General features: G+C 41.8%; 1 protein-coding gene across 1 annotated transcript; it reads left to right on the top strand.

Moving 5' to 3' along the window:
* The first annotated feature begins 60,632 nt into the window (after positions 1–60,632).
* Positions 60,633–119,935, top strand: FAM20C (FAM20C golgi associated secretory pathway kinase). Its single transcript, XM_080617373.1, has 10 exons — positions 60,633–61,955; positions 63,797–63,969; positions 73,221–73,299; positions 106,273–106,365; positions 108,114–108,229; positions 116,052–116,232; positions 116,842–116,951; positions 118,523–118,604; positions 118,698–118,757; positions 119,511–119,935. The coding sequence occupies exons 1-10, from the start codon at positions 61,438–61,440 to the stop codon at positions 119,761–119,763; spliced, it is 1,665 nt and encodes a 554-aa protein (XP_080473499.1). The 5' UTR covers positions 60,633–61,437; the 3' UTR covers positions 119,764–119,935.
* The last annotated feature ends 24,244 nt before the right edge of the window (positions 119,936–144,179 follow it).

Genomic DNA, 144,179 nt, shown 5'->3' with positions numbered 1-144,179 from the left:
CTTGGTCATTAATAGGTCAGAATCAATAAGCCACATTGCACAATCATTATTAATAGATAAAAAAGAATTTTGAAGGAAAAGGAGAAAAAAAAAAAAAAAAAGGATGGATTTTGATCTCACTTAGATCAATAATTTCCCAGAAATTGGTGGAATTCCCTGATGCAAAATCAATGTGAGCAAGCTCAAAATTGAGTTGTTTTGCTTTGTCAAGAAGATAAAACTGAGAACTCAGACTGTGCCTTTAAAGAGAGATGTTTATAGATTAAATATTATTTGCAATATCTGCTCTCCAGAGATTTTCTCCACATTTATAACATTGAAATATCCGTGTTCAAGGGAGGAGAGGATAGAGGGATTTTGCACATCTGCCTGAACAGAACCTTTGATAGTGCTTTAGGTCAATCATTATTCACAAATATATTTATCCTCTACCCTTACTTGAGACAGAGTAACTGATGCTCCATTTAAAACCAGTATTTTCATTTAGGGCACAGCATTGGAGACATCTGACATTTATTCCCCATGGTTTTAGCATTAGCCTAACATGTAGTCTGGTCCAAATGTCACCCATGGGGGGATGTATCTTTAAGTGAGCAGCTCCATTACCCCATCCATTTTGTGTAAGTGCATTATGATTGCAGGTGCACTTTTGAGTGCTGTTAGCATCAGACTATCTCACCCTGGGCTATAACATTCCACGGGATAAATCCCAGTGTGACAGAGCTGGTGGCAGCCTTTAGGGACCCCTGGAGAGAAAAGCTGCTGAAGGATATATAGATGGACAAATTCCATAGAGTAGGTGTTTCCAAATCATAGACTGAAATATGTATATAGGTAAAATAAGCCTTTTTTTTTTTTTTTGCTAGTGATCCTTTTAAAAAGTTCCAAGATGGTTTTAGGTTACTAACTGGCAAATACCAAAGCATATTTCACACAGGACTAGAAGATGTGTGTAAAACCACACATAGTAGGTAAATGCATGCTCTTCTGAGTTCAGATAGAATTAGTTTGTGTGACACCATTCAGTAAAACAAACAGCAGGTTGTAACATCATAGTTATATACATTAACTTGCTATATACATTATATATACATTAACTTAGTTAATGTATACATAACATAGTTATATACATTAACTTACATTAACAAGCAAAAGAGGATCGCCTTATGCCTGCAAGTTAAGAAGTTATAGAAAGCTCTTCCTTCAAGTCCAAGCAGGACAGGGGATTAGTGAAACTGGTTTTCACCTCCACAGTTTGAACTTGTGTTTGACCACTCATCCAAGGAATGTGTGAGTCAATCATATAGTCTCACACTTGTGAACATAATAAAACCCATGAATGCTACAAAACAGTGAAGCACACCTTCATGTAACAATCTGCCTCTGCTTAAAATTTCAAAGGAAGCTTTTGGTGAAAGAATAAGATGGTGTGCTGACTACAGTCTCTGGGAGCTCAGCATACCTCCAAGTCCATGGTACCTGTGCAGCAAGTCAGAGGCTGTGATCTTTAAAGGGTACAGGCAGGGATTGCTGCAGCATTACTCTCAGCACGAACCTGTGGGCACTTGGTTATTTTATAGTAATTGCCTGTTTCTTGCTGCTATAGCATTTTCTGTATATAAGAAAGTTCCCTTCTTAACTGAGGTACTGCTCATCTACTGGGTAGCTGGTAGCAGCTCTTAGGGGTAGTCAAAAAGCTGCAACTTCAACACTTCATTTTCACTGTAGTGATTTGTTAAGCTCCTTGTTCTGTAAGAAAGTTACAGCCCCAACAGCAATTTATAATCACTGATAACTGGTAATGGTGCTCCCCTGAGCTTCTTTGAAAATCCTAGCCAAAACTGTCATCTCCTTTAGCTATCAACTATCTCACTGACTTACAATGTAAGCCCATAAGATAGAAACACTAAGAAAAGTCATTCTACTACAGTTTTTAGGTTTTGGGTTTTTTTTCATTTCTCTTGTTTTCTGGGTATTTTTCTTTTTTTTTTTTTCCTGCAAAATAGTACATCTGTGCCTGCTGTAATTCATTTTGGAGTTGTGACATTTGGCAAGCCCCTAGAAGCCCCAAGTGTTCACTAACAGTACGAGCCAATGAGCAGCAAGGGGACTGACAGCATGACACTGAACCCACCTCTTTAGGCTGAATCTTTGCAAAGAGCTGAGAAAAGATGCAGATAGAAACTTATCACCCATTCTGCCCACCCAACTGAGTATCAGCTCATGTCCCTATTTCAACTCTTCTGCAGTTAATGGTTGCTTTGTAATGAATGTTGACTGTTAGGATGGGAAGCACTGTCAGCATGGAGTAAAAGTTGTGATTAGGAACACAGACGTATTTCCAAATTATCTGTAAAAAATCCTGGAGCATCATTATAAACCTGAAAGGGCTTTGGGCAATTCAATCTCCAACACCATTTATAAACTGTTTTGCTACAGCTACTTAAATGATGGTAGTGACAGCAAGATGTGATGACAAATTTTGCCCTGTGGACTCATAGTGGAATTCTTTGCCTCTACGTTTCACCATCTAAGGAAAGTAAAATTATCACTGCTGTGAATTTTATGCAGTTGAGGATGCACCAGAAAGGTTGAGTGAGTCCAGCTTTGAAGGCTGAGACAGAAGTTCAGGCCTGAGCACAATAAGTACTGTTTATCAGACTTTTCAGAATGCCAATCAGTGCATGAAGCCAAACTCCATGAGACAGAGCAGCAGCTTTGCTGCCTTACAGGTGTATCTGTTTCTGATGTAACTCATATCTGTGTTTCCAAAAAGCCACATGAATTGGTATTGTGTGCAATTTAATGTTTTGTTTGTTCTCCTTCCTTCTAGGAGAGTAATTACGGTCTTAACTCCTCTCATTCATTAAATCAAACCTTGCTCCCAGCACAATGATGAGTACTCGCCACTAGATATACTTGCTCCTGTGCTGAGACATTGTCAGCTCAATTTCAGCCCAAAGCAAATTTTTCTGGCTGGGGTTATAAGCTCTTCAATATAAAGGTATTATAATGGAAATTGTAATTTTGCCTCAACTCTGAGAGCCTGCCTGCCCTGCAGTGTGACATTCAGACCCCTACTAGACTACTGCACATGCCCTTGCGCAGTGTGAAATGACCACTTTCTTGTGTGACAGCCAAACCTCATGACTCAATACAACTGTGGGGTTCATTGCTCCACTGATTTGTTTTTGTAGGAGAATAACTGATTCGCAGTGAATGACATGGCTTTATTTCCACCCCATCACTGACATCTTGTCTGAGTTACATCATATCCCACAAATTGCCTATCTTTTTTGGCTGCTGATGCTCTTTATTCCCTCTATTCCTTAGTATGATACTCATCATAATCTGCTCTTTTATACTAAGGCCAAGACTCCTGCTGTGTTTCCAGGTAATGTATTATTTTACTGAGTGATTCACTGGGGAGGAGAGAGGGAAGAGAGAAGGAAAAGCCTTAAGAGGAAAAATATCCAAGTTCCATGATTTCAGAGACTCTGAAACAGCTCCAAAATTCCTTGGTGTTCTGGAGGTCTTTCCCTGCATGATGAAAGCATAGGTCTTTTGTACTGTTTGCTTTCTTTTGCAATATTTTATGATTCTCATATATTCTGAGTTGTGTTGATTTGTGACTAGTTTTTCATCGTTAACCCAGGAGGAATTTTCTCTGGAAACGTAGGAAAGAAACAACGCCCTGAAGTGAGACACTGCAAATGAGCAACTGCCATCAGACGATGGATTCTGTTATTCACTCAGTTCTTGCAGAATACTGCAATATTTGATCACCTCCTAAAATGATAAAGTGGAAATAAAAGCATCTTTCTTCTCCTCCCTCACCTTCCCATTTACTTGCTGCATCAGCTATTACATAGTGAAAAAGAAACACAGTCTTCCCCAGCCAGGGAAGTAGGCTCTGTGATTAAAGAGGTAAATGTGGATTCAAAACATGTCAGCTCAATTCTATCCTCCAATACATATTTTCTGGAGCAAACTACCTATTACAGAGCATCTAAAGTCCCTTGATTTGTAGTGAAACCAATAGAAATTATAGATCTAAATCTTGTTAGGAAGCACTACTCCAGTCTCTGTCTCAGATGCAATCTGTGAAATGAGGATATTAGCATCTTCCAGCTCACAGGCAATAATTGATCCACGTAGAGACAGAAAGCACTCAGATTCTGATGTCATGGGAGCTGTTGAAATATCTACAAATGATGACTCCATCTCCTTGCTCTGGGCTTATTCTTGATTTACAGAAATATGAATGAGACCAATTTCTCACCATTCCTATGTGAGAACACCTCCACAAAAAGTGATTCCTTGAGCACTAGAATTCAGGATCCTAATTTCCTATGGATTTGCATCTCTATGCTAGGAGTCCCTCTGGATCTTCTAAAAGGCACTGAATTCATGACACAGCCATTCTTTTAACTGGGCACTAATAGGATTTCTCCTCTTTAGGCAGCTGCCTACATTCATGAAATGTGTTGAGATTATTCTCCTTACCTGTCTAACTGGCCACCAAGGCTTGTTTCCACTAAGAAATTGCCTTCGCTAATTTAAAACATTCATGCCCCAGCTGCTGTGGCAGAAAAGGTATAAAGCCTAATACAATTAGTTTCGAGCCAGCTTTACTTACATTGGAAAAAAAACTATGCTTTCAGTGCTGATAACCCAAGAGACTTCCAGCATTTCAAATTCTGTTGGTATATCCCTGGAACTATACTGACATCAAATCAGCATAAGTTAAGTAAGAATCAGTTAATGGAAATTTAATCTATATCATTTAAAATTTTGTTTATCAAGATCTTGGCTTCGTTATACAGTGTAAGAGGTAGATATAGAGTATTCTCACTACAGCTGGTAGAACTACTCCCAGTGTGCTACTATAACTAAAAGCAAATCTGCAAATATATCTGTATCTAGGGAAAGCAGGTAAAAAACACAGAATAGAATGATAGAATCAACTAGGTTGGAAAAGACCGTTAAGATCATCAAGTCCAACCATTACCGTAGGACTGCCACGACCACCACTAAACGATATCACTGAGGGCCTCATCTACACAGTTTTTGAAAACTTGCAGGGACAGTAATTGCGCCACTGCCCTGATGACCCTGTCTGTGAAGAAAGTGTTCCCAATATCCAGTCTAAACCTCCCCTGGCACAGCTTGAGGCTGTTATCTCTTGTCCTATCACTTGTTGCTTGGGAGAAGAGACTGACCTCCACCTCACTACAACCTCCTTTAAGGTAGTTACAGAGAGTGATAAACATAAAATCACAGAATAGTTAGGGTTGGAAAGGACCTTAAGATCATCCAGTTCCAACCTCCCTGACATGAGCAGGGACACCTCACACTAAACCATGTCACCCAAGGCTCTGTCCAACCTGGCCTTGAACACCACCAGGGATGGAGCATTCACAACTTCCTTGGGCAGCCCATTCCAGTACCTCACCACCCTCTCAGTAAAGAACTTCTTCCTTACATCCAATCTAAACTTCCCCTGTTTAAGTTTGAACTCGTTACCCCTTGTCCTGTCACTACAGTCCCTAATGAAGAGTCCATCCCCAGTATCCTTGTAGGCCCCTTTCAGATACTGGAAGGTTGCTATGAGGTCTCCACACAGCCTTCTCTTCTCCAGGCTGAACAGCTCCAACTTTCTCAGCCTATCTTCATATGGGAGCTGCTCCACTCCCCTGATCATCCTCGTGGCCCTCCTCTGGACTTGTTCCAACAGTTCCATGTCCTTTTTAGGTTGAGGACACCAGAACTGCACACAATGCTCCAAGTGAGGTCTCACGAGAGCAGAGTAGAGGGGCAGGATCACCTCCTTCGACCTGCTGGTCACACTCCTTTTGATGCAGCCCAGGATATGGTTGGCTTTCTGGGCTGCGAGCGCACACTGAAGCCGGCTCATGTTCATTTTCTTATCGACCAACACCCCCAAGTCCTTCTCTGCAGGGCTGCTCTGAATCTCTTCTCTGCCCAATCTGTAGCTGTGCCTGGGATTGCTCTGACCCAGGTGTAGGACCTTGCACTTGGCATGGTTAAACTTCATAAGACTGGCACCAGCCCACCTCACAAGTGTGTCGAGATCCGTCTGGATAGCATAAGGATGGATAATGTCCCCTCTGAGCCTTCTCCACAGTAAAGCCTCCAGTTCCCTCAGCCGCTCCCATCACACTTTTGCTCCAGACCCTTCACCAGCTTCATTGCCCTTTTCTTGACTCGCTCCAGCACCTCAATGTCTCTCTTGCAGTGAGGGGCCCAGAACTGAACACAGGATTCGAGGTGCAGCCTCATCAGTACTGAATACAGGGTCATAATCATTGCCCTGGTCCTGCTGGGCCACACTATTACTGATGCAAGCCAGGATGTCACTGGCCTTGGCCACCTGGGCACAAGCTGGTTCATGTTCAGCCGCTGTTGACCAACATCCACAGGTCCTTTCCCACCAGGCACCTCTCCAGGTGCTCTTCCTCCAGCCTGTAGTGTTGCAGGGGGTTGTTGTGGCCCAGATACAGAACCCGGCCCTCTGCCTTGTTGAACCTCATGCCATTGACCACAACCCATCAATCCAGCATGTCCAGATCCCTCTGCAGAGCCTTCCTATTCTTCAGCAGATCAACATTCCCAGCCAACTTGGTGTTGTCTGCAAATTTACTGAACTTGCACTCAATCCCCTCATCCAGATCATCAGTGAAGATATTAAACAACAGTGGCCCTAACGTTGAGCCCAGATTAAGCTCCTCCTGTTTGCTGCCCATGCTGCAGGCATAGGCATAAATGCATGTAAGGTGCCCGTGGGTCTGGACTCCAACAGCAGCATGCTACCTTATGGCTCATTTCTAGTGAGCCTGATGTTACCCGCTTTCCCCTTCAAAATCCTGCTTTCAACTTTGTAGTTGAATGTATAGGGCAGTAATTTCACCCTGAGTTTTCTTGGGAGCAAGAAGGAGTGATTTCAGCAACTTAGAAGGGTGTTTTCATGCCCCATATTGTTCCATAAAGGAAAATTAAAGCAGCAAAAGCTAATTTTCTTTGGAACTGGCTCTTGACTGAACTTATAGAGACTTGTAATAAAGAAGCATCAACTTTGAAACATGTATACATGCCCAGTTTTGCTTGACAAGCTTCTGATGCAGTCTGTATTTTTTACCCATACTTTTGCTTCAGAAGCAAATGGGTCTTTTTTTGGATAACATATAGAACAATGTCTTTTGGATAGCTTTCACATTAGGTGTCATTTTATGAAGCTGAGTTTCGTACTCTTGGCTACTCACACTAAAGCTGCAGCTCTTATGAGCACATTTTAATGTATCAATTTATATTCAGAACAAAGAACCTAGGGTTATCCCATCATCAGAAATCCTTATGAGCTTGAATTTTTACTGTTTCCATTATGTAGGGTTATGGTTTCCATAGAAAAAATAAAACAAGGTTTTCCTTTATTTTCCTTTTTTTTTCCTTTCCTTTCCTTCCACAGTTTATTTTCAGAGTAGCAAATCTTGTGGGGTTTTTTTGTTTTGCTTTGATTTTTCCCTGTGCTGGTTTTGGTTTTGTTTTGCTTTTTAACCAACAAGCATTTGTTGTGCATTATAAATTGGAATGGAATTTGCCTTTTCCCACAAAGGCATTAACCTGCTAGACAGATGTGTAGCTTGGCACACTGACTTAATGCTGGTTCTCTCATGTAAAGACCCACAAGATAGTTTGGGGCCTGATCTATGTTACCTAATAGGGCAAAATTCTTACAATATCAATCAGTATCAAATAGAGGTTCCTTTCCTCCACGTTTTTTCAAAGCATTGAGGAAGCCTTATAAACTCTAAACAATTCATGTGAAAGCATTTAAGTGCCTATTAAAGATGCTCAAGTAGGGAAATTTTCACTAGCATAAAGTAGCCAAAAAAAGAATAATCTGTTTCTTGCTGATACTCAGAGATCTGCTACTTATTTACAAGACAATGAGATGACATGTCAGTGCTGTACCATTTGCCAGAACGTATGTGTGTGTTTATCAAGGCAGCATGAGTCTATAATTCTCAAGGCAATTTTTTTTTCCAATTCAAAACTGCAAAAAGGCATCAATTCCTCCACCTTCAGAAATTGTATTTTCTTTTGAAAAGCATTTTGATTGAAAATTCCTACTTAGCTTTTCGTTGCATAAATTCTTATAGGAGTAGAAAGAGTAGTGTGAATTCTCTCATGCTTCTCAGTGAGCGATAGCAACCCCTGAGGGCAGAATCTCTTTGCAGCATTTCTTGTACAGAGCATCATCAGCCTCCAAGAACTGTGCACAGGCATGTGTCAGACATGTGTCCTTGCAGGATCAAGGTCCTACCTGGCATTTTTGAATGTTCATTTACATAATCATCTGTGAAAAACATGCTGTAAGTGTTTTGCTCTATTTAGGCCCGTAATCTCAACTGAGGAAAGGGAAGCAGAGACAGAATTTATGCCAAAACAGAAAGGAGCTATGCTTTATAAAAGTCTCTGTCCGTCAGCTTAAATTTGTCTTTTTGTTGCCTTCTATACTATAATCCCTTTGCACTCCAAACTCCTTAGGCTATACCTTCAGGTTTTACGCTATTTGGGTGTAGTGAACAATCTGCGTTTTTACAGGGTGCTCCACCCCTTTCCTGGAGTCTTGCCATAGCTTTGGAAGTCAAAAGAGATGAGAATGAACCTGGGAATCAATCCAGCTGTGTATTTAAATCAGTGCTGGAAAGATTTCTTCCTGAGACTGTACTCCTCACCCGCTATGCTCACAGAAGAGAATATATGCTGCATCCATGGAGAGAAAACGTGTTATAAAGAAAGCTGGAGTGCAGAAAAAGAGCCCTAAACCCCATCCATAACCCGTTTTAAGAGAAATAGCACCCCACTAAGCTACTCAAAGGTATCAAAGATCCTCAGGTTCATTTTCCAGAAGACATTTGCTTTGGTTGCTTTTAAATCCTAGGGCTTGCTTTCTTTTCTATGTCTCACTTTGTTATTTCTTTAGTCGCTTAAACTGAGATAGAGTTTGAAGAAGTTTCTTGAATGATACCACCTAGAAAAGACCATGTGCTGGAATTTATCCATCACTGATAGCAGAAATAGATACTTGGCATTCAATCCAAATATGCGACACTGCAGGAGAAAGCAATGGATGTCAAGAATATGTATTTATAAGGAAAAGATAATGGAGAAGGGCTGGGCTTTTGGCTTCTGTCCACTACTTTCCTTCACTTTAAATGTTTGCCTAGGCTTTGCTGTATCTCTGCATATTGTATTAGCCCTAGACTTATATAGCTCTGTTTTCATTATTAACCTATAGAGGAATTACTGGATGCAATTTTGGTTAAATCACATAAACTCTCATAGGGCTGCTATGGCAATAGGCTGGACACCAGCAGTCACTTTTTAATTCCCTGGAGAATGGACCGATACTTCAGAGAGGCTAAATAAGTTGCCCAAAAGTAAGTTACTTAGAGCTCAATATTATTACATTTTTCCTTGGAGAGGTGGTAACAAGAGACTAAACTGTATTTGGGGCTTCACTTTCAGTAACATCTACTTTTCTGCAAAAAACAAAGTCAACTTCATTGTTCATCCTCACTTACGATTACAAGAGATGTTTGGGATCCTGTGCAAGATGATTAATGTCTTCAACTGCCAGTGAGGCAAATGGAAGTTAAAGATGCTCAGGTTCTCACTTTAGTTAAATGGATCTCTGCTTGGACACAGACACTGGACTGCAATGTCTGCTCCTATGGGAATGCCAGTGGCTATGGCTGCTTTGCAGTTAAGGAAGAGCTCCTGAAAACAGCCAGGCTGCACCAGAACAACATCCCAGGACTACCTGTTTCCAGGTGTGCTCATCAGAAGATGCTCAGGAAAAGTGGCTAAAAATGAGGATTTGTGTAAACCCACCTTTCCCAGGTACAGCCAGTTGTCATCCAGAGCTTTATTTCTGCTTTGTGAAGGTGACGCTATTCTTTAATGTTTCCGGATAGTTCCCTGTTCATCTCCCTGCAGACAAAGGACAACATTCTCCATGTTGACTTATCTCTCTAACCTGCGCTGCACATTTGAACCTTGTCCCATGCACTCAAAAATCTGTCCCTAGCACCAGCAGCACAGATAAATAATACTTCCAGCCCACCAAGAAGAGAAAGGGAATGAAGGACAAAAATGTCCTTTTATTTGTCTTTTGCATCCTGGATTTTACTGCAGATTTATTAATGTCTGGGCAAAATCATTAGTATTCTTTAAAAAGTCTAACTCTCCAGCCAAAACTAAAATTAATTTGATAGATAGTCCTTGACTCTCAATTATTAGGTGAGTGCAGAAAATGTTCATAAACATGAGGGACCTTGACAGTGCAATCTGAAAATTGCCCTCATAATAAATTAAAGATTTTTAATATAAATTCTCATTGTACGTTTTGCCCTGCTCCTTCTTCCAAAGAAGGTTTTTGAATATATTTCAAGCTCCCTCACTTTCTCACAGTTGCAAGAACTTCTATGTGACTGAGCTGTGTATTTTGAAATATTACCTTTGACAAATGGTTCTAACAGCAAACATGAAATAAAAATGTGAGCTGTACTGTTCAGCATCACTTCAAGACTTCAGAGTGTTACAGTTTGGTTCAGATGTTCACAAAGATATTCTAATTAAAATCCCAGTGGATTTGCTTTCTAAGAAAACTATCATTTACATGATGATGTTTTATGTTTCAGAAAGAAGCTGCAAATAGGCATTGAAAAGAGAAAGAAAGAAAAAATGCCTGTACTGCAAGGACATTTTTATATGAAAACTGGGTCAGAAATCACTTAAAGATTACAGCTATCAGAAATATTGTGTTTTCAGCTTGAAATTTGGTTTATCAAACTGATATAATCTTGATGATCTGATTGGAAATCTGACATAGTAACCTGTGCACAATATCCTTCAGTCCTCCCAGTTCCATGTAAATAAGAATTTAGCCCAATGAGTTTGATGGCAGTTTACCTTAATAAGCAATGAAAGTTTGGGTCCAACATGAGACACAGATCTGAGGGGGGAAAAGCAGCATCGTGCTAGGCACACGTATGACATTTTGTCACTGATATAATCCTGAGACATATTTTCCTGAATTTAAAACTCCAGAACCAAAGTACTGTGTAGCCACATACATTTTATTAGATTATTCCTAAGTCCCTATAAGCAAAATTTATTTCTTTTTCCCCTCTCTCTCTTTACATTATTCTTGGTGATAGTATCCATGTCTCAAATGTAAGATAATTTTACAGACTCTATTTTGTCTTTTTATAAATATTTACATTTTCTCATAGTGCTGTTTCTTTCATCTAAGTCACACTGTCTCTGTCTCACTGCTGGTCACACACTTCCATTGCTTGTAAAACTGTATAACATTTTCATACATGGTGAAAGTGATAAAATTCCCCTTTTGCTGGTGTCATGAGCACATCAAATTAATTTATTTCAAGATTCTCCTTGGGTTTTTTCAGATTTTAACAGTTAATAAATTGCTATTTTCTTTGGAGAAACGAAACATTTTACTTTCTCTGACAGTGTCAGAGGCTCAGTGCCAACCCTAATCACCACAAACCGCTGGAGATCTATTGATTTAGACAGAGCTAGATCACTCTAACTACTGAAGATCTGGTCGCTAATGTGCTGTGAAAATGAAGTTTTCCTGGAAATGCAGTGCAATGAACTTACAAGCTGAATAAAGAAAATGTGATCCCTCACTGCATTTTTTACTGCGCTGGCCATTCGTAAGGCACCCAGCATTATGGCAATCCACATCCTCTATGTAGCTGGTTTAGAAGATGGAAAACACACTCCAAGCAGCAGGCTTGAACTTTCAGCTTGGTCATATCCCAACCAGTTTCTCTACATTTTCAATTTTTTTTTCCATAGTGAGGACTCAGACTACAATGGTTTTGTCTCATGGCATTTTAGCACAACCACTCTAAAACAAAACTGAAAAACCTATACAGAGAGAAGTTCAACCCATATATATGTATATGTATGGGAAAGTTATTCTTTCTCCTGTCTTTGCAGTCTTCAAAGCGGCTGAACTAGTTTAGTTCAGGTTGCCAGAAATAGCCTTTTCAGGCACACAGACAGCTTGTAAAATGATAGGTGAAGTTTTGAGTGATGGCAGCAGGGGACTGGGACAAAAGCTGCTAAGCCACCTTGGGTGTTTTCTGTGTTTGTGCTCCCACTGTGATTAACCAGTCAGCTGTATTGAGCTGGGATCCTAAACCCCACATCATCTCCTTTGCTCCAATGGTTCTTTCAAATCTGCAGAAGAACTTGGAAACAAAATAGAAAAATGAGTCTGGTGACTTACTGTAGGTGGATGATTAATTGTTCTGAGATTGCAGTCATGATTACAGAGCTTTCATCTCAGGTGACATTAATTAGGTTTTTCGTTTTTCTGCACACATACATTGTACCAGAGCAAACTCACTGTGATAGCACTGGGGAGGATGTATGCAAACCCCTCTGTTTATCATCCCCAACCAAAAAGCCTTAGAAACTACCAGTCAAATAGATAGTTTATTGAAATAAGGCACTGTCTCAGTTTATGCAGTGTCTAAAGCCCAAGGCCTCTGCTCAGGACAGTTTGCCAGCTGGGTTTAGGAATATGGTTTTACCAATCATCTGTGGTAAAGCTGTGCCAAGGTATACCAGTCCACCCTGCAGCTACGCTTCCAACTGCAGAGCAGACAGACAAGAGATAAATCTGGTGTCTGTGCAGCCAAGACAAAGTAAACACAAGCACTTTTCTCATCAGTGTGTGGATGAAGTTCAGGCAAAGCCAGAAGCCATAGGAGACATCCACTTCTCCCTGCTCCCACTGAAGTGAAAGAGGACATGGGGATCCAGAAGAGCAGGAAATTAGCCCTCCATGTAGGCTGAGATCCACCAGCCTCAAAATGCCTGGCAGTGGGTGAGTGTGCAATCCCTGCTCCAGCTTGCAAATTCAAGAGGGAGTCAGAGGAAGCTGCAGAGAAGCCACATGCCCTAATGGCGACTGGGATGGGGCTGCTCTCTGCCTGCACACCCAGAGGTCTGGAGAGCACAGGGAATTAAACTGGTTATGCCAGTGACGTGGAATCAAGCTGCTAACACAGGAAAATAAGGAGGAGAGAGAAGGGCAAAGCAAAGCATGGGAAAGCACATGGGAAATCTGAGAGGAAAAAGAATTAAAACAGACTATAACTGCTTGGTAAACATAATTTTCTCTCACCCTGGGAGAACCTTGGAACCCTGCTTTTCTGAATGTATCCTACATCATAATGGCACATGGAACAAATTAACTTGCAGCCATGACCTACATTAGGATCAGAAAAAGACTGTTCTAGCTAAAACAAAGTTGTGAGCTGATGTTGTCAAAATACTGACCTGTTGTTTTCTTACAGCCTTTAGGATGATTCCCTGCAGCAAAGGGCTTCAATGTATTCAACAGCAAAGCATGTCTGCTAATGGCTTTCAAGCATTTAAGTCCTCAAATCCCTGGGATGCATGGCTATCCCTCAGTCATTAGCCTCATTTGATCCAATAGCACAAGCATAAATGAGCAAAAAAAGGGAACTGAGGAAGCAGAAACAACATTTCCCAGAAACATCCAGCAGGTATGAAGTATCTGGAGTCCCCAGCATAACCACATCAAACTAGTGGGATATATATGTGCTTGGCACATCCGTGCTGGTTTTGAAATTGCTTTAGCCCTTTTGGAGTATATCCAAAGTAGGAAAAAGCCAGTACAATCTCCTTTTCTGCAGAAGAGGCAAAGCAATATTTGTTTGTTCAAGTGGCCGACACACACAAATGAGCAATGCACGCAGAACTTACTGACAGAATGGCTGGATCCTATTTTCGAAGCTGTCTTTTTCACAACCTAAAGATGCAAACCTAAGAAGGTAGAGATGGGTCTTGAGTTCCCTCTGGTTTTACTTTTGGTGCATTTTCAGCAGCCTGGCTCCTGCATTCACTCACATTTCCTATGTTGCAAATTCATCCTATACCCTATGTGTGGAAACCAGCCTCTTGTGAAAGGATTTGCAGCACTCTCCCATAACACTGTGCTCTCTTTGTCACTCTATTCTCTGAGGCTTTTGAAGTGGAGGTACTAACCCATGAGCAAACAACCTTTGCCAAGGAACTTAAATACCCAGTTGCAATTAGGAGGCTGTGGCTGATGATGCATAACACAGAAAAGTATGACAAGACTGACAAGACTGAAGAGTGCCACAAAATGTCATCAGGCATTATCAACTGCCCCTGGGCCTGGAGCTTTCCTGGGGAAGCTTGCCAAGGAGGCAAGAGAGTACAATGACTGTGACCCAATGGCAAGTAGTCTCAAGACAGTGTAAGAGGCCCAGAGTTGTCACATGTAAGTCTCCAAAGACTGATGAAAACAGCTAGTGAAAGCAAGAGAAGCAGCAGGGAGAGAACTCAGGAGGCAAATGTTAGAGCATCACCGAACTATATGCAACCCTACAAAGATAATGGCCCTAAATTACCTCTCACTTGCATTGGTTCATTAAGAATTTGATAGAGCTGTACTGGTGCCACTGAAAGCCTATTCAGAGAGCTAAGTGGACTCTGGATCAGGCCCTAGGACTGGAAAGTATATTAGATCATGAAGTACACTATTACATATTTTATAAGGGAACAGCTATCAATATCTGCTCCACCCAGAGAACATACAAAAAACAGCTGGAAATAAGAACAGCTGTGTATATCCCAGCCACTCTTTAGCTGCAGCTTCTTCCAGCTACTCCTGAACTAATGTTAGACATTTCTATGGCTCCCTATTTGTAGAAGGAATCTTTAAACACTGAGAAAACAATTATGTTCAGTGACATATGAATAAAATAATTATAGCATAAATAAGATATACTTGACATTATTGTTAATTATTTGAGCTAACCTCTGGGCATGCAAATGTGGATGATGAGAGATGTGTTTGCAGGCATCTTTGGTAAATGCTTCTTACACCACAACTTTTCAACCAAGATTTTGGTATTTGCTAGCCAGATTTAAAACTGGTCTATGGATACACTGCAAATGAGAGCATCCGTTGTTTATACACAAGGTTTTTCTATAAAGGTCTTCTGAGAACAATGGTCAGCAGAGATACATAGTGGCTGGAGGTGTTGTAATGAGAATACTACTTATTCCTAAGACAGAAACTTTCAGACCTGTACCAAATGACTTGCCTCTTTGGCAAAATACTTCACTTTTACTCACAGAGCTGATTTTGATCACACGTTGTGTGCAAGGTCCATTTGCAAGTCTAACATAATGTCATCTACACTTACGAGAGGGAAAAAGAGACGTATTAATCTGCAGATAGATGGATTCTGTGTCTGGAAGTTGGACCCCAATGGTGTTCTTTCATCACGATTTTCCTTCTCCTTTAGCCATATAAACTAGAGTATGTGTTGCATTAAACTGGCTGCTTGATCACTGAATCTGAATATCCAACAATTGAGAAAGACATTTTATGGCATACAACCCTGGCTCCCTGGGAATAACAGACAGGTATTTAATTAACAGGAACTTGTATTTTTTTTTTTCTCCTAAAGATAAATGATAAAAAATACAAAACGCTGTATTTTGCAGAGTGCCCTTGTGAAAGAAAAAGTATCTGAGTGGAAAACTTGCCCAGAGTTTTCCATAACACACCAAATTAAACACAAGCTCTGTTTGGAAAAGACTTTGAGTGTGCCTAAGGCTGTTTTTAGTACTGCTCACATGGAAACGTCACACCATGCATGTCTCCATTGAAACCCACACAAAACTGATATTGCTCCCCAGGAATGCAGTCTCATGGCCTGTGCTGGTGAAGTAATGTGTGTCAGTCTTCATGGATAATTGGGAGATTCCTGAGGTTTTAGCTCTCTCGAGTAATGCTAGCCTGAAGTTGCATATAGGACAGATTGTAGTAATTCACTGTTTCTTTGACTTCAGCAGAGCTACAGAAGTCTATTCACAAGAGATGACTTTTGAAGTCCAGTGTTTCTAATGCATACATATATCACATATCTGTCCTGAAGTCTTATGTGAAATCCTTCTACCATCTGATGTTATCTATATGATAAGAAATAGAACTTGTTCAATCATGACAGAAAAGCCCAAAGCTTATAATATCTGCCAATTTAATGTGAAAGTTGCCACGACGGAGGAATTCCTGGGTGTCACAGTGCTGTGATGGCAGCTCCCCTTCCCAACACTTAATAGGAAAGCTATTGCCAACGAAGAGAAAGGGCACAGAGAATACAAGTGATGTTAAGTGCCTGGGCCATGAAAACCTAGCCTGTTGAAATTAGTTTTTAATAAATATGCTAAAACAAAGGAAATTCCTGAACACTGGACAACAGCAAGCGTGGTGCCAAAAGTCAAAAATGGAGCTGAAGTGTGAGCCAGCTGGCCAGCAACAATGGGAGGTGAGGCAAGGCAACGAAAAACTGATAAAAAAGTTCAATTAATAAAGATAATTAATTGAAATAATAAAGTCTAAAAATGTAATTTAAACTGGCAATCCTGGTTTTATGGAAAACAAGCCTCATCATATATATCTGATGCTATTCCTTGATAAGATTACAAGTTTGGTTGATAAAGATAACTGCATAGATGCAACACAGAGTTCGGTGAGTCAGAGAACTCTGCAGAACACAACATGCTGGTTATTAAAACATTATGAAACACCTGTAGAAGAGAGGTTGTTTGTAGCATGTTATGGTTGCAGACCAACCACAGTCAAAGGTTGCAAAGCTTCAGCAATCTGACATGCAGGAATTAACACCAGAAAATAAGAGGTTAATCATGGAGATCAATGTGCATTATTTAGCATTTCGGGGTATTTAAGATCATTTTAATCCAGCCAAATGCAAATTTTCACAGCTATCAATGAAGAATGTAGGCTGTACTTGCAGCAAGGAAGACTACACGGAAATCAGTGAGAAGGGAAAGAGTTAATCAACAGAATACAAGGCCTTGTTCTAGGAAAAGAAAAAAAACAAAACACACAAACAGATTTGACCTTTGATTACACTAAAAGAAGAAGAGAATTGGGGGGTGAATTTTTACCTCTGCATGCGGCACCAGCAAAACTATCCTGGTTTAGCACTTAATTTTTAAGGCTGCTAAATTCTGGAGCAGAAAGGTCTAAGATACTTTAGCAAAATGTATTACATATTATGTATGGAATTCAATCAGTTTAATTAACCAGCAAGACAATGGGAAGGTGACTTGATTGCGGTGTGTTTATACATACAAAAGAAGAAAAGAAGAAAATAGTGGGTATCAAAGGACCCTTTCATCTAAAGGAGCATAGCATAACAATAAGCAAGATCTGAGATATGAAGCCATACTATTTCAAGTAAACAATTAAGAACACATTTTAATAGGGAAAGTAGAAAATTGTAGAAATTACTGAGGAAATGGTAGTTACAAATGAAAATTAGATGCTAGTTGCTTTTCTGGAAAAAAAATTACCTAAATATAAGTTTTCAGGATAAATGCAGGGGTAACTGGCCTTCATTAAATAAATGTCAAAGTAAATGATCTAATGGTCCTTTCTGGTCATAAATGAAATGAATCTCTGAAGAAACAGACACTGTTTTTTCTTTAAAAAGTTGCATGATGACTTTTGGTTTTCAGCCAGTTGAAAACATGCTTTAAATTTTCCAGAGTTTTGACTGTTTTTTCCATTCTGCCTTGAGTATTTCAAGCAGATCAGTATAAATATTGATAAAACATATTTCCCACCAAAAAGGAGATTGTTCAGTCAATAATTTCCATTGCTATTCATATATTTTTGCATGTTTATGACTGGCTTTACAAAAAGCTGGACTCCTCTCAGCATTTCCTGGTAAAAACCAGAACATTTTGTCATTGAAATGTCCATATAATTTTGCTTTGTGTTTTTTTCTTACCTGAATTTAATATTTTGTGAGTAATCAATGAAGTGAATGAACTTGACATATGAAGCCATCGTTTATTCCTATCTTTGAAGCCAAAAAGAGCTACATCAGTGCCATCTGCTAAAGTTTTTCATTTCTGTAGCACATGATAGGATCACATGAATGTGGAGCAGTTTCTCACTGCAGCACCATATGTAGTGTCACATTTTCTGCATACCTTCATTGCTACATGACACATCAGCTTAAAAGACAACTACGTGGATTTGTGCAAATTTTGGATCCAAAGCATATTAAAAAAAGATAAATGGAGAAATCTAATGGAACGGAACCTCCAGGACCAGTTTTTCCCAGCATTGCTTACGACATGTCTTAGTCCTTCCCATCATTTTCCCATCATGATGGGAAGGCGCTGTGCCACTGGACCACGTGGCACTGATTCACGTGGTCTGCACTGCTTGACACGGTGCACACCCACGTAGCAAAAACTGAAAGAAACAACATCCTTTTGTTTCACCAGCAAGATCAAGGCTGTTGTTTTTTTTCTCTTTTAGTGATACAGCCAAATATGGGTTGGTTTATCTCACTGGGGAATTCCACGTTGGGAAAACAAAGGATGAAGTGGTGTTTCCTAATGAAAAGCATACACTCTGCTGCAACCTACAGGCCACAGCCGGTATGAGTCTGCCAAGAAATGCCTTTTTGGTTTTTTTTCCCCTTGTATAAGAGATTTTTTACTCGATTTTCCTGTCAGTGCTCTACTGATTGTAATGGAATTATTTCTGAATTGTTCACTATCAATGAAAAGAGAATTAGCTACACTCTGTTTCCAAACTCTTCCTTAACAAGTATAAACATGTTGTCCTCCATCTATCTTCCTCCCACCGTGGGCATTTAGTTTCTTTATCTTTCTAGCAGTATATTCAGAATTTAAAAAGGAAAAATTCTGCCTCACACATTTGCTTAAGGTATATTTAAACAAGTACAAGGCAGAGTCGCAGCTGGAGCTGCACACTTCACAGCAACCTTCCTCCAAATGAAGTGAAGGTCTCAGGGTAGGCAAATTACATAGAGGTATCAGTCTGGAGTAACCTTAGGCACCTTCACTAGATTTTCCCTCACCTACCAACTTTGAGAAGACAATTTGTCAAATAGCCTAGTTTGTATTTCAACTCCTTTACTACAGACATGCTTATAATGCTTGGAAACACTACCTCCTTCTCGAACAGGGCACTCACAGCCCCTTAGTTTTGCTGATGACAGTCAAAACTCATTCCACATTTCTGGTCAAAGCATCAGTTGTAATTATGAGAAAGATCAATCTGGGACCCCACAGAGCAAGCCATAGGTTTTGCCCAGCAGGCAACGGTCTGACTCGCCATCTGTTCTTCCCTTTGCATTATTTTCCTGTTGGGGGACGGCAGCAACCATCAAATTACAAAGTAAAAAATAACATCGCTGGTTACACTCCACAAATAATAAATAACCAAATCACCTAGAAGACAGTACACACAGGACATGGAAACTGTGCTTTTCTTTCAACGCTCATTTGCCACTCACAAATCCCTTGTGCTTTTGAATATCTCTCTTTGTACATGAACCCTTCATGTGCTGTCAATGATTTGCTTGAAACATACACATTTCCAAATAACTACATGGTCCAGCACCTAACAATAAGCTCTGAAATCAGAAGCAGTTTGTAAATCATTCACAGATCAAACAGAGAATAAAGCCTAGGAAAGTACTATTTGAACAGCTATAATATACTTAAAATATTGCAATAAAACATTGATAGTTGGAAATCAATAGGGTCTGACAGACTAAGTATAACTCTGAGGTCACAAATATGAGTTTAACTAACTTCAGAAATATTACCTAGGCTGGATGAAGATGAAAATCGGCCTTTTCCTTTACTGAGGGAAGAAAGTGATTTCCTGCACTGTGATCATGTAGAGGTTTCACCTCTGCGCTGCTGCGCCGCTCTCCTGATAAGAAACTGTTTAATCTCCCTGACCCAGGGAACACTGATTTTCCCAAGGAAGACATGACATGCAACATGCCTTCATCTCAGACATGTCCAGAGCCCTGAACAAAGCAGCATGACAGGACATGCACCAGAGCTGCAGAGATGCATGAGTCAGCCCCCTTTGGCCATAAATCTAAGTCATTGCAAAACTCCCTTCCATTTGTTCCATCTGATCCTCTCCCCTGATTAATTTTGCAATGGTGTAATTTTAACAGCACAGTTATGCTCTCTGAAGGAGGTGCAGGATCTCTCAGGGAGTCTTAGAACAGTGTTGCCAACTCACATGATTTTTATCTCGAGTCTTATGATTTTTCAGCTTTCTTCTGCTTTGGCTGCCAGAAGCGTGCAATGACATGAGAAGCCCAACTACCTCCCTCTCTTAATTTTTATTAATAGCAATTTTCTAGTTTTTATGGCTGTACCCTAAAGACCCAGAAATCAGAACGCAAAAGAAAAAGAAGCCAATTTAGTCATTTTAACTGTGATTTTCAAGATTACTTGGTAATTCATGAAACCCTGACTAAAGATATTTTTCTACTGAAGTTGGCAGCACTGTTTGTTTTTCATTCTCACTAAACTACCCTTTAATATTATTCTGTCTAGGTTATTAAAGAAATGGGGAGTACAAACTCTCTGTAACTGGAAGCAGAACAGTAACCCAAGCCATTTTTTTGAGGTGCCTGCGAAGGGCTTGTCGGTACTGGATGAGGTACAGGGCCATCAAGATGCTGGGGAGGAGAAGGAAAGGAGCTATGTCCTAACTGGAAAGACAAAGAAGAGAAAGAGAAGATAAACTTGTTCTTCTTAAGGAAATGCCCCTCCATAGAGCTTCCTGGAGGAAGGATAGCCTCTTTTGAGCTTTTTCTTCCAGGATGAGACGAGATGGGCTGGCAAAAAGCAAAGGCACCTTCTGCAAAGCAGGTCCCCATATGTATGGCTGAGTCTGCTTTTCCTTTGGTTTCCACAGGACTGCAGCTAGAACCAGAACCAAGGAAATACTGTTCTTGGGGCAAAGAGGAGTCTGTATTTAGCCTGCTTTGAACCCAGAGGGGCAAATGATACGTATTCCTGCAGTTACCCAGCTTACAAGCTGGGATTCTCCTTTGCCTTTCCAGGTGCCAGGGGCTGTGCACACAATATCCACAGTGTTCTTAAAAGACATAAAGGCTTTCAAATAAGCAGCAGGGGTTTAATTCTCTTCTCAGGCATTCAGAAAGGGTTTTGGTCTACTGTGACCAAACCATGCTACTCACATGCCAAAATACCTATGTTGTTAATACAGCAGCCAAGCTCTTATAAAGGGCAGCTTTGTTACGGACAACCAGTTTTGACCCTGAAGAGATATATGACCATCAAAGCTGCTGTTTCTCAGAGGTTGGCAGGAGGTTGTGCACAAGAGGCTTTTTCCTCTCTAAGAAGAGCTGCTTTAACATCAGTTAGGCAATGGGGACCATTGCTCATAAAGGAAGTGCTTCTGCCCAAAAACACTGTGGCAAAATATTCTCTGGGTGTATGTTCCCTTGCTGAGCTGTAGCACGGTCATGAGCTGGTGGCCACAACATGAGTCCTGTCATACTTGGCATCTTTCTGACAGTGTTACCTACTGAAAGCATTTAGTTAACTGTTAATTTTAACCTTCAGAACAAACAAAACAAAACACAACACAACTGTTTAGCTCTGATGACTTTGGAGAAAACCTCAAAAACATAACCTGGGCATCCCTTGTAGGCAGTAAAAGCAAGTGGTTTTGCCAGGTTTTGTGTTTTGCTTTCAGATCCTGTGGTTATAAAGTCAACCTCATACTTTCGGAGAACCTGACATGATTTTTGCATGGGAGGAGGCATTAACAACTTATCTGGGCAGTATATTTGTGAGAAAAATCATTTAGTAGATATTAACTATCTCTGGATAGTAATGGGCCAGTGAAGAAAAATGTGTTTTGCTAAAGCGTTCATTATCATTGCAAGTTTCACTTGCTTTAAAACAACTTGCATATTAAGTAGCAGTAATGTAAGCCTCATTAGGGGCTGCTCATATGTCTAGCAGTGAAAGGATATATAGTTCTGTGACTTGCAACGGTAAGCTCTTCCCAACCTTTTCTGCTGGCAATCTCACCCTGACAAGCTCCTCACCCAGGTGAAGGCTCCCACTTCTGCTACTGACCTGCAGTCATTCCTCTTCTCCTTTATGAATAGCTACTCACATATATTTCCATCTGTCAAGTGGTATATTACTCTGTAAGTGCAAAATGGATTACTGGTATGTCCATTACTAGATTGGAGTCTTAGTGAAACAAAGTGATATTCAAGGAGGATGAGTAAATGTATCAAAAGGCAGCACTAAGGAAGGATTCAGCCCACTACAAATGGAGAATTATGCTCAGCTGTACTGAGCTTTGTCCCAGAGAGGAGAAAAGAGAGCTAAGTCCTATAGCTAGATATTATATACAATATTATTGGAAGAAGGTTTTTGACAAATGGAACATGAAAGTATGCAGATTTGCATTTGTAAATTTGCAGACATAAACTTGCACACAGAGATAGAGATTTCTAAGTGTACTGAATATTCTAGGACTGTGGAATGCACCTCTTTGAGTGAAAAAAATGTAAAATCAAGATTTGGTGTATTAATAGCCGGACACACTAATAATGACAGAATTTCACCCAAAACTGTAAGATACGTTGTATTTTTCATGCCTCTAAGCAATGAATAATGGTATTTCCTGCAATCTATAATAAAAAAAAAACCCTTTAATTTCTGCCAAGTATGAAGTTTTTATGAAATTAAAGGAATAAAAATTCTGACCTTGAAACACAGTCATACCAATAGTAATAAACTACAAAATACGGCAATCTGGTTTATCATTATGCCTCAGTTAGATGAGATTAGCTAATCATGCAGTTTATTTTCCAAACATCTATATGGTGCTATTGTTTGTTTATTTGTTTGTAGCTCTGGCAGAAAAGCCTCAAAAGGATGAAAAACATGATTAAGGATTTATTAACATTTTCTTTAAATACCAGCAGCATTATATTACGAACGACGTTTTTAATCACCTACCCAATTCTGTGTTTATAATGCTGCCTATAAATTCTTAGCACTGATTTATTTTTTGACAAAGCATTGCTGGCTTTATGTGCAAACCTACAGAGCCTGATCTAACCCTCATTAAAGTCAAGAATCAATGGCTTTCACAGACATCTGGGCATTCAACCAAGTCCCATTGGTATCTTTTTAAATCAGTAGCAATCACATAAGAGCAACAGAGAACTTGCAGCCTCATTTCAAAATTTCAAGTCATGTTAAATCTACTGTTTTAAAGCCAGACCTTGAGAGGCAGAGGTGAATGCACCCTTTTACAGGAGCAGACCTTCTCCTGTGGGTTGTTTTTAGCAGTAGTTCTAAAATCAGTGTACAGAAGAAGCATCTTTATCCCTAAATTTCAGATGAAGCATGAAGTTACATGACACACCTGAGCAGACCCATCAGTTTAACACTGCTAAATGTGGGAATCCCACTCCTTTTGCCAGGGCTGTTCCTTCCCCTTCCTTCCCTCATCCTTGCTCCTGCCAGCACAGCTCCAGGCCCCTCCTTTGCACAGCCTGTTCCTTGTGAGACACTGAGTCAGCTCAGACCACTAATCTGGCAGAAAACTATCCACTTTTTCCACCTGGTTAGCCAGCTTGCAGTCCTTCCCTTAAACCCACACTTTTGCAGTTGCAAAGCCAACTTACAGGAGGACCGCCATGATATTATCACAACATCATGAAAATTATCAGCATCAAAAGCCTTGACCCTGACTTTACCCCCACTCACACAAACCAAGAGGAACTACACTAGCACATAAAAGAGCCATAAGTAAGAGGAAACTCAAGGTTTCAAGATCCCTGAGTATCCCAAACTGCTCCTGCCTTTGTGGGCTGCACGCTGGCTGCCCACTCATCACCTTGGATGCTGCCTCTGAAAGGAAGGGGAAAAAAATCAAAGGCTGAGAACAAAGAAGGTCATTCAGCAGCTGTTTCAATCCTATCTTTATTTTAACCATAGCCCCCAAGAGCTGGAAAGACTTATTAGGTCATCCTAAGTCAATTGCCTGCCAAAGCAGGAATGCACTGTGTAGTATTTTCTTCAGAGCTTTTATCAGTTTATATTTCAATGACTCAAGTAATGGGGATTCCACGATCAGCCAAACTTTGCTGTTTGGAAAAACACACAGACAGCTTACATTTCCTTCCGCTCATTTTCATGCCATTCCTACTCACTGTGCCTCTTTCTACCAACACAACTTTCCCTGTGCTTCTAAAGCAGCTTCCCCATCCCTGCCATGGGGTCATGTTCCATCGGGACAGGGTGGAGTGAGAGGAAAGGTTTACTCTTGTGAAATGCAGCTTTAAGCACAAATTTATCTTCAAGCCCTTGGGAATATTTGCACCTTGGCCACTGACATAAAACACAGCAATCTTGGGAATGCCCTAAGAGGTTTTAAAGTGCAAGCTGGTGATCCTGACAAACTAGACCCTGCCCTGCTGGGTTACTCCAATGTCACTATGACAGCTGAATTACTCCCCTTCTTTCAGCTTTTATTTAAGCCATTCAGACTTTTTTTAAGCATCCTTCCATTTACAGCCCTCCCGCCCTAACTGATATCCTTCCAATCTGTCCAAAGGAGCCTTTGTTTCCCCGATCCACTCCAGAGAAACAAGGCCCTTTGCAAATTGCAGACCATCCTTTCAATTATATTTCTATAGTAATGCTGGCACATTAGTTCCACTTATCCTTGGTTAATAGTTCAGCTTATATTCAAACAGCCATTAACATAAAATCAACACAGCAATTTTGTATGAGTTCTCATATCATTAATCCATTTAAAGTGGATACACAGTTCACACTCCAAATTCACTTAATTATTGACTTCATAACATTTAAAGAGGCCATGATCTTTGGATCCATTAGAATGCTTTTTTTTTTTTGTTATTATTTTTTCCCTTCTCCCTACTTCTATAGGTTTTCTGAAGAAGTTGATTTCGCAAGGTTTGAGTACTGCTTGGAGATATGTCACCTCTGTGTGAAACTCGCACCTAATTACAGGTTCAGCCTCATGAGGAATAGCCTTAAAGAGCCCATTGGTTGGTTGGTTGGCTCAGTTGAAGGAAAGAGGGGAAATGCCCATGATGGGCTCCATGAAATGAACCCCATTTTTCCAAGCCCCTCTGAAGAAGGCAGCCCTGAGCACCCCAAGCTGAAGCATCCCACTGCGGGCTCCTTTTGGCCTCCTCCACTGCCATGAGATTCAGGAAGACCTCACGTTGTCCTGCTCTGGTGGCAGCCACAAGCCCTGCTTAGGAGGGGGAGATAATTACATCTTCCTCTGTATCCAATATAATTAGCTCTCTAGCTCTGGCACAGACAGTGGATATATCATGATAATTTCTAAGCACTACACACAAAATTAATAGATTCATCAAAATTGTCTATGAAGAAGCTTGTTTGCCTCCATAATTTAATTCAATACTTCATTTTTCTCACTCCTTCCCCATCCCTCTCTTTTCTCTCCTTGTCGTCATCCATGGCAAATGATGCTCACGCTTCAGCTGCTGTTACAGGGCAAAAGCAATCAGCAAGCAGCGGGTCTTGCATTTCACTTTGAAAAATGGCAGGTTAGGACTTGTCTGAATCCTCGCATAATTTGTGCCGCTGTTGGAGGCCTTTCCCAGAGACTCGTCTTCCTTCAGTGACTCCAGTGGGGTTTGGGAGCATGGACAAAGATCTGGGGAGGATCAGAAAGACATTCAGGTGCCATGGAGAAATGTGTGCATGGCTGAGTGGTCTGGGCACTTCCCTGAGGGCCCCAGTGAAAGCAGAAAAGGGTGCCCAGCACCAAGCAGTGCCCCAGGCTGGATTCTACCTTGCTGTCATGCAAGGCAAGGCTATCAGACTCAAGCAATAGGTAGGTCCATGCTGGACATGCTGTTTGCCAAAAGTCCTTGAAAACTACTTTGTGCCACCTCTGTGATTACCGTGGCTCATTTCAATACCTTAAAGCCATTTCTGCTTGCCCTGACTACATGACAAGCTGCATCTTGCAGTACAGACATATCTTGAACACCCTTTCTCCTCTCCAAGATATCAAGGCAAGCTTGGCATCTCTGCTGCCTATGTCCATTCGTAGCATGATATTGGCAGAAAAACCTCTCTATAATAGACACAAGTAGATACTAATTACATTAGGCTTTCTGCTGGAGAAGGTTCATTTTAGCCTATGAGGTTACCCTGCTTTTCCCTGTCTTTCAGAGAGAAGTGAATGCTTGGAAGATCATATCAATGGAGAGGAGCCAAAGTTTATTAATGCAGTCCTACCACAGACATCAGCAAAAGCACAATCATATATGCACAGTGCTGCAAGTTATAAGCAAAGGTTCTAATTTGGATACTGTAGTAAAGAAAAGAGCAGAACATCCCAGGACAAATAACTGTAGCATGTGGTTTCTTCTTCTCAATTGGGCCTTAGGATGTTTCCCACATCTTCACCACACTTAACACTGTTACCTCTTAATTCAGGCATATGGGAATTCCCAGGTAGTGTTTGCTTCAGACTGCTTTTAAAAGAATGGGTAAGTACTTGATAAAACTAGGTGCAACTTTATGCCTATTTTATTGCTTGCTTGGTTATTGCTCTGAGAATAAATGTTTTTTCCTATTTGAGATTTGAGTGCTATCCACACCTCTTGCTGGTCCTTTTCTGTTTGTTGTATGCATCTACTTATAAGGTAATCCTGCTTTTACTATAAAACACAATAAAAACATTGAAAGGAGTTGTAAAACTGCCCTAGAACATTGTGACATTTCACAAATACTGGCAAACATCTCCATGTTCTTCCTAAATTTGCCAAAGATTTTCTAAATACTGTGTTCAGAAAACACAGTCCTCATGAAGAACAGCTTCTCTAAACAAGATCCAGAGACTGGTTTCAGGCATCACGCAGATGAGCACTCTCACTGCAGGCACTTATGTGTTCCTTGGGACCATGTTTGGACCATCTTCCAATTGCTGGGGAGATGAAGCAATTGAGAACTTGCCTGTCCCTACCTGAGCATGCAGCAGTGATTGTGGCTCTTGGCAATTTGAAGGGTATCACAGGACAGGAGAAAGTCTACTGAAAAACACAGACTGCTCCTAAACAGCCAGATTCACATTAGGAGATTCATTATATCATCCAGGTACTGCACAGTGTTAGAGAGTGTGACTACAGCAAGGACTGGACCTTGTGGTGGCATTACAGCACAGCCTGGCAGCTGAGCTTACTGCCCTACGGCACAGCCACCGCATCGGAGGCTCGAGAGCATGAGAAGCTTTGTAACTGGAAGAGCTATATTTTTACCTAGCATTTTTAAGAGGAAAAAACCATTAAAACCAAACTCAAGCTGTTGAGGTCCAGCACATAAACAGGCCGAGGTGCAGAGCACACCCACAGTCTGCCTAAGCATTCTGCATCAGACAAATCCCCATGCAGTGACTCAGACAGCGCATCCCCCGAGCCACGGGTCGGTGCATGCATTGCTGCCATAGGCAAGCTTTCCAGGCAGGCAGCCGTGCCAGCACTAATGGTCTCACTGTGCTGCTGCTCATCCTCAAACACCCAACTGGGGACGTGTCCAAACAAGGCTGCTGAGCTCTAGCCTCGAGCCAGAATGGACTCAGCAGCAGGAGTGGAAAAATACCTCTTTCCCATGTGTATCCATTCACTCCTATGGGCAGCTGCTCTTACCTCCCCATTCCTCTCCATACTACACATGAGTTAATATAAACTAACTTGGAGGGCTGCCCTGCTTTGGGGATTCACGTCATGCTTCCTGTTGGGCCCCTCGCCATCCTCATAAATATGTACTAAAATTATGGTCTCTGTTCCCAGAATAGATCATGTTGTAATCAAATCTGGAATAATGTGGTTAAATATTTTCTCCATCTTACTGGGTCCAGCTATTTGCTGTGAAGAAACACCACTGGAGGAAACAATTTAAGGTTAAATGATCCCAAATTGACACACTCCTTTTGATGAAGGTACTTAAGAGAAAGAAAGGAACTGAGACAATTATGGGCTCTTCTGCAGTAACTGTCAGTGATACTCAGCTGGGGGTGATAAAATGGATGGCCCAGATGTAGCCAACTCCTGTACATACCTTCCCCCTTCCAAGGTGCTGCCTGAGAGGAGCACTGAGATGCTCAGAAATACAATCTTAGAGATAAAGGTAATTTCCAGCAAGCCAGCAGTCTACATTCTCATTAACTTCAGTAGGATAAAGTTTCAGAGTGTAGTTGTAGGCTTGGAGATCATAAGAAGGCCCAGTAATGCCCAGTTGTAAATCAGAACAAACTCTGAGAACTGCCTGTCTCTGGAAGATGGAAGTTCCACAGATCCACTCATACACACCCCACAGCGTTGGCACATAGCAGGTATTACGAAAAGGACACTACAGCACAGTCTGCTTTTTCTTTCTTGCAGAAACAGAAGAAGAAGAGAACGATTTTAATTCCCATGTTTGTATGAAAACATAATCCTGATTATTCTATATGCTTCTTGAAAGGTAGAAGGACACATCTATGCTTACATCTTTTTATTAACAGAAATGAAAGAGGAAAATGAGAAAACATGTTCATACCAATCAACAAGACAGGCTTTTCTGGTGTATGTTTTAGACAGATGAGCCTTTCTTAATGCCTTGGATTTGCTCTCTCCCCACTTTTTGCAGTGAAGATACCCAGCCAACTATTGAGTCTTTTTTCCTCTCTGTGCTGAACCATGCCTACTCCCAGAAAAAAAACCACCCAAACCCTTGGGTCCAGCCTTGTTTCACAGAACCAAGAATTCACCCTACTTTTTATAGAATGATACCTCTGGTAGTTCAGCTTTACCCAAAATCCTTAGATCCTCTCATGATTTTCATTTAGAACTCTATGATCTCACATAGGCCTGATCATTTCCACATAGATAAATGAGGTGCAGAAAGACTGAACCACTTGAATATAACATAAGAAAGTCTGTGTTAAGGAAAGGACTTAAAGCCATATCCACCAAAGCCTTGCTTCTGCCCAGACCACTGGAGCTTTATCTGTAAGAGCATTTTATTGGTCACAACTGGACATCTTGTTCCATGGAGTATACGTTCAGATGCAATTCTCCTTCACATCAGAAAACATCAACACTCTAAAATTCCTTGCAGTAGAAATTCTGAAGTAAATAGTTGTTTTTGATGTAAAGACATTTGGTTTCTGCATGAATTAGTTTCACTTTTTGACAGTTGTAAAAATATAATTTTAAATTCCCCAAAGGGGAGGTGAAGTTTTCTGTTTTACTACTGCAGATATGGACCATCCCAGTACTGTGTAATTTTCTGGTCTTTTTTTCTCTTTTCCCTTAACAACAACAACAACAATAACAACAAAAGACTAAACAGCATGATTTTACAGTTTTGATTCTTGTGGAATTCAGTCCTTGACAGGATACTCAATGAATATCCCTGTGAACAGTTCTGTCTTGTTGTCAGGGGTATGATCAACTGAACGTCTGTAGCTGAACAAGCAGATTTTGCTCTTGTATGCTTGCAGATGTGCATGTACTGCCCAAGCACAGGGTTGCTGTAGTACCACTGCCTCTGCCCCACTTTATTTTCCTCCTTCCTTTCCTTTCTCAACGCAAGTTTTCTGCAGCAGACTGGGGTGTAAGGCTTGAGCTGGTCAAGCTGTAGTTTGCAGCAAGATCCTAGAAGTGCTAGGGTTCTCATTGTGAACAAGGATACCAAGAAGTATTCGCTGTAACATGAAGCGGATAGCTTACATTGACTTTTGGAGATGAGTAGGAATCTCAGATGCTCTTTAGGAAGAAAGGCCCATCTACAATTGTTACATCAGTTCTGCAGTGGGGTTTCACAGTACTCCTGAACTATCTTGGGGGTTTGGGTAGATATTTTTTACTGTGCATCAAGTACGCACTGCTGTTCATGTGGGATTTTGCTGTAGGCTGTCACATGTTTTGCTATTGTCTTTTCCTTCCCCCAAAGCCATTGAAAATTCCTCAGGCTTATGTTTTATTTACAAGTTTTTGTGGGATTGTGTTTTATCAGTGTGGCTGGGTGGGGGAAACTCAGTTTCATGGATTTTTTGCAGAATATTGAATAATAGCTTCTCTCAAACTCAGTCATGGTCTGCAATTTGTCAGGAACTAGGCTGCTCTGTATAAGATAGAATATACATTTCTCTAGTTTGGGCCCTGAACTGAAACAGGCTTTCCTCTGAGCAGGCTGAAATACCAAGTGCTCAAGTCTGAACACTATACCAAAACAAAAGAAACCAGTGTTGAAGTTCTGGTCACACAGTAATCTGTGGCTGACAGCTTGTTTTCACTGTACTCACTGGATCAGGATAAAGCTCTTCCTATGTTACTCAGGAGTCAAAGATGGAAAGCAGATTTCTGCCTTCAGAGTATCAGGATCCAAGGAAAAAGCAAATGAAAAAGACAACATGCAAGTAAAAAACCCTGTATATAAAGAGCTTAGAAAAAATGTTTGTGTGCAGCACTGTTTCCTTCTTCTTGGGTAAAGATCATACAATTATTATTTCCTTTGCTGTCCAATCTATCTAACAGAGCCTATGGCTCCACCTCAGCATGTGGCACATCAGGCAGCAGGTTACACCAATCCATCTGAGTGATTCTTCCAGGAATCCATGTGCTGAACAGTCCTCCCCAGCCAACACACAGGAAAAAAAACAGCTGTTTGACCCCTTGGGAGCTGGGAAGAAACAGGACTGAGGACCAGAAATATTTGTCTCTTGGAGCTAGCAAGAGGAAGAGATCTGCATGAAATGTTCTGTTTGTGCAGATGAAGAAAAGCCTCACCCTAGACGAGAAGCCACCCATATTTTTTCAGCTGCATTCAGTACAATTTTATATTTGCATTTAAATCAGTACCCTAGGACCAGGGTGGAGTCCAGGTTTGAAAGCCAAGAGTCATTTGAAAACATCTTTCTGACTAAGCCAAACTTTTCTTATTTGATATGGCTAGAAAGATGGGAAATGCTTTAATGGGACCTTTGACAGATGCTTGCTGTGAGGCATCCTTTGAGCCTCCATCCACACAATAGCTACACATTGCTCACAACACCCACTGCCTGGTATGGGTGCCCTTAAACTAGCAGAAGAATGTCTCTCCCAGTGTAGCTCATTCCTCCAAGCCTAGGACTGGCTTGCATTAGGAAGGATGTGCTGGTACAACTTGACCTCACACCCCCCTAAGGGAAATACAGCTCACACCCATAAAAATTCATTTGTCAGGATAGCTTCAGCTAGTTCTCTGAGCAACCAAGCTATTACAGCAGACGGAGGTTGTTGCTGTTTAAGTCTATCTCCATTAAGACTTTTCTCAAGCTATGAACAAAACACACGTAGAAACATCATACTTCTGTGAAGCACTAAAATGAGGATCAGCAATTGAGAAAAGATTAATTTTTTTAGAAGGAAATATTTATAATCCTGACCATTTTCCACTTCACTGAAAGAAATCATGGGTAGATACTGTTATGAAACAGTTTTGAAGGGAATTCACAAAGTGGTGGTGGAAATTGGCTATTTAGAATTAGAGAGAAAAGCTCCTGTTTAAGTACAGTACAATTTTACTCAAGCAACTAAGATGGGTGATAAATAACTCATCTTACTGTTATTGTATTATTTATAATGCTTACTACAAACACAGGACAGATTTGAAATAGGAAGTCAAGCCAGGTTTTTAATTGCTAATGATAAAATGCTTTAAACTCTGCATTAGCTGCAACCAATACAGTGCCTTTGACTCCTCTAATCGACCTTAATTGATTAAATGAATGCACTTCATCTTTGGATTTTACCGCCAGCATATTCTGACACTTTCTATTACAATCCATTTTGGAAGATACCTGATGATCATACCTGAATACCCTTCTATTTCCTTCTCACTTTCATCTTCTGATTAATTACCTGGTTTCAGCAAACCCAGAGCATGTGTGTCCCATTTCTCATGAAGAGATGGCCCCATTGGCTGCCAGCCAGCTGCTGACAACCCAGCTTTCTTACAGCAACGGATTCTGACAGACACATCTAAAGCATGGCACATCCAACCTGACTAAGAGCAAAAACCTATTCTGCTCGAGCCTCCACCTCAGTCAAATGTTGCCCCAAACACAAATGTTCAGTTCCTTTCCATTAAAGAATCTTTGGGTATTTTTTAATGACATCTCAATATTTTTTTCAATATTCAGCTCAAATCTAGTTAACATTAAGATGTGACATTTAGTCTGGGTTTCAGGGTGCAATTCTTGTTCACCAGAGAACCTGCAGAGTGCCTATACAAAGGGGAGGGTAGTGGAGAAAACACTAAGTTTGAATAATGTAAAAACTGCAACCGCATTATTCAAGCTAGAGACAAAAGAACTTATTCACCTAGAAAGGAAATATTCCCTGAGACAGCAACCAGTAAAACATCTAAATTATATTTTGCATAACGTTTAACATGAAAGTGTAGGTGTTCAAGCACTCACATGATGAGCAGTGTATTACAGAGTTACTAGAGGAATACAGGCCTGTATTTGGGTTATTGGTCCCTAGAGACTTCAGTCAGAGCTCATCATGCAAACTCAGAATACAGTCTGACCCATATATGCTATTAGAGGATTACACAGAACACTGACTGGATTTCTGAATGCAAGGGGAAAAAAATGTGTTAGCACAATCCCTGTAATCTGTATTCATGAGAGCAAGTAATAACTAGTGGGAAAGACAAACACCATCGTTCCAAACATCCCCTTCTTCCTTCTTTCTCCAGCTTTATATGCTGAGCATGACATCATAGGGTAAGGAATATCCCTAGGATCAGTTGAGATCATCTGTCCTGGCTGTTTTCCCTTTCAGTTTCTTGTGCATCCCCAGCCTCCTCGCTGGTGAGATGAGGAGCAGAAAAGGCCTTGACTCTGGGTAAGCACTGCTCTAGAATGACAAAAACATCTGTGTTATCAACAGTGTTTCAGCACAAATCCAAAATGTAGCCCCGTACCAGCTATTGTGAAGAAAATTAACTATCCCAGCCAAAACCAGCACATACAAAGATAAGAGGAAACAGAAAATAAGTTCTGTGAGAGAGAAAAATGGACAATTTCTCTTGCTCTGTCACTGTTTTGAAGAGGTAGTGTTCCAAGAAAAGAGAACCCTCCTGCTTGGTTTTGAGATATCCTAATGACTGGGGATGCTGTCATTACAGTGATTAGGTATGGCTGATGAATGATAAACTTTTAAAAGGTCTTTGTCTTCACCACAAAACAGAAATTCAAGAAATACTCATCCACATAAGCCTCGCAGCCTGCTAAAGTCAGCAATTTTTGCAAATGATTGCCATGCACGCTAACATGGCATGAAGGATGTCTCAGAGCAAACAACTGAACTTCCCCAGCCTCCAAAAGCTCCGGAGGGGAGAATTACAATCTACGGATGATGCCTTTGTTACAATCCAGTCTCCAACAGGAAGTACATCTGGAGCCAACAACTGGGATTTGCTTTTACTACCAGAACCATAATTCCCCTATAAAACGGTATAAATCAATGTCTATTCTCTTTTACAAACTGACGCCTGCTAAGTTTTGTCTCCTAGAAGATGCCTCTTCCAAGTTCCTGCTGCATTTAAAATTTATCTTATGCATAGATCTTTATCTTATCTACTGCATGAGTCAAGTAGGGGAAGAGGCTTTATCTTTCTTAGCCAACAGGGAAGAGCTTAATGAAAAAAATCCTATTGTTCTTCTGTAACAACTGCTTGCAGCTCCCAGCAAGGCTCCGATATCCGATGGAGATACACTGATACCAATCACACCACTACAAACATTTCTGTAGATCCAAATCACACATGAGAGTTATTCCACAAGAGCCCAGGCAGTGCTTTATTTTTTAACTCCATCTTCTGGCCTTCTGAGCACGCAGATATTGCTATATTGTAATCCTTATTATTAATGAAGAAACTTCCCAGCTAAAGATCATTAAGTGTGATAAAGTTAATTATGTTTACACACAAAAGGTGTTTCAGAGTAAGACAGCAGACTTCATCCTGTCATGGCTGTTTCTCAATAACTCCTTGTGCAGACAGCTGTAATTCCATAACATCCTCTCCAGAGCAGACCTTTATTCAGGGCATCCATTGAGTTCAGAAGTTAATACCTTTGCTGCCACAGTTTCAGGAAAGCTGGAAGACAATTTAATCTTTCTAAAGAAATGCATTAACAAGTTTAACACCTAAAGGAGAGGCACCAAAAGACTATTCCTGCTGAAGTGCTAGGAAGTATTTTGACTTTGCTAATTTATTCCTGCAAGGAAAGGCAAATAAGCTACCCCAGCATATGTTAGCTTTTATGTTTTTAAAAGTTTCACACAGGAATTCATGCAGATGTAGTTTTTTCTTAGTCTTTCTGAATTAGGGACACTAGAGACTCAATTCATCAGGTGTACCAAGGGCCACAGCCCTGACTGACTTTGTTTCCTTTTATCAAAATGCAATTAAAATACAAATTCTATTTTCTTGCATCAAATTTGTGAAAAGGAGCCATTTTCTTGCAATAAATTCATAAAGATTTCATGACATGAGCAGCAGAGCATAGAAGTGCATAATAAATCAGTCCAAATTCTAGCTGTGTCTAAAGGGTTTATGGAAAGCTCTCTATCCATTTTTTCACACTCCAAAATCTGAATTACAATTAATTTCAGGAATCAGCCAACCTACCCTTACTTTAAAAATGCCAAGCTGAGGAGTGCATTATGTGAGATTACAATTAATCAGAAGTGCAGGCGCGCACACACACACATCTTCCTACTTAAATTCTTCAGCCCAAAAAAATATTACAGCAGCCTTGACAGGTACTAAATGATCTTTTCAAATAATACTCACTGGTAATAGATGTTACAGTTTTGCAGCCTCGTGCTAATACAAAGCTTTTCGGCAGCAAACAGGAAACATCTGACAACTCCTGCGTTAACTCTAATGACATGCTGATGGCCATGACAGCTTTCTTTCTCCCTCTCCCATCTGGAAAGAGCTCCAAGAATGGAAGAACCCAGCATGCTAAATTAGATAGAAAGAATTATCAACATTCACAAAACAGTAATGAAACATTAAAGATAACTGTTTCTTAGGACAATGTTGTTGCTTACTCGTTATCTTGCACAGATTATAAGTTGCTATCTTCAGTGCCAGTGGTGCTTTCTAGTCTTATATTGCTCTGATGAAAAGCAATGGGGCTTTCTCTGCCTCTTTAAAATATGTGACTGCAATCCAGGCTACCCAAATATTCTCACAAAAAGCAGTTTCACATTTAGAGAAGAGCACAATATGCGTTTATATATATGGCAGGAGTGAACACAAGGGTCAGGGCTCTGTAAGCACTCAGCAGACACTGCCTTCTCTGGACAGTGTCCTTTCCATGCTCTGTCTGCTCTGCACCTCTGGCTGTTCTTCAGTGGCTCGCTAGCCCTACATCTAGGGAGGGAAGGAGATCCAGATCACAGACACCTCCCACAGTTAAAGCAAACCAAAATATGACTGATGAGCTTTCCCTCCCCTCCTCTGCAGCAATAGCAGACCTTCCCTCTCCTCCCACCCAGGCACCTTTCCCAGATCTTCCTGCCTGGTAATCACACCAAGGACAGGATTTTACCCAGCGTCAGTTCCTGAGGTGATAATGGAAAAATTGGACAGTCTGTACAAAACAATAGTCCTAGAAATATCATTTTGCTTCACTGTCACCTGCAAGGAGTGAGCAACAAAAATAACTGCTCCCTAATTTAATACGGACTTCAAACACAAGCACTTCTTCGCCCATTTATCTACCCGTGGAGCTATTTTTGTCCAGTTCACTGGGAGAATTGTTACATTCCCTTGTGCCTAAAATATTCTGCTTCTTTAATCACTGCACAGGGCTCCTACCTGGAGTAAATGAACTGAGCTGACAAGAGAAATTTATTACAGCCACCAGCCGGAGATCAAATTCTTCTCCCATCAATTATTTGGGCCACTATTGTTTCTAGCAGCTTCTTCTCTTAATAAAACTGATCACAGCTGGGTGTTTGACTGCTTCTGTAGGAAGTGCCAAGACTTGTTATTTCATTATACATGTGTTCTCCTTCCTTGCATATTCTCTGAAAGGGTTTTACATATAAGTGATGAGCATTGTCTGGTTGACTAAAGTACAAATCAAAGAGCTGGAAGATAAATTAATCCTCTCTGCTGCCACTGATTTTCTATGCAACAGTTAATAAAAGCACTTTCCTTTTACCCCTCTATCAGAGGCAGAGCTGGAAGTTTCCTTTTTAGGGGAGAGGAAAAAGAATAAAGGAGGAAGTCTGGGAAAAGGCCATCCATCTAGTCCAGCACTGAAAAGAGGACACAGCTTCTGTGCAACTGTCCATGGAGGGTTTGATAGAGCACAGGATGGTCTTTTCCATAAGAAAGCTCTTCCATACACTGGGAAACAAATGCAGTGATCAAGGGATATGGACCTAGAACATACATTACTTTTCCTTCTCTGGTAGGGCACAGCCAGGATGCCCTCTTCCAAAAAATAAAATGCCTTTGCAATTCCTACTCACCTCTAGAGCGGCTCCAAAGGCCTGTGGATGAGAAACGAGCCAGTCATAGCAGGGGCTAGGAGCAAAACAGGAAGAGAGCTGGGGGTGATAGTCATCTGGCAGGGAAAAATGCAACAGCACTGATCTGGGAAGGACTGAAGAGGAAATACGAGGGGAGCTTCTCTCAACTCAGGAGGAGCAGAAAACCACATGAGGAGTCGCAGCTCTGCAGTGACATGACCCCTGTGAGCTGGGGATCAGGAAGCTGGAAACAAATGCATCCCAGGCCCCTGCATAGGGTACTCTGGCACAGGACATGATGCAGAGAGGTACTTTGTCATCTCAGGAACTAGCCAGCTTGTTTCCACGACCTGCCAGTTGCTGGAAGGTGAAGCTGGATCACAGGATTTATCACTGGGAGCACAGATGATTCGCTGGAGGAGCCATCTTGACAGCTTCGCAGAAACAAGTGATCACAGTGGCATGCAGGCAGACAAGCAAGGTTTGCCTGCCACTGTGAGCTTGGCACTGGTGGAAAGGCAGCAGTGAGGGAGCTGCTGAGATTAGGCCTGTTTCCGTGTGTTTGTTTTTGAGCATGGCATTGCCTCAGGAGGGATTAGTGTGAGTAGTCAGGGCTCTTCCATAGGCTAACAGGAACTCAACATTCCATAAAAGATAAACTGGCAGCTTTGGGGACCCTAGGCACACAGGTCTGAAGCAACATGCTACAGGAAAGGCACTTCCTTATTCTTGTGTGAAGGGCTTTAGCATATTGCATATTGCTGTGCACACACGCAGGGTGCTCCTGTTGAAGAACTAAGAACCATGCTCTCGCCTCCACAGAATGAAAAGAGAAACCAAAGAGAAGGAACTAAGAGCCCATAAAAGCACTGAAATACAGAGCATGTTCCTAAGGGTTATAAGCCTTCACTTTGGCAGAGGTGCCATGAGTAATTCTTGCCAGTGATGGGCACAAAGCAAGCTAAAGCAGCACAGACATAGAGAGGCCTGATTGCATCTCAAGGACTTTCCCCATTCATCCTAAAAGCAGCTATTACAGCAGCTTTCCTAATGGCATTAAGGCAAACATCTTACAGCTACTCTAGTTCAGACTTGCTTCATGTATTTTCCCTGAACTCTAGTTCCAACAGCCTCAACCAAAGATCACTTCAAAAGTCTTTAAAAGAACAAGTTTCCATAATTCATATTTTTCCAGCCCTTTCTACTGTCTCTACAACATTTACTCAAAGGCAATTGAGAAATAACAGTAAAAAAAGCAGGTGCTATAAAACTTTTTACCCTGTGCTTGCAAGCCTCATCACTCAAGCAGCCAGGAGTAAAGACCTCTGCTGTGAGAGACAAAGCAGACAAGGTGCTGAAGGCAATTATTCCAGCACCAGCAGGAAGATCCAGGGCTAACCCATTAGGGCACCTCTGCGCTACATTGCTCTGTCAGGGCATGTAAGATCTCAGAAACACAGGATTCAAAAGCTAGGAGGTTTAACATCTCTCCCACTTAATGAACTTTTATTCCCATAAGACGACTTTTGGGTCCCATTCATGTTTCTGAAGATATTTCCTGGCTGGAAATGAAGCTCCCTTAACAGTGTAGATGCAACTACAATAGCAAATGCCATTGACTTAATCTGCCAGCAAATTCATCCACTACCTAGTGGTATAGCACAAAATATTCCTAATTTTTGTTTCACGGACTGTAGGGCTTCACAGAACGGAGAAAATACCTTGTTTTAGACTTTTTGTAGAATTGAATTGCACATTTTCCTTGTGACATGAAGTGGAAAGACAAATTACTGTGTACTCAGTGCACGTCTTATTCCTGACCAACCATTTTTATATGTTTTTTTGAAAATGCATCATTCTGCAGCCCCAATCCAGGATTTCACTGAAGTCAGTGAAGAGTCTGCTTTGAAGACTTTTGAATCACTTGATCACTTGAATTTTCCTCACATGTTTCTCAAAACTTACTCTCTTGTTTTCAGCTATGATTCATTGAATGAGTTGTTTCAGAGGTCAAAACCCGAAACACCTCAAAGCTCCAGGTTTATTTTCATTCTTCTAGTTCTAATCAACTAGAAAAGTAAGAAAGTAAAGGTAAGACTCAGATCTCATTCACCCAGAACACAGAAGTTGGGTCACCCCTTTAAGAAAGCTCATCTAGTCTGGCTGAGCACCTACATGCACATAAGCAGTGTGAAGAGCAAATTAAGCTAGAGAAAAAGGTTTGTATGCATCCTCCACTGGCTCTGAAGATATTTGCACTGAGTCTCATCTGCCCCAATTCAGAAGACTAGCACCAAAACCACTGCAATGAATGAGGTCTTGCCATTCATGATGAGGACTTCTGGATTACCTCTTTGATCATGCACAAGTTATTTCACTTCTCTTTTGTACACTTTATCACTTTGGAAAGTGAGAATAAAAGTATTCTTCTACTTGAAGGAATTACCTTTGAAATCTCCCAGTTTACCTTTGAGGTCTCCCAGTGGAAATTTCCAGTCTGTATTATTACAGTTAGATCAGTTTAAGCACAGCACCGGCAAAGCACATCAGGAGACCTCAACCTTAGAGGTCTAATCAGAACTCCAGGTTCTAGTGGGAACAGAGTGTTTAATCTAGAATATGAAGAAATTGTCTTGAATCTACTCTATAAATTGATTTAAGAGCTAGATGAAAAATTAAATGGCATAATTACAAAGGTTAACAAACTCAAGGGAGTCATTAGACAAACTGTGAAAAGATCATCAGTTTTTAAAAAAGAGCAGAATTAAAGATAATGGAATTCAACCATTTAAACTCAGCCTTCCTCATTTTCCTCAGTTGAGAAAACATTGTAAGCCCATGTCAAACAAAAGTGTTAAATGGTGATTTCTACAACATTTATCTTTGACTATTAGGTTTAAGAGAGGCTTTATATGGTAAATGCTGGTGACTATTTAACCTGCATCAGTGGAAAAGTATTCAAGATATTAAACATGACCTAAAATTATTGCTCTAGCCCATCATTTCCTAATCCCTTAAATCTTAGGGAGGATTTAAATTATATAAACTTTAGTAAACAAATAAATACACCATATAGGAAACTAAAACCAAAACAGACTACCTGAGAAGGAAACATGCATATTTCAAGTAAGGTTTAAGGGAGCGTTTTATGAAGTACCTCAATGAATGAAGAACCTAATTCTCATTTACAGGAACACTTAAGAGCTATGATAAGGAAAGATTTTCTCCAGGAAAATTTTTAACTAGAATTATGTGACAGAAGTACTTATTTTGGGATTTTTATGACAACAAAAATACACAGTGCAAAAAGGCTCCTGATCACTTTCATTTCATTTCTCACCACAAAAGTGAAACATGAGAATGAAGGGAAGATTATATTGCCAGGTTTCTCATTATTAACGGTGAAGGAAATAGCTGCCTTAATGCATTTGATTATATCTTAATAATCACAGCCACTCAGTTCCTTTTTAAACATGCCAAATTCTGTAACAGAAAAATATCTTTACACCAACCACAAACTTTTTAGTCCTGACCACTGACAAGTTGTGACAACTGCACCAAGCCTTCTGGGAGAGTGTAAATATAACTGGCTTTGCACCCGCATGAGTATCATCTGTCAAGATGAGAGCATTATCAAAGCTGCAAGGCAGGGCTGTAGATTGCAGAAGTTTCCTGAGGTGCTTCGGGAATAATAAAGAGAGCAGTGCACATGTATATATAGGAAAAGGTTGCTCAGTAAAAGTGTGCAATGTGAGAGCTGCTCTCTGAATTCCCAATGTTCCCAGGCTTTTCTCAGGGTATTCCTGGGAAAAAAAAATAGGGGTTTTTAAAACTGTAGAGCCACTTGAGGAAAATTCTGCATCTAAAGTACACCCAAATGCTCAGATAGGACTATCAAGTGTGCCAAGCTGCCAAAACCCCCTGATCTTTAACAGAAAGATAAATCGCATCACAACCTAGAAACTGGCTTTCTTGGATTTGAGCTAAAGCAGTGCAGAGGACTTTCAGGAGCTGCTTCCCTTCTCTTTTTTGGTTTTGTATCTATCTCAAGCTTTTAGGTATCTCCTGAAGGGCTGACCAACCAAGGCTTGTAGAAATTGCAGCATGGCTTGTAAACTGCACCAGACTCAGCCTTTTGTTTGCTGCCCAACAGAACCAAAATTCAGCATCAGAACTGAGACTCCTTTGTGAAGAGCGAGTCAGCGGTCACACGGAAAGAACAAGAGTGCCAATCTACCACCCAGCTTCCTGGGAAAACAGAGACCTTTCAGCAGCAGCTGTGTTTGACCACTGCTTTGCCTTCTTTCTCACTTACTGTTAAGTAAAAGAAATTAGAAGCTTGAGAATTAAATGTTAAAAAGCAGCACTATCTCAAAGTCAAACCCAGAGGCTTGCATACTGGTACTTGGCATTCTGATACTCTTTGATGAGATAAAGCAAGGCAGAGATGAAGAATTTCTTCTACATACAATACTATCTTGTTGCCTAAACCCCTAGGAACATAGTCTCAGCTCCCTTCTTAGTCCCTTACAAGTGGTTGTCCTGAGCAAGACCCTAGAGGGATGGAAATGAGAGAAGTGTGAAAATTTGCAGTAAGGGGGACACACACATGGAGTAACAGTAGCTCAGCACTGCCTTGAGACTGCTGTAAAAGGATGCTGCAGATGGGAAGGGAATAATCTATTCTTCATGTGCGTGGTAGGTTAGACGAGAAAAAGAGAGATAAAATTACAGCTAGGGAAATTCAATTCAGACATCAGGAAATACTTTCTAATAGTAAAGACTGTTATGCCCTGGAACAGATAGCTTGGGGAGCCTGGGGAATATATGGTGCTGGTGGTTTAAAGAGACAGATGAACTAAATGATCTCCTGAGGCCCCTTCTAAGCCCACTTTCTTTAATTTAGGGTAAATAATTTCAAATTTCTCCATAGACTCTTGCACCTGAATGACCTCTAACTTTCAAGACTTGGCGGATGTGCTTACTTCTGAATTAACAGTGCCTTTGGGTTATCTAAGAACAGAATATAAAACAAGTAATAATTACAGTATTTTACAATAGTTTTACCACAATTATACACAGACTGTAGCTCCACTTAACTCAAGAATGGCTTTAGGCATCTGGCTACACAGCCTTCATTCAGTCAAGAACATCAGCCATTTCAGATCATATTCTTCAACTGCTCCCAAACAACATTCACAGGTTACAAGGCATCAGATTCTGTATTTAACTGCCTCAGACACTTCAGTGTTGTTAACCAGCATGGCTCAGTTTGTCATTACTGAACAGTTTGATATTGTGCATTGTAAAAATTCCGTGAGAGAAGCACTTTTGGGGGGTGATTTATTTAGTGTTGCCACTTAATTTTATCAAAATCGCAACTTGAAGAGCAGACCTTAAGAGTCAATAAATGAATCCATACAGATCTCCTGCATGTAAAAACCAAAGCAAGACTCTGGTGATCACTACAAATCCAATTTTGCCACCCATTGCACACACTGGCATCAACCCAGCAAAGCACTTCAGTGCATGCTTCATTTTAAGCATGCAGGTAGTGCCATTTAAGCTAATGGAATCACGTAAGTGCTTTGTTGGATGAGGGCCAGTCTCCTCAGCCTCTTGCAGTGTCAAGTACATGAAGTAAGGGCTTCATTTAAGTGCATCAGATTTTAATTGACAAAAATCAAAGTAATGCAGCATTCAGACTGAGCCCATCTCTCTAAGGCAGCTATTATAATCACAGTGAGTAGGACGCGGTTTGTTTGTGCTGTCCCAGTGCCTGAAGTGTCCTGTTGGACTTGATCCACCATGTCTCATCTCTGATATAAGCCCTTTCTCATCAAGTCTTGTCTAAGTCTTCCATCCAGTATGCTCTCATCAAAACAGTTGACTTGTTCACCCACCTGAGATGATTACACTAACTTCTCATATAACATCTTTCATACCAAGTATGTTCTACCATTTGCTGTTATCTGCTCTTGATGTACGCTCAACGCTTAGGCTGCAGACTCTTTTCTGAAAGAGTTTTCACTTGTGCTTTAAAACTTTTCATGCATCTGTGGAACTACAAAAGAAAAGATAAATTGGGAGAAATGCTATTGATGCTGCAGCAACTGAAGACAGCAGACCACATAGTGGACTAAGACCAAAAGAACAAAACAACTGAAGAACAAAACTCTTTAGATATCTTATTATTCAACTTCCAAGCAAAGGAAGAGTGTGCATATGACCCATTAGTTTAGATAGGCTCACCTCTATATAAGCTCCGACAACAGCAACATTGTAGTTCTGAAACAGTCCATTTCAGTAAAAACACCCCAAACCTAAGGCAACTAGTAGAGCACAGATGTAGAATTAACTTCTCACCACAGTGTATTCTTGTAAACAATTATGAAAAAGAAATAACATGTCTGGGAATTTGTCAGGCTATTATATTTAGTTAGTGCAATTACTCAAAAAGGAGGGTTGAGAGCTTTGTTAGCAGTGTGGCTAGAGCACGGTGACATCAAAGTGCAAGTGTTCCTGCATCTGCACAACCCTACTCACGTAAGCAAGCCACTTGCTTCTATTGCTTTTACCCAAGCACGCCTGAAACAAGCGTAAGGTAAGCCACAAGAAACATTCAAGTTATAGCAACTGAAACAGTAACTGGGAATGGAGAGTTTCCAGAAATACAATGGGTATTTGTAGCATCTTTTGTCAATGCATTTTTCCATGATCATAGTTGGAAAATAATCGTCTTTCATCTACAGCTGCTGAATAGACCTATGACTGGAAGGCACTTCCCTATCAAATGGAGAAATACCAAGAAGGAGATGGGGAGGGTCATGTAGTTGGACCTTGCAATAGCAGTATTTCTGTAGTAGCTCTCTGAAATGTAACCATGCCTTCAGAAACACAACCACATTTTCCTGTGCCTTCTGCAGGAAGTGGATTTATGCAGTTACGAGCTCAGGAAGCAGTTTTTCACAACATCTAGAAACAACATGCCACTGAACATTGACCATCCTTGCAGCAGCTGAAGGAAGTAAAGTCCCTTAGATCTGCAGCATCTCTACTCTTTATGCTCTGGTAGAACCTGTGCTGCAAACATCCCATGACACAGGGACAGAGGCAGGAATAATTCAAATATAGATGTAACATTTAACATAAACACATTCAAGTTAGCATGTTTGCAAACAGGATTTACCTTTCTGCACAGTGTGAAGAAACTTAAATCTTTCCTCTGTACTGAAGAAGTTGTGTTGAATTTTTAAGTTCTTTGCTACTCCAGACTCCTGTTGAAAGTAAGTCATGTGCAACAACTTGGAATACATGAAATTTCAAAGGCAACTTTAAACAGTTTTTTTCTGGGAGAAAAGACCTCACTTGTTAGCAACCTCATAAAGAATGTCTTTTGTAATAACCCTTTAGAGTTTGAGCCCTTGTATGCACTTATAAACCAGGCAAAAATTAGTGATCCTCGATGAACACAGTTAAATGCATGTGAATTTGGACACAGTGGCAATTTTGAAACTTCCAAGTGTACCTTTGCATTTCACTGATAATACAGTGAGTCATTGGGACACTTCTAAGATTGCATTATTCATGGGGCCAGACCCTGGACGAATGCATGAACTCTCCAATAGCCCTTTGCAACTACCTCATGTAAGAATAACTTTCTAAAACCCACGTGCAAGACAAATATACAGGATAAAAATCAATTCAAGGAAAAACTATTTTTAAAATGTCAACAAGGCTCTCTCAGCATTTACTCAGATCTCATAGCAAGTCTTACAACTCTAAAGTGGCTGCTTCTACCAGAGCTTTTTCTCCTAAAAACCACATGCTAGCTGCAAAAATAATCTGAACATATTTTTCTCTTTTGTGCCTGTTCCCCAGAAAATGACTTTCAGTTATTAACTGAAAATTTAGCTTTTAATCATATCTGCTCAGAACAGAGTTGAAGCTGTGATGCAATTGCACAGCCTTCCTGCAAAGCATATGGTACTTGAAAAGCGAGTAGAAGGGAAAAACAGCAGACAGGAAAAGGTTCAGACTCCTATAGCCTGGGTTTTGCACTGCGGGGTAATTACACTGAAGAATTCATGACTCACTTTGGTGCACTACTGTGCACTGCTAAATTAGAAGTCTGGCAAGGACACCAGACAAATGATGAAATATATAATATTGGTTTCCCCAGCATAACTCATCGCTATAGTCTCATGGCTTTTCAAAGGTCTTTTTTTAGTGCTCTAAGAAAACAAGTTTTTTAAATGAGAGCAACATATTGAATCAAAAATGTACTGTACAAAAGTTGACAGAAATAGGTAAAAATCCTCTTAAAAATCAGCCTTGCAGGTAGTTTGGTTAACTGTTCCCTAAAGTCTTCTGAGTCTACACGGAGTATCTTACATGGAGACTATTTAACACTGTTGTGTATTAAAGCATAAATGTGATGTGGAGATGAAGCTCTTCCACTATATAACATTCATAAAGGAAGAAAATGTTTTCTTTACAACAGCTTACAAATGTGTACAGGCAAAATTATTTACATAAAAGCTCCCTAGTCATTTGACAGCTGCAATGAGGCCAAGCACACTGGAAGATGTACACGTTGGGATAGGACTTAAATTAACTCTTAAAGACAAATTCTTTTTCTCACAAGGATTGCAATAAGTCTGGAGTTATGCAGCACATTGAATGAATACAATTTTTCCAGATGCAACCAATCCTCTATGTAATGCTGAATTAGTTATTCTGATTTGTGATGAGAAAGAATTTATACCAGTTATAAGAGGCACCAGCGTTAAAAGCTTGCTGTGTGAGCCAGAATTAACTTCTCAATTTACCCGGATAAAAGCCAAAACAAAACACCCAGCTCTCCAGTAGGTCGGGGATGAGAACTTCTATTAAGCATTTGCACATCTTTTCACAAAAGTTACTGTAACACGCAAGTGGTCATAAAGATTTTCACAGCTTATAGCAGTCAGAGGGTTTGAACACAGAGAGAGTGCTTAAAATGTTAGCAGAAATCCTGTCTATGAAATTTGTCATTAACTTCAAGGCCCCCCTGCATAAGCCTGGCAAAACTTTCAGAAATAGTGGAGGCAATTAATGTTAAAGCCTCCATATGCTAAACAACCACTGCTCTGCATATTATGTATTTTGTTTAAAGCACAGAGATTGCAAACAGTTATTTTTAACTCTTTTCAGTATACAGTGCATCTGTTGTGGTTTTGATTTCCATTAAAAATCAGAGTCATTTACTGATCTGGCTGTCATCCAGTTTTCTACACAAAACACATGAACTAAGCCCCAAATAATGTTGTTTTATGTGCATGGGTGCATGTATTGTATTTATTATCTGCTTCAATAATTAGAAACACAGTTAAAAATGATGGGGGGGCTTTGAAGGAACAGACTATCATACTTAAATTCTCATTTCCTCAAAGTCCCTGGGCTTAAAAACATTAACAACAAGACCATGAAACCTTTCTTTATGTTTACATGCTGCTGCTGCGACATACAATCCCATTGACTCTGCTCACTTGAGAAGGAGATCCTGAGGCTGGCTCTAAAAGGGACACAGATCAGGGTGTGCCAGATACCTTCAACATAGCTTTAAAGAACACAAATCAAGAAAAGTCTCCAACAGTAATGATCTACCAAAATATCTGCCAACATGGACCTCAGCCAGTAAGTCAAGCGAATTAAAAGCTGCAATCACTTCTCCGACAATTCTCCAGCAAAACTTGTCCTGAGTTTTTCTTCCCTGGTGAAAACCAGAAGATAATCAGCATGCGCCAGAGGTCAATAGGTTCAGACTATCAAAGACCAGCAAACGCAGGTTCTGCAAGGGCACGGCAGACTGCCTTGCAAGCAGCCTTTTACAAGCTTGCTCTAAAGCCTGTTGAAGTCATCTTGACTCTTTCTATAGATGCCACCAGCTTCAGGTCACATCCTAGCTTGTTGCAGGGCTCCAGCACCCTTCTCTGCTGATTACAGAGGTGGCAATGCAGCATTAGAGAAAAGGACTCTCAAATAAGAGCTGAATTACTGCTAGGGAGGTCAACACATCACAACACTGCTCTTACAGCAACTTTGAGCTGAGTAGAGAAAATATAAAGATACTTAAATTTGAAAATGAATTCCAAGGTCATTGTCTTGGCAACCTTTCAGCATTTGCTTCCTATGCCTGCACGCACAGAGACTCATTTCTAAACACGACCCTTATGAAATCAGCAGGCCTAAAACATGAACAGCCAGATGTTTAGAAAAAGGTGAAATCCAAATTGTGTATTTGATTTCTGATGTGATTGCATAACTGTCCTGGAGAAGATGAGCCTATACCCTGTGGCTTATGCAAGCAACCCAGATGGAGCTTTGCTCATAAGGCAATTCCTGTTATTATTAGCAAAGGCACATCTGGCTGGCCAGGCCAATCGCAGCCACAGCCAGTCCCTAGCACATGTAGGTCCCAGCCTATTACCATTACAAGACAATCCTCAGCGGGGTGAGTTGCAAAGCTTGTCTACCTTCTATGGAAGATCATAATGCAGAGATACTATTGGCTTCCTTCACCCCAAGCAGGACAAGCACTCATCATATGCCTGGACACATCATCCACTGGACAAATGAGAAAGTATGGTTGTTTCAGACGTGCAGAGTTTCAAATTTCCCCCCTCTCCTTAAAGGACAATGTGATCTTCTCTCCTTATGATTTATCTCCCTGGCCTTTATAAGCCTGCTGCATATGGTACTAATTTCACACCCTTTTTCAGATGATGCAACGAAATTAAATGACACGGCCATAGTCACACAGGGATGGCAGCACTAACACTGACTCTGGAAAGAGCTCCTTGTTCTTTTGCTCTAAATATGGGTGTACCATTTCTTCCATATTGTGTTACCACTCTACAGCTGTTAAGCTGACAATACCATCTTATGTTACAAAACCTGCAGTTCACTTTAACTTTCCTTCAGAAGTTAAACTTCCATGGGAAATGATTGTTGGAGAAATATGGCTTGCATTATGTTTGTGCCAGAAAGCCGTTTCTGCTGCTTTTCTCCACAACTGTGATTCTTGTATTTTATTTTATTTTTTTAATCATGACTCAGAAAGACTAAATAAAAGTTCAGCTTGGGTTTCAAGAATGCAAACGTGCATATTCAGCACCCAGGACAAGCTTCCCCACCACTGGCATTAGCCTGCTCAATGAAAAGAATAGCACTTCTGGAGGACTGGGCTGGCAGTGATTGGAGTCTCTGCCTGCCCTTTGGACACTGGGGTCTGGAGAGCAAAGAGAAGGAGAAAATTCTCTACAGACCTTCTGCTAAAAGGCTTCAGAAGCAATTGCCACCACTGTCTCTCTCACCTCTGAGCCTCAGGTTTTTTTCTCCTCACACTCCTTGTGTGCCGTCTGTTTCTCAGCCCTTCTGGCTGTCAGGTACTAGTAAGCAAAGAACTAAATTACTTTAGATGGCACTTACTGTGGGGTACAAACAAGAATGCATTTGCAGTCTTTGCTCATTTCTTGCTGCCATTGCAATGGAGAAGCAGGTGAATTGCTGCATGAGAACACAGCCTCTATAAATTTAATGGCAGGAAGAGGCTACAGGGGCATACAAATTGCCAATATTTCCCTCTGGGGTAAGGCTGTGTTGGGTTTGCAAGGCAAAGTTTTGGTAGCAGGGAGCTACAGGGGTGGCTTCTGCAAGAAGCTGCTAGAAGCTTTCCCCGTGTCCAACAAAGCCAATGCCAGCTGGCTCCAACACAGACCCAACATTGGCCAAGGCCATCAGCAATAGTGTCAGCTCCTCTGGGATAATGTGTCTAAGATGTGGGGGCAGGGAACTGCACAATCACAGTCAGAGAAAGGACTCAAAATAGGTGAGAATCTGCTCTGCATACATCAAGGAGAGTGAAGGAGGATGGAGGAGGTGCTCCAGGTGCTGGAGCAGAGATGCCCCTGCAGCCCGAGGTGCAGACCTAGTAAGGCCGGCTGTGCCCCACAGCCGATGAAGGACCACAGTGGAGCAGATATCCATCTACAGCCCAGGGAGGACCTCATGCCAGAACAGGGGGATGCCCAAAGGAAGCTGTGACCCCATGGAAAGCCCATGCTGGAGCAGGCTCCTAGCAGGACCTGTGGCCCCACAAAGAGAGGAGCCCATGCTGGAGCAGGTTTGCTGCAAGACTTGAACTCCAGCCCATGGGAAGGACTCACGTTGGAGAAGTTCATGGAGGACTGCCTCCTCGTGGGATGGACCCCATGTTAGAACAGGGAACTGTGTGAGAAGTCCTTTCATGAAGAGGAAGGAGCAGCAGAGACAACATGTGATGAACTGACTGCAAACCCCATTCACCATCTCCCATGCCACTGGGAAGGGAGAAGGCAGAAAAAAACTGGGAGTGAAGTTGAGCCTGGGAAGAGGGGAGGGGTGGGGGAAAGGTGTTTCTAAGATTTGGGTTTATTTCTCATTATCCTAATCTGATTTGGCAATAAGTTAAACTAATTTCCCCAAGTCAAGTTGTTTCGCCCATGATGGCAACTGGTGAGTCATAGCCGCATCCTTACATCAACCCATGAGCCTTTTGTTCTATTTTCTCTCCCCTATCCAGCTGAGCAAAGAAGTGATAAAACAGCTTTGGTGGGCACCCAGCATCCAGCCACAGTCAACTCATCACAGGTTATTTGTACTTCTGTGCCTTTTGGCATCCTTACCTCTCCTGACCTGTTTTACAGCAATGCTGATGCCACCCTTGGGAGAATAAACCAAAACACCAAACAAAGTATGGAGGGGGAGGTTCAACTACTTTATATGCAGTCCTTTACAAGGAAAACAGTTTGGGTCTGGATGAAGTCATGAGATCCATCGGCCATTTCAGTCCCATTTTGCCACAGGTTTATAACACTGAAAAAGGTGGAAAATACGGTGATTAAGCTCTGCGACTTTTGTGCTGCCTCTGTAACAGGTTCACTCTGGAGTGTGCTTTGGCATCTGTTACACACTGTACATCTGCAGCAAGCCTTGTCCCTTACCCCAGTGCTGCTGTCACTGTGCTCTGAGCATCAGGGCAGGGGGAGCACATTTGGAGCAGCTGCACAGCAGAACCTTTTGGCCCCAATTTATATGCTGATATCCATGAGTTTTCAAGTAACAGCTACATGGCAAGAGTTTAGGAAATAGCATCTTCCTTAGTGCATAAAGTAGCCCTATGGACTTTATTGGAAGTGGTACTTCTTATGTTCTTCTGCACCTCTCTGCATCTGGCAGATGGGACAAGTCACACATTGTCAGACCTTCATCAAAGACTCCCTAGGGAAAGCAACCTCCTTCCTATCCCCACACAACCTTCACCCTGCCATTAAGCACACTTCTAAGTCCTGCCCAAACTTAAATACATACTAGTGCTGTGTCCTTTGCCATCTCTAAGCTCCCTGACCACATCTGCCACTATTAGTGGTACAAAGCAAAGCACCCAAACAGCTCTTGACTACTCAAAATGCTATTTGTGTTATCCCTAGGGACTAGAGGTAGAAGTCACAGCTCACCTGTAATTATTAATAGAAGGTACCTATAATTATCTTCTCTGGGTTAAGGAACAATAAGACATATGAAAGAAAAAAATTGGAAAAATAAAGCACGGTTTCACATGGGATTGCAATCCCCTACAAATATAGCTCAAAACACCCCCATAACCCAAACTGCCCCCGTAGCCCTTGATATTCCCTTGTTTCATTATTCCTTCATGTACTTCATTTTCAGTTCTTCTGAACAAGACATTTTGTTCTCTTACTCCATAATTTTGTTCTTTAATTTATTTGTCCCTATTTCCTTTTGTTCTTCCTTTGATGTTTATCCTTTCAATGTTTCTTTCCAAAACCTTTTTTTTTTTTTTCAAACCCTCCCAGTTTCAGTGTGCTGCCTTTGAAGCATTTTTTTTTTTTTGGATTTGCTGCTGCTTTGCTCTTCATGCAATTTTTATTTTTCTTGCTGGCTTATTTGTTATCTGTGGCACAGAAGCAATCAGATACCAGGAACCTTACTGCATCACTCCACATCTTAAAGCAAAAGTTAAACTTAATATTTGCATTTAGTTGTTACCTCTCGCACTTGACTAACCTATCCCATTTGTACACTGGAATTCCAAAGTGGACCTTATTACTAATAAGCAAAAAATTTGTGGCCTTAAATTCCATGAAGGTCTCCACTATTATGAATGTGCATCTTGCAAAACTTAGTCCAGCAAAGTGTTGACCATTTGCGAGTTGACTAAGACATCTACTAGCATCGATGGTGTTATGCAACAAGGTGTCTACCATGAACTGGAGCAGGACCTCTACTCCTGGTGGGTGCAGTATGTGCAAAGGCTTCAATAGCCTTTCAACTCAATCTGTTCAGTCTTCGAATATCAAACTGCTGAGCTGAAGATCCATGATCAGAGCTTCTGTTGACTCCAGTGAGCAAACAAAGAGGCCAGCCAGGTTTTGCTGCCACCTTAAGCTGAGGGAAACTGACCCAACTGCAACAGTCTCCTCCCCATTGCATCAAGGCAAGGAGCGACAGGGATCCATGGTACTACCCCTTTGCGGACCTCAAGCATAAGTCCTTTTTCAGAGTTTTCTGGCTACAACAGTGCTGAAAGGAGTAACACCTAAGAGGCACGGAGAAGTCCTGTTCCTGTGCACTGACTAACCTGACAGAAGGGCATGAACTATATTTGAAGACAGCTGGAGAGCAGAGAGGGAGATGTGTACCTTCACGCAGCAAAATAAGAGTATAGCAGAGCTTTGCAGTCACTGTTACTACAAACCCCTTGTGCTCTTGAAACTATTAGCTCCATTAGAAATAGCAGATATGCCATTTGAAGAAGGATTCATATTTATATGCATCACCATATCAGCATTTGTATGTATGGCAGTCATGTTTAAAGGGTCCCAGCTGAGATCCGGGCCACATGAGCCCTGCTCTAGCTAGCTTTGAGTCTCTGAAATATTTTGAGAGACAACAGTTACTATACTGGCTTGTACCTATCCTGCATGTTTTTCCATGAGAAACGGCAGAAATCAGAGCAGACAGCCATGTATAGAATGCTAATCTAAAAGATAATAGGAACAGCCTAGCAAGGAGAGAATTCAATTCACTTTATAACAAGAAAATGTTCATTTTCCACAGTGACACCCAGAATGGTCAAAGCTTGGTTCCTGCAGGCTCAAGTCTGTATACAAAGGTCATGATATTTTGTCAGCAAAGAAAACAAAGGTGCTGAGATGGACTAGTCAATAATTGACTGAGCCTTGTTACTCTCTGCAATCTCTATCTTGTCACCATGTTCCTGTCTCAAAGTTTCAGCTACAACTAGTGAATTGCTTCACTGAAAGAGACTTCTTACCTTGAAGAAAAGAAATCACCACCATTGACAACAACAATAAAGACTTCCTATCTGGTTTTGTCAAAGGTCACTCAGCAGTTAGGTTCATTTACACTGTGACTTCTATCAGGTGTAAAGAACACAGAACAAAGCACCCACTAATATTCACTCCTTTGGCTTCAAAAATTTCCATGGAAACCTTCTTTTTCTTTTTAAGTTACCTCAATCTTCAAAGAGCCAGAGAAGGAAAAAGGCTGCACTCAAAACCACTTTCACTTTGCATGTCTGACATTCCTGTTTGCAGCCCACCTGAGAGTTATAACCTTGACACATTTCTTGGCATCTACCCAAAGTTTTATCTTCCAGCAGAGAAGGTAAGTGAGCAACTGCTTTCACTACTGGATTACAGGCACTGTACATACATATTATCCTCATCCTTCTTCTAACCTGAATTCCACCTGAGGACACTGTTCTCCTCCTGTAGGGACTGTACAAACAGGAAAAAAAGGATGGGCCCTGTCTCAAAGCATTCCCACTCTGAAGAAATAGAGAAGATAAATCAAGTCTTATTACTCCAGCCTATCTATGGAAGACTGTTGGTGTCTCCCAACTAAATGACAACCCTAAAGGCAATTAGGTCTGACTTACAAGGGAGTATATAGCAATTATGCTTCTAGCTCAGGCGCCTAAGCTGTCTCAAGTATTTGAACACATCCCTTGGAGAAGCTCAAGACCTGACAGAAAGTAAGACAGCCAGAAAACAAACCTGCTCCTAGCACCCTGACACATTCCCATACTCATAGATCATCCCTCTCTCGTAACAGCACAGCTGCTTTACCATGAGGTCTACACACATCCTCCCACCTTCAACAGCAAATGCAAAATAACCATATTTCATTACTAGAGTTTACTATTGCAGCATATCAATAGGACAACCCAAGGAAGAGAGACAGTGTGAAAAAGCCCTTAGGGAAGCAGACAAACTTAGGACTCAAAAAGTTCAAATCACTGACAACAAAATTCTTCCAGGAAACCCTATCTTGCTGATGGAAAGTGAGGGAGAGAAACACCAGAGATGCTCATCACCTCCCTTAGCAAGCCAACAGCAGACTCCCCACTTCATTAAGGGAACAGAAAGCCAGCTCTGGGCCCACCTAACTAAGGCTAGAGCAGTTTAATTCAGATCAAGGGTGTATAGCAGGAATTATCATTAGAGTTGCTGCCTTGGCAGGGTACCAGCAGCATCAGGATGCCCTGGCAGAACTGGAGAACTGAGCAAGGAGAAGTCTGAGCCACAGAATAAGTGGGAATTCATTAGAAAGGAATATACCACCTAGCTAATAAATTAAGAAAAATTTGTTAGGGACTAGGAATATAGAAAGTACAGTTTTTAATTTTAAGATTTACAAAACTATTCTTTCACTATGAAACCTACTAAGTAACAATTCACAAGGTGGGAAAGAAAAAGGGCTGCTGGAAACTCAAGTGCCCCTTGCAAGCACCTGCCTTTTGCATGTGTTTCTTTAAGCTTACAGTGGGTTGTGTGGCAAGGTTTGATCAGAAGAATATCATCAACTGGTGGGAAAAGAGGGATCATTCCTTAATTTTTTAAATTTTAAGTAATAACTATTACACAGGAATCTTCCATGGTCAAAGTTTTCAGTGTCTTTAATATAAAATCACCAAAAGCAGACTTGTGATTGTGTTTGAACAGTGTTGAGGAAAACGCTGTAAGGACAGGATGCAAGCAAAACATGGGATAGCAGGAAAACAGAAGGGGTGGTGGAAAGAGGAGGTGCAAGGGGGTTCTCACAAGCCCCTGTATCACTGGAGAGACTCAGTGTGCTTTGGACTTCCAGTCATGCCACACTGTTCTTCGGGATACATGGTTGGTTATATACACATAAGGACACTACTAAGCTTAAGGGGTTTCATGACCTAAGGACTCACCAGAAGTCTCAGTGTTTCAGGCCTTCCTATATAGAATATTCTTAAGAGTTTCAGTTTCTTCTGGGTTAAAGCCAGGAGTATGAATTATTTTCCAAATAAGTGAGACTTCAAATATCATAATTTTCTCTATCTTATAGTGGCTTTTATTAATAGATCTCAAAACGTTCCATCTTTCCTATCACATGAGGAAACAGAACTGGAGCAACTTTTCAGCATCACATATAGCCAAGGAGCATCCAGCTGGATAATAGTCCTGGTGTCTCCTGAGGGCAGAGGAATTCACAGCCTGTTAGGTTACACTGCCTACTTGTAAGACTGTCCCATGAGGGTATTGTATTAGTATTTTAATTTCTATTTCAGGCTGTGGCATGCTTAAAATTTCTTTGTGGTTTGCTCTCTTACTTCAAGTTTTAAAGTTATCTGATTGAAAATTTATCCAACAAGAGGGGAAAAAAAGCTCAATTTAAGAAGTCAAAACATCCACACAAATCAAAATTAGACAGCAACAAACAAAGAATCCCCAGAACAGCTTCCTAAATATACTATTAAACTGTTCATGTGTGCATGCATTTATATATCCACATGCACTCAAATGGGTCTGTGTGTGACTGCACACTGCAGCATGCAGAAGCTCCCTCTGCTCATGTGTAACTACACCTTGTTTTAACATCAGGACACATTTTCTCCAGGCATAAATCATGCAGCTCCATCAATTTCAATCAATTTGCAAAATAATTGTGTAATTTAGCAAGCCATGTATTATACACTTTCAGAAGATTCATACACTATTACTTGAATTCAGAAAGTCCACAAGGAATACAGTTATTTGAAAACAGGAAAGAGTTGTTATAGGAAGATGAAGTTATGGTAACTCAAGTAGTACATGCTCTTATGTCATGCACATCAAGATAATTTGTTTTGACTTAGTTTAAATAATAATGTAGATAAGAACACAACAGCTGATTTTCTTTACAACATCCTACCACTTCAGAATGAGATTTATCAGCACCTCCATAATGTTGTAGCTATACGCAAGATTACTACTCCACTTAATGACCAGAGCAAATGTGATCCCTCCAAAGGCCAATCACATTGCTTTAGCAACAACAATAACAGGTTTTGTTCTTGCATTGCCAGGCAGCTTTCAGTTCCAGCCAATGGAATAATTAAGCATTGTGGACCAGATCCTCATCTGATATAATTAGATGGCATTTCATTGAAATCAAGGCCAGCTGACACCAGCTTAGGAGCTAACCCTTGATCTACAGCAGCAACAGCTGAGGCCTTGCAAAACAGGCAGGGAAAACGCCTTCTGTTTCATTGCCTTAATATAATGAGTTCTCTGCTTTCGACAGGTTTATCAAGCAATCAACAGGGTTTTGGATCATTTAGAATACTGGATCCCAAATTAAAGACTGGGAACACTCAAAGCAAAAGGCTGAATCTGGAAGCTTTGGATTTCTGAAACCAGTTGGGGCTGGTGATGCATTTCCAAGATGAGCTACCCAGCTCTGATGATACGACAGCACCAGCCAGCTCTGCTGGTAACATGGGAAGCCAATCACATGTCCCTCCTTTCACCACTATTTAGCTCAAGCCTGCAGCTCAATGCCCCTCCAGCCAACCTTAGCAAAACCATTACAGGAAGGAATGCTGGCCATACCGCCTGGTTGAACTGGGGGAAGAGATCTGGTCAAGACTTATTAAAAAACATCATATAGCAAACAAAATCCTGGGCTGGAAGGCAATCAAGGCAACAGTTTGCCTTTTTTTCCTCCTCATAATATATTAGCACACCACTTCAAAGAGGTCTCACTGATCCTTCATGCACCAACAAGAAGTTTACTCTGAAATAATTGAGCTTATGGAATTTCCTTCTGTTCAGTACCAAGCATATTCCTTAGCAATAAAGGTGATTTCACAGTGTGGAAGGTTAATATGCAGTAACCACTAGATTACCAATGTGATTTGTGTTTACAAGGCAAAGCACCAATAAATTGGGTCAGCACATGAATCTTCAGAGGGAGGAAAGAGAGGGACAGCAGGAAAAACACCCTAGGCAGCATCACCAGAGGGGCCAAGCAAAGCACATAAAACCCTTGGGACTTCCAGCATCATGGATAGATGTTTTCAGAAAGGAAAATCCATCTTTCCATTAGGAGTAACAATAGAAATATTACCTTGATTGAAAATGTGCAATCAGGCCTGACTTACAGTTAGCCCTGCTGCATTCAGGCTTTACATGAGAAGGCTGTAAACTGTTGTAACAGAAAATAGCTGGTATGTTTACTCACCCAAAACCATGCTTCGTTTATTTACCTGTATGCATTATCACATACACTCACCATTGTTGCTGCTCAGTGAGGCAAACAGACAAAAATGGGGAAAATAAACATCTACACAGATTTCACCAGCAGATAAGCTATGAATTCTTGCACAAAACCAATGAAGAAATGGCAGGATATACTACAGTAACCTCTCCTGAATTCTTGATTGTATCATTAAATAAAAGCAAAGGTAAAACATGCGAAAAAAGTGCATAGTGTTAATTTGTAATATCTAATTATAAAGTTTGTTAGATCCAAAGCAATCTTGGCTTGTGATTGTTGTAATGCAGTGCGAAATTTCCACTAACATTCAAAGACTTCCAAGAAAACAGAGGAAAGATATTTTAATTCAATGGCCAAAAAAAGAAAATGAAGAGTTGATGTAAAGGACTTGATTTCATTGAAGTTATTGAAATGAGACGTATGTAATAACTTATTAATGTCAAAATATTCCATTAAGAACTTATTATGTCCTTGTTTACATAATGCTAGCAATTATAGGGGTAATGCTGGTCCAACACACAGCACAGCAGAAATGAAAAGCTGTTTGCCATGTACTGGAATTCAATATGAAAGCACAGTTTAGATAAGGAGAAATATTTACATTTTTCTTACTGAGCCCAAGACCTCAGAAAGTAAAATAATAAACAACTAACTTCTGAAACTACCCAAATCAGGCTTTATTACAAAGACCCCATGGCTCTACACGCACAAGCTCTGTGGTTGAAAGCTTGTTTGAAGAAAAGGTTGAACAACAGTCAGCAGTTAACAAGAATTTTAGTTTTCCCATCAACTCCAAGTCTTGAAGGCAAATGTCTGAACCAGGAGGAGGTAACTTGCCTGCAAACACTGCACTTGCACTGAAAGGGGATGGGCCAGAGCATCAAGGTACATAAGCAGTGAGGTAGAGATGAAATTCAACCAGCTGGCACAAATCCCCATTTCCTCCCCTGCAGCAGAAAAATGGCACCATTCTTTCTTAGGAGCAGCTCACACACAACCTAGATGACAGCACAAGCACAAAAGCTCTCCTGCACCAAACTCACATGAGCCCACAGTCAGCAACAACGTTGTCCTGGGAAGCCTTACCACCCTTGGACTTGGTCCCTGAGCCTTCCTGCCCTGCCTGCTCCTTATCTTGTACCTGCTGCCCAATTTCCAGGCTATCCTGATCTTAAGCCCAGCTCCTGACTTGTCTTAGCGGCTTCCTGACCACAAGCCATCTCAGCCCTCCCAACCCAGTAGATATTCAGGTTCTCATCTCCAGCCGGACCCTAACACCAGGCTCCCTGACAGCCCCACAAAGCTACCAACAGGAATGCAAACATGAGATTATCACTTACGCTGGGTCCCCAAACAGATTATCAGAGAGGCAGGCAGATCCCCTTCACTCACACCCAAGACATGTGGCTCCAAATCAAGATCAGGGTTGCATTACAGGTTGGAAAGAGCCTTGCATGGTTTAGTGGGAGATGTCCCCGTCCATGGCAGGGGGGTTGGAACTAGAAGATCTTAAGGTCCTTTCCAACCCTAACTATTCTATGATTCTTGAACTTATTCATGGGAAAGATCAATGGAAAGTATGGAGGCTGGTATCCTCCTCATGTTAAGATGTGCTAGAGATGTTTTCCCCACTCCAGTATGGGCTCCTAGATGTCTCTTGGCTTCATGCCCTTGCTTTACCAATCAGCAGATCTTAGAGGTACAGTGGGCTATAATACACTAGTGGTGCTGATCATTAGCAGATTGCCTCCAGAATGGAGGAAGAAAGGCTTGGGAAACTGAAAATCACATGTTGCCCCATAGTCCAAAGCAAAACCACAAACTTGCTCTCTGATAGTGCTGGCCAACTAGCCAGTACATCTTATTTAGCAGATGACCACATCAGTGGGTAAAGGCATTGAGAAGCAAAGAATTATTTGATGCTATTTTACTTTAAAGCTTGCTTTATTGCTCTGAATGTAGACAAATAAAGAAAAATCTGATTAAGGTAACAGCACCTGCTAATGCCAGCTGGGAAAGACTGAAGCCTGAAAGATAGCAGGCAATTTAAGGAAAAACACGCCTGCCGACCATCAACAGGAACACAAAGCTTCACACTTACAGCAGCCCCAGTTAACCATCTTGTGAGATAATTCCCAAGACCACTCACCCCTCCTAACGCGCTGGCTTTAACGGCTCCCTCCATTGCTCCACTCACCAAAACACAGACAGTTGCTTCCACCTGCCTCCTTTTGTCTCCTTGGGCTTGATTGGTAATCCAGCTCAGCTGAGTTCCCTAAAAGACAGCACCAGAAGCTCAGCAGGAGATAGGCTGCAGCCGTAGCCAGGCAAACAGCAAAAAAAAAAAAAGAGAAAACAAACAACAAAACAAACCACAAAATCAGATATTTTTCTACATGCTATTCATGCTGTACCCTCATCAGATATCATATCCCCCTTCCAGCAGCGGGAGGTTCCCCAGTTGAACCAAAACTGAAAGACTCTGCCTGATGCACCAAAAATGCCAACTTGCTAAGCTAGGTTAAAATAAGCTGAACTTTAGCGCACTACATGGAGAGGTAGTTAACTTATGAAATAGAGCTTGATTTCCGAAGCAGAACCATGCAGACTTGCTTTTGAGCAGTGATGGGAGGCAATGACACACAAGGAACCAGCGTTACTCTCCTCATGATCAATTGACCAGATGCCCTTTGACTGAACTGATCTTGGTGAAAAAGTGCAAAAGCTGATGAAAGATGGGAAGCCTTGCCTTTGGCTTCATAGCAAAATGGTTTGCTATGATTAATATACCAGTACTTGAAGGATCCAGGGTGAAAGAATGGCTTCTAAGAGAATCAAAGTGCTGCACCTACATTGAGCTGTACCTCTGAACCACAGTATCACGAGGTCCCCGTAGGACAGCAAATCTTGTTCCTCCATAAAGGTACAGAGCAGTCCATGGGATTATGGCCCTGTCAGCTCTTTTTGTTCATAACTTTTCTTTTTCTGCGGGAAAAGCAGTGACTTCCGTTGTGCAAAACATAGTGACACTGTAACAGTGCACGGATGTGCTTCAGGAGAGTGCAGAGCATAAGGCTCTACATAACCTCTCAGGGAGGGAAGGAACAGTGCTTGATGGAGTCTGGCAGTGGAGGGACACTTTTTTGGGGAAAGAAATACTTTAATGTTGTTTAATCCAGGGAAAAATGGGCCAGCATGACCAGTGTTGAGATGACTCTATGGATAGGTGGTGGTGGGTATGCAGAAGCACTTTGCCACTCTCATTCATACTGCAGCCATTATGGCGTCTGTTCGAGCCCTGCTAAGGACCATAAAATCTGTGGGACCCCCTGCCCAAAGTCAGAATCAGCAACCCAGAGCATCCCTGCCTCGTCACCTGAAGATCATTGGAGTGGCTTGTCCCTTCCTCCAGACTCAGACAACCGCCAACAGCACCCCTTGGGCTCCAGAGGCTGCCCTGATCCCAGGACCACCAGCTCTACTAGCCATTAGGCCACCCAGCCATGGAGCCAACTCCACAGCTAACAGCAGTGGGAAAGAGGGCAGATTACCCTGCAGCATGCTCACGGATTATGACAGCCCGTAGAATCTCAGATTAAAAATAAGGGCTGCTCCTCCAGAGGAAGCAAAGCACAAGGCTTTGCTTGATGACCTTGCTCCGGCAAGGGGCTAGGGGTGAGGGGAAGCTGGACAATGACAGAGCAGAATCACAGCTCCCAGCCTGGGCACAGACCACGCTGACACTTTGCAATGCCATCCGTGCAGATTCCTCTCTCTGCTACCACTTTCTTTTTTTCCTGCCTTTTTTGTTTTTTTTGCAAACCTTTGTGGAACAGACGCCCTCTCCTTGCCCCAGTTGGAGCTGCAGTAGAATGAAAAGGGGGGTGGGAAGGAGGGAGGAGAGAAAAAAACCCGCTTTTGGTTGAGGTTTTCCTGTTACTATCACTGTAGCGTTTATTTAGCCAATCTCCTAACTATGACGTGAGGAAGGCAGGAATCATGGCTCTCTCATAATATTTAACACACCCACTGAAAGCTGGAGCTGCAGAGCTACTAGTCCAACCAGTCTCCAGAATTCAGTGTAGCTGAAAGAGGTTTTCACTCTGCACCTGCCAAAGATCTCTCCCCGCTCTTCCCTTCTCTCCCCCCTTCTCTCTTCCTTTCTCTCTCTCTAAAAGGCAGATCTGTAAGACCCAGCAGAGATCAAAGACGGGACCTCTTTGCTTAAAAGAACCTCTACTGATTTATATTAGTTTCTTTCCTCTAGTCCTTCCTCTCCCCCCCCCCCCCTTTTTTTTTTCTGTGCCATATTTAACCTTTATGTTGCAGTTGTGCCACCAGACAGTTTTGCGGCCAAAAAAACCCAACCCAAGCCAAAGCAAAAGCCCAGCTTGGATACAGCAGCCACCCAGACTTGATCTCAGTTGAACATACTAATCTCTCCCAAGCACTGGACGCGATGGATGAAGAAACTGGAACCGCTCAAAGAAAATGATTTTCCAGCCAATGTTCTTAAACAGTCTCAGAGAAGAGAGGGAGCGAGCGGGAGAGCGCTTCTGCTGCATCACTGGGCACATTCAAAGGAAGGGAGTCAGCGTTTCCAGCACAGCCAAATATTATGGATGATTTTTTTTCTTCTGTCGCCTTTCCGTACAGGTTTTCTTAATATTATTCTCCCCCCCCTTCCTCCACCCCGTCTTTTTTTTTTTTTTCCTTAGTTTTTTACATTTTATTTAATTAGAGCTAGTATCTGATGCCGGTTTCTCTTCAAGAATCAGTTTTCCCTATTTGTTGTGATCCCTGTAATAAAAAGAGAGAGAAATCGTGAGCAGATGGCTTTATACATTGCAATGCCGCTGGCATTGTTTTCCTCTTGATTTTAAAAGCCCGGTCCGGTGCTCCTTTATTTTTTATTTTTCCTTTTATTTTTTTTTTCTTTCTTCCCCCCTCCTAAGTTCTTGATGATACTGAGACATGAGGACCTATTGTTTTTAGCCTGTTTGTTTCTCGGCGCCTATGGAGGTAACTTTATTGACTTGATCGCTCGCTTCCCGATCCGAAGGGAGACAGCCGAAGCCCCGGGGGGGGAGCTGGAAGACCCACGCCTGCCCGGGCTTTCTCCGCCAAAGCGCTCCCGACCGACCCCGCCGCCTCCCCTCCCTTCCCCGGTAATTTATTAGCCGCCCCGGCCATGAAAATGCTCCTGGTCCGTAAGTTCCGGGTGCTGATCCTCATGGTGTTCCTCGTCGCCTGCACCATGCACATCATGATCGACCTGCTGCCGCGGCTGGAGCGGCGGGGGACCGAGGGCCGCCCCGGCTGCTCCTGTCCGCCGCCCGCCGCCGCGCCGCCCCGCGCCGCCCCGCGCTGGCCCAGCAAGCACACGCTGCGGATCCTGCAGGACTTCAGCGCCGAGCCGGGCTCCAACCTCTCCTCGCAGTCGCGGGAAGCGGCGGAGCGGGCGGCGGGCGGCGGCGGCGGCGGCCCGGGTGGCGGGGGGGCCACGGCAGCGGCGCGGACGCGGAGACTGATCGGCCCCGGGGCGCCGCGCCCGCCGCCCCCCGCCGCCGCCGCCGCCGCTCCGCTGGCCGCCCTCTTCCAGCACCCGCTGTACCGCGCCGCCCTGCCCCCGCTCGCCGACGGCGACCTCCTCTTCAATGTCAACAGCGACATCAGGTTCAACCCGCGGGCGGCCGAGCACACCGAGTGGTGAGTACGGCGGGGCACGGGGACGCGGTTTGGCTCCGATCGGGGCGGCAGGGATGGGTTTGCCGGGGTAGGGGTATCCCCGGGGTTGGGGGCGTGGGGGGGTTAAGAGGAAGGCTTAGCGGGGTGCTGGGCGGACGGTGTGGAAACGTGGCGCGGCGCTTCCCCGGGTCGCTGCCTTCCCGCGTATAACGTAGGGTTTCACCGGGCGGTCAGGAGAATGGATGTAATAACTGGTTTGGAGTAAGCAGAGGGTTGAACTGAACGATTCGATGTCACCGGCTAAAAAGAGATTGTACACAGGCGTGACCGGTTGTGCTTCTTGGAAAAAGAAAGAAAACAAAGCCCAAAAGCCATGAAATACAGCCTAATCACAGGAACAGGCTGGAGTGCCAAGGCCAAAGGGTCTGTATGCCCCAATATCCCATCTCCAGCTGTAGCCAGAGGCAGATGTTAGCAGTAAAAAGTAGAAAGAGGAGTGAGCCTCCCTCTCCAGCACCTTCCTGGCTTCCCAGCAGTGGGACCAGGCAGTAACACATGAACTTCCTTCAAAATCAAGGTCTGGTATCACAAAGGCATTCAGCCTGGCAGGTATTTCTGCCTTCGGGGTCTGATCCGTGCTCCATTTTTCATCCTCAATTAATTCCCAGTCCTAGCACCTCTTCTGCTTTCCAGCCTTCAAAGCAGTTGGTTGCCTCTGTGAATCCTATGCCCTTTTGGCTAGTAAGAAATGCTGAGAAATTTCAATGACTGAAAAATCAAAAGGGTTGTCTAATACAACAGCACCCTCTTCCAAACACACTGACACTGTAATGTTTAAACAGCTGCATTATACCGTGCAAAAGCTCTGTCAAGCCGCAAAGCAGCCAGTGTGAGAGGAGAAGTATTTCTGATTTCTGCCCCATGAGCATGTGAATTGTCCAGGCCCCTTCCATCTAATAATAAGAACTGGCTATGAAGTGAAATAGCCTGAAAAGTTCTGGTTTATCTGAGAGGGAAAATAAAAAGTCATAATTATATGAACATATGGAGATAACTAAAACCATGGAGGACTTCTGGATTGAAGATATGTGGTGGTTTATGCAGTAAGTGGAGAATGAAACTATCATTGATGTCCACAATGCAGCTGCCTCTTGTACATATTTTCCTTGGTGGCTGCAGCCAAAGTTCACAGAACTAACATGAAATTTAGGAGTTAAAAGCCATTTTAACAGTCATTTTCTGTAACGGTATCTTACTGCTAGGGAAGGGGCAAAACCATCCAGAGTTATTCTTTAGTAACCAGTTTGGAATGATCCAGTTTCTTCTCATTCTCTCTATTCAGAAAAAGAGGAGAGAGTGGGAGCATTTGGTACAACAGGTCAAGTTACTGCTGCACTCTCAGTTTCCAGAGCCACGTCCCTGTTAAATAAAGGTTCAGGGTGATGCTGTCCTTTGGGTCAAACTTGTAAAAGATACATGCAACATGATAAAACCTAAAGATGATACAAAACTTGCAGCTCTGTGTTTCTGCTATATAAGGGCCTCTGCTAACGCTCAGTGATGTCACTCTGAGTTTAGCTCGTGACTTTCATGGGCTTTAAATCAGGCATGATGAGTGGAAGTGAAAACCCATCTCCCATTTAGCCCCAGGTGGGAACAGGCTCCTGGTGTGCTGTCGGCACAGGGACAATCCCGGGGCTTCTCCCCCCACTGTAGTGTTTTGCCTTTCGAGGTTGTCACATTTGGAAGCCCTGTTTCTTGATGTCTGTTACAAACTGTAACATTATTTCTTTCTCCTCATTTTTGGGTTTTTGTTGTGGTGTTCTTTATTATTTAATTTTTTTATTTTTTTTTGGTGGTAGGCAAAATGAAGATAATGAAGAATTTTTGCCAACTGGAGAAACCTCCATAGACTCCTACCCAAACTGGTTAAAATTCCACATTGGCATTAATCGGTACGAGTTGTATTCCAGACATAATCCTGCAATTGAGGCTTTACTGCAAGACCTGGTCTCCCAAAAGATAACCAGTGTTGGTATGTTCAGATATATATATGTATATTTTTTTTTACCATTATTTGCTCATTGTTCAGGGTCTCATTGCTGTTTGATTATTAACATTTTGCATGGCTTCCCTCCCGTGTGTCTACAACACTGCTTCCCGACTTCTGTTCTCATTTTCCCTGTTAAACATAAAGAGATATTGCCATCTCTATATTACCTGAATAATTGCAAAGGCTGCCAGCGATGCAAACCCCATTCATTTCAGAGATATTTTAGACACGATCGCACTGAAAGTGCCCAATTTGGTTATTTAAAATAAATAGGGTCATAAAAAAAAGATGGCAAAAAGCAGGTAGCATCTTGCAGGAGCTAGATTGGTATTATTAACTGATTATTATTTAAAAGGCTGTGTCTGGCAGCACTCCTCTTCCCAAGGAAGGAGCAAGGCAGCTGACCTGCAGCCCTGCAGCGATGGCTGCAGGAGCATCCGGCACCGCGGGGCTCTGCGGCTCAGCAGAGCTGCAGCTTCCCCAGGCATCGTGCAGGGAGCTCCAGCCTCCCGCTGAGCAGAGTTCAGCTCTGTTTATTCTGCTTGTAGATCCACAACAGGGAAGTGCCCATGTCAACCTTTGGCTCTGGTTAAACAAGGTGACACAGTTCGGGGCTTTTCTCCAGGGCTGGTTAATGACAACGTGTCTTTCCTTGAATGTAGCTGCGTAGATGCGCAGGGAAAAAATAACCTCTACCCCAGATGAAAGCTCTGGGACACTAAACAAATGCACAGCCAGTGGTTTCCAGAGGTGGAGAGCTGTGGCACATGCAGTGGTTTCCGTTGGCCATGCGGAAAATGAAGTTACTTGTGCTGACCACAAAGTCTGTTTCAGACAGATGAAATAGCATGAGCTCTGGAAAAGTGCTGGTGATGTGTTGGCACCACGGGATGAGGTCAGCAGGTCTTTAACCCTGCAAGGCAAAAATTCCCCTGGCTTCAGCAGGAAATGGCCTGGGCAAGAATAGCAGGAGCAGCCCTAAGGTTTACATTTTCCTTCGTGTGAATCACAGCAGCTGCTGAGCAGGAATAAGGGAGGTCCTGGGTAATCAAGAGTGGGCTTATTTAGCTGATCCGGATGGAGTAGGTGTGAAATGCAGGATGCCACAGGAGAGCTTTGCCTCCATGAATTGAGCTGTCCGGTGGCTGTACTCAGCACACAGCTCTGCTCTGAGCTCTGCTGGGGCAGGATTTGGAATAGAGCAGTTTGTGGTACCCAGGTGCTATCTCACATGTTGGATTCAAGGGTCCAGTGGACACCTAGTTTATGAAAGATGACAAACACAGGCTCATTTATTAACCTGTGATGGGTTTTCTGTCCCCAAAACTCTGGATTGGAGTGATTCATTAAGGAGCTCGGGTTTGACAAGCCATGTATTTCCCCTTCTCTAGCTCAGATGTGACACTGTAGGTAGCAGCAGACTCTGCCTGTGCTCCTCTGACCTGTGCTGGAGGGTAACAAGGGCACTGGTGATTTTCTCCTTGACATGAGCCCTTTCTTGACCTTTTCCCTCAATACCAACTGATTTCTGGAATATTAGTGACACGTGAGAGTGGGGATTGAGCCAGCACTTGGTAATACATGAGTTAACATTGATCTTCAAGCATATCTGTGGAGGAGGAAAAGATGCAGGCTGTGCCCTTCCCCATCCCCTGAAGGCAGCAGCAGTGTCCCAGGTAGTGACCAGCCTGTCTCCAGCTCTGGGCAGAGGTGATGCTCAGCCAAACTATCTCCTGGCTCATCTGTTGAGGTTTACACAAAATGCATTGGCCATAGTGGTGTTTTGTACTGCATGGGTGCTAAGAGTATAGATCTCTATTTACCTCTTCAACACTTCAGAGTTCAGCCGTGTTGCCTATGCAGGAGGAGAGCAGTGTTTGCAGCACACTTGGCAGCGTTTGAGCCATGAAGTCTGTCACTTCTGCAGAGCAGTGGGATGCTAAGGTTATGTAGGGACATAGAAGCTGGTGGCGGAAAAAGGGAGGTAGGAATGAAAAATAATAGTTTAGTGCTCACTCTTCACTTGATCTTCAGTTACGCTTCCGGGCATGTTGCTTAACCTCTGTATGCTTCAGTTAACCTAGCAGCAAAATGGTTATCAAAAAAAATAGGAGTGAAGTCGTGACCCTGGTGACGTAAGTGGAAGTTTTGCCATTTGCTTCCCTGGGGCCATGACTTCACCTAATGTGTCGTATAGATGTGTCATGAGGTTTCCATTAATTATGATTTTGATAGAGCTTTCAAATCAGTGGGGAGAAGGGGCTATGGGACCACAGAGGAAGATTTATGATTGGCTTTTAGTGATTTCCTATGGGATTGTCTCTCTGTTAATGTTTGAAGAAGGCTCTTCAGAACATGATAGGGTTTGTTATGCTCATAAGAAAAGCACAGAGACATGGTTTCTATCAATGATTCAGTATAATTTCCATAAACTAAAACATGAAGTACATTTGGTGTTGGTATTGGTCACTGTGGGAACTGACAGGGAATGATGTCTACACATCAATCCCAGTCTAAAATCAAGTATATGGAAATGAAAGGGGACTTTTGCCAATGTAGAAATGGCAGGATCTGAATTTTGCTGGTAGGTAGCATCTACCTCTTGCCCCTGTGGGGATTTAGGAGCTTTGTCAGGTTTCAAAGCAAGAAAGAGCATTTTGTGAATACACTATACTTCTTTTTTTGGTTTTCTTTATTACACAGTGCAGCGTCTTTTATGTGGCAAATTCTTTGGGTGTTTGAAAGTACATGTTTTAAAATAATACTTGCCAGTTTTCAGCTTTACTGCAGAGCAGCAGCAGGGATTCAAAAGTGTGTAAGCTGATTAATGGAGAGTAATATATTTGACCGAAGGGCATTTATAGAGTTGTTACATTCTTTTGCATATTCCTGCATATCTTTTGTCTTTTTTTTTTTTTCCTTATAGTCAATTCTTATTGTTTTGCTGTTTTTTATTTTTTTAAGGCAGCTGCGAAGATGCCAGGTTAGAAGTATAAAATAAACGGAAACCTTCATAAATGCCCAATCTTCAGGCTTCTTTTTTCAAGCAGGGCAATTAAATATAGAGGCTTACATGTATTAGATGAGGTAGGATATTGCTTTATCCAGTTTCTTTCCAGTGTCCAGATTTGCCTTGGCTCTCATAGAATTAGGTGATTTGCTGTGTGAGTTCTTGATACCTATAGTAATTAGATCCAATCTGCAGCTAAACAGCTTTCTTAGCCACATTGTCATTTCTCTGCTCAGCTTACATTATTTATGGAGGAGAGTGGTGACCAAATTGATCCCCGCCATCTATTAGAACTGCTCACATAACTCTGTAACATGCAGTGTTATTTTAAAATGAAAACGGTGACAGAAGCAATTCCCAAGAGCAGGGAGTGCCAAGGTGACATTTTCTTGATGTTAAAGTTTAAATGGAACAAATCCATGGATGGGAAGGAGCATCACATTCAGCTCCCACAGTGACACCTACAGCTGGCCTTGAAAAGAACAGGGTTACCCAGAGCTTCCAAGCTGAGGATGTATTCTGTGCCCTGCATCAATATATATATTTCGTATTCATTTTATTCAGCATAAAAGGGATAGCTCTTAATTTGGTTTAATTCACTGAAAATTTCCTCTTGCCAGAAATAGGAGCCTAGAGAGAATTGGTTTTTCATTGAGCACTGAAACACAGTTTTCAGAAGAAGCACATGGACAGGCAATTACATACTTCCTTTGCCTTTCATAACTGTTTATGGCATGCATAAATAACCATAGTTAGCTATTTTCTTGCATATTTACAAGACGTCTGTGCATAATTGTGGTAGCACTGTCAGCAGTTTGACAACAAATATGGCATGGTGCATTGTGTGGTCTTGATCTTGATTGTACTGATGTCCAGAGGAGCTGTGTTGTGGGATTGCCTGTGAGCAGAATAGGTTTTCCTAATTCCTGTGTTTAGTTGGGGTTTATTTTTTGATTCTTTAAATTCACTGGTTGGTAGGGTTTGGAAACATTACCTGACCGAGTTAATTTCTGAGCCTGCAATGCCTTCAGTTTGTACAAGCAGTGATTAGAAAGCAAGCATGCAAGATTACTCACACGGTGAATAAATGCTGCAATTAACTGAGGTGGACTCTGCTTCAAGTCAGGGAAAAAAGAAAAAGACAAGATGCTTAATATTGGATGTAAATTCTGTTGCTAAAGAAAATTATTAAAATTTCATCCAAAGGGAGGGAAAAAATGCTGTTGAGAACATGTGAAAAACATAATTAAATGTAGCGCCATTGATTTACTGTGTAAGAAAACAATGAATCTGCCAAGAGTCAACAGATTGATTTAATGTACAACTCCAGATGAAAGGAGGGGACTTAACATGTACAACAAAGCCTCTGAATGATTTCACAGATCTGTTCCCCTCTACAAGTCTTTTGCTGTCTCAACTAAACCAGGAAAGGCCTTTAAAAACAAGTTAGCAGAATGGGCTCAACAAGAACAAATTAAGAGATGATGAGGAATTGGATTTGTTCTGAAATACGTTCTTTACAGTGTGTACAGGGCCATGTCTCTAGCCTGGGGCAGAGTATTACTTTTTAAAGCCAACCAGCACATTTATATTAAATTTAAGCTTGGCCTATAAATAGGAATCCAAAATCATAGAATCACAGAATAGTTAGGGTTGGAAAGGACCTTAAGATCATTTAGTTCTAACCCCCCTGCCATGGGCAGGGACACCCCACACTAAACCATGCCACCCAAGGCCTTATCCAACCTGGCCTTGAACACCGCCAGGGATGGAGCATTCACAACCGCCCTGGGCAACCCATTCCAGTGCCTCACCACCCTCTCAGTAAAGAACTTCCTCCTTATATCCAATCTAAACTTCCCTTGTTTCAGTTTTAACCCGTTATCCCTTGTCCTGTCACTACAGTCCCTGATGAATAGTCCATTCCTAGCATCCTCTTAGGCCCCCTTCACATACTGGCTGTTTCAGATGTTAACTGCATCCCAGGCTTCGACTGGATCTCACTTCTCAGGCATTAGCTTTGCATAATTAAATACACTTTAAGAAGTTTGTGGATCCTGACCAGGGTCAGAGGTCTTGTTGGGACTCTTGCTCTCCATCAGAAGACCATAAGGACTGGACAGGCCAGTAGAATGAGGGCTATCATGCAGCAAAGCAGGAGCTCAAAAGCCAGACCAGTTTAAATTCCAAATCCTTTTGGGTCAAATCCCTTTGGGCAACATTGTGCCTCTGCTAGGAGTTAGTATCAGATACTAGCCAGAAACACTAGCATACAGTTATGAAAAGATGATTTGGAAATGATAGGTTGTGCATGTTTTATACTGGATGGTGTCTTTGGATCGGGAAGGGAATTTGGGTTTTTTATGGGTGAGGAGACAAGCTGGGGAAGCAGCAGATGTGGCATGTGGCCATGAGAACTGGTTCATAGATGTAAACGGACTGGGGATTTTCGGAGGCTTGATTCAAAGTCCGTCAGAGAAAACAGAAGTAATATCACCAGTTTCACTAGTCTAGTACAAGACTGTAATCCCACAGACACTCAAGCTAAAAAGATATCTTGGAATATTTTGCAAAGCCTTCTAAAATTAGGAAGATTTCTGATCATATCTGGAAACTCTTACACTGGGTTAACAGGAAGGGTTAATGCTGCTTTCCATTTCCTTCTACCTTGGGGGGAAAAAAGACAGCCTTGAGATAACCTGAAGATAAAAAGCAATGATGGTATTGGGATTTGTTTTTAACACTGTGCCAGTGTGTCCAGGAGCTGTATGAGACTTGATTTGAGGTACCTGCTGTGAGCTACTAGGTTTATAAAGTCTTTTACAGAGCTGTTCATGACCTGTGATGTTAAAGTACATTCAGAAACCTTAAAATACAGTGAATTCAGAGTGTGACTAGCGGTTCTCTTGGAGTCAGTACAGCTTCACATTGCAAGGCCTTCTTAAAAATACCTCAGCCTGCCGATCATAGATGTGGCATTTCTTGGAAAGTTGTGTATGCTGCTTCTGGGGTTTATGAATTCTTCACGAGTGTTCCCGTGGGCAGTAGGTGAAGGCACAAGAGCATCTCTAGGTGAGCAAATAGTGTTTGGGAATAAGCTCCTGGAGGACAACGGAGCTTCTGCTGTTTGGCCATAATGGTTTAACTGAGATCTGAGAAGGAAAGGGAGTTACTGAAGAAATAATACAGCTTAGAAAATGAGAGTGAAGCCAACATGCAGATGTAACACTAAGTTAGGACAAGGGAAATAATCTGACCTAGAGGTCTGAGCAAATCATCTTCAATGAGATCCTCTCTTTTCTGACGTTGCCACCCCCAAGATTTAGGCAATTCCCAAAGTCAGTTTAGTTTAGAGGTGCATGAAGGGTTGTGTTGAGCTCAAAAGGACTGTCTCAGATGAGGAGACTGCAGGGATTACAATATGAGGTTGTAACTAGTCTGGTCTTGGAGGGTGGCTTTGAATCATCTCCAGCCTGGCCAGCAGTTCTGCAATGCTGAGTGAGCAGCCAGAGTGGGAATATCTGCATGTGAATCCATATGATGTGGGGAGAAGCCAGCATGGACCTCTGGCACGGGTTGTTGCTCACAATGCCTGCCGTAAGGCGTGATGGGACACCATTCCCACCAATGTCACCCTCTGTTTTGGGGAGGTCCAAAGTTTATTCCTAGCAGCAGCAGAGGGACAACATGCCAGCAAAACTTGTGTTTGGTCAAGGCTACTATTGCAACCAAGTAAGGCATTAATACAGTAAGATGGATCTAAAAAGACCATGCTTTTTAGATGCTTTTGTCTTACTTCAGCATAATTCCTTCTGTCAGGAAACCAGGCCTTTGTGAAGAATTATTCTGAATTGTTAATCTTCATACATTTCCCTGCTTGGTGATGACACACTGGTGGTTGAGTTCGTCTGCTAATAAAATCATCTGTTGAGTGGCTTCAATTTTCTGAGAAACAAGTCTCCTTAGTGTATCTGAAACTTTGTGCTTACAAAAGGGCGTGCTGGAACATCCTTTCTTCTTGGCATTGCTGTGATTTCCCAAAAGCTTGGCTTCCCAGCCATACCCCAAAATAGGCTCTATCTTTGCCTTTTCTCTCACTAGCTTACAGGATCTTTGGTGTATTTTGGACATACATGTCTCTCAGAGGAGATGGAGCCAACCTCCAAGCCCTGAGCTGCTCAAAATTGACTGAAAAAGCATAAATTGCATCAATTTTAGAGAAGAAACAGTCTTCAGCTGGTGTGAGCAGTCTGCAAGCAGCTGTGTTGAGGTTGATGGGATGGAGAGAATTGTATCTCACAGACAGGAAGCAATTCTGCCCTTTGGTTCTGAGGCTGATATTACTGACCTATTTGGGGATAGCCCATGCAAACAGCAGTGCATGGTTGTGCCTTGAAAGAGTTGGGCAAGTTGTATCTTCAGCAGAGGCTGGGCCAGGAAGATGGTGGAGGATCTCCTAGGCAGGACCATGTGTCCCTGTAGGCATGAGGCAAGGGCAGCTCCAGCTCCTTGGTTGCTGTCCAGACTAACCAGGAGTGTTTCCAGAGTGCATAGCTGGGCTGTGATGGTCCACATGTAGATTTGTGGGAGGAGGATTGCTGCTTCTCAAAGCCTTTGGACTCTGAGCTGAAGGCCTGTGCTCCTTCTTCCCTCAGGTGCATATCAACTGACCTGCTCTGCACAAGAGAGGGAGTTTAATATGTGAAAGCCATGTTCTGCTTTACCTGTTCAGTGCAAACTATTTAATGCCCTTTAATATCTAATTATTTATTTGTTCCTTTGGGATAAAGTGGAAATGCAAGAGAGGGCTGGGATCAGCAAAACAGCAAGGCAAGAGGGATTTTATTCTAGGAAAAGTATAATTACACTCACCAGATTTACATAGCATTTTCTTGCAAAAATATAGATTACAAGTGCTGAAAGGGAGCTGATGACCTATCAGTAATAAGGCACAGAGATGAGTAATTAAAAGGATGTGCAGCTAATAGCATTGGTTAGAGACAAAAATGTACAAGCTATATAGGTGCGACAAGGGCAGCTTTAAGATAAAACTTGCAGAGCAAGGTAACTTGACATTTATGTTATTCTCCAGTTGACATGGGTTTTGTCAGAACTGTAAAGAAGGGGCTTAATTATTTGATCATTCTTAGGGAGCATTTTTAAAGGACTAACTCATCCACACAGACACAACTGCCATGGCCTGCCTATCTGAACACAGAAGTGAATAAAGGAGACAGGGTATAGGTCATTTCATTTATTCAGAGCGGTTTTGATTCAGTAGAAAAGCAGCTAGTTTGCCAAAGTATATATTTATTTGTTTTAAGTAGCCTTATAATTAAGTAAAATGCATTTTTATGAGTTCTTACACAAAAAAAAACCCCTCGCTCTGACTTTAGAAACACCATGATCTGTCTGTTAACATGATACTGTCCAAACAGTTCAAACTGATTTGAATAAATGTCAGTCTTAAATTCCCATTAGCTCGCAGCTGGGAAGTGTTTGGGCAAAGATGGCCCTTGGTGTGCAGTGTGGACCTCAGTCCTTGCTACCTCCACATGACCTGTCCTACCCTCCCAGCAGAGCCAGCAACCCACTCTGCACAGCTCTGCTTTCATGTATGAACTACCTTGGGATCCCTTGAAGCTACTGGATGGGCTTGGATACATATCCATTGTGCATAGAGGAGATGAATGTACACATATCTACTACTCAGCAGCAGTTATTAAAATCACAGCAGAGATCAGAGATTGCTGTAGTATCTGCTCATACTGTTAATTTAGGAGATGTCTGCTGAGCATTGGACTCTACATCCCAGCTGCAGTTGTCTTCAGTAGCACCCTATGCCCTTTCCCAGTGTGTGTCCCTTGTTAAAAGGAATTCCGAAAGCGATTGAACATGGAGAAAACAAGACTCCAAGGGCTGTTCGTATACATGCTGTTCAATTAAGGTGCTTACAGAGCCCATAGTGGCCAACTGAAGAAGACAAAGACATGTTGGGAAGTACAATCCATTTTTAGTCCTGGTTGGCAGCTCAAAGCCCTCCCCTGTACTCTGCCCCTGCTGAATAATCTGTTGCCCAGTTAGGATTACTCTGCTTGGTGCTCAGATACTGCAGTGCTGAATCTACTACAGAGCAAAAGAGACATGATTTTGTTTCAAGGAAGCTGAATGTAAGTAGATCCACATGTAGCATTTTAAAGGGGTTTTGTTTTTTTTCCCACAGCAATGAAATCAGGAGGCACCCAGCTGAAGCTGATCATGACGTTCCAGAACTATGGACAAGCATTGTTCAAACCAATGAAGTAAGTAAAAAAAGTCTGTGTTGTAAAGTGAAATGGTGTTGGAATAGTCTGTTGCTATTTTCTAAGCCGTTAAAAGTTTGCTGTGGTATCTCTCGAGGTTAATGTGTTGAGTTCCCTAGGCTTGCTGCTATGTGCAAAGCTTCAAGGTCTGTTGAAACCTTGCCCTGCTAGACTGGTCTTTGGAAGAGATACTGAGAAAGCTTCAGATACATTACAGTCTTCTCAGGAATGTTATTCACTCTGATCTCTGTCAAATCTCCCATCATAAATACAGGATGTTTTCAGCATTTCTATTTTATATAAACTTACTCTGCAGATCTGAGCTTTATCTGTGTCAGTCTTCCTCTGGAAAATGGCCAGATGAGAGAGATGGTTCAGAGCAGCTTTGAGAGAGCTAAATAGTATTTGTCTGATAAATTATAGTTTAATCCGTTGATTTATTGTTGTTTGTATTAAAGGATTGTATTAGTCATTTGGCTGTGGCTCTGCTGACTCTGTGAAAATGAGTTTATCTGAGAGTGGTACTGCAAGGTAATGAATCTAGAAAGAAAGGGAAGGACTAGGATGATACAGCCTTAATTTGTGCCTGCCCAGATCCCATTGAGATGAGAGAAGTTATTGAGATACAAAGCAGATGTAAATGAGTTCTGAATCCTGACCTGTGTGTTTGTGTTGTAATAAGGAAAATGACTCCGTACTTATTGTAGAGGGTTTAGCAAAGACACTCGGGGCTGCAAAATGTTTAATGAAGCTACTCAGTATCTGTGTCGAGGGTACCACTGGAATAATAAATTAATTTCCTTCCTTTGTTCCCACTGTAGGGAAGTTCAGTTAATTTCCTCTAAGATGGTCCATGAAAGACTAAAGTAACTGAGAACGAGTGGTTTGGAATATGTGTTGGCGCTGTGTTATAGCTATAGAGGGGATCACAGCTGCTGGCTGGAGACTGAGAATTTCCCTGTTTCACTATAGATTTTGATATAGACTGACTTCAGACAAATACAGATTTGACTTGATCTTATTTGACTGCCAGAATGGCCAAAGAATTGGTCTCACTTTCCTTCAACCCAAGTTTGAGCGGGACCCCTCCTTACGTGCATTCATCTTGGGAATAACAAGAGAATCCCATGAACTTCCAGGCACCACAAGACATTTTTTCAAAGGCCAAACGCCTTTATGTAATTTCCCAAATTGCACACAAATTTCTCCATATTTCTAGTGGATTGCTGATTGCCTGGGAGAGGTCAGAGGAAGCACAGACAATACTGATGAGTCAGGAAGGACGTATCAGAGCACCTACTCCAACATCTTCCCTTCCTCTCTCTGCCCTCTCCCCGAATGCTGAGATCATCAGATCACCAATGAATGGGCCTATCCCCTATATCTGCAAGTTTGATGTGTATAGGCACAATTCTTAATTGTGTCTTATCCCACATGCAGAATGAAGAACCAGGTGGATTCAGGAGCCTTTAAGTGTTCAGCGGAATTGTGGTTGTGCTGTTGGCTTTTTACATAGTGTGTGATTTGTTTCTTCTCCCTTTGCTGAGATGCAGATAACCTCAGTCTTTATCATTGGTATGACACTGTAATTCTGGGAATGCTAATGAGGTCAAATAAAAAGTTTACTGTTTCTACTGTGCTATACACAGCCTCAGCAAGATGATGGATGATGATAGAGGTACAGCCATGTTCCTGAGTCGAAGCAGTTACTACCATCCACTAGAACAATAACAGAAATTGATGATGTCTTAATCATTCCCTTTGGTTGATTTGAAGGGCAGCAACACCCTATTTTCTAACTGCTCTTTGCATTAGACATACCACTGGAAAAGGCAGCTTTAGAGCACTCAGCAGCTGTGTTCCCAGTCACCACACCTTACAGTAGCAATGCTGCTGCACTTGGGCGGAGCATCCCTGAACACATTAGTGATTTTGAATAAGGATGTTTGCAAGCACTTGTCTTTGTTCTGATAACAGTGAACAAGGAGCCAGATGCTTGGCTAGCATAAATCTTTCTAGGTCCTTTGGCATATGCTCCCATTGGCCTCTTTCACCAGCATATGGGCTGTTGTTGATGAAGTTCTTCGAGAGGTTTGCAGCATCATTTCTTTGTACAGAAATAAGCAGCCTAGAAATAAAATAAAAAAATAAAATCAGGTTTTAAAGCTATGAGACTTCTTAATGTAGGACCTTCTTCAGGCCCTAGATACCTTCCAGGCTGTTTCTGGTGCTCCCTCTTTACTGCAGGGTATCCTTCTGATCCAGGCTTCATGAAGCTGGGTGTGCCTTCCCAGGACAGGGGGCTATCAGGAGCTCACAGAGCAGGGACAGCCATCTCTGGTAGTGTAAAGGGCATCTTTTTCTACCTAGCTTAGCTTGAGGACCATAAAATACAATGCTGGCAGCTGCTTCTAAGGTCAGCTCATTGAAGGAAGCTGGATAGGGGATAGTTAGGATGTCTCCATGTGATATATCCTATGTATTCCATATGTGTTATTGTGTTATCAGCTCCATGGCTTTTCAAAGCAGCAGAAATAACACTTTTTTTTCTCCCAAGATGATAAGCCTCATCGTACAAGCACCCTTCTTCATGAACCCCAGATAATGCAACCATTAAATAGCACTGAGTGTCCATCTGCAAATAAAAAGTGGGGCCTCAGTTTATCTCGTAGTGCTGGAGGGAGCAATATGAGTTGCATCTATGTTAAACTGAGCCACTGTTGTTTTTAGAAAATATTGTGGGCATCAGTAGGATTTCAGGCCTGATCCCAAGGAAAACTGGTAATTGGGAAATTCCCTCCTGTGTGGGATGTGAAGTTCTGAAAGCTGAATGGCGTGAGGTACGTGTAGAATAATACATAGACATGAGGCCAGCCTCTGCTTGGTTGTGATTCATTTGCTCTACCTGGAAAGCTGGTTTTGCTGTAGATAACTGTACTCAGCATCTTCCAAACTGAATTAATACCAATTTGAACAGGATTGTGTCAGACAGGGGAGACAATGAAAACCCTTCCCTGATACAGCTGGCCATCTGCTAGTGGAAGGGCAGGTTTCCATACCTTTGGCAGTGACTTCTGTAGGGCAGTCACAGCAAAATGTACTCCCTGGCAAATTGCTTGAAACCCTGCAGAACTCATCTTACTTGGTCTGCCCTTTCCCAGCCTCCCAATTCCACACTGAATTTATCCAGGAAGTAAGCCAGCTCCACAAAGGCCCAGGCAGGATCTGGAAATGGGGAAACCAGAATCTGCCTTTGGCACATTTTGTGCTCAGTGTTTGACATTAACTGACAACTCTTCATCTGGTCGTTGATTCAGGCTAGTGGAGTAAACGAGAGGAGGGATACTTAGCAGTCCGGGAAATGTGATAGTGGTAAATAAAGCCTGATCAACTACAATTATTTTATTTATTCGTGGCTCTGCATCTTCATTTCTGAAATAATTGCCCAAAAATTATTGCAGAGGAAGCCAAATCTACTTATAAAGCCTATGGCCCAGTGTAGATTTCTTTGCTAATTCCAAATGCATCATAGAAAAAGCGTGTATTTACTAAAACTCCAGGGAAGATTTAATGTACTTGCAATGTATCTTACAGTTAATGTGTAGTTTTATTTAGCTCATAACAGTTCAATCATACAAAATTATTACCATATGGGACAGGAAAAAAATAGCAACCTCCCCTTCTCCCATGATTAGTGTGTCTAACTGTACTAATATTGTACAGCATAATAAAATTTATTTACATGATCACTGATATCTGCAGCTGCAGCTTTGTATATGATTTATCAGGTAGGGATAGTGTAGAGCCATAAATTCCAAAGGGTTTTGGCTTATTTGTCTAAGAGGAACACGTGCTTTATAGTTTTATTTGGTTTCCCTTTGTTTCTGCTAGCTGGTGGAGTTAAACAGCTGGCTCAGCAACAAAACCAACACACTGTTTTTTTCCTCCCAGGGCTTTATTCTTGAAGGGACAGACTCTGTTCCAGCAGAGTCAGTGTTAGAATTCCTATTGTACATGCTGGTGCCAGGATTTCGAGAGAGGTTTTTACAGTTCCTTATGGAAAAGCCAAATAGAATCGAATAGAAAATGATACCTTGCTATTGGGGTTGTGAGAAATGTGTCCTGTGGTCTGTGTTTAAGAATGACATCTCTCACTCCCAGTTTTATAGACTGCCTTGTAGAAATGTGTAGAAAGGGTATTCATTATAAAATCTTTGAGGTTTATTTGTTCAATTCAAAGAAATAATACTGTATCCAGTGAACTCACTTTGGACTGAAACAGGTAAAAGCCAGTTCTGTTCCAGCTTTAGATTTTGCTTGGTATTTTTAACATCGCTTTTCTTTTCTTCTGCTTTTACAAGTCACACTGCAGGATTGCTAAAAGCCACATGGCTGTTTCTTTCAGTAGCTGAAGTTTGTGGTCTTAATTAGCAGCAGAGTGGTATCAGGACAGAAGAGACTTTTGGGGTCATGAAATCTAGCCTTCTTGAATCACAGCTGATCATCCCATGAAACCCCAGTGCCAGCCACAAAATAAGCTGGTAGTCATGGTCTAGTGGAAAGGTAGTGCTTTACAGAGGTAAACCAAGCACACTCACCTTTCAGCTTCTGTAACATTCCTATAGCATATCTGTTGGCTGAAGGCAAAGATGCTGTTAGCTGGTTGAAATCTAGCAGTCAAAGTCATGGGGAAGATAATATTTTTGTTTTCATTGGCAAAGCACAGCTCTTTATTGGCTTTTAAATGTCGTACTTATAGCGACAAAGGATTAGTAACGTTCTTTGAGTTTCTCTTTGATTTCCTTTTAGGATTGCTCAACAAATAATGCATTTTTTGATTGGGACATTAAATAGGCCAAACAATCCCTGTAATACGAACAACTGTTAATCGCTTTCATTTCCTACAGTTATATTCCCTTTCCAAAGCTGCAGTGTGAGTGTTGTACCTGTGAAATGCAGCCTCCAGGCCTGATTATCATATCAATTAGGTTGATGTAATTCTTCCGAATTGGCACCAAAGCTTCCAAATCAGAGGAGTTGAAATGAACTTCAGAATCAGGGCCACTGGAAGATTGCTTTCCTTATTACATTGCATATCATGCTGTTTTGAGGAAATACGTTTTTTTAAACCTGTTGCATTTCAGCTGGCAGGCATCCAGTATAAACACACTGTTATAAGTCAACATAGCAATTAAATCAAATTGCAATGTTTTCTCTGAGCAGCTAGAGAAGTGATATGCATCCAGTAGCTGCTACGCTAGAAGCCTTTCAGGATTAACACTTCAGCAAGCTGGAATGTGCCATGCAAGACCTTACTGAGTAGTGGGTGGTCAAAGTACAAACCCAGCCGCTATGTTTTGTCACTTGGCTTAAGCCATGTTACTGTACCAGTCACTGGAGAATGCTGGTAATGCTCAAGGTGTGTTACTGGAGACCTAATGTTGAGACCTCATAGCAGCATTCCAGTATCTGAAGGAGGCCTACAAGGATGCTGGAGAGGGACTCTTCATTAGGGACTGTAGTGATAGGACAAGGGGTAACGGGTTCAAACTTAAACAGGGGAAGTTTAGATTGGATGTAAGGAAGAAGTTCTTTACTGTGAAGGTGATGAGGCACTGGAACAGATTGCCCAAAGAAGTGATGAATGCTCCATCCCTGGCAGTGTTCAAGGCCAGGTTGGACAGAGCCTTGGGTGACATGGTCTAGGGTGAGGCATCCCTGCCCATGGCAGGGGGTTGGAACTGGATGATCTTAAGGTCCTTTCCAACCTCAACTATTCTATGATTCTATGAATAAACTGGTAGGAAAGGTTAAAGCTGCTAATCCCAGCATTCAGTTTATATAGGTGTATTTTAAAATTGCAAGGAGTGCTGTCTCATTACCTCATGAAGAAGAGATTGTGGGTTTTTGCTGCTGGAAGTAATAATCAGTAATCAGATATTCTGTGGACCTTACCCCTGAGAATTTGGGCTTTTTAAGGGCATTCAAATCCTTACCTACCAAATCCCTGCTGAAATGTTTATCTGAGTGAGACTGACAGGCAGATTTGATTGTACTTACATCAGGAATCAGTCTGGAGTAAACTGGATGAATTATATCACTTGATATTTCAAGTACATGAGACCTGAATGTGCTCCTAAATAAGGACAGTAGAGGTTGCCATGTAGTATTTTAGCTCTTTAATTTTTGGTATATTATGCATGAACTGTGTTTCTCTTGCAGCTAATCCTGTTCATCACATCAGACTTCTTCAGTATTTCAATGCCAATTGTGTTTTAAGAGTCAGCAGCGCCTCTGGTCCAAATCTCATTTATGCAGATTGGAAAATTTGCAGTGACTTCAAGGAGAGCTGGATCAGGATTGAGGCTGACTGATGGCTCTGGACAGCAATGAAATCCAGTCTGTCTCACTGTGCACTGCGTTTTCCTTTGCCACAGCTCAGCAACTGCTGCCTAAAATACTGATCAATCCCACCCAGCCCAGGAGCGATTTGTTCTCAGATTCTGAGAGCGTGTTTATGAAATGACCTGAGAGTCAAAGTCTGCAAAGTCCAGGTAGCTCAAAGGTTGTCTATTCAGATTAGGATTTGTAGGGATCTGTAGTAGCAGTGTTTCATCATGCTAGCAGCCAGGACGGGCAAAACAAACCTCTTTCCCTCAACACCAGCTCGGTTGTGCAATCTCAGGCCTGGATTATCCCTGGAGCTGCACAGGAGCTGCTTGGAGCCAGGATAGAACAAAATGAGTCCCAGAAGTGGGAGGGAGCACACTTTCCTTCGGCAAACCTGGGCTGTTTTGCTGGATATCACCGTGTCCATGGGGTTTAGCACCATCCCACTTCCTGTCACTGGGAAGCTGCCATCCATCACTGCTGGTGAATTCTCCCCAAAGTCCTTCTCCCCTGACTCCCCCATGGCATCTTCAGCTCCTGACAGGAGAAGACTTCACTCTGCAGCTTACAGAAATGTCAGCCCCATGGTCTCTGTGAATGGGCCTTTTGCAAAAATAATTCAAGCCTTGCATTTGTTTTCAACTGATTTGGGGTTTCTCCAGCAGATGATAACGCAATGCTCAATATCTGCTTTTGTTCTTGTCTTACACAGACACAAGTGGTCACAGATACTGACTGTACCTGCCCCTTGTCACCATTTTAAGGGAGAGCTGAGTGGACAGTCGTATTTTACAGTAGTGAAGTGTGTCTGCTTGATGAGCTGCCTTTTATCTAAGTGCTTATAGACCCTTGCTAATTAGTCTTTAGGAACAAAGACATGCTGGTGCTTATTCTTTTTTCTTTAAGCTGGTTATTGCAGCAGCTAACAGGTTTTTTTACATGTTACCACAATGTGTTAGGAAAGAAGCATCTTCAGTGTCTGATTTTAATCAAGCTACTTCTTCATTTTAATTGTCTGCGTACCAAGAAATGCAGTCCTGTGGCTCTATCTTTTACTCAGAGACCCACTTTCAGTTCCTCAGTTTCTTATTTCACACATTTTACCCTGCACTGGAGGGGCAGAAAAGCAGCAAATGTTATCAAGGGAAGAGCTGGCCTGAAATGCATAACCTGTAATTCACTGCTAAGTAACAGGGCTTGGTACGTGGGGGACTCGGTGTAGCAGTGAGGTTTAGATGTCCTTAGTAAATTGAACCAAAAAAATATGCCCAAAATGTTTTCAGTGGGATATGCAGACAACACTACCCTGAAATATTTCATGGCAATTTGCCTCCATTTCTCTACAATTTATAATCCTTAAACTAGGCTCAAGAGACTGAAATTCAGGGAGGGAAAATGATTTGTGCAAGACTCGTGGCGTAAACCAGAGGCTGAAGCTGTTTTCTCTCTGGAGCAGCACGTATGGCTTTATCCTGGAGACGAATTGTGCTGTGCTCATATTCCCCCTTGGAAACAGTTATTTTTAGATGTTTTATGGAGCTAAATTGCTCCCTCTCTGCTCCTGGTCTTATCCGACACAGTGATAGCTCTGGGGATCCTCACCGCTTTGGAGGAGGCAGATGGGGATTTGGCCACTTGCTCTGAGATTTGTTTGAAGTTTGTTTGCTGTTGTTACAAGAGCTTATTAAAGCTCTCAACATTTCTACAGGTTTCTTGAGTTAGGGCAGCTGGCAGTCGGAAAGGGCAGGAGATAAGCAGCAGTGAAATGGATCTGATGAAATAGCTAGGACCCACGTCCAGCTCTGCTGGAGGTCACTGGTTCAGGCGACACAGTCCCATGGTCAGGGATGACGTGAAAGCAGGGTGGCATTTGGGAGAAGCTCACAACCGAAGTAAGAGCATCTTGCAGGTTGAGACAGGAAGGTTTTGACAAAGCTGAGAGGCTTAAGAGGGCACACAGAGCGCGTCCAAATTATGCCCTTGGCACAGTGCTATTGGTGACTCACTCCTGTAAACAAACAAAAATGCGTGTTTGAAATAGACATAATACCTGTTAATAATACAGCTGTCGGACACACTGGATATCTCTGGCTTTTTATTTCTTCATTTACAGTGTCTGGCTCAATGGTGTTAGTACCTTTCTTGTTAACATTTTTCCACCCTCCTGCATGTGGGTAAATACAAGTGAGAAAGCCTGGAAGACTCATTTGCATGTGAAGAAGTAGCAGAAACCCAGAGTAAATAGCATCTGCAAATGTGTGGGAGCTGGAGAGTAGGGGGGGGGACACAGCAAAACTGTTGTAAATAGAAGCAGTTTAAAGTGCTGGATTATGCACTGTGGATAATAAAACACCCCAAGCCAGCACGTAAGCCAGATACTGTTCTCAGCAGTAGAATCCAACTGATCCTGTTAGCACTTCAAGCTCCTTTTGTAAACCCTGCTGACTGGGGGTCCAAGTTCTTCATGTAGGGGTGGTCAACTGGCCAGAGAGTAAGTAACGCCATGGCTGTGCATGGAGACCTGTAACAGCAGAAATATTGCATGCAGACTTCAGATACACACAGTCTGTATATGGATTTTAAACTACTTTGATTAGCTGGCATGAAGCAGCAAAATAAATGAAGCTATTAAATTAATCTGTAGATTTAGGGGGAAACCTAGCAATGACTGGTGTATTTCCTTTGGTTTTCAGTACGACTGGCTTGTATTTTGATTCTACCTCTTGAAACGGAAGATTTTGACCCAGCGTATTTGCATTTCCTTCTCTTTTGTGCCTGTTTGAATCACCACAATATGATAATCCAGCCAAAATTTTCAAGCCAACCTCTTTTGCATCTGATTCTTTAGGGGTTTATTAAGCAGAAAATCTGATTCCTGGGGCATAAACCCCAGAGGTTTTTCAGCCTGTCATGTTGCAAGCCCAGGTTTTGTGTCAAGGCCCTGAGTGAGCCTCAGCCAGGAGGAGGGGACAGCGATGCTGTGATTGGATCACCAGCTCTGCCTCCTGGGGCTGAAGATGGCAGAGACGACTTAAAGCATAATCCTGCTTTTCTCCATAAGATCGAAATGTGGGGCTGGGGATGGCTGCCAGCAGAAGGACAGGGTGCAGTAAGGAGGGTTTGTGCCAGCCCTGTGCAAAGCGGGGATGGCATCTGTCCCCTTCAGCATGGACCCAGTGCCACCACAAGCCTCCAGGTCTCCCCTCATTCACAGTAGCAGCCAACTTGACATCTCAGGGCTCTGACACCAGCAAAACAGGGTACACAAAGAGGGGGACAGCCTAGGGTCACCATTGCCTGCTTGATTTTCCTATTTCCAGAGCCAGCTCCAAGTTGAAACCATCTTTTTCTGCAGCCTCCTGACGCCAGGTACAAGAGCTGGGTAACTGGGAATTTAGCCCAAAACATGCCCTTTTTTGCTTTGCCTGACCTACTTGTCACTGCCCACGGGGAGCCGCAGGGTTTCTGATCCTCTCATGCCTTTGCTTTGGAGTCAGGCTTTTGTGCTGCTGATTGTATCACAGTACCTTGAAGCTATCTTGGTGTGCACTGGATATTTAGGTACAGAAGCTGCTTTTTATGAGCTTCTGTAGCACTCAGGGCACTAATGCTTCACCTGAAGCAGCAGTGAAGCCTCCTCTTTGGTGCTGCGGTACCACAGGGCAGTGCCAGTTGGAGCAAGTCCATGGCTCCAGGGGGCATGAGGTATAGCCAGGTCCTGCTCTGTTAGCAGTTGGCAAGGCCATGTAGAAGAGATGGGTTTTGCAGCATATCCAGGCCACGTCTTCAAGTCCAGGCTCTTCTGACACCCGTGAAATTGTCTGACAACTTGTGAGCAGGCACCGTGCCATGCAAGCAGATGGGCATGAATGTCCTGGCTGCCAAGAGCCTGGGATGTTCATCTGACAGAGGGGAGTGAGAGCAGAGCTCCTCGGTGCTTGTGTCCAAATGCCTGTCCCTCCTGAAGTTATCATGGAAAGACTGGGCACAGCGATGGGATGTCTGGTTTGGGCATGGGGTGTTTCACAGCAGAGATGGTACCCCCACATTTTCCCTCTGCTTGCTGCTACTCCATCGCTGAGGACAAGGTAGTTTCTGAGCTGCTTTCAGCTCAAGCTCCTCATTCCATTCGGGACAGCCTGCTCCCAGCACTTTCCTGTGTCCTCCAGAGACTCACCTTGAAGGCAACAGCACAGCAATTCTTTTTTTACTACCTCTGCTAGGTGGTTTTCTGTGAGAGCCTGGCTCTTGCCAAAAGTGAATCCTGAGATAAAAGGATTAAAAAAGGCTTCACAGAAATTGTCACAAGAGCTTTCTTTAAAACAGAACTCCAGAGAAGGCCTTAATGCTTCTTGGCCTGAGGGGCAGCTTTTCTCACACAGGCATACTTTTCATGATGATTGACACATCATTAATTAACTGTTATTAATTAACCCCATAATCTGAAGGGATGGGGGAGGAATTCCTTGCAGGCCTGGGTCTCGTAATTTCTTTGAACGCAAGTCCTCTGTTCTGCTGCACCTCCAAACCCATCTGTCTTCAGGACTGAAGAAGCTCATAAAGAAGACAGAATTAATGAACAACCTTTTATAGACCCCCTTCAACCGCCTTCATTTCCTGACAGCCGCAGTTCGAACATGATTTGTGGGAGTGAGACTATTTATCTGTTACTCTGAGTTTAGAGGAAGGGAAACGTGGAAACAAAATCAGTTGTTGCCTTTCACCCTCCCCTTGTTCCCTGCTGTGTAGGATATGATGCTGTGAAGGATATGGGATCCATCTGTAACATAACGCTGGCTGAGTGTGTGGATGGTCACACACCTCCTTGTAGGCTTGTCGTGCTATGAAAGCTCAAAGTTAAAGCAGAAAACCACTCTTGCCTCTCTGTTTTAGCCACGCTAAAGTGCTGAGCTGCACCCCCAACAGCAGCAGAAGGGACAAATTCTTCCCTTGCTGACTTCAGTTGGGCTTTGCCAGTGTCCTTGAAGACTTTATTTTGCTCGGATCAGTTTGAGCCAGCCCGTATCTTCTGCCAGTTCTGCCTGGTGGCCTCTAATAATCTCATCTGTCAGGCAGCAGAGTGATTATAGCTTTATTTAACTTACTTTGTCTGCATTTGCCTTTCAAGGAGCAACAATGCAGCAATTCTGTAAGCTAAATGTGGCCTTAGAAAGAAATTTCCTCTTTATCCACAAATACCAGATTCTTGGGAGGATGCCAATCTTGATAAGACATCAGTGGTGCTGATAAGCCAATAGTCATAATCATTGATAAGTGTTTTGCTAATGTTTTGGCAAGGTTTTGTGTCCAATATTGTTGACCCTATGCTTTTCCTATTATGTACTGTATCCTTTGGCAAGAGAATGACCTTCTCAGGGATCATAATGGTACCTATATTGCGGGAAGTGCCTAAACCCCATTATGTTTGGCATGGCTTGTTCCTTTTATTCAGAGTTGTGTATCAGGGTTCATCTCTCCCGTTCAGTTTCAGCCACAGCAATACTAATCCTGCCATTTCGCATCGCTGCAATTGGGAACAGCCTCGCATTGCTGACATCTGAATTACATTTTTAACAACAATTTCCTTTGTTATATAAAATGAAGCCAAAACAAACACTGGCATTGGAGGCTCACTTTCTGGTTTAAATAACACGGACCTTTAAATGGATGAGGGCTATGAATCATTTTTGTGTAGGTTTTGGGTTGTTTACTTGCTTGTTTGTGAAGGAGTTTGTTGCCTTTTTGTTGTTTCATTTTTTTCCCCTGGCAATGTAAGTCTGTCACTCTTGACGCAGTAGGACAGTTTGGAAAAGCTCCCTGGTCCCTCTTATCTAACAACGGTACTGTTATTAGATTATTGGATTCTCTCTTCTCTCCCTTCCCCTAAAAATTCCCTCACTAAAAGAGTGAAATTGCAGTGTATTGAATTGCCTGATATTGCACCGATTCTTTATTGGAACATCTTCTAGATTTTAATAGCTACAGGCTTTGAAACTATTTTGGTGTTACCAGACACATTTAATATCTGTGAACTTACAGCAGGTATTTTCTGACAGCCAGCAATGACTCCAAAGCCCCAAAGAATTACATTGAACAACCCTGAATTTCAATGCCTGACATAACTTCAAGCAAGGAATACAAATCCATCAACAGGAGCAGGATTTTAATTGTTTTGTGAATGATTCTATAGAAATCTAAAATTGCTTTGTGGAATGAAAAAAAAAATCCACACTTTTATCTGTGAAGAGGTTTTAATTCTGGTGAATAAAATAAGTGGCTGCTGTAATAATACAAGATTTTTTCCCTCTGACTGTGTAGCTGTTCCTTCAGCCCCTGCCTGCTGGGATTTTATCCTTAAGCAGTGAGACTTTGGAGTTCATCAGATATTATACATGGCAACTGCCAAACCAGGAGAGGCTCTTCGGTGGCTAGGAGATTTGTGTTTCTACTATGTTGGCTGTTAAAAAATGAGACCACCTGCATTCTTTTGCAATGTGACCTTCTCTAGCTGGTCATATGCTATGTTTTCTCTGTGATCTGATTTGATTTTAAGGGTAATAAAAAGGCCAACAGTGCTTTAAAACCCAATAATACCTTGACTGTTGCTTTACAGTTTTCTTTTCTTTTCCTTTTTGTCACCTCTTTTTTTATGAAAGAAACTGAAACCTCTGCAGACATTTCTACATCTGGCTTAGCTTCTGCTTAAACACATCCTCAGGGAGTGCTGGAAAATATTACTTCTGTTTAGAAGAGAAGTAAATGAGTCATATTTTCCAAAATAGTTTTCAAGGAAAAGGATATCAGAACTTGTTTGTATTTTCCTGTTTAATGGCTCTGGTGAATACTTAAAAATGATCTGCATCACAGGAGAAACACCACCAGAGTGTGACTATTTCTATTGCCTTGGTAAATGGCAAATGCCTTTACAGCTGGCATGGATCAAGAAAGCGTATATCCGTATATCCCAGGGACAGTGCAGGTTGTAATGATCCCTTCCCTGTCTCATCTATCTGTTCTGTATGCAGTCAAATAATGTGGCTGCACCTTGGACTGATATGGAGCCAGAGCCAGGCATCTCCCTGGCATGAAGGGTGGAGGAGAGCAGCATGTCCCCTACCCTGGGCAGGTTTGCATGCATAGCAGAAGCCCTTTTCCTGCTCGTTCACCTCTTTTGTGGACTCTAAGGAGGGTCATGTCAATCTTCAGGGCTTTGGGGCTATCATGTCTCTGCAGGTGCTGTGGAAGGACTCTCTTGAGTTTCTTGTTTCACTTTACCATTTCTGTTTCTGAATTAGCTGGAGGAATCCCCTTTCCCTCACCTAAAATATTTGGGATGCCCGAGGGAGGAATCACAAAAGGGGAGATATTCAGGGCCCTCAAACTGGAGACCATAATAGAGGTGGGGGCCCATATCCCGCCTCTCCACTTGGCTTCTTGCTAGAGAAACCCTTTCTGAAACCCTGAACAAGCCTCATCCCAGGCCAGGGCACGAAAAAGGCATCATATCCCCCATCTCCACTCCAACCAGCATCACCGATATAGCTAAACCTTTGCAAAGGCTCTCAAGGACGTGAGCAAGCATCTCTCAAGTGGAGCCATAATAGCATCTAATACTGCTCAGCAATAACATTTTCTTATCCAAGCATTAAAATTATTATTGAGCTGCCTTTAGAGAAAAAAATGAAAGACGAACTAGTATTTTGTATTTTAATGAGAATTAAACCTGCAAAAAGGTGATTGGTTGCAGAATCTGAAATTCTGCACTGATATTTTGCCTGTGATTTGAAGCATGTTGATATTGACATGGATTAAAGTACATAAAAGCTTCCTATTGAGGGCTTTAAAAGATTTTTAATTGTTTATAGAAATAAACCTAGCCATTATTGTATCTTTGAAGGGCAATTATTTTGTCCTTTCTTGCATAACTACACATTTAAAAATACATTTTAAAATAATTATTTTTAACTTTTATTTTTTCTTCAAATTGACCGTAACAAACCAGATCTATCTCTTCAGGATTAATTTTCCACCTAGCTGAAGAAATTAGCTACTGCATTCTCCCTCCCACCTTGAAGCCGTGCTACAATGGTTACCTGGATACCCTGCCTGTAAAGGATGTATGTGCTGAAGCCATTTAAATAGCCTGATTTGTCATCTAACTGCAGACATCATTAGCAAAGCATTATTTGGCTGGAACATTGTAGGCTGAACAAGGATAACTCCTCTCTGTTGAGGAGAGATTCAATTTAACCACCTTGTGACCACATATTGCCTCCTGAGTGTGGAGTTGCAGCAAGTCTAATGTGAAGAATACGAGCAGTGTCTGGGTGGGAAATTGTTTTCCTGTGGTGTATAGCTATTGGAAATGTATTTTGCAGCAGGATGAAAAGAGGGTCTTTCAAATATGTTGTTTCAGAATCTACTGATTTGTTTGTTTGGGGGGTAAGGAGGTAATTTCACATGATGGAGAAGAGGGAAGGGAAGCCTGGCTTTTGCTTTTCTCCCTATAGTTTTTCTCCTTGTCACATTCCTGCTTTCAATTTATTCCTCTGGTTATCATCTCTCATTTCAAAATGGCACAGCTGTCGGGATGGAACGACCCTTACAAGCAAGATTTTAAAAACAAGACAGTGAAATTACAATGATGACTTGAAATTAATTTTACCACATATGATAGTGTGTAAAGTAGAAAATAGTGGCCTCCTCTGATAAATCCTGCATGTCAGAAGGCAAAAATAGTAATTTCCCTGGAATCTGACTATTGGGCATGGTCAAGGAGGCAGTCTGAGCATAACAATAAAGGAACATGTAAAAACAAATCTAAGCTTTAAAAAGAGCATTTTGTTAGTTATCAGATCACTTTTTAGGTCTGGAATGAACCAAACATACTATTTTAAAGCTTTAAGTTAGATCAGGTTATTTATTAATGATTCCAATATGATTTGGAAAACCCAGCTGGAATCTGGAGATTTGTCAGATACGTTCAATGGACCTGCATCCTCCCATCTAAACTAATTCTGCAGCTACAGCTGAATTGTAGGAGCACCACAATTGCATTGCTGCCAGTTACATATTCCTGAACATCCTTCTTGGCAAATCAACTCGCAAATCATGTTCAGGAATCATAGTCTTAAATGAAGCACGGCTGCAAAATATTCTGCTGATCTGTGGTTCAAGTCCTTTTCCTTTAGTCATAATTGATGTTACAAAATATTTTATGGCTTCTGTCATTAGTATTCTCAATTGGCTCAATCTACAATTTATTTCATGCTGTAAAAATGCTAAGAATTTTCTACTGATGAGCAGCAACAGCAGGGCATGTTTCTAGATTTATAGGCATGGGATATTTTTGGGTGGGTGAGGAGTCTTTTGTCTTTGAATTAAAATGTGTCTAGACACTCTTTTTTTGTTACAAATCTAGCAAAATGAAGATACTTTTGAAGTAGTAATTAAATTCTTTCAGTGACATTCAGTCTACTGTGCACAAGGCTTCAGTATAATTTCCAGGAAATCTACAGTTTTTTCCTTGCCATTTGTAGGGCTCAGCATATAAATAATGCAGTCCATGCTGTGCTGCTTTTCAGTTCATCCCAGGAAATTATGCCGTTAAAAATGCCACACTTCTTTCAGGCACACACAGACACAGCAGGTAAAGAGAATATTCATGAGATGAACAGTGACAGAAGCAGCATCAGTTAAAACCTAACCCTGCAAAGCATACCTCAGACCATTAAATTGTTTTCGGTAATTAGAGTGTAGAATGAGGCTGTTGATTAACTTAACATCGTGGCACTCAAACTGTGATGCATCAAAGTGGGCTCTGAATTTGTGACCCAGGGTTAGGACTTGGTGCAAAATAAGGTGAAGAGAAATGATGAACACTGGAGCCTCTCCTGCCACCCCAAACATGCCCAGTCAATAACTGTAGTGAAAATGAAACTTCATTTGAGCAGTTTTGGAAATAAAAGGTCCCCATAAATTCCTTGCTTTTGTATGTGAGCACATGTTGCTATTTGAAATCTTCAATTCAGATATTAAAAAATCTCCTCTGCAAAAATAGTGGTCGCTCCCGCAGTGTTCAGATAGCAAAGATCATCCAGTGTATAAAAACAAAGTCGTGCCCCTTCGCTCAGGAAGGTAAGAATGTTCTGTATGTTTAAGATGGAGAATTTGCCATGTACCATTTCATATGCATTACTTATGCATAAGCAGAGCTTTAGTACATGTTGCAAATGGAAATGAAGTACATGATGTGCCTGGAAGGAGTTTATCTAACTATTTATGGGCTGATCACATTTTGAGCTAGAACTGACTTGGTTATTTTTAGTTAAATAATGTTACAGTTGTAGTTGCTTTTATAAAGAACCAAGAAAATTCTCCTGCAGTTCACAGACCTTTCTTGCTGGGTCTCATTTCAAACCTTAATGGCCCCATGCTCATTGTCCCTGGAGGAGAAGCTGAAAATCTAATGGCATGGGGCTGCCTGTCTAATTGCAAATCAAGGAGTTGCAGCTCAGAGACAGACTTTAAACACCCACAAAGCAGCTTTATGTGTCTTTGTGCCTTTCCTTCTTCCCTCCAAGATGCACACAGAGCACTCAAATGGGTTTTGCCAACTTGCAGCCACCAGCTCTGGTTTGGAAGTGGACCATGTCTGCTCTTTGGCAACCCAGGTTAGATTCTCCCAACCTTGAAAGGTGGTACCCACGTAGAGTGCATGTTTGCCCGGTGGTTTTGGAAGAGATTAGTTTTCAGAGTTGGAGTTAAGTGTAACTGGTACGAAGGGACTTTGTACAGGAGTGGATTCAGCTGAGCGTGAGGCTCATGTGTGAAAAGTTTTTGCTGGATCTCTCAGAACAGTTCAAAAAGCCAAAAATTCTCACTGTCTCTGAAAAAAAGCCTCAGTCTGCTCTCTCATCTTTATTTTCATGATAAAAATCAACAATTTCAGGCAGTTGCTCTTTGATATGCCTTTGGAAAGGCATTCCAGTAACTTTAAAGTTGAAGATGTAAAACATAGCTACAGCACATCATTAGCATGAGTGACTATTCCTTTTTTCTAATAAAAAAGGAATAGAAAACCATTAAAACTCACGAAATAATAAGGCAGAAGCATCTAATTTAACATGGTCATCTATTTAAAAATGCGCATTGTGCATAAATAATCAGATGTATCAGCAGGGGATCCATAGCCGTCTAACAAGTAAGTTGTTTTGCAATTGCCATCTGACCTGTAGATAAGTGGAAACAATGTCTTCATTAAACTTGCAGAACTGAATATTAATCATTAGCAAAACCAGCACTGCAAGATGCAAGGGAAGTCTTGCTATGTCCCCAGGAGCTATGTGCGTGTACCTAATGGCAGGATTTAACTATTAAGGTCATATCAAAAGTAGATCTGCTGTTTGTCTGCAGTGCTTACTGGCCTCTTACAAAGGCAATCAGATTTAGGAGGTAGTACTGTAGACTTACTGTATGTTGGGGGAGGAAAAGTGGTATCTAGAAGTATGTCCTGAAAGGCTTGACTTCACAGATGGTGTCCGATGAAGAGTCTTTACTGGGGATGAACTGGGTTTTTAGTGGGGATGAATGTTGTACTGGATGTACTTTCTTAGGGACTGACTCGCTCCATCACTCCAGCAAGCTGTGAAGCAACCTGTACTAGTGCAGAGCTTTTGGAAAGCATGTTCTGCTACCCTGCCTCAGACTGCTTTAGCCTGGTCTAGTCTGTATAGGTTTCTCCAGAGACTTCCAATAGCACTGAGCTGGGAGACTAATATTTCTGAGGTGTGGTATGTTCTCTTTTCCTCTTATTTTCTCCTCTGGGTGTAAAAGATTAAGAACAATTGAGTGGTTAATTTTCTTAGGCCTTTACAGAAGGTATAGTTTTGTTTTCAATGTTTGCACTGCTCTGTCTTCTGCTCCCTGTTGGCAGAGGTGGCCCAGAGCAGGGTGGTGGGAGCAGGAGATGGCAATGCCTGAGGGGCAGTCCGTGTCTCACTTTCAGACTGCACAGTAGTTATGTAGGTGATATCTCTAGTTTAAAGAATATGATTGATGTGATAGTGTGGCACCAGTGTATGCAGTGCTGGAAAATCAGAGAAGGAAGGTAATATCTTTAAAGATCTATACATTTGTAGAAAATGGAATGGCAAATTTAATCCTGCTTTACAGTTTCAGGTCATTTTGCAGGTATTCCTGTAGGTGAGCAATGAACCCACTTTATTTTGTTTCCTTTGTCTTCCTCTTCTACCTGTTTCAACCAATAAACCAATTCAGTCAGAACGTAGACTGTCTGTCAGTAATCCCATAATACTTTCTTGACATTCATATTGCTGTGGAGCATTTATGTCAAAACAGTCATTGCCCGTGAGCTGCATGGAAAACAGTGCACAGGAAAAAAAAGATAATGCAGGTTTCATTCTTGCCAATATTTGTGATAAAATGAAGATCTTCACTCAACTTTATTGGAATTTACTCAGGCATTTAGTAATAGCAGCCGGATGGAGACTGCTAAGAAGGAAACTCGAGAGACCTGATGAAACACAAGAAGGTGGCTTGCGTATTCTTTTTATCCAAGATCTCAGCCCTGAAAGTGTCAGACACACAGTGTGCTTTGGGCAGAGTTGAAATTCCAATATTAATTTAAGACTCTTCCACTCCTGCACTTGCTTAATCCTGCAATATCCGCCTTGATATTAGCAGGAGCTGTGGAAGGTGTCTTGGGTATGCTTAAACTAAACACTAAAACCAGAGGTTGTTATCTTGTGTCCTGCACATACAGGCATGGACAAGAACAGGGTGTTTGTTGTCACAGACAGCATGTTTAGTTACTCAACTTTAGCCTGCATCTGCTCCACCCTGCACTGAAGTCAACAGGAGGCTTTTCCTGTGGCTTGGCTGGCCTTTAAATTTGAGTACAGGCAGGTTGGGTCCCAGTTTATGAACTGGCTTTGTCCTTCCTTATCCAGTTCACCTTGAAATCAGCGGGAGACCTCGCACTGAGTAGAGGGAAAGTTGGATTAGACTCAGAGAAAAGCAGTAAGTGCTGAAGGAATGGGATGATGAAGTCCAATGATTAAATCATGCAACCGCTTTACTCCTCCATATGCTTATCCTCACAGTTCATATTAAAAGGTAGGATATAGATATAATACAATCGTCCTTGGCTTTAAGAAAAACATAGGCCTCTCATTGAAACCAGTCTCCTACAAAACTCCCGTGGGCTATGCACACACATATTTACTGCATTGTACAGTAGATAAGCTTCATATTTTATAGACATTTAAATGCAGCTAAAAATTCAAGGAGAGGTAACCAGACATGCACTGTTAAATAAAAGCAGCTGCATGTCATAAATCAGCTCCATCTAAAAAAAATGTTGGCAACAATGTCATTTCACTAAAGGTTTTACTGCACATCTTTTGCAGATTTTTCTTCCCTTCTCCTGTCCTCTATTCTTGACTCTTTTTCCTTGTGCTGTTTCTTCTAAGCTCTGCTTTTGCTATCAACCCTTACATACTATATTTTAATCTCCCCTTATCTTACCAAGCAACTTCAACATAGGTAGGCTTTTAAGTTTAAACTAATTTCTAACTATTGTGAATGGGAGCACACCAGATTCGCACTGAACAATAACTCAGCTGGGTCTGGCCAGCGAAGTGTTTCCCTCTGCCTGTACGCACACACACATGCGTGTACCCTTCTTTATCTTCACTCCAGGTTTGAGTGGATGCATTTTCGTGATCCACCAAGCGTGAACATTTCTCTGCACCTTAAGTGTGGGAGTTCACTGAACGCATTGCACTTGATGGGAGATGTTTATATAAAACAGCAATTGCTCTGAGCGGCCAAGCCAGTGAGAGTCTTTCTTCCCTTGTAATGTCATGGAGCAGTTCCCCTAATATCCTTCTGGTGTTAATTTTTTCATATCAGGTATTTTTCAGAGATTTCAGTAGGTCCTTATTTTTACTTAAGAGGAGCAGTTTAGGCCAATATTGAGACCTTTTGAAGTCCTGTGTCTACTGTCTTTTTAAGTGATGCTCCTCAAAACCTCCTTCTGTATTATTTTTTTCCTGAAATGCTGTATCTATAACTAGGATTAAAGGAGGAGAAAGATAATGTTCTATGGAGAGTGGTGGAGACTGCACTTTCAGCTCCCAGCAGTGGGGCCCATGTGGAGGCCAGGAGGTTAAAATCCTCCTTCTCCGTGGAGATGCAGAATTGGGAAGAGATGCTAATGCGGCTTGATTTTCCCCTGGAGTAACACAGTGACTCCCTGTGGGCTGTGGAGCGTTAACCCACCCTTTATCCAGACGTTTGCAAGCTAAAAGGACCCTGATGTGTAATTTCCAATGTAATTTGTGACTCATGTGGTGTCCTTAAAATAAAGCACGGATTAGCACTGGAGGTTTCCAGCCTGGAAGAGGAGAAGTTTAGAGGGAAAGTAAAGTTTTTTATAGTTTGGTAAAGCAGCACGATTAATCTGTGAAATGGTTACAAAAAAAGGCTCCCAACCCAGTACATTCTTTTGTATTCTTAAATGAGCAACCAAGGATGAGAAAGATACAGTTAGTTAATTCAAATTTAGCCAGGGAGTAGGATGTTTGGGTTGATACTAGGATGGTCCATGGATTCTTTCTTCTTGAAAAGTTATGGCATCCTCTGAGGCTGAGAAACACTATTCTCAAGTGCTGGAGAGGTTTAAGAGCACCCTGGAGTATTTGCACTTGTAAATCACCTTGGCAGCTGCTGGTCAGAAAGCAACTACCTGAGAAATGCTCAAAAGGGCAAAGTGGTGATGTCAGCACACTCCCAATGATGCAGATGGAAGTAACCCAGACGGGATACACTGGTCAGGGGAAATTGGCTTCAGAGGTGTGTTGCCAGCCACTGGTGTTGGCAGCAGGATGGGGCCAATGCCCATGCCTGTGCCAGCTGGGGAATGGTGAGCAACAAATGTTGTTCTGTATTCCCTGTTCAGGCAAAATTCTGGCTGGGGAGGAAACACATGAAAAAATGGAGGTTTACCTGTGAACTGCAGAACCAGCTTTGGGCAAAGAATAAGTTAGACACCCTTCATGGAGATTGTGTTTGCTGACAGGAGTAGTAATGAAACACAAGTAAAAATAAAATAAATAAAAGAAGAGGGAGGTTACACAGTTTACTTTATTAGAGCAATGAAATACCACCCCATATCAAAGCAATTCCTGTTTCTTTTGTAACCACAAAGTAGTCTGAAACAGGCAATTACACCTCCTTTCCAGCTCAGAGAGGCACATCACCCTTTGCCACACATTAAGGAATGTTAATAGCAGCGGTAAGGCGAGTTCAGGGGTGGGTGTGCTTTATTGGGAAATCACACCTCCTAGGAATTAGAAACACTCAGCCCTGGGGAGTGATTATCATGCAGTAACCAAATGCCTGCTGTCCTCACTGGAATAATTATGGAAGATTCTCAGGGTTTGGGATTAAAGCAAGCTTGAAAAGCGAAACTTCCCCTCTGACCAGCAGAAGGGCTGGGCACCAGCACATCCTTGTGTGTGTGGCGCCCATAGTGGAGGACTGATGTGTAGTTGCTCGGGCTGAACTGCCTGCTGGCCCTCAGAAGATCTGGGGTTCGTAGGAGGAAGTCGCGCAAGAAGCTTTGTTGTTCTGATCCCCTGTTTCTCATTTTGTACTGGATGTGAGAACAGTATCCAGACTTTGAGATCCATAGCTGATAAAAACAGCTCACTGTACAAATGAGAATTTCATGCTTTTTTTTATGTATTGGTCTACACACACACCCCATGTAGGCTCTGTGCTATTAATGATTTTGACAGTAATTATTTATCTGCAAAATCTTGGCCATTTGGTTAACTCCAGTGCAAATCATTATCTAGTAGCTCTCGAATGGTAAATTATAAACAAAAATTCCAAAGTGTTTGACTTCTGCATAGGTAGGCAGGAAGGGAGGAGGGAGCATGCTGTAGGTTAGCATGGCTACTCCTTTGGGGTCCTTGGGAAAGTGGAGCTCCTCTATACAAATGCAGACATATAAGTCACCCATGACAGAAAACAGTGACATTTTAAAGGATTTTTCATTTTCATAGCTGGAACCTCAACATCTTTTTATTTATTCTTCCAAGCTATGATAAAATGACAGCCTCGTTGTATGGTGTGATTATATTAGGTTTTATCCTTATTATATGATCTTAAGAACTGCAAACATTTCATCTGAGAAAGAGAGAGGAGAAAACTACAAACTGGAAGAGGGAGCTGTACCAAATGGGCTAAACACAGAGTGCAAACACTGTGGTGCTTGTAACTGTGTTGGTATTCAGTCCAAGCATCTTCTTCCACTTGGGCTGGAGAGGAAAATGTGTTGCTCATATATACTGCCTGTGGCCCTTCAGCCCATTCCTGTACCTGGTACAGCTCACATGGTGTTTCTGGAACACAAGAGGTCATAAGGTTTGCCTGAGCTTTACTGGATCTATTTTTATTTCCCTGTGTGTCGAGCAGAAGACACGTTGAAAGCCAGGATTTGAGTCTTATTTCTGGTTAACCTGACAATAGAAGTAAGAAAAGTATTTTTTTGTTCAGAGGTGGTGCAGTGCTTTTTGTGGTGCACATATTCAGGTACAAAGAGTCTTGAGCACACCTAGGACCTGCAGACCTCAGAGTCAACCTGAGACATGACAGCTGGGATCTAGTGAAGCCCATAGCCAAACCGACCGTTACTATTGGCAGAGTGACACTTTTCTTCCCTGAAGTAGTTGCTGTCATGGGTGAAGAAGAGGAAGAAAAAAACAACTGTGATTCTGGAAGTGGATGGGGTGAGCAGCTAGAGCTGCTGCAGGGATCTGGTACTTATCACTGGCTTGTTCTTGCAAAGTGCTGAGCACAAAAGAGCTCCAAGGAAGTATTAAGTCTATGCTTGACTGTCAAGGACACACATAGTTCACTGGCTATATGTGTGCCCAAAGTTAAGCATGTGCTTAATGAGGCTAGAGCGCTTCGCTTAGGGCAGAGCTGAATCCTTAATAGCTCTTTTGCTGAAAAACGGGGCTAATATTTTCCTGCTTCTTGAGAGATTCTGAGGACAAGCTTTCTTGCGTTCATGGTTCTCGTAATGATGGCAAGGAAACTTATGAATAAAAAGGAAGAAGTTACGTATCAGATTCACAGTAATTACTTTTTCCAACCTATTTTGAACTGGAACGTATTGTGAACTCTGAAATTTCAGTGGCACATATATCATGTTCAGGGAAAGAAAAAATCCAGCAAGCTGAAAGAAATTTGAGCTCTGCTATGCTTCTAATATGTTTAATGTTATTGTTCCGTTAAATCCCTGCCCTTAATGACCCCAGACATATTAAATAACGTTCTCAGGGCTGAAGAAATGCTTCAGACTTCTAATTTTACACATATTTTTCCTCTTGCACTCTCCAAGCTCTACAAGTATTATATATTGAAAAACCTCTGTAGAAAATATTAATGCAGTCTTTTTCCTGAGGAAAGGCTGAAGGTACCTGGGAACTCTGTTTGCATTGCCTGTTTTTCAAAAATAGGCTTTTCAGATGTATAATTTTTCATGTGTTTGCAATTTATGGCTAGCAGGCGATGTACTACAGAGCCTCAAAGGGATACATCAAGAGGAAAGATGACAGGTATCATGGGCTTGGCATGGCGAAAATGCTCATGCCACTTGTTTAAGAGTGCAAAAGGAATGCTAGCCATAGAGGGGCAGAAAATACTGATAGTGCTACAGTTTCTTAATTAATATAACTTACAGAAAGGTACAAACCATCATCGTAGTACCTCATTAATGAGGCCTCCTGCTTATTTAATTGCTGTGAGGCTTTTTTCTCTTTGCTGTGGCTACAGCATTAACTATGTTAACTTTGAGACTGGGAACTCTTTTGCTGTGATGTCAAATACCTCTTAAATTTTTCAATTCCTGTATGTCAGGTCAGGTTTCTGTCTCAAAGATGAGCCAAACCTTATTTCTGGGTTAAGAATTCTTTTGTCTGCAAACTGCATTAGTGACAGGAACTTCCCAGAACTTGCCTTTTCTTCGTACTGTGACTCATTTGTTTTTCTGTACAAGCCTGCTTTTCTGGATGATAGAAAAACATTTCTAGCCAACAGGTACTGCCACTTAGCCAGCTATGGCATCAGTGTTTATCTGTTTTTCGTGCCACGTTCCCTCTTCCCACCAGCATCCCAAAAATGAGAGACAGTGAATTTGTAGCAAGACCCACACCTTTGCGCACCTGCAATTTCTGCATGCGTATGCTGCCTCTTGCGCAATCAGCATACACAAGTATGGATTATATACCTCCCACCAAGCTCCCTGTGCAGAGCGTAGGCTTCTTTCAATCAAGGTATGAAGACCTGAGCTTCTAATTTTGGAAATACACGCTTCAATCCCCACTACTGGCCAAAAAGCAGCCATGCGTGTCATTTCTTACAACAGAAGCAGCCCTGTACATGGCTTACAAAAGCACCTGTGAAAAGCATCCTTATTGCACTTGCATTTTGGTAATAACCAAGATCAGCCCCTATCCTGTAGTGTTGGAAAAACTCATCTTAACTGAAGTATTTTAAACTTGCATGCTTTCTAATGCTGTGCCTGCCTCTTAAATTTGAGATGTCTGTGGGGTGCGGGAGAAATACAGGCAAATGTTATAAAGAATGATCCTACTTGTCTGCTCACATCATGTCCAGTACCACAGGAGCAGTACGGGATATTGTTGTAAGTGTTGGATTATACATTAGGTGCACCTGCGTACATCAGTCTAGAGTTCGGTAGCACTGGAGCTTATCTATCTGGTTCTGTTTGGCTTACCTGCTTTGTAAGAGCATTTCATTTTGCTTTCTTTTCAGCCAGCTTGTAAATAATAATGATAATACCCATAAACAACTGTGAATCTGAGATCTGACCAGGCTGAGAGTGCAGTCCCTAGCACAGGGACCCCCTCTCTTCAGCTATGTTCCCTGGGAGCAGGAAGGGGACCGCTGGCTGTCACACTGAAAAGCACGGGTGAGGAAGACATCCTGACAAATGTGCTTACACTGGTATTTTTTTTCCCATTTGTTTTTCCTATGGTGACAGGCAGCTACTTACTGGGCAGAGCTGGAAGTAATATTCTGAATTGCTGAAGGAAATTTTCCCAGTTGATCAAATTCTTTATGTGGTTTGTGCTGATCAGAGATTCTCTTCATGTCTTATGTATCCGAAAGCACAAAAGAGAGAATGGAAAAAAGAGCTATTCTGTGCTGGTAGACAATGAAATGATGATTGGTGAGATTATGCCTTGACTTTACTGTCAGCACAATGTCAGTGAAGGCAATGGTATAGAGAGGGTACATTTTGCAATATTAATACCAAATTCAGATCACTAGAAGGAACAGAAAAGCCCCAGAGAGGAGGAAAACATTTGTTTTTACTATCATTTTTATATTTTAGTGCAGAATAAAACAAATATTTCATATTCTTAGGGCATATTAGTTATCCTGATTATTCATCCCTTCATATCGTATCTGCTTGTGTACTCAGGAGTGGTAACTCATGTTTTGCTCAGGTGAAAATCTGTTTTTAAATATATATATATACACACACATATACACACACATGCACACACATATACATCTGTGTGAGATGTCAGGAACCTTTCTCTGATGCTCCTCTGAACAAGGGACTGGTTTTGCACAACCTTTTCGCAAATGCCCTAATCTCCATACAGAAATCAGAGGTTGCTTCGTTGTCTTCTCAAAACAGTGCTGGTTTTAAGGGAAAAGCCTAAAGTAGGCTTTCAAAGCTTTGGATTGGTTGGGTTTTTAATAAATTAAAAATAAATGAATTGTCCATAGTACAGAAAGGGCCTCTGAGCTGAAGAATCTGCAGTCTAAAGGTATTAAGGCTTAATTCCCAGGTCTTGGCTTGAAGATGCTTGTTTCAGGAATGGAAGTCAGTTGTTCTGGCACATCTATTGCATATATTCCTTCCTCAGAAAGGCACTCACATCAACTGCAGCAGGTCTTATGGTCATGGTTTTGCCTTGATCATGGAGTAGGGAGGAAAATTGAGACTGGAAATTAGCAGAGGAGTAAGGGCAGCACGTGGGGACAAGCAGGAGAAGGCTGCAGCTATGGGATTGTGAAGGACAGTTTGAAGATCGTGTTATAACAAGAATGGTTTAGGTCTAGCTGATCTTGCCCTGGGACCAGGGATTGGTTTAGGTGACCTCCTGTGTGTTTTTTTCTTTGACTCCTAAATGGAAAGAAAACCACCTTAATAAACTGCTTCCCTGTGGATTTTCTCTCCCTCTTCCCCTCACTGTCCTCCTGTGCCAGGTAACAAGATACTTATATATAAAAATGCTTTTTTGGAAGCTTATTGTCATTCTCTTCATCAGAAGTTTATGATTTATATTAAACTAACTGGTCCTTGAGCATGTGCTGTTGTCAAGCTCTCTTCGTCTGATCAGGAGAAGAGCACTTCGGGGCTGGCATGCAACAGCACGATCTTGGTATTTATCCTTTCGGCGGTTTGCTAATTATTCCTATTGCTATCACATCCCCGTGTGAATTTCTGTCTTTGTGCCACTGTAAATATTTTCTCTTTTTTTTCTAGCTGCAGAACTGCTACTTTAATGGGAGAAGCTGGAATATCCTGCAGAGGCACATATTGTCATTTCAGTGATAGCGATTAAATGGGCTAAACATCCTTTCTGTACCACTTAAATTGCATGTCTTTGCATTCATAGATTGGCCACTCATTTGCTGGCCTGTATTCTGCTCTTGTAAACAGCTCGTATCATTCCTGGGAGTGCTCTTTGTAGCAGAATGCTTTGATAAAGCCAAAACCATCAGCTGCCAAGACTCCTTATGGAGTCAGAAATAGGCACCAGATATCCTTGCTACTGTAGTTGTAGCTGCGTTAGCAATACCATTTATCTTTCTAAGGACTTACTAAGCCACTAAAACATATTATAAAATTAAGTGGCATTTTTTTTCCACCTGTTCCAACTGGTGGCAAACTCATAGAAAGCCTTCCTAGATGATAGAACTCTGCATGCAAAATCTAAGCACCCTCCTAAGGTCTGCAGCTGCCTCAGAGACATTGTTTTATTTTCCACGGGCTGCCTCTTTCACTTAGAATAATAAGCTTTAGATTATCTCAGGGCACTGTAGATCCCTGTGCCGCGCAATCCAACTTGACGTAAGTGTTGGAGGGGGGGAAGAAGAAAATCTTGCAAGCAGACACTGGACTTTCAGTCTGAGCTTTCAACTAGTACAAAGAAAAAAGTTCACAGGCGAGGGTTGGGGAGATTTCATGCCTGTCTGTGTTGGAAGAAAGGCTCTCCAGACTTGATGGAACATCTGTGCTTCAGTTGTTTGCCAGAGCAAGGCATTGCCTACAAAGCTCTACCATGGTGCTTCCAAATGCGAGAAGTCCCCGAGTCCCCCCAGGGTGATTGAAACAGCAGCCCACTGCTGAGTGGCAGCCTTTTAGTCTTGTATTAACTATACTTTAGCGTTTAGGTAACACTGTGTATTAACTGTTGAGCCTGCAATTCAGCTCCAGGACAGGTATTTAAACACTTTAAATACTCCATGGAAAGAGAGGAAAGCTGCTTTCCAAAGAAGAATAGCAACCTATAGCTGTGGGTAGACTCAGGTAATCTCCAGTTACCTGTTCTGATAGCCACATTACACTCTTACCAATGTTGATCCTGTCCCTGCCAGGGCAATTACCATTCCTTGTTGGCCTGTTATGTCTCTTAGTGGTTTTTCTGCTGCCAAATTTCCCTGGCCAGAGGAGTCAGGGTCGCCGCCTGCATAATTGTCTAACCCAAGCAAACCTGCTTCCTGCTGCAGAAAAAGCTTGTTGTTGTGATCCATAATCATCCGTAATCCCTGTGGCTGATTCCCCTGATTACGTGTCGGAACAGGAGCACAACCTATTTAAAAGGAGCTGTTTTCAAATCAGCAGCACATCTGTTCATTAGTTAAGGTACCCGCATTTGACACAAAAGGTATCTCTGAAATATCTCTGGACTACGGCATAGGAAGACAGCATGTGTCTGTCAGGATAACACTTAACTCAGATCGGGCTGTTTGCCCTATTTTCTAGCTTTTTGGCTGCTGTACAGATAAGAGGACCCCTCTGGAGCAGAGGAAGTCTGGCAGTGAGGCAGGATTCTTTCAAGTAATACATGGCCCTGGTGGGTATTAATCCTGGTAATTTAGGCAGGTGTATGCAAGTGATCCTGCAAACTAAATATAGATTTATGTTAAAGGTTTAGTTTCTATAACAGTGTTTTCTGAAACGCCAGAGAGCCTGCAGAGCCTGCAGTCTCATCCTGGTGATAAGGTTTATAAACCGAACTAAATTATTATTATAAATTAAATAAATTATTAATGTTGCCTTTGGCGGAATCAAGTAATTGGCAAAAAGAAACTCTAAATGTTTATAGAAACATTTAAGAAAAGCTTGAGGCTTTGCAATTGTTTCTGCATGCAAATCACCACGTTGGTTTATCCAAATACTACTGAACACCAAAACATGTCCCAACCATAGCTAGAATGGAGCTGACTCACCAGATTTATTCACGACTGTTCATCTATCAGAGTAGCTTTATGTCTTCTACTTGTAAGCATGAGATGCTTTTGTAGCCACAACATGAGATCACAGTTGCACCTCGTCTTGTGTCAGTGCAAGCGTGTCTATGTTCTACTTAAAGTCATTCTTTACTTTGTGTGTTTCCTCTGAGTTGTGCCATGGAGGGGAAATTTTTAAGGGGTTTGATTTCACCATAGCTCTTATTTCTCCTCTACTAGTGTTACCGTGCTGATTTGTCTTTTCCTCATGCTGTAATTGGTCTGGTGCCACTGTGTAATTTTTAACTGTGTGCAGTATCAACAGACCTCCATCTGTCTCTCCTCCAGAGCTTCCCAGCCTGCCATTATAATCTGCCAAATCCTTCTCCAGAGAAAGGATCACCAGATTCCAACTGTTTGCAAAATAAGAGCCACTGCCAGCCTCTCCCACCGTCTGCAACCTGTGCAGAACCTGTGTCCTGCGTGTTGTGAGATGTTACTGCTGGCACTGGGGAGCACCCTTGCTTTCATTTATTGTCCCTCAGGAGCATACACTTCTGCAGAGGGTTCAGCATATTGAGCAAATACCTCATTATTTGTGGCTTTTTATTATTAAACTTCAATAGCCATCAAGTAGTAAAACCAAAATAACTTGAGGGTTGGGGGAGGGGGTTCCCCTTTAAAATGCAATGCTGATTGAAAACATGCTGGGGGGTGGATCACATCCAGTGTTGTTTTATACTTTACTTGATCTGGAAGAGACTCAGAGTGCATGCCCCATTCCCAGCCTCTCACTTAGAGACTAAGGGCCAGTTACCATGATCAAATGCCAGAGTAACTGGTAGGACTTGCTGACTGTACATCCATGTTGCTGAGAGCAGAATTTGGTCTTCCACCTGTCTACACATATGCATCAGAATAAATCATTAGAAGAATTAACACCAAACCAGGCGATGGATTGATTAGATTGCACACATGAAGGAATAGCAACTCTTTTTAACGTGGATGAAATAACATTATGTATAAACATATTTGGATAAAGTGAAAAATATAGATGATGATGTAGGTGCTCTTTTAACATTGTTAAAGGCATTCTCATAACAGTCCATTAATTCCATTGAGTCAAAACTGTGTTAGGCTCATGTGGCTTTTTAAATTCAGTGCATACCTTAGGCTGTAATCATCACGTCTTAGTGTTTGCTGGTGGTATAGCAGCTTACTGAGGCTGAGGAATTACCAACAAATCTCTTTAGGTGCTGTTGCAGACATCAATTAACAATAAATGTATGTTTAGATAAAACTTACCAGCTTAAGTCAGATGCAAGCAACAAGGTTCCTGTTCCATGTATGTAGAATAAGTCAGCAGAAAGGTTTTTTCAAGATTATTTCAGGAGAAGGTTTCATGTTTGGATCTGCTACATCTTAGTTAGAACTTTGCAAAGGAACATTAAAAATGTAAAGCAGTTTGGGAGTTTGATAAATCCTCCTTCCTAACTACGTGCAGAATAACCTGATATTTCCAAGACACAGAAAATTGGGTATCAACCATGGGGACTGGATAAGTAGAGGCAAGCACCTGAAGCACCAAAGAACCTTGGGAATCTGTTTCATGATGTATAGTCAGGTTGAAAAAATACTACTATTTCCATTGTCTGGGTAGCACTGTGGATCTGGTGTTCATTTCTCAAGGTTTTAGGACAATCAAGTTCATGATTTTCTAGGAGGGTGTGCTACGACTTAATAATACATTATGACAGGAGAGAAATATGTACAAACAAGTCTAAGCCTGCAGGACAGCTGTACTTGTTCCCAAATGAATAAAATCTTTGGCCATTGCCAGGGGTGGCAGGGACCAAATAGAAAAGTGAAATTAGAGAGACCGGACTATCCCGGAGGTGATGTACTGACTGCCCAGCATGTCAAGTTTGCAGCTCAGAGGAGCTGGGCTGGGGGTATAGCTGTGCTTGCAAGAATGAGATTTAGCCCTTACTTAAGTCTGATTTTCTGGAGCAAGATTTTCTTGTAAAGGAATAGCATGATTTGTTTAAAGTCTTTGGGAGATAAAAAGCGGATGGCACTGATTAACTAATCGTTAATATTTTCCGCAACTTACTAGCTGTGCTGATAATGTGTAAAGTTTGCAAAAGCTTTGGATGAATCTTTCTGTCTTGGATTTTTCAAGTAATTGAATATTTTAAAATCTGGAGGTGAGGGAAAGTTACATACAAATGTGTAATTTTCTGCCCAACAGAAACATGTTAATATCTTCATTTGAATTTATATTTAGGGCTTGTTTCTTCATTTTTGAAGGGTCTATTCATAACAAGGTTGCAGCTCTCCTAGCTCTTGTCTTGGTTGCATGGTGTGTTGTGTAACGTGCCATAGGTTTCTGGATCTGCCCTGTTTCTCTTTATGGGTGAGCTCCTTCCATTTCTGCATTTATTATGAAGACAAAGCGAAATATTTTTTATTTTATGCCAGGCTCACTTTTAGCTTGTCTCCTTGTGAACCCTTTACAGCCGCAGCAGAATCCTAGTGGAGCTTCTGCCAAGTGTTGGCCACCTCTGTGAGCACTTCTATGACAGTGATCAGTGCTACTTTGGCTAGAACATCACTGGGGTGTTGGAGGCCCCTCTGACCCTGAATTACATTGGATGCAAGTCAAGTACCTTGAAGTTGTTTCTATGATTGCACTTGTTCATCATTTAGGGTGAGATAGAATACCTTGCCAAGATACTAATACAAAGAAGAATGTCTGAGAAAGGATGTCAGCCTTTCAGACCCTGATGGTTGCATACCAAAGTGTTCATATAGCCAAAACACAGAAGACTTATTCAGTTACTCCAGCAATGTGGATACATGGGGGCTCCTGGGCAGATACCAGTCCTGGTAGTCATGGTGGTGGATGAACACAGCTTTGGATTCTCAACAAGCCCCATAATTAGGACTTACTGCAAATTCTCTGAAGGTTTGGGCTCTGAACCAGCAAGTTCTGAACAAGCCCAAAGCCTTCCAGGCAACAAGGTTCCAGTGCAGAAGCTCTTTTAATTGACGTATTTTAAGTGTATAGCATGGGTGACGCACAAGCTGTCAGCTGGCCACCTGTGACAGTGGGGAATGAGAAAGAGCTTCATTTTCCTCTTCTGCAGAACTGTCCTCCCTTGCAGATGCTCTATCTCCCATTTAAGATTTCAAAATAGGGCACGATGCGAGTTGAGGTTGGGAGCAGACATTGTATTGGTCAACTTCCTGAGTTGTGCTCCATTCAAAAGCCATCAGAACTGGAAATTGCCTAAAGTGAGAAAGGTTTGCTCCTCTGTTATGCAGAGCTTTCTATTTTCCATGGCGTTCAGTATTGTATCCTTAGCCTTCCTATTTCCATCAGAATGACATATTTTATTGGTTCTCAAACTGAAGAAACAACAAATTCTTCATCCTTTCTGGAGCATGGTCTTGTTAATGTTCTTTGAAACATGACATGTGTCGTGGCCGTCAAACTGCAATGATCCCATTTCTTCTGAAATAAGAAAAACATGTCACTTTTGGCTCTCCTAATACAAAGGCAGAGCCATATTTTAGATAAGAGCTGCATGGCTGCCAAAGATGAAAGAAAAATGTTATTACTTTTGGAAATTTCATAATTACAATTAATGATAATTTAATGAAATGACATTGTCTTCACCGCTATCACTAATGAACTGTTTGAGAGTGATAAAGCAGATCTTGTTAAATAGAGCGAAGAGTCTTGAGTGGAATAGCTTTGTGACAGCGGCCTGCGTGTACAAGTCTTGAATTCCTATTTTTTGTTGCAGTAGTTTAAAAAAGAAGATAAAATGAAGGCTACATGGCAAATAATGCACACATTATGTATTTAAAGGCCTTCCACTAAGCAAACAATACTGAACTCCTGAATAACACGCTAATGACTGAGTACCGCTCCTTAGAAATGCTAACCTTTCATTAAAACACTTTCCTTGTTTTTCTTTGCAGACAAACCAGAGAACAAGAAACCCCACCAGACTTTTTTTATTTCTCAGACTATGAAAGACATAATGCAGAAATTGCAGCATTTCATTTGGACAGGCAAGTAAAACGGGTTTGCATTAAAAGAAAAGTGGAAATATTGTGATAAGTTTCTGCACTTGGCCGGCCCTATTAACTGAATTACTTTTAAAAGAGGGGAAAATGAAACAAATGTGGGCAAATGCCATGAATAAATGAAATGGCAGTTGATGAAAGGGTAGATTAATTATTAGGAAGTGTGACTTGCTTTGGGAATGAGAAACCTGGCAATAAGTACTTCTCAAAAAGAAAGAGAAATTATATTGAAGGGAAGACGAGAAATGAATTTCCCCTGTGATCTTGAAGTGCATATGGAGAGAACCCATCTCCCGGGGAATATGTCGCATAAGTGTAATGGGAGTCTGGCTCACCCCAATTAGCTCCAGGGCATGCAAATCCAAGCAAGACATGGGGAATGGTGTAAGTATTCAGAGAGGAATAATTGAGATAGGGAGGGAGGTCTGGTTTCACAGCAAAAAGCTAGGGCTGTCCCATATCAGGAGCAGGCCACAAGATAGTGGGAAGGAGAGGGCAATGGTAGTCATCCCGTACTCCTATTAGCTGAAAATGTCCCCTTGGGCAGAGGTAGTGCAGGGTATAGTGAATACCCCACGACTGGCAAGAGACTGCAGTCCCCTCAGCCCACCTGGATCAGGAGTGGGAATTAATGATGAAGTATTAACACTATGGGTAGAAACCATGCCATTTCACAGGCTGTTAGAACTGAAGCATCTTTCACACCCTGGACTGACAAGAAATATCCTTTCAAAAGCCTGAGCTTCGGGGCCACAGATTATTTGGGGGGCAGTATTGCTGCCTTCTGGGTTGATGGTTAGGGTGAGGAGAACTATCAGCAGCTGACTCAGGGTAGGTTTGCCATTAAGAGCCATGCTGGTCTGATTCTTCAAGGATCTTCCATATTTTATTGTTGCTGACCTTGGCGTTGATCCCTTCTGCTTTACATTTTATATTGCCATTTTAAGCGGATGGTGCTGTAGGAAAAAACCATTAATGGAGTTCTTACAGGAAAGAATGTTAAATATCCACACACTAAGCAGAAAAAGCAGTTGCTACCCAATGTAGAAAATCTTACCAGCAGACAGTGGACATAGAAATACCACCTGTGGTGAGGCTTTGTATGGGGACTTTGCTCTTTTACTATGTCTAATAGCAATGCTTTCTAGGGAGTCTTTAATCTACTAAGGCGGGGAAGTTTGAAGTAGAAAAAGGCTCTTCACTCAGCCTTTACCAGCGGGAAAATCTTTGGGCTCAGGAAGATTGTTTAGGTCGGTATAAGGGTATTAAAATAGAGAGGAGCAGAAGCAAATAAATCAATTACTAAGACTGTCAGAAAAGAAGAAAATAGATGGAGTTTATGGAAGAAAGAAGCTGAAATCCTATTCCTCAAGTCACTTGTGGTGAGCAAAGTGCATGTTATAACAATCCTGAAGTAGCACAAAGTCAAAAATAAGTTTCTACTATCTGGAATTTTATGTACCTTCACCTTTTTCATGGAACAATGTGTCCTCCTACTCTTCTGTATTTTGCATCTTCTCCATACTATGTAGGCAAGGCAGAGCTAATCATATTCAGGACATAATTTGTAATATATTATACAAAGGATTATCTAGTTTAAAGCTGATGGGCTTTTTACTCCTTGAAGACCACAGATAAATGTCCTTTCAGAGTGTAATGAGCCTTCCTAAAAACTATCACTATCATTACAGTTTAATCCTTTACATAAACTCTCTCTTTTCTTTCTCTTCCAGGATCCTGGATTTCCGTCGCGTACCACCAGTTGCAGGTAGACTGGTTAACATGACGAGAGAAATACGAGATGTTACTCGTGACAAGAAGCTGTGGAGAACATTTTTCATCTCACCAGGTAGTCTTCAAAATAACACTATATTCTTTCTATCCTGCTGAACACGTACTTAAGGGAATGATGTGTAGTTTGCTTAATTGCTCAGATATTTCTAATAGAACTGTCTTTTAGACCTTTGAATAAAAATAAATGTGGAGACACAGCCTACAAAGAAGACTTTATTGTTTTGAATTGAATGCCTTTTCCCCTTGACAAATTATCCACAGAGACAGGCTTTTATGTTCACAAAAGCAATGTATTCAACAAATGTTTTATGTAGAGCAATTTCTAAAGCAATTTCTTCTGTTACTCTCAGTTTACCCCAAACCTTATTACTTACCCCATTAGTTACTTGGACTTTTTTTTTCTACTGCAATGTGATCTATCACTTCTGTTGGTCAGATGCATTTATTTCTTGGTTTTGACTGGAGGACCAAAACCTAATTTTCTCAGAGTCATGTACTTCAGGTTATTTTACAACAGGAGTTTGAAAAAAACCCCAAGCAAATAGATGTGTAAGATACCCTGCTTCCAGCTCTAATTCTCCACTGGGTAGACACCAGAGTAGGAATGACCTGAATTGTTCCCAGTCCTTGTTCTTGTTTTGTGAACTGACCCCAGGAACCAACACCACTCTCTATTATTCTTCATTCTTTCACAACGTCTTGTGGTCCTAGCCAAGGATGTAGCTTCACATGGTGGGGATTTTACAAACACAGGGTAAAACCCTGCCCAGCTCACCAGAATAGGCAACTGGAATAGATAAAGATGGACAAAAGGTGGGAGAAAGTGATATAATCTCTGTTTAGCAGCTGGGATTCGGAGGTGGAGAAATTAAGAGTCTGAGTTAAGGCACAAAAACACATGCTTAAGTATCTTCTTAGAGAAAGCGTATATAGGGAAACGTTCAATTTAAAGCATGCAGCTATGTTCCAGTGAGTTTAACTCATATTATTTCAGCTGTGTGCAAATGTGCTTTGCTGAACTCAGGCTGTGACTTGTGTAACTGGCAATCTGGAGCAGAAATCTCTGGAGATCTCTCCCTCGCACTGTGTGTGATTGGCCAGAAGCTATTTATCCCTAAGTCAAGGTCCAAAGACTTAATCACAGTTTCTCCTGACATAACTGTAATTTGTTGCTGTTAGCCAGAAACCAGAGCCCTGTCATTGCAGAGCTTTCACTTTTAAAATGTTTATCACACTTGTGCGATCACCAATAAAGTCATTATTATGGCTGTTACTTTTAGCTTCATATTGATGTTCAGCTATGCAGGACACAGTTGAGCAGGCAGTTATTTATTCCAGTAACTTCACTTGTAAAATACGTTACATAATTACAAAAGGCTTCATCTTACACTGTGTTACGCGTGCTCCAATTTTACATGTACAGTTGTGGTGACAGTACGTGATGAAGGCGTTTGCTTGGGTTTTTGTAGGCAGTCATACACAAAACAAGGCAAAAAAAATCTTGTAACTTTATGCACACAAGGTACTTTGGCTCATTTGAAATATAAGCCATTTTACTCCTGTTTTAGCTAGTAAGACATGGATTAGTAGGTTTGCTTGCTTTTTAGTCTTCCCAGCGTATATATCAAGTCTTAGGGGTGAAGCTGAATGATATCTGAGAAGTACAAAACTGTACTCAAGTACTGAGCAGCTTACAACAGCCAGAGCAATGCAGAGTTAAGGCTGTTGGTTTGGATGAAGATCTTTATCTAGTAATTATGAAATTCCAGACATCCAGGGGATGATCCAAGCATAATCCTTTATTCAGATTTATTTAGGGGCCTAAGATAAATTTAATTAAAATATTTGATTAGCTAATCAGGCTTTTTTGGAGAACAAAACACTCAAGCGATTAATTTTTCTTTCAATTTTACATTTCCTAAATCAATATACTTTGCTTAAATCATGTTGGTTACTTGTCAGAGTTCTTCTTTACAAGTCCCTAATATAATTAATCAGATTCTCATTAATATATGCCCAACCTCTGTCTTGTATTTCATACTGACCTTAAAAGGCAGGCATTAATTAATGCTTAATGAAGAAATAATAAAGTTCCTAAATTAAGCATTTAGAAACAAATTCATAAACCTAGCAGGCAGCTCAAGCAGCGGATTGAGGGTAGAAAAAGGAAGAGGAGGGTGCTAGGATGAGTCCCATGGCCTGGGAAGGTGAAGATGGAGAGGGAGCAGAAGGAAGACTGGAACAGGCTGACTTATTCCCTCTGGTAGATGAGGGACAGCAAATTCAGTTGGTTTTGGAGGAGAACTGGTTACAAAGCTGAGAAATCTAGGTATGACATACAGATACTTGCAAGTCTGTGCACCCACATTAAGTTATTGAGGCCACTCTGGGACTCCCTTTCAGGTGGCTGTGTCTCTCTATCTCCATCCCCAGAGGTGCTCAGTGACAATGGTCACAGGGACACATGGGGCCTGCTGGCAATGTATCCCTCTCCATGCACCCAAGGAGCACCGAATATAATGGATTTTATAGAAAGCTCTTCCCACTGGGCTGGGAGACCACTGCTTGCAGTGGCAACCCTCAGAAGGTAAATATTGATGGTGCTCATCAGTACACTCTGTTACTCCCTGCACCAGCATGGCAATGTATTGGAAGAAGCCTCACTGCATCTCGATGCCTGGGCCATCTCACTTGTCCCATCCGGAATGGAAATCAGGGCCAGGAAGCTGCAGGCAGTTGTAGCTTCAAAGCATGCTGTAGAGCAGCATCCTTTCTTCCACTGGAAAGTGGAAATGGCTGTGAACGGGCAGGTCAGTTGATGCATTAGGCTGCAATCAGAGAGAAAGCAGATTGCAGAAAAGTGCACTTCCAGGCAGTTTGGACTAAACATGAGAAATGGAATTAGGTCAGTAATTATTTAAATTAATTTTACATCCTTTGCAGCAGGGCAGACTGCAGTAGCCCTGCTACTCTTACAAATGAATGGTAATTTGCTAGGAAAAAAAGAGACATATTAATCATGTCAGCCTTCGTTTTGGAAGTAATTGAGGCAGCAGCTTAAAGAAATCAATGTTACACAGCTAGCAAGCACTATGTTTTTGTTCATATTAACCAATTCCAAGGGATTATGGATTTTTTTTCCCTCTCAGCAAACAATAGCAATTCTGAATTACCTATTATTTTGAGCAGGTAAGAGAAAGATGTTTTCATGCATTGCTTTAGTAAATATTCAGGATTCTTTCCAGTACTCCAATTGCACAAGCTTGCTGAATGTCCTCTGTTAACAGTCATGCAAATCTCAATAAAAGAATTGCTCTGCCAAGCGATTTGCTTTAAGGTATCTCCACTTGTTCCTTTTCTTCCTGAGAAGAATTATTGTTCAGCTATCAGGATGACACACAGAAAATGTGCAGATAAGTACACAGACACTCTGGTTTTTAATGGTTGCGATTAGTTGGAGTTTCGATCACCAGACCATGATTTTTGCATGGATTTCATTACGAATTGCATCCATTCATTTTCAGATAATGAAAATCAGACATTTAAAACACTGCTTGGGATTCTCTGGCCTCTCTAGTGCTTTGGGGAAACAGTTTCATTTTTTAATGAAGCAGGAGTTTGCATGCTGCAAATTTGCACATTTCAGCATGTATGAACATCCCTCCTTTCTGGTTTGCCAGCACTGCTGCTGTTGCTGTTTCTACCCGCTCTGCAGGAACACAGATTTCTGGCGGTTGCTTCTTTTGCAGGTGTTCTTAGGGAGAGGGGTGTGTACAGAAACACCTCTACTGGATAAGAGAAGACTATAGGGGCTGAGCAATTTTAATGGGAGGAGAAAGCCCACACCCCAATAGAACTCATTTCCCCTCTCCCTCTTATTTTTGCCTTCAAAAGGCCAAACCCTGCTCTCAGCGTGGATTTGCTGGTGCAGCACTGGGCTTGTGTCTGTAGCTGTAATTTTTTCACCCTCAGCCTGCTGTGCAGAATGTGGGTCACCTAGTTAGGGTTTCAAAGAGACTTGCTGCCGCACCTTGAAGTCTTAAATGAGAACTGTGCTTTTCTATATTTGATACCTTTCTTTTTTTTTTCTGCTTTTTGAGAAACCTTAAAAATGAATGTTTCCCCAGAGAATTCAGGCTACTTCATCTCACTGCCTGTATAGAAGAATTAGGATAGACATATCAAGATGCCTATTCTGTATCAATCAAAGCAATTAATTTCTTTAATAGAAACTTGAGATGCAGCATCCTTTCACCTCCACTACCCCAAGAAATCGGATGGGAGCAGTGGAGAGTAAGTACCACAGGTCTGGGACCACAGGGAGAGTAACAGCTGGCAGAAAAAGCTTTGCCATTGGAAGTAACTTCTCACTAAGAAATACATTTGTAGTTTTACAGCAAGCTTGCTGTCTTAATGACAAGACACATTTTACCATAGCTTGGAGGACTGGACTCCCGTTGCAGGCAATGGGGGCTCTGTGGGAAAATCAATAGCTAAAGGAGCCCAGCAGGAGTGAGGATGAACGGCCCGGCATGGTACAGGCAACACACATGCTGGCTGTGTCACTGCAGCAGCTAATGCCATCGCTGCCATGGCCCCAGAGCCTTCCTGAAGATTCATCTGGATACAAATGTGTGATTACTGTCAAATGATTAGTCTCAGCTGCTTTTGTTGACAATATGGAGCAGGGCTTCATTCTTCCTAATGTTAAAGTCAGAAGCAAACTATTAAACACAGTATTTGTCTTCCCACTGTGCAAAATGCTGTGTTTAATATAATTCCTTTTTTGAAAGGTCAGATTTACATAGTGAGCAGCAGAGGCTGCGATAGCATGTGAAGGGCATTGCTGGTTACAGTGGCAGATAACCAGCTGCCAGGTGGAAGCCAGGTCATAGAAATCTGGGAAGAGAAATTGTCTCAGGTGATCAAGATAAATCTCCGCGGGTTCCTTCCCTCCACAGATGAGCGGGTGATGTTGACAGAGCTGAACTGAAGCACAAGCAGCTTCAATTCAGTGAAAGCATTAACCCTCACTGAAGCTCAAGGGAGAGCCCTTCCCACCACCTGAAAAATAAGGAAGCTCTGTATTTCCTAACTCTTCTGTGCTGACCTGCAGCAAGCAGCATTTGTATGTGTTTTCTTATAAATCATCCCTTGTGGCAGCCTGGCACCGCTTGAAATACTTTGTCTGCAATCATTTCTTCTAAGAGTATAAATCACAGATGGTTTTCCCCCGTTTTTACTGGCTGAGAATATCCCAACCTTCTTGAAGGTCCAGTATGATCCTCTTGCTTGCAGGCCATCTGTAGCTGGCAGTGCTGCCCACAGTGCTTGGACAACTCTTTGCTTTCATCCTGAATTATGGAAGAGGTTCAGAGGAGTCTTGAAGCCCTCGTGGTTTTTGCCAGGATGATCAAAAGCGGAGTTGAGGCACCTGTGTTAGCCTTGCAAAAGCTATGCCAAGTCCATGCCGTGATAGCATTTTTCAGAAGGAAACCCATGAGAGGTTATAAAGTGCAGGGCAGAGCGCCCAGAGCTTGCATTAGGTTGGGTTTGTCTAGATGTTGACTTTACACTTGATTTTAAAATGAGCAAGTCTAAAGGAGAGCCACTGAGATGGTCCTGGAGCTCGTGCATCTAATGAACAAGTTAAAACTGGGGGCTTCAGGTGGTTTTTAACCTGGAAAAGCTGTCCTGAAGCTGTAACTTGGACCAGAGGCCTCCAGAGTTTCTTCCAGCCAAGTTTCCCTAACTGCGATTGGGTTTTTTCTGCATGCAATTTGGAAAAAGTTCTCAAAACTTCACTTTCAGAGATATGTATTACTGAGTTACTTAAAATGAAAAATGAGTGGGGTTTCTGTTTAGATATTATTAGGTGTATTATGTGATGAGCAGCAACAAGACTTGTGTTGGGGTTCATAAGAAATAGCCAAGTGGCTTATTGGCCAAGGACATGGTCACTTCTTAGCTCATGAGAAGTCTCAAACTACTGTTCTTTTAATTAAAATGTTAAGGGACTAAGTATGCCTTGTATGTAATGAAAAGCTTTTGAAAGAATTTTTAAGGATACTCTGCATGCTAAAACACTTTAAATTACAAAATTAGAAGTACAGTCATGCTGAGTGCTCCCTTCCTTCCTTTTGTAATTTCTGTTCTTCATTTTCTTTCCTGAAATGCTTTTCTTTTAGTAATTGTCAACAAGGTTTTTGACCACAGGGTAAGTATTTCTGGACTGAGTCAGGATATATTTAACTAGTATGAGCCAACCCTGTGAATGTAAATATACAATTTGGGTTGGAGTTGTTCCTGAGCACAGATAGATGGGTGGTCCTTATGAGCCAGTCACAGCAAAGGGATTTGAAAAGGCTGTCTCCACAGTAAAGTAATCACAGTTTAATGGACAAATCTGATAGCCATCAATAGAGGCTTGGAAATGAAAAGCTGAGACAAACTGTCTAGAAGTAACACATCAGTCTTATAGTCCAATTATAGTAATTCTATGCTCAGCAGTCAGTCCCAGATAATGCAGCTAATTAATATAATCAAAAACATCACAAGACCTTATAGTTTTTCCGTGTTCTCCTGCTCATCCTTCCCTGATTGCAGCTCTTTGCTGTGCTTCTCTTTCCCTTCTGTGATCTCCAGAGCACTGGGGCCAGGCTTGCTCCCTGTCCTCTTGACTCATTGTCTCCCTTAGGTTGCCCACCAGCAGTGTACCATCTCCACCAGGTGCTTTGCTGGCCACAGGCCAGGTCTGGGTTGGGGGGACATCACAATGGTGTACAGGGTGATGTGGTGCAGGGCATCGCTGCGATGAAAACCCACCAGCTTACCTCTCTCAGCCATGGGTCTCCTGTGGCAGGCAGAAAATTCACCAGCCCTTCCTGCCTCATTTATGCTGAGCCTGCCCAAAGGGAGATCAGCTCAGAAGCAGTATTTGAATTTAGAGGCCTTGTGGGGAATTAGGAAGCAATGTGACTTCTCAGCTTCATGCATAACCATAAGAAAAGGGCACAGTCTTCCTCTAATGACATTTTATGTGCATAAAGCAATGCCAAAAGAGTTGTAGCACACTGACAAGAAGATCAGCGGTGTGCTCCTATTCTTGTTCATATTCCAAAGTCGGGATTGGGGGATGAGCTGCCCACCACCAGTGAATTCACATGGGAAGGGTGTTCTTGTAAAGAAGTGGCTGTTCCTGTTGGCACAGAAATATGTGGTGGCAACTTTGGGGAGGTTTTAAAGTAACACATGCTCCAAAACCTGCTGCAAGTTCTTTTTGTGTGGTTGTTGGAGTAACGTGATGTGTGGAGGAAGAAATTTGTGTTTGGGATGCGCGCTGACAGAGTTACATCTGTGCTATTTCCACCTTCCACACTTACCCCCACATGAGCCTTCATGGTAAATAATTCTCCTCAGTAAAACTGCCAGTTCTTCTCATACCAGCAAGTAAATGAATGAAACGTTGTTGTCTGTCCTAAACGAGCCAAGATTTTGAAAGGTGACTTAATTTTGGGCACATGCCACTTGTTCAGTTGTGGGATTTGGGGTTCCAGACTGGCATAAGAAATATTCCCAAAGGATGTATCAGTTTGGGAAAATGAATGGAGAAGGGAAAGGATAAAAAAACCCCAAACCCTTACATTTGTTTTTTTTTAATATAAATAGACTGGAAATAGAGAGAGCTCAGCCTAGGGTATGATCCCAGCCACTGAAATGAATGTCTTTCTAGTCGTTTCAGTGGAAGAAAACTATGTGTGGTAGCAGGGTTTTGGGTCTGAGATTTATTTCTGCTCTTACAAACATCAGTGCTTTTATGAATTCTTGAACGCTAATTTAAGCATAGGTTTTGAAACCCTTTTCTTTTTATTTTCCAGCCAACAACATCTGCTTCTATGGGGAATGCTCCTACTACTGCTCAACAGAGCATGCCCTGTGTGGAAAACCAGATCAGATCGAAGGGTCCCTGGCTGCTTTCCTACCTGATTTGTCTTTAGCTAAAAGGAAAACCTGGAGAAACCCTTGGAGACGTTCCTACCACAAACGCAAGAAAGCAGAGTGAGTAGTGGTGAGCAAAGGGTTTGCCAGCTGCAAAGGGCAATGGGGAAATACAGCAGTGCAGCAGTTCCTGCCCTTGCCTGGTCTAAAGCATTGAGGCTTAGGAGAGCATCTGCATTTCTTCACCTGGTCCAGTTTCTGGGAAGGAACTGAGTACTTACACTTGCAAGGAGCTGCAGCTTATGGTCCTGAACCTGAAAGGACCTTCAATGGCATAATTCCCTCATAGGACAGATATCACCAGTGGCTTTGACAGGATGCAACGGGACCTGCCGAAGTCCTATCAGAGGGAGAAAGATTCACTGCTGTCAGCAGCCCTAAACAAAAGTCTCAGCTGTTTTCATCATATGACTGATAGTGCAGCTGGTTTCCTAAATCTTGAAGCTATTAGCCAGATAGTTTTGAGTCTTGTGATTTTCTTCCTTTTTCATCAGTCAGTCTTTGTCAGTTGCCTGCATTACTGGAAACAGCCTTCAAAATTTGCTGCTGCTACTTGACCCTGTCCTCAATCGAACATGATACAACTAGATGTTTGCAAAATAACATTTTTTTTTAATACTCAGTAAGCTTTGTATGTCACATAAAATATCAAAACATTGGCTTTTCCAGATGGGAAGTTGATCCAGATTACTGTGAAGAGGTTAAACAAACACCCCCATATGACAGTGGGACCAGAATTCTGGATATAATGGATATGACAGTTTTTGATTTCCTAATGGGTATGTTTCATCTCTTTCAAAAATTAAATGCAACATTTGATTAGAATAAGAACTATTTCTTTCTACAGTGCTCTGCATAGCTCAGCATTTTGCTAAAGCATGGTTGAAGCTGAATTTACTGTATGTGCTGTTCTAGGTGATTATGAGAAAATGCAGATTTACATGGTTATGTATTCCCATCAGTGCAGATTAAAGGAACAGAGATGTTCAGAAATGCAGAGTGATGATGAAGGCAGGTCAGGCTAGTCTCCTTCATGACAATTAAGGGCTTCATAGTTGGCTTTAGTGAGTGCTTTACCATTGTAGTGTATAGCTCCTGGATGCATATGCAAAGTCTATTAATTAGTGGCATATTGTTTTCAGCCTGCAGTAGTATTCGCTGCTGTTTGCTCTATAAACTGTCAGAGGGGGAAAAAAAAGAGATGTTGCTTTGTCACAAAAGCAACTCTGGTATGTATCAGGAAGTTTTTTTTCTGTTTATTAAACTGATTGGAATAAAATATGTTATTAACAAGCAGGTAATAGTGACCTATTCAAAACCTACTCAGTGGTTAACATCAAGACATTCTAATACACAACCTGCTCTGCTGCAATTATAACTTGTAAGAAGCCAGCATACATACTTGATCCTCGGACACATGTCAGCATGGACATATCCTTGGCCATTGCCCATACTGAGATTTCTGCAATAGGCAGCAGCAGGAGAGGCCAAATCACAGCTCAGGAACTATATGTGGCATCTCTAAGTGGCTCAATACCCCCACCATTCATAGCTTGGCACCAGTGCTCTGCACATTGACCTTAAAAAGCAGATCACATGTCTGCCTGTCGCGGGTGCCCAAAGAGAGCTGTTTAGGTCTACCACTACAGTAGCATCCTGATCCATATCTTAGAGCCATAACATTGTTTTGGCTTTGCAGGCAGACAGAACTTTGGACAAAGTTCTTATTAGAGGAAAACCAGGATATTTAGTCGTGGTTCAAAGAGTTTAATACAATATCGGCAAGCAATAATATTAATACAATATTATGGATTAACATCCCTGCTTGAAGGATGCATTCTCCTCTCCCTAAGCTAAGCCTCACATCCAGTATGTGTACCATGGCTGCTTTCCACACCATACTGACCCACGGCTGGAGCAGCAGGGCTCGTTTTCACCAGTGAAGCTCTGCTGGCTTAGGACATAGCTACCTTATGGATGACCAGGCTCCCCAAACAGTTGAGATGCCATCGTACTTGAGAGGTATTTCCTTGGCATACCCTAGGAAGGGTTGCTGGAAGGTGGGAAGGTTGGCTTTGTCTTCTGATAAGTCATCTACAGCTTAAGTATAAAAGCTACAGAGAGCTTGAAAAGCTTCCAGAGTCATAACAGCCCATCTTCCACTATCAAACACTTCTGGATTTCCACAGTAGAAGCATGAGCTCAGCAGATCAGTTGCTTTCTCTGCCCCACAGAGCTTTGAGGAGTGCTGGGCTTCTTCTTGAACCATAGCTTTTGTATTGCTTTGACCTGCAGGCTCAGCAGCAAGCCAGAGTGAGAAAGGTCTTTTTTTTCTCTCTTTATTCCATAGGTAACATGGATCGACATCACTACGAAACCTTTGAGAAGTTTGGAAATGACACATTTATTATCCACTTAGATAATGGAAGAGGGTAAATACCTTTAATAATCTTTTTGGGGGGAGGGGAGTGGAAATTAGTCTTTAAAACAGCCTTTGTCATGTTCTTGCTCTTATTTTTGAATAGGTTTGGAAAATATTCCCATGACGAACTTTCCATATTGGTGCCTTTAAACCAGTGCTGCAGGTACACCTCACCTCTGGAGTTGTTTCCTATTTTATACAGTTGTTCCCACTAATAGAACTGAAACATTCAAGTTAATCTTTCATTGCATACCGTGGGGAGGCAGAGATGTTATGATCCCGCCCAGGGACCCTGACCCAAGCTGACCCTGAGCATTGGCTGTGAGAGAGGCTTTAAGACAAAATACATGTTCCATAGAACCCAAGTGGCAAAGTGTAGTCCAGCTTGTTCAAGTGCTTCACAGCAGCTTTCCTCAGTGCCCATGGCCAGGATTTTCAGGTAACATTAGAGTTTCAACTTAGCACAACTGGGACACAGGCTGAGCTCTGTGTCTGCAGGGGCTCTAGGTGTCTCTGCAAGGTGAGCTAGCAGGATTCCCCCACTGCTGTCTCACATGCCCCAGCTCAATGCCACGTGTGTCATGTGTGTCGTTGCCAAGATAGGCATGTTCATATGAATGCTGCTTCGGATGCAGTTGGTGCTGTACCCAGCCAAGGAACAAGAAGGCTGCCTGCACTTGGCTGTAGAGCTGTACTCCAAAACCTTTCCACCTCAAAGGGCTCCTAAAGGTCACTGACCAGATGGCAATGCCAGCTGCTCATTAGGACAGTGTCAGTGCCTGGTTCTCATCATTTCAGATCACATAATAAGGTTTTTACACTATTACTGCTATGCTAACTATAAGCCTTTTAGCCCTGTCAAGATCAATAGTAAGGAAAACACTAATTTGCATTTTTTTTCTCTTTTTTCTCTTAGAATAAGGAAGTCTACCTATCTGCGATTACAGTTGTTAGCCAAGGAGGAATACAAACTCAGTCTCTTGATGAAGGAATCTTTACTAAAAGATAAAATAGCTCCCATTCTCTACCAGCCTCACTTGGAGGCAATGGACAGGCGGCTGCGGATTGTCCTCAAGGCTGTTAGTGACTGTATAGAAAAGGATGGTTATGACAATGTAGTTGAAAATGACTTTAACACTGATGTTAACACTGTTACGACTGAGAGGTAGTGAAATCGCAAGACTACTTTTTTACCAGCCAAGTAAAGAAGATTCAAAGAGGAAAAAGAAAAAAAAAATAGAGTCTTGCAAAAGACTGTGTATGCCATTTTGTGAATTCAGTGAATTCAGAAATGAGATATAACTGTTCCCAAAGTAGGTAAAGTGTAGACTCTGCAAAGGATTAGTTCATTAAGAAAAATAAGTCTAATGTGATGCTTTTCATTAGTTCCTAAAGAGAGATTATGGAAAGATTCAGAAAATACTCAGATCATTGACAGGCAACAGTGTGATAGCAAAACACCTCCTGTCCTTTTTTGTATAGAAAGGAGGCCTTTACTTAATATTTTGTATTTATATACGGTATATCTATGAAACCCCAGACCTACCTACCAAATTTAACTGAGAGGGACGGCATAGTTTTGTGACTCACACTTTATTTGTGGTGACAGTCCACTTAGTATTTTGTGTTAACCCTTTAAGTGCTCTAATCCACTGTATCTTATTTGAATTGAATGCTTTTTATTTTCTCCAGCTACTCAGCATTTAAAGGGTTAAGGCACTATGAACTTTTAAAGGCAAAAAAAAAAATAATTATTATAATAATAATAATAATAAATACAGTGGTTACCAGAAGGGAATTTCACTAATTGTGCATTGACAGGAATACTTGAATGTTGGTTTTACAAAATGATGTAAAATGACAAGTTGTACTATTTGTCTATAAGGAGGTGGCAGCTTTTATCTTTCTAGACTATCATAGCTAAGCTGCTACTTTTCAACTTTGCTTTTGATAGTTTTGTGTAAATATATACATATATGGGTAAAAAGCTGCTTTCGGCAGCTCTAGGCTTACTTTTGCAGCATTTTTGTGGAATTGTTTGCAACGTGGTAAAAGTGCAATAAAGATATGGCAAAATGTGTATCCATTGCGTCTAAATGGATTGATTTTTCACTGGAAATCTTGTTCAGAGCAAAGCTGTGCACACCATCCACGTATTCCAGAAGCAGTTGTTTAAATTGTCATCCGCTTTTGTAGCAATAGCAAATGGAGCTAAAGGGATATTTGTGATCAGTGTACATTACAACTGTGATAAGGACTAATGTGTTGAAAATGGCTAATCTTCCTTACGAAAGCATTGTTTTGACCATCATTTCAGCATCCCTTCCTCTTGCAGTTATACCTGTAGAAACAAGCTGTAGAGCAACACCTTGAAAAGATTATGGCTTGACATGCTGCCCAAAGGATTTAGATACATCAGTGCCTCAGACTTGGGTAGAAAATCCCATGTGCTACCCAGAAAATCTCAGCCTAAATTATCTAGAAACATGGCGTTCTTAACCAGATAGTTTCGAATCATGTTCAGCAGAGTTCATGTAATATGTGTGGAGACTTTCAGCCCGAAAGCAAGCTATAAATTGAACAAGTGGCTGCATTTGACTTGTGAAAACATGATGTGGTACAGAAGGAATCCCTCATCGGTCTTTTGGGTGAGGAGAGAATTTATTATGACAATATTCATTACAACTATAATTCAAAACTGTCATTTGTTTCACCTTATGTCTTCTCAGGGATTTATAAACATATACTTTAAAAGCTTGTAGCCAGATAGACTAAAATGTAGGCATTTCAGGCATATTAAAATCATGAATGAGAGAACAAGCTGCTGTATCATCTCATTTACTTCTTAGGTTGATATCACTGAAATAATACATCTTTTAGTATTTTACTGCCCATTTCAAATTCCCATGACTCACATACATGGCATACAAAGACAACAGAACGTCTCAGGTTATACAGCTGTCCATGAACTTGGAAAATTTCTGTTATCCCGTGGCTTTTTTTCACTTTCCAAGGCCCACCTCTTGTAGTAATGACGTTCTCTGTAATGCAGCACTTTCACTGCAGCTCTCTCTTTCCATTAGCCAAAAAAAACCCCAAAACCACAGGATTGTGGAAAGGTGACATGGGTGACATTATCCTTGCTTTATCCTCAATGCCCGGCAGTGGTTTTCCTGCAGGTGCAGCTTTTTCTCGCTTTGAAATTGTGCCAGGACAGCAGACAAGGGCTGTAAAATCACCTTCCCAGTGCAGCTCTGCTTTCTCCTTCTGGGATCAGGTCAGACACAGGCTCTGGGTCTGCAAACCAGGTTTTCTTACGGAAAGCAGCACTTGGCAGCCTCTTAGCTCACAGAGGAGCAGATACAGACAATGGCAGCAGGTACAATTTGAGGGTGCCTTTGACAGGAGCAGCTTGTTCTTGGGGGTCCTTGTAGGGAGGGCACCACAGGTTTGGCATGCAGAGGTCATGCACTCCGGCATGCATGTGTGACAGCAGATTACTGCAGTGCAAGACAACGGCTCTGAAAGGGCTGTCACTGTGCATTAGGGCAGTAATCCATGAGGTAAGGAGGATTAGCATGATGTGGTGTAACATCTCTTTAGGAGTCCTACATATTAACCAGACAAAAAGATTTGCTCTAAGAAGTTAAGTAAATGTCAGAATCCAATTGGTTTGTCTCCAGATCTTGAAAAATGGGTGTACCAACAGCACCTAGACAATAATGTACCAAGAAATCTGCAGTAGTCTATCAGGGCGTAATAGGCTCAGCACAATAAATATAGTATGCGCAATAAATAACAGATAAAAATAGATAATATACTACTAAAAGCACCTACTTCCAACCAAATCTGACAGCCTAGAGTAGCTTACTGTATTCAGAGTAATTCAGATGAAAGCCTCATTTTGTTTTGCTGTTTTCCTGTTCTTTAAGCATCAAAGGAAATTCATACAAATTGAAGGAAAAAAGCTCTCATTGCTTTAATCAGATATCCTTGTTGTGATCAGCAGTACCGGGCAGAGCCTGTAATGTATATACAAACTAGAAGCCTGAAGGAGATTGCAATGTAAGCAGCAGCAAGAAGCATTGTGTAGGAGGAGGGAACCTGGGATTTCAGCCTGACTGTTGCCTTTGGGTGCTGAACTGAAAATGAACTTATGTGGCTGTTAAAGGGAAGAGTATCCAAAGGCCTTTCTGGTTCCTGCTAGTGGATCTGTACCTGGTACCTGTAGATCTGAGGGGGAATGTCCTGCTCCCTTTCATTGCAACGGCATTGTCCCCTTAACACACCCAGACTCCACCTGAAGACTGTCCTTATGTTCGAGGCTTTTGTGGCCCCAGCCTTAGGGTGATGAGTTTTGAGTTGGATATACAATAGAGCCTTGATAATTTGCATCCTGATGGAGCAAACTTTGTCGTACTAATGAATGTATGACCACAAAAGTAGTTTCCCAGATATTACTCCAGATAACACTTCTTTCTGTGGACTTTCTTGCAGTGGTTATTCACTAAAATATTCAGGGCCCAATATGCAGAAATGAACATGCACAAGAGAGATTCTTGTTAAACTGTAAACTGAGTTTTTAAGGGAAACGGTGAATTTCCTGGGACAAGTTTTCACATGGAATTTCAAGTTATTACCAGTTAGAAGCTGCTGGATTTCTTGAGAATATTTTTTTATGTTTAAAGCGATTGATAGGTAGCCTCCAGCCGTAACTCAGGCTCTGACCAGATCAAACTGAATTATCTGCTTGCTTCTACATTTGCATCAGTAACATACCAATCCAATGCTTTTGGGGGCTATCTGGAGAAAAAATGAAAAGCAATTCAATTTGGTGGGTCAAGAGACCTAAGAATTCAGGTCAGATCAGCTCTGGTCATGGGTAAAAATGAAGCATAAGCAAAAGGGAAGCTACTGATTTGGCAGTAGCAGTACCTCTTCCTCTAATGCAAAGTCAGAGCAGAAGGTTGTGTCTAGAGGTTGTCTTCAAGACACTGGTCCATCTTTTTAGAGTTATCGAACACTTTCAAAAGTTTCACATTTATGCAATTTTGATGTAGTTAACTTGAAGAAGTAAAGAGATTTGGGGCAGGATTTTGGGAATTCCCACATTTGTATCCAGTCCAGTATATGAAGACTGATGTGGTGGGGGACCAGCTCCTCTCTTTCAAATGACCTTCATATGCAGTCGGCCCCTGTCCCATCAGAATGTGTTATGCCTTGAATCTTGCTCAGATATGGGCCCAAATCCAGCAGTTTGCAGATGGAATTGGCAGCTGGAACTGAAGCAGAATATCTCAAAATTGGAGGTTTTAGATGAGAGCACTCACAATTTCTATAAATGTGGGAATCTGGGTCACATTGTACTTTGGCCTAATGAATGGCATTAAGATCCCTCCATAGATTCCTCTGTCACTTCTTCTTGAAAGGTGCTCACTGATTGACAGAAAGATGTACAAAAGCACCTACATGCTTTAGTTGACCCTGACATAACTTCAGAATACATCCCAGGGTGGCTCAAGATAGATCCTACCCAAAAGATGGACAACTAAAAATCTCATCCCTCCAAGTGCTGGTTCTGTACTAACACTAGCCAAGTGTCACTCCAGAGGTGGCTGCTGGAGTCTGCTGAAATATAGTGATCTCTGTACATCCCTGTCCCTCCCTGGAGCACCTGGATGCGTGCAGAAGGTGCCATAAATCAAGCAAGGACTACAGTCTGTGTGCATCTTCTGAATCCTCGTGCACAGCTAAATGACGAAAGTTAAAGCTGTCAGCATGTAGTAAGCAATTCAGCTGAGGAAGCCCAAGACAAACCCAAAACAAAGGCAAGTTGATGGTCAAATCCTTTCTTGCAGATGCTGACACTTAAGCCAGGATCAGCACTTATTGCTCTGATCTCAGGCTGAGCTTTGGAAATAGAGGACAAATCCTCTTCTGATTTGTGAACTAAGCAAATCAGGCTATCCAAAATTGCAAGCAGATTTCCTTCTAGCATATCATATTTAGTTGTTCACCATAACAATTTGTGCAACCTCTTAGAGTAGCACCAGGAGTCTTTGCCACAGGCAGCGCATTATAAATAGAGATGATAAAAGGCTTTTCTGGTTAGTCCATTGAGTGAAGTTTGCATTGTTTTCCAGATCAAATCAGAACCCTTTCTGCTCATTTTTAAGCAACTCCTTCCTAATCAGTGAAGTCAGCAAGAGTTTTACAGAAGCAGAATTTAGACTCATTATCTTCTTTCACTGCCCCATTTACAGATGAATAGTCTCTCTGACTTTCTCATGGCTTTCTTAGCTATAAGCTTAAATAAATTATTATTATTGTTTATCTTTCCTCTATATTTCTGCTGTTTGCTTCACTGATTTGCACTGGATTTCCATTTTTAATGGATGCAGGTTTTGCCTGAATATACTCTAACAGTCATTATTTGTAAATTGAGGCATCTATAGCCAAGTCTTTGCATTGTAATTGGAGCTTTGTTTAAATTCTGGAAGTGGTGTTTAGATTCAACTATTTGTAGCAAGATTCCTTACATTGGTCATGCCTACAGAGCCCTTGCTTTTTGACACATCTAATAGACTTTTATAGGAGTTTGTGTGATAATTTCTGTGAAATCACTTATTCCTCCAAAGCCCATTTGTGAGAGCCTGACCAAGTGCTTTACCCTCATTGTTCATCTGAGGGCTATATTTGAGAACATCATCTGTGCTATTTGTCCCTGCACAGATGAAGACCCTGCCTCTGTATGTGTAGAATAGCCTTGCTGAATTTTGCTCCTTAAAATCAGTATAGCAAACCCCTTCTTTTCTTCGTCAGAAGGGACTGCAAGTGTTGAAGGCACAAGCAACCCACTTGTCTGGTGTAAGAAATAAAAGTTGCTAGTGAATCAGTACCTACACATCCTTCTGGCTCCACTTGTTATCCTGATAGTTGCACTGAAAGTGGTATTTTGGTCCTTCAGCACTGCTCTAACTACAGAGTTTGGAGGGGGTGGTTCTGCCATGGTAGCTGTTCTGCCTTTGTGTGTTGGCAACAGATAAAGTAAAAATAGTAACTAGAAGCTTAGGTGAGTCTCCCTGGTTCCTTGCTGTCATAAAAGCTCTTGACAGCTGTTAAGAGCGGGGTAAGCAAGAGGAGTCTGTTGGCTATCTTCAGATTTGATGCAGGAAGTGGAAGGAATTTGTTTTCTCTGAAGAAGCCAAGGCAAGGTTAGAAAACCTGTGTTATGACTCAGGTTTGAATGACAGCTCAAATAGGGTTTGTAGTGCTCAGGATGTATGGTCCCCACAGTGGCCTTTCTCACCTCTTAAATAGGCAATGGCAGAGCCATCCCACAAAGCCTAAGATGATGAATGTTTTCCTGTTAGAAGACCTAACCTACTGAGGTTAATGGAAACCTTCCAAGTGGTTTCAAGTTCTTTGGATCCAGCCCAGAGCAGCTGCAGAGGACCAGTGGTACAGAGCTGCTCTCCTGAGCTTCTGAGAAACACCCTGGAAATAAGGATGTTAAAAATTAAGAGAGATTAATGGTTGTACCAGTGCTTTATTTGACCTCATGGTTCCCAGTTAAAGAGTAACCCCTTAGCTGTTTACATGGACTCAGTTTTGGAACAGGTGAAAATAAATACTGGGTACCAAGGACGGAGACTAACAAATCAGAAGAAAAATATATGGACTATACAGTCCTGCGTAGTCTGCAAAGAGGATACAAAGCAGCTGGCAGACTGCTGCATATTTATGAGAGCATCTCACACATCCTCACTCTTATTAGAGCATCCTACCTCAAGCCTGTCATGCTTGATTAGCACTTTAACAGGTTCAGGCACTTACTTAACCAGGTCTCCACACTTTGCACCCCAGACTGCATGATTCAGATGTTGAGTGCTGGTGACTCACAGGTGTGTTGCCTGTCTAATAGCATCCACTGCAGCCTGAGAGCCCATTCCTTCCACATTCCCCTGTGTTGCTAGAAACTGTGGTTAGCTGACTGGTTAGGCATCACTTCAGTCAGGCAACAAGCTTCTTGTTGCTTCCTCAGCCTTCAAACCCCTTTGTAGCAATTCACCTAAACCTGAACAAGACAGTTGTGGATTGTTTGTGCTACTTGGCCACCTGAGGCCCATTCAGATGTTCAGTTTTCAGCCTTCAGTGCAAAGCTGCAGAGGTACCAGAAATAGTGGTCTCTCACTGCAACAAAGACCAGTGTAGTTGTCCAGATTGAGTCAGAACCCAAATAAGTTTTGAAAGTTATATAAAAGAAGTAAACATGATTAAATAGGACCACTATTTAAATAAAGCAAAGAGGTCAACATGCACCAGTATCAGTTATAAAGAGCAGCTCCTACTTCCACAGCTTCTGTGTTGCATATGCACAATCTGCATGCCCAGTCTGCATGCCCTGTTCCCCTATTGCCAGGCATAAGTGAGCGTCTAGCTTTTGGTGTAAATGTAGTCATTAGAGAACTGCAACAATCACCCTGGTTGTGAACCACATACGCTTACAAACATCATCGGAAGGAAAATATCAGCTACAGCAATCTGTTAGCAAGTGGGGAGTTTGGTGGCACCAAACATTTCAAAACCTATGAGCTGGTGATGTTTTCCTGAAAAACTGTCCTCATTTCAGTGCTCAGAGGTGTTGGTGCACATCGTGCAGTTGTGGAGCAGGTTTTGGCAGACCGCAGAAGTGGTAAGCGTCATGCTACAGATATATACCCGATAGGTGCTCTCCTGATGGCTTTCTAGCATCTGAATTACTTTGGAATAGAATATATTTTTAGAATTACCCTCTGAGTCATTGAAGGGGAAAATAAAAGCTCATAATTTAGTTCACTTGAGTAAGAAAAGTTGCTTTCCTTTCAGGAAAGGATCATGTCCGAGTTCCAGATTCTTGAGTGGAGGCTGATGTGTGTTGCCTAAGTTTATCACTGCTGCTTTGGACTTTGCTCAGTGCACGAGACCATGATGTGGCAAAATGCATTTGGAAGTGCAGCTAGCAGCCCCTTGTCTTCCTGAAGCATGGATGTGGGGGAAGCTACATAATCTCCCTCCCCTGCATTTCTCAAGGCAACTGTCCAAAGGCATTTTTTTCTTTCTCTCTTTCAGTGAATGTACTATGGAGAGCTGCATTTTCTTCTTTCTCTGCAATATGTTCTAATTTATAGGATGAGATTTGTGATAATTGAGTTCAGAGCTGAATGCTGAGCCTTCTCCATATCCCCTGGGGTTTTCCTGGGAGCAAGATGGTTGCCCAGTATGCTTCAGGCAAAAAATAATGAATGAATAAATAAATACATGAATAACAGCATGCCTCATTTTGCCTATCTCAGAGAGAGAGGAAGCTAATTCTTTAAGTATCAGGAATGTGTTCATTATGCAAAATGGCAGAGCAGATGCACATATTCATAATAAGTATATTAAAAATCTCATTTTAGCTCCTAGAGGACAAGTGCAAATGCAAAATAAGGTGCAATTATATTTATCTTCCCACCTATGGTGTGCTCTCATTTGAATGTGTGTTTGTTTGAGCTGGTTGCATCTAGAAGCGTGGAGTTTGCTGTGATTGAAAAAACAAAATTATGATGACTACCAGCCTATGATACTTCTTATCAAAGGCTGGATCCGAGGTCCGTGAAGTTACTAAAAAGGCCCTTTTGAGTCCAGCTGGCTTTGCATTCAGGCAAGGGCTGGTCTCTTGCACAGGCAGTGCTAAGTTTGTGCTAATAGCAACACAAAAGAGCAGAGGACACAATACAAGGGGGGCTGTTCATCATAACTATCATTTAATCAAGTGAAAATGATGAACTGATAATTGGATGTCCTTGCAACTACTGCACAGAGCCAGCACCCTGGGTAGGGTCCCTTTCATGCAGAGAAATAAATCAGACAAGTAGTCTGCTGTGGGCAGAGATTAATCTTTGGCATGAGCACGAACAATAGTGGTAATAAGTGTTGCTCATGAGACCATCAGTCTGTGCCTGACTGCAGTAGTATGCTTGGTACTTGCAAATGAAAGAAGATGCTCTTTCCTACGCTTAAAGTAGCATTAAAGACTGTTGAAGTTCTACATGCTCAGTTTATTAAAAAGCTGTAATGATGAAAACCTGACTGAGCCTAAGGCATCTACTCCAATAGATATTTTATATGCTTTCACTTCAGCAACATGAAATAAAGGTGGAGATACAAGACTAAACCCAAACAAGGACAGGGACAATGGGAAGAGACCTGGAGACCTGTCCCACCCAGGAAAGGAAGATGGACAAAGTCTTCCACTGGAAATTCAGCAGCAGGAGTACCCTAAGATATATTCAACATTCTTTCTAATTATCAGTAAAAGTGTTATTTGTGTTCTCCAGAAATCCCAATCCCTGCACCATCTGGGAAAGTGTTACCATTTTTTGAGAAATTAAACAAAGCAGCTAAGAAAAATAGCACTGCAAAGGCCAAAAGTCAAATGAATAGTAAAGGAGAATTTTTCTTTCACACAATTAACAAGAACAAGAAGAAAATGCTGGAAATGTTCACGAACAAAACCATTTCTTAAAAAGTTAATATGTTTACAACATATTAACTGGAAACTGTTATTCTCTGTTCTTGCTTATTCCTGCCCAGCCAGCTTGGCTGTAAGGCTGCAGTAATGATACTCTTAGAGTACTTGTGCAGTTTCTACTACTGCCCTGTGTGATGGGCATCTGTCACAGGTGGTTTTACTCAGCTACTGAAATATGCACTAGCAAAGTATGTATTTTGTCTGGGGATTTTTTACCCCTTTTAACAGATCCATTACTCTAATTCCACTGAAGAAGGCAAAGCCTAAGAAGAAGCATTTCCATGTTGGGATCAAAGCAGCGAGCAACAGGGTTTCCACAGCCCCTTTCTTCTGCAGAAGCACAGTGCATAACCTTGGAGAAAGCTCTGTCTCCTACACAGATGAATTCTTCCTTTACAGACAACTATTTTGCCAGAGGAATGGAGCCACTACCTGCCTATTCCAGGGTACTATGTAATATATGTCAGCTGAAAATCTGCTTTTCAAGCTTTGGCAAGCCAGGATTAATTGCAAACAATTTGGCACTGCAGGTTCCCACTTGGCTGCATTTCTTCAGTCACGTATTACATGTAATCCGAAGCCAGCTCTTTTTCCATATTTCTGTTGCAGAAGCAACAACGATTCTTTAACTTTTTTCCTCTCTCTCTCAAGCAAACAAGTTAATAACTACATTTGCTGTTCCATTATCCCTAAAATAAGTGCAAGTCCATAATTTGAGAGTTGGGATGCCTTCAATTTCATAAGAAGTGCAGAGTTACAGGATAAAAGCAGACAAAACAAAATTTAGCATTGTGAATAGTGCGAAATTCAGCATCTGTGCCTCTAATTTTATTTCTTAAATGAGTGTTGAAACGAGGGTGATGGGCACTAATAAGACATTACAGCAAGGATGCCAGTTAATTATGTGAAGAGAAAAATCTCTGTTAAATCATTTTGGGGTTATCATAAACATATCCAGAAATAACAAGAGGCAATACTAGTTGCAGTTGTCAGCAGAACAACCTGTGTGGAACAGGGAGAAAAAAAATGCTGTGCTTCTCGGATTATTTTTATTTCTATAAAGATGATTTTTCATCCTCTTCCACATACCAGAGGAAAGGTTATCTGCTTTCCAAGATTTAATGAGCAACGTTTTTGAACACTGCTCTGGACTTAGAGGCAGTTTAATGAACATGGTGCCAGTGGAAAGTCACCGTTGTCCAAACTGAAACAAATACAGCTCAAATAACAGAAAATCTAATGTGTAAGACTGTGACTGTGGAATACAAAAGCTGAGTCTTGTCTCAGGACTATGAGGTTGACACAGAATGGCACCTTTAAGGTACTTAATTGGGTCTAGCTCTGCCCCATAAGACGTGTAACGATTTGAGTCAAGCCCTGTGTCCAGTTCCTGTTAGGTCTGCTGGGCCACATTCTGATCTCCCTTGCTTTGCACACTGGCATAAAATCAGTCAGGATTTGTCAGAAGGAGAGGTCAGGGTGACAGACATCTGAAACAGTCTGTCCTTTACAAATGGTGAAAGGAGGAGAGGAGAGTGGAGCTGAATGCAGTTTCCTAAAAGAAAAAGAAACAAGATATATTTCTTTTTGCAATCTATTCTTGATTTCCTCACTTAGACGGAAACAAAGGCAACAACACAAATAGAGTGTGTGACATTTAGCTGAACAAAAAGCAAGGTGAACTAAGCTGCTAATTATACCTCCTATATCATGACAAAAGACATTTTCCAAAATAACTAAATATTGTACATTTATCCACAATTAGGAGAGGATATTGCCAGAGAGGAACATGAAGGTAAGAAGACAAAGACAGGGAAGGAGTTTTTTTTACAGCTAGGGGTTTTTTTAAGCTCATTAAAATTGTCACCAGAAATATGCTGGAAAAGACAAGTTTGTGGGCAGAAGCACCACAGAACGAGAAAGAAATGCCACAGGAAGGAAGAAGAGTAATTCTAGGAGTAAACAGCTACTTTTAGAAAATACCATCTGTCCTGAATGCGTTTGCCATATATTGTGACTCAAAAGTCTTTTTCTATTGAATTCCCAGCTTGGGCTTTCTTAAAAGTCAAAAACCTTAACCTGACTCAGGTAAGGTCATGTCCCATGATTAGTATATACTTTCATCTGGAGCCAGAAGTTACTGGCTAGGAGAATCTCCAGTTGCAGGATTCATCTCGGTTTCCCCTGAATGACATCTGCATTTTTTCACCACAATTTCTCCATCTATGGAAACTCACAAAATCTGTCTGCCCTGGGAAGTTTGTGGGTTAACCTGTTCTCACTTGCTAATGCATGTGGAAGATAAAACAGTAGGTAAACGCCAGGAGTCATGATCGCAGTAGATGCTAAAAATTTGATATTGTTTAAAATCACAGTTGGAAGGACATTATCAACAGGCGTAGAGGGGGTCACCTCTGTCTTTTGCATGGGAAAAAGCCTGGGATGTCTAAAATGCACAGAGAAATGAACAATTTAAGGTAATAGAAGGAAAAATATATTAATGAGCAGCTTTGCAAGCCATTTATGCTCAGTCTTCTAATTATTCACAAACATTGGAGGTGGGAAGTTGTCTTCTGAAATATGTTATTCTCCATCAAAGACTGTTTTCTTCAGGGCTTTCTGTGATATCAGTAGGAAATCAGAAAATAAGAGGGAAAACAATTAATAGATATAACATCAATCAGGTTGGAATATGGGCCAAAGAATTCGATTCTTTGAGGGAATGAGGCAGGCTTTCATCGCTAAGTCTTAGGTAACTCCTAAAGGATGAAGAACCAAGCAGCGAAGGAAAAAAAGATCCAGTTGAGGATTACATGGGAACAAGCTTAGGCAAAGACTGTCCTCAAATGGCCTTCTTAGGGAGAGAGGTTTTTTTTCCTTACATTTTCCCCAGAAAGACTTCCTTTTGATTAATAAAACTGTGCTGGGAACAAAACCAAGCAGGAGACCCAACACAGAGTTGTCATGAGTCCAACCAGCGATGATTCCTCAGCCCCTTCCAGATGCAACCTGGGGGACTGTCACTGTCCCATCTGCCTTTGTACAAAGGAGCCCAAACTTCTGATGCCTCTCTTCACCCACCTGAGCCAGCAGCAAAGAGGAAGGATTAGAGTGCCTAAGAGGGGTATGTCGTGTCAAATGTCTCTTGGAGTTAATTCTGACAGCACAGGTTTTAATATCACCCTTTGCACATGATCATGATGGTGGGAGGGAAATACATCCATCAGCAGATGGATGAAAATGCTGACTTTGGCAAGAAAATAAAGCAGCAGGTGTTGCTTCATTATGTTTGAGGTAGCAGTGACCTTGTCCGGAGGTTGCTGAGTGTGATGCAACACATCTGGGACATGGAGCCTGATTGATTCCTCTTACTCTGGTTTCACTGTGCTGCAACTCCAGTGCATTCTATGAATTTTCCACCGGATTTATCCAGCCATGCATAAGATTACAATTTTTTTCTCCATTTCTCTATGTAGTCTCAGCTAGTCCTGCTCTGGAGCTCTGGTAGTGAGCAGCACTTTCACCCACAAGTGGCTCTCTGACTTCAAGAGGATTACAAGTGCAAAGAAAGTCTTCCTTATGTTGAAGTACTGGATCTTGCAACGCAGTCTTGCATTAAGGGAACAAGCTGAGCATGTTGAGATTTGTGGCACCAGATGGAAACACTTTTTCTACTGGTGCTGCTTTGGTGAGCTGTTGGCCACAGATTACACAAAGTCAGATGTCCATGGAAATTCTTCAATTACTTCCTATCACCCACTCTTACCCCTTCCTGCAGACCTAGAATATGAACACACAGGCTCCACACTATTGCACAGAGGTGGATGGAGGCATGTAGGACACACACACTTTATTATTGTGTAAACACTGCTTATCCCCTCCTCTAATCCCCTGCCCAGTAGAAGTGTAAAACCACAACGTGCTCTCAAACACCAGTGTACAGAACAAATTACATGTTTCAGCATGGGTAAAAAGAGGGAGGGGAACTTCAGGGAGTCAGGCTGCTCTCAATTAGCAGTTATCTCCAGCAGCTTGTCCGATTAATAGCCGCACCTCACACTGTGCCTGTATAATAGGTGGAGGGAAGGTGCTTTCAAAGTGCATTGCTTCTAATTACTGTGGAGACTGAAAAGGTGGGTATCTCTTGTTAGAGTAAACATCTTCTCCATCCTTCCTCCAGCTCAGATCTGTGGAAGTGCCAGTGCAGGACCTGCGCAAGATACAAGGTGGGAGTGTAGCACGTACCAGTTGGCTGGTGCCAGCAGAAGCCTAAGCATGATGGACTTGAGTAAAGTTATGTGCTTCCATCAGCACTAAGCATCCCCACTTCAGGGGGCTTCACACCCTGCACCAGAGTCATTCTGCCTTCATGGATCAGAGTCCAACTCTTTTGGAGCTGATCCTCAAGGTACAAAAACACTGACCTGTCACACCAAAGACAAGCCTTCCCAAAGCCAGAGAGCTGCTACATGTTGGTGCTTAAGCATTAGCAGTTACAATATAACATGTCAGACCAAACTCATGGCTGAACTGTAGTCCCGTTCCCTTTTCTTCCACAGACAATGACTTTGGACAGGTTAATTAATTGTGTCTTGGAAAAAAGGCTAAATTAAGTTTGCACATACTTGTGTCTCGGGGTAACTTAGCTGAAGTGTGAACAGCCGTATTGCACAACTGGACCTAAACTTCTGTCACTTGATGTCTGCCCCAACTTCTCAAGAGCTTGTCCACCCAGCTTCCGGCTTCCGGTAACCTGCAATGTGCTGTAACCCTTTTCCAGTGAGTTATAGGAAAACCTGCTGAGAAAATGCTCTTACACTCAGTGGACAATTCGTTTTGCGCCAAATCTAGTTTAACATTTACACAGCTGTCTCTCACACCTACTTATCAACAGGTCTTTGGGGTTGAGTTAGGTATTAGGAAATGCTGGTGCAACTTTCAGGCCAGACCAGTCTGCTAAACTGTTTTCAGCAATGTGGGGCTCTGGCACGTCAGGAAGATATGAGAATGACATCCTCTTCACCCAGGAGCTTCTTTGCTTTGGACATAAAGATAATAATAGTCACCAGTCAAGAATTTAGAGATCTTTTCAGAAAAGTCACTTTACCAGCACCAAGCCCATGGCTCTACTACGAACAGGAATGCAACAACATTGCCAATCACAGCTGAATTACATGAAAATTACAATCAATTCACAGCTATCTGGGCGACCCTATTCTAAACCTTGCTTCCCTCTCTTCCTTTTCAGTAAGTTCACTTAATTGCACATTCACTGCAAAGTAAAGAAAGGTTTTAAAGTACATTTACCTTGTAAAAATATCAAATCTTCTTTAGAAACGAGTACTTGTGAATTATGAATGAAGGCATGCAGTGCTGAAAGTCCCTGCTTATACATTTTTAAATGTAGCCTTTCACTTCAGATAACACTTTTAAAAACCCACTGGACTGGAGCTTACAGACTATTGCAAAAAACAGCCATATTCTGTGCCACCATGTTCCCTGATCTGAGGAAGTCCCATCTGCTCCAGTCATGCTGTCTCCTTTGTAACCTGGAGAAGAGGCCAGCAGCTCTGAGCAAAGGTCACCATAAAGGGCAGGAGAGGAAAAATTCATTGCAAATGGAAATTATACATGGAGAAGAAAATGTAAAGGTTAAAGAATAAAAAAATAAAAACCCCACAAAAATTCAGACAAATTTCTTACTTTGATGCTTTGCTGGGCAGGATGGTTGCTGGTGTGGACATGCCCAACCCCACTAAAGGATATTCATGGGCAAGTTTTTGTCCAGCTCCCCAGACCTGGGCACAGGCTCAGATTTGATGCCCAGCAGTGGCACGTTGACCTGCCAGGTATCGCAGGGGACGTGTTACCTTGAAAGACACAGTGAATAGTCGAAATGTACAGGAATGAGCCTTTCAGTGCAGCTTCTGAGCTCAGGTGTAAGGTTGTGCCAACACAGCTGTATTGTACCCCAGTGTCAGCTGGGTCAGAGCCAGTGACGGATGTCCTCAAATCCTCACAGGTGCTGCACGTCCTTAAAAAACTCTCAAAGCTCTCCTTTGCAAACTTAATTTTATTCTGCAGAGTATGAGACCTACCAAGCTTTAGTTGCAAGAAGCAACTAAATTCAAGTTACATGAACAAGGGGGAAGAAAATCCCCAGTTTATCCTTTCCTCTCACATGCTGTCTCTATCTATCTTTCTTCAGAGACAATTTTCATTACTTCCGACTTAAAAGCCAGGAGGAGACCTTAGACCTCATATAAACCTGATCTCTTCCTTATGTCAGCATTTCAGCAGGTATCCCTGGACTGAGCCCTGTAATTATCTGACCAAAGCAGTTGCCTGAAAGGCAGCTACAGTTGATTTGAAGCCACAAGGAAATGACAAAGTGACCTGCTTCCTTTCGCAGCTTCTCCTGACACCCTCAGTTTAACATGTATGCCTTCTCTCAGCCTGAATGTGTCACTTTTTTTTGCTGTGTCCTTTTTCACCATGTTACATATATCCTGCATTCTCATTCCTTTGCACCTTTCCCTTCAGCTAAGCTCTTTCAGTTTGGCAGTGCCAGGCCCTCCTGAGCTTCCATCAGCACACTCAGACCCTTCAGCATGTGAACAGTCTGCCACTGGCATCATACGTGCTCGATCAGAAGCAAAATGACCTCCTCCTACCCACCTACTCCCCAGCCCAGCATATCAGAGCACATCTATGCAATTATCAACTTTGTAAACTTAGGTCTTATCTAGAAAATACATTCTCTATTTGTTTAGCATTAACTATAGTCCACACATTTTATCTTCCTAGGATTCACTATCTACCTCTTGGATGACTGACACAGCAGTAGCATCCTTCTAGTCCTGGACTTTACTGCATTCAAGCTACCCAAAAATAAACTCCCATGGGTTGGAGGCTTCCCTGGCCAATTCTTTTGAGATGCTTAGTGGCAAGAATAATTAAGCCTGATTTTTTCACTAGCAGATGATGCCTAACACTCTCCTAGCTGGATGGACCAAGAGGTACCAGCCAAGCTCACGTGAGAAGAGAGCTGCTTTCCAAATGCAGACGGTATCTGTTGGATACTTCTCCCTTTCTTATGGCTGTATCAGCTTCAGTATCTCTACCTAATACTAGGTAGGTGATGTTGCTAGGATATGTTTTTGTTTAAAAACAGATCTCTTTTTTCCTTAACCCTTTCTGCTCTGGATTTTTGGATATATACGTATCTCCCCCTCATATTAATTTTCTGATCCAAAAAAATCTCTAGTTTGTGTTGGCTGCTGCCCATTTCTACACACACTTTTTCTTGTGCCATGTATGTTGCTTTTTCACTCTAGCTTGTGCACTTATTTCATCAGTGAATTGAAAGTAGGCTTTCATGTCAAGTTGTTGTCTACTGTCTCAAGTGGAGTTTTTGCATTTTAGGAACTGGCATTGGTCTTATTCACATTATTTTCCTTCTTTTTTTTTTTTTTTTTCTCCTGGTCTGTTCCATTTGACAGTGATCAGCTTTGTAAAATAGCTCCTTTGCGTAACACTACTGGCTTGTTCACTAAAAATTTGCAGTCTGCAACCTGTGGTTCTGAGCTATAAATACCCAAAACTGTTAAACCCGGTCTCTTACTCAGTTCTGTGATATTTTCTTGTCTGACCTCTGAGACTCTGTGCATTTCCTGGGTTAAATAAATACATTGAATAGACTGGGTTAGGTAGAAAATGTGCAAAATATCTCAAGGTACAATACAGTACAGTGCAAATCCATATATACCATATGGATCTGGCTGTCCTCCCAACACTAAAGGGAATTACCAGCAGTGCGTCATTCCAGTTCCCGGTCATTGGCAATATGCCCTCTTGTAAATGCAATTAAAAAATCTCTGCCCAGAAAAAGAGACCCCGATCAAAACAAATCAGTCTTTTCTCAAATTTTTTATCAGACTGCACCATCTAGAGGGCGGCAGCAGCATCACCCAGCACCAGCTCTGAACCAGCGCTGCAAAGATGTTCCTCTATCCCGCTGTATAGAAACTATTCCTATATCCCTATTGTCTCCCTGCTGTAGTCGGCGCAGCTCTGCAGGAATTTGTGCTACTGAAAAGGTTTTCCTGGCTGTGTGCAAACTCCTGTCAAGGTGCACAAAGGAAAGGGACTGTGTGTACCACAGCAGGGTAAAATACTTCCAAGGACACAAACCAGACTGTAGTAACTCTTCCCTGACCTCATTAGCATCAGGCTCTTCCTTTAACCCTTTGCTATTATGGTCAACCTCCAATCAGTAAGAAACCTTAATACAATATGATGTACACGGACCTCTTTCATTTCTTCTGCTTACGTTTATTTTTTTTTTAATACAAATCCTCACCATCTCTTCATGAAAGTTCATTGTCATCAAGCATGTCCTGCAGTACAGCCAGCATCTGCATGTGTGCCCTTATTAAATTCACATTAAGCTTGATGGTGACATCTTATTTGGCAAGGGAAACATTTCCTGGTTTCCCCTGTAACAATCAAACTGTTGATCAGTTTATTATTACATTATTAGCAGGTATAGTTAAGTGCTGAGTCCCACACTTGGGTTACAACAACCCCATGCAACACTACAGGCTGAGGAAAGAGTGGCTGAAAGCTGCTCGACAGAAAAGGACCTGTGGATGTTGGTCAACAACAGCTGAGTATGAGCCAGCTTGTGCCCAGGTGGCCAAGAAAGCCAACAGCATCCTGGCTTGCATCAGGAATAGTGTGGTTCAGCAGGACCAGGGAAGTGATTGTCCCCTGTACTCAGTACTCGTGAGGTCACACCTCAAATCCTGTGTTCAGTTCCGGGCCCCTAACTACAAGAGAGACATTGAGGTGCTCGAGTGGGTCCAGAGAAGGGCAACGGAGCTGGTGAAGGGCCTGGAGAACAAATGTGATGAGGAACAGCTGAGGGACCTGGGGATATTTAGTCTGGAGAAAAGGAGGCTCGGGGGGATTTTATCACTCTCTATAATTACCTGAAAGGAGAATGGAGTGTGATGGAGGTCGGTCTCTTCTCACAAGTAACAAGTGATAGGACAGGAGGAAACAGCCTCAAGCTGCGCCAAGGGAGGTTTAGATTGGATATTAGGAAAAATTTATATCCCAGAATGGAACAGGCTGCCCAGGGAAGTGGTGGAGTCACCATCCCTGGAGGGATTTAAAAGACATCTAAATGTGGTACCTAATGACACGATTTAGCGGTGGACTTGGCAGTGCTGGGTTTACAGTTGGACTTGTTGATCTTAAAGGTCTTTTTCCAACCTAAACGAGTCTATGGTTCTACTGTACTAATCCACGTGAAAATTTTTGACAGGTTATATACTGATCCGTTAAATCTTAGCTAGAACTGAGGTCACCTGTGAAGTTAGATACTTCTGAATATCAAGGATTTTCAGCCCCTTTGAATCATGTTAAATAACCCCTGAATGGATAATCATAGAATGGGGAAATTCAGAGGTTTCCCAATCTATCCCTCATCTAATAACAAAATACATTGACAAACTGAGAGATGGATGTGCTTGTAAGACTCAGATTGCTCAAACAGGTTTACGCTGTCCTAGGAAAAACTGGGGATATTCCTTGAAATTTGTGAAATGAATGGTTGCTCTTTGCTTCCAAATAAAGATTAAGTTCTAAATTGCCCAAATCAGATATGGATACACTGGGGCTGGAGCCAGATGACAAGCTTCAGATCCAGACTCCAGCAACCAAAAATAACCTTGGGAAACAATCTTCTAAAGTCCAAGTTTTAATTAAGAACATGTCCATCCCCACCCGTATTCCAGGGGAATGAATCTAAATACATCTCTGGCTTTCTGCTTGATGCTGTTCAACCCCATACCAAACAAACATAAATAGCTTCAATGCCTTTTTTTAGGGTAAGTTTTCCCCACAAAAGCTAGCAAGCGATATATAGGCCCTTAACCACAAAAAGACTGACACGAATTTTGCATGCTCCAAATTTAGAGTTAATGGGATCCAAGATTTCTACTGAGTTCTATTTCCAAATGCAAGTAAGAGTTCATGATTCAGACAGCCCTTCCATGATCTTCTCACCCTGGTGTCTGGTTTTTACTTATTAGATAAAATGAACAAAAGGAAGTGTTCTCTCCCAAGCTTAGTTATTGCAGAATAGCTCAAAAGTACATTGTATGACCTGCAAAACTCCCATGCTCCAGTTTTCTCAACTGCCACGCACAGTGATGCACTGCCAGCAGATTTCTCTGCGGTACATGCCAGAATAGGATTGTCTTAAATAAATAAAAAATAAGCATTTTAAGCAATAATTTGGCTGCTCTGCATCCTGCTTCCTAGAAATCCTAATTCTACCCCAATGTCTTTTGTCAATACCAATACATCTCTCCACATCTGAGCCATTTTCAAGATTGTTTCTGTTCATAAGCTGCTTCTGCAGTATAATTTGCCATTTGCAGCCCAGGCAAGAGGCTGCTTCAGGCTGAGAAAGTTGGAGCTGTTCAGCCTGGAGAAGAGAAGGCTGCGTGGAGACCTCATAGCAGCCTGCCAGTATCTGAAGGGGGGCTACAGGGATGCTGGGGAGGGGCTATTCATTAGGGACTGTAGTGATAGGACAAGGGGTAACGGGTTCAAACTTAAACAGGGGAAATTTAGATTGGATATAAGGAAGAAATTCTGTCCTGTAAGGGTGGTGAGGCACTGGAATGGGTTGCCCAGGCAAGCTGTGAATGCTCCATCCCTGGCAGTGTTCAAAGCCAGGTTGGATAAAGCCTTGGGTGACATGGTTTAGTGTGAGGTGTCCGTGCCCATGGCAGGGGGGGCTGGAACTTAATCTTAAGGTCCTTTCCAACCCTAACTACTCTATGATTCTATGCTGAATAAATAGCACTAAGCACCACCAAGCCCAACTAAGTCAGCAAAGAACCATACTTATTTCACTGTTGGACACTGCATTGGAAAAGGCAGCTCACATAGGTTACTCCTACAACGGATCACTGCTTCTCATTTTATCATGGGCACAGTGTTGTTTGGTTAGGAAAAAACTAGACATGAAGCAAAATATTAAGGAGTGCCTTGTATCGTTGCATCCTTTCAGATCAACGCTGTTGTGCAGTAGGAATAAGTGTTTTGGAGGGTCAGCACATGCCTCATTAGTCTCAGAGCATTTAAAAATCCTTTCTGTGCTCATGCCTATCTTTTATTCCAAATTGACTGCTATTGAAGAAAAAAAAGGCTACTAGGCAGCTACAAAGATGGTTTAAATCATCCGTTGTGTCTCACCTCCACCCACTGATCACCCCTTCGTGGACCTGTCTACAAGTGTTAACACCGAAGTTCCAACTTAAAGAGTATCATTAACAACAGGATCTGCAATTAAATATGGATACATTTCTTGTTTCCTGGGTCACGTCACTACCTTTGTCACCACCCACATAACTCCTCCTTCTTTGCTCCCGGTCACCCCAAGCAGCTGCTGTGGTGTCGATTGATGCAAGTCCTTTGCTTGTGGCTCTACAAGTACAATGTTGGGCTCCATAGGTACCCTTGGAGCCGTGGCTGCAGACTGCTGTGTGGGCAGCAAACAGGGCACAAACCTAGCTCTGTTGCTTGCAAAGCTTCATACTGCAAGATGCCTCATATAATAACATTTTCACCACACAGTTGGGTTGCAGCTCGAAGGAGAGATGTTGTGCTTTGTTCACTTTGGGGAATATTCACCAGCGTTAGAGCAGATCAGCACATAATTAGTTGGATTTAGAAATATCTTTTGCATGGTAAAAGTGCTAACTTTGCTCCCTTGTAATTTCTGAGATCCTATTTGTTAGCTTTTGAACATAGAGCCAAACAAAGAGTCCCTAAATCCTTGAAGCTTCAGAAACTGCTGTTTGCCTAGAAATTCCCATCACCAGTTAAATACATAAGTCAACTTCTACTATTTCCCCAAGAGTTTTAGCAAGAGCTCAAGAATTAGGACCAATATTTCTAAACTCTGAAATCCAGAGAATAATTTGTAGGAATTGAGGAACAACTTGGAAAATAAGGAACATACTAGGGAAAAATAAGCTACTTTCACAAATATTCATTGATTGAGAGCAATGCTTGTAAATAACCTCCCCTTTGCTCACACATCTGGTCTAACATATGACTGCAAAAGTAGGTTAGTCAAAAAATACATAGGATTTGACTTTCAGATAAGGAAATCTTCAACTCTTAGTCAAGATTAGCGGTTTTCTGAGAACTTACCTATGTATACCTGAAAGCACCACACACCCCAGATGAATGGGAAGGTCCATTAAAATACTCAGCTTCTTAAAGTTTTAATTTTGTTAAACTCAGCTGTCTAAAGGTAGGCAGCAACATGTTGAGCATAACAAAAGTGAGAAACTTTTAGTGTTCCAAGTTGGCTTCAGACACCTTTAAATCCCAAAGATATTTCAAAGAGATCAAACTGAAATGACGATGAAGAAAAGTAATCCAAGGTCAAAACTTAATGAGAAGAAGCAGAAACAAAGCTGGTTTATATTTATATATATTCCTTTATCACACTTACACAGTTCAAATACAAAATGAAACTTCACAAATAGACACACAGCAAACCTCCCACCCTTCCTAAAGACAGCAGAACTGAGGACTGGCATTATACTACAAATATTTTCACCTGAAATTGCTAATGGTGAGAATGCACTTCAGGTGGCAGAGATCAAAGCTTATTTCTCTTTAGACTCTGCTGTGTGCATTGGAAAGCTTCTCATAAGATGAAAAGGATGGAAAAGCAAGAAGAGAGCTTACACCTCTTTAAGGAGCTATCAGCAGAAACCTCAAAATACAATGTTAGATGACAGTTCTCTTCTGAGAGTTGCTTTCATGTGAGAGATAGCCAAATACTTGAAGGCTGATAAATGGTGAACTGTGAATGATTATTCTAATTCAGAGGAAGAGAAAAAGGCTTATGTCTGGCATTGAGGAAGATGTAATCGGATGTCCCTGACACATTAACCATCAAAAGTTTATCCTGGAATGAAGTCAGGTAGTTTAACTTGTATTATCAAAACATGAATTTTTTTCGGAATGAATAAAAGCCTTGACAATTGAACTTACTTACAGGGAGAAAAAAGGCAAAATCTTAGAGTTAGGATGAGTGGGTTAGGCAGAAAAGAAATTATACTGGTAATGGGAGAATATTGTTACCCCTTGGTAACTGAGAAGTGGGAAACACCTTACAAAGTGTGATCCTATTGTAAAATGGGTATTGTGAAAAACTGGAATGTTCTACGAACTTTATGCAGCAACAAGTTGCACCGTATTGAGAAATTAGAAGTAATTATGCCTGAAGGAAAATAGGTAGATGGAGAATCTGGAGAGAGGTACCCCTGCAGTTCAGTGATGAACGAAGATGGAGACCTGGTTGCCATCCCCTTCTTTAGTAACAGCACTCAGGGGCCAGTTTCCAGTTACTTTTGTCCTGTCAGTTTGATCTGTGTTGTTTTGGAATTGCTCATGCAGCTCCCAGAAAACTTCTGCGTGGGTGAGAGTTATGAGTAAGTGAACTGGAATGAATTACTACTTTCATATGAAAATAAAATCAACAAAACATAACAGTGCTGCCTCTCCTTATCCCTTCTGTTCCTCAAGGTCCAGGATTTGTAGTGCTATATGTACCAACAGGGTACAGAAAGAGGCTCACCTTTTTCACCTGCTCAGCCTGCCTGTGCCCTACAGCTGCTGGCTCAATACACACTACCAAACCTCACAGGCTTGTCCAAGGATGAAATCAAGAGTGAGAGGATTCTCGATTCAAATGGACCCGTGCTTCAGACTTGATTCAGAGAGTCCCTGGAGGGTCACGGCTTTTCACAGTGAGACACAGACAACACAGACAAGCTGCGCATGTGCTCCAGCAGCTCAGAGCCCACCTCCTCACCCATCAAGAAGCTGGTGACCTGCATCACCATAGGGTGGCTATCTTTGCGTTTACAGGACCACGGGTGTTCAGTCTGCTTGGGCAAAGCTTGCTTGCACCTTGTATTTGCTTAACTTGTATTTGTCCATTTTGTAATAGCAGCTAATAAAATATCCCTGATTCGCTGACTCTGAGCTATGTGCAAGGCAGATGGGAGAGACAGGTTTGAATTAATTCAAACTTGCAGTGTCATGGATCTGTCAAGTGCTCGTGTGACCCCAAAAATCCCTTAAACCAAGGAATATGTGCTAGAGAGCAGACAAGGCACCACAGACACTGGCCAGGCCCTCCAGCCCCGAGTAGTTACCAGACTCCTAAACATTGCAGTTTGTGACTGGGTAATATGAGGCTGTTCTATCATTTAGCTTTACAGCAGCAGGAGAGCCACATTGCCTGTGCGATATTTGATAGGCACCCCTGAACCCTGTTGGTGCCACAACAGTAGACCTCAGCTCAGCTGGGAATTAGCTTCTTTGCTTCACCATTGCTCCTCCATGCCTGGCTGACTGTTGTCCTTTCTCCTCTGGAATAATTATGATGGCTGAAAATAAATGTGCCAGTTTCCACAATTTAACAGCACATGGACATTTGTGTGAAAGTGTGAGCCAGGATGTTTGTGTTCATTCTCTTAATTCTCTCGGCAAAATGCTTTTATAAATAATCAGGCCTTAATTGTGTGATTCCAGTTAATGCAGAGGGAGTTAATTAACATCTGGAACAAGTTTCCTGGCCTGAGTTATTAGCTGTGTCTGGTGCACAATTCAAACTATGTATGAAGTGAGGCCTATAGCAAAATGATTTTGTACATAGCTGAAATGAGAAATGGCCAAAGATGGATGAGGTATGGCAGCTGCACCAAGATAATATCCGTTTTTGGTGAACAAGTGTAGAATGAGTCAAAGCATGATTGCTCTGCTGGTCCAAGAGGTGCACTATGCGGCAAAGAGTAGGCATCACCTCTCAATTTATTCATTCTTCAGACCCTCTAGCTCTCCCTATTTGCCTCCAAAAGCCTTAGGGATCAGTGATTCTGGAGACTTTCAGAGCTGGGGGAAGAACAAACCCACCAATACAAA

The sequence above is a fragment of the Psittacula echo genome (assembly GCF_963264785.1).
Source record: "Psittacula echo genome assembly, chromosome: 5".
NCBI lineage: Eukaryota > Metazoa > Chordata > Aves > Psittaciformes > Psittacidae > Psittacula > Psittacula echo.
Note: the sequence above shows the minus strand (reverse complement) of the source record. Positions and strands in the feature narration are given on the sequence as shown.

What these genes read in the sequence shown, in the direction of transcription:
- FAM20C (XM_080617373.1), top strand. Translation starts at nt 61,438, where the DNA reads ATGAAAATGCTCCTGGTCCGTAAGTTCCGGGTGCTGATCCTCATGGTG. An exon ending in GCGGCCGAGCACACCGAGTG is followed by an intron (nt 61,956 to 63,796) that starts GTGAGTACGGCG and finishes TTTTGGTGGTAG; the next exon opens with GCAAAATGAAGATAATGAAG. An exon ending in GCATTGTTCAAACCAATGAA is followed by an intron (nt 73,300 to 106,272) that starts GTAAGTAAAAAA and finishes TTTTCTTTGCAG; the next exon opens with ACAAACCAGAGAACAAGAAA.